This window comes from Gymnoscopelus braueri (assembly GCF_963280865.1).
Source record: "Gymnoscopelus braueri genome assembly, chromosome: 22".
Lineage (NCBI taxonomy): Eukaryota > Metazoa > Chordata > Actinopteri > Myctophiformes > Myctophidae > Gymnoscopelus > Gymnoscopelus braueri.
In genome coordinates, this window is record NC_137624.1 from 21,834,142 (window position 1) to 21,956,037 (window position 121,896).

Consider the following 121,896-nt stretch of genomic DNA (forward strand, 5'->3'; position numbering starts at 1 on the left):
AATTGGGGGGGGGGGGTCCAAATTACAATGTGAGTTACATTTGGTGGGAATTGTGTCAACAGCTCAGTGCAAAACTTGGAAGTTGTAAAGGTTAATGTAGAGGTATGAAGAGGCAGTACTTATGTTATTTATGCAATTTGTACAAGGGGGAAAAGGAAGGGGGGAAACACGAAAGGGGCAGTGTTGCCATGTCGGCTTATTATAAGCGACGTTGGGCTTCTTTTTCTGTAAAGTTGCTTGTAAAAATTGGTGGTTGCGTTTTTTTGGGCTTGTTTCTAACGTGTACTTGCTTATTGGCTTGCTTTAAAAAATATATATATTTAAACCAGTGGTTCTCAAATATTTTCATGAAAATGTTTTGTGCCACAGGGAGCATTTGTGTTGTTAGATTAAATTCCACATATTATTGCAAGAGATTTTGAAAATAGCCGATGCATTATAGGTTTATACTTGTGCTCATGTGCTCTAAGTTGCTTCTTTTCCCAGACCTGGTTGCTTGTTTCTCTCACAAAATATGGCAACACTGCGAAAGGGGGTCCGTGAGATCCGCGCTGCTGTAGCTTGGCTTCCAAACTTGATCACTGTGATTTAACGCGATTTATAATAACAGGAAAATACACTCTGACGCTTCGATCGTGTATTTATTATCGGGATCTTATCGTATAGCTGACCTGTTATTAGCGAAGGAGGGAACATTACATTCAGGATGTTGGGTTTGTTTAAGTCTTGTCTTCTTGTGCAATCTAACAAGTCGTCCGTAGGATCAGTGTTGCCATATTGTGAGAGAAATAAGCAACAAGGTCTAGGGAAACAAGCCCAAAAGAAGCAACTATATAGGCCACTTGAGCACTTTAAACCTGCATCGGATATTTGAAAATAGCTCGCGACGCGTTGTGAGCTTGTAGATCTGCCATTTCCCCCAAACTCTTGTAATAAATGTGGAATATTTCGATTTCTAACAACACAAATGCTCACTGGGCACAAAAGAGAACCACTGGTTTAAATAATAATGAGAACATTTGGAAGCAAGCCCAAATAAGTAAGTACACTGTAGAAGCAAGCCCAAGAAAACGCAACCCGCAACTACCAATGTTTAACAAGCAACTTCACAGAAAAAAGAAGCCCAAAGTAGCTTATAATAAGCCGACATGGCAACGCTGCGTAGGATATGCTTAGTGTGAGCTGGCACGATCTGGCTTGCATGGATCCAGTGGATCCAGTGGAAAGGAAGGCCTATCATATTAGCCTATAGAATAGATGCATATGGCGGAGGAAACGTATATAAGCTCGGAACAGCAAGATCAGGAAAAAAACTAACAACATTTTAACATGTTATTAATCTTGCGGACCAGGACTAAAGAAAGCACACATTGTTCTTTTTATGCCATGTTGTCCCCTGCTTGGTATGTATATACTACACATGAATTATGTAGAATTGCAGGAACCGCTTTTTCTTCTAGATTCTTTTGAAAATAGCTGATCTACCAGCTATGAGCTTGTAGATCGGCTATTTTCCAAATAGGTTTAAAGCGCTCGTGTAGGCGCTTGGTATTATATAGACTCTATACGTTTTGTTTAATACTGTCAGTGCCCATGTAACACTTTAAAATTTACTCTGAAGTTTTTTCCTCCTTTTTTTTTTCTCCAATGACCAATTATGTAGGCTACATACGATTGGTTCGATTGTATTTCCTGATAACGATCTATGTTGCTTGCTTGTAGTTAAACCTTTTAGAAGTAGCCGAGGTATGGTGGGTGGCTTGGCTGAAAACGTAGAGTAGTATGTCATGTCCCCCATCTCGAACCTCCCATTTTCCTCCCCAAAATTAGAATGCATGTCATTCACTGGAAAAGAATAGTAGCCTATAGACTCACATGCTGGGAAATTCCCCTTTTCCCCAGAACGAGAGCAACCCATGGGCCTATTGTTTAACTTATGGCGTTCGTTATGCTCCACGCAGAAGTCATAATTTATCGTTTATATACTAATTAGATCGTTATGCTTCAATAGATTTCTAAACTTTGTCTCTCACAGCAGAAGCCTAATAGGTGAGTGTATTACCCCTGTGTTACCCTTTTCGGGAACATTGCATTAATAGGCTAATGAGGGTGTGCAATAGTTATGAAGGACTAGCAAGCCTATGTATGTCAGTGGTCTGCAAACTTTTCAGTTGCCCTTGCTTTATTACTCAACTTACCCCCCCCGCAGCATTGTGTAATCTTCAAACACTCTGAGTAGGTAATGTCTTATTTCTGTGCCATAACTTTTCAGTTTTGATCAGATCCAGATGTCGAAATAAATAAAAAAAAGTTACAAAACAGGATTTAATAATGATCCACTCTAGGCTTATTTACTGACTGTAATTTGTAGTATTAGAAGTAGAATAATCTTTTTACTGGCTGACTTTGTCAATGAGGAGAATGTAGACAGAGGCGTCAAGTATGAGGTCGATGGTGTCCATGTTGTCGTCCACTGCCCTTTTTCTGTTGCACTACTGGACACTGAGATGAGCAGTGCAATATTAAAAGGGCATTGGCTGATGAAACGGAGACCCACACTTCCCTCACACTTCCCCTTAACCTCCTGCCCCTCATATGCAGTCAGGCCATGAATGAACGTTATGTAAATGTGATTTTTGAATAGAAAATACCCCATTTGCTCAATGGTATGCTAATGATACAAAAAAATGTGTATTCTCTATCAATTCTCAGTCAGCGAGGGGTATAAAATGTGTTTTCTATCTCTGGAGTGTTTACGATTAATTGATTATCGTGATTTATATATATATATCTAAAAAAATATGAGCCTCATATTAATTTTGGTCCAGTAAGCCATGGTCACATAAACACCAGAACAAACAATCTGAGCATTTCATGATTTCTCGTACAGTGTGTGTATATGTGGGGCACATACTATTGTGGCTTATGGAAATGTGATTTTAGTTTGGCAATGGAGAATGGCAGTCCGCATGTCCACGTGCTGACACATGCTGAGGTCAGCTGCTTTGACAATGTTGCACTACTGTACCATCCATTCTAGCAGTGCAATAGTATTGTCATAGCATTTGGCCTCAGCTCAGTCTGAGCTGCTGTTAAAGGCTTGCTTTAAAATGCTGCGGAAATTTGTGAGGATCTGATTGATGCCATGCACAAAACAATAGTTCACAGTTACATGAGATGAGTTTTAACCACTTAAACCTTCATTCTTTAGAGAAACAGACTTAACTTACAACTGTACTTGGATCTCCCTTTCTCATCTACACCAAATCTCTTCGCCAAACATAGCCAATCTACAAGCTCACTTCTTGTTGTGAGCTTGTAGATCTGCTATTTAGGGCTAATCCCCCCCACCCCCCGAATATGAATGCTGGGGTTCAAGTGGTTAAAACGTGTATTTTTTCCAGACTGCTGATCAATATGCTCATCAGAGGTGCAAATAAATAAGTACAGACAAATTGAAAACGAAAGTAGAACTTGTTATCAATAGTAAATTTTCCAAAAAGTTGTCGTAGCCAAATCTAATTGGTTCTGCTATCTCTCCATCAAATGAATATGGCCATTTTTGTCATGAGATTTTGGTAGGCTATATATTTATATAATAATTATAATGATTTTAGAGCATTCATTCAAATCTATGATGAATACACTTTCTGTTAAATCCAAGTGCTCTTCAAGAGAGGAGTATTCTGTTATACGCTGTCTTGTTATGTCGGCAGATCCAACAGTGTTGCAGTGTATACCTGTATGTAGGCTAAATGTCAAAAGTTGCAGCTAAAATACAGAAAAGGGAGAGAGTTGAACTGAATGTGTTTTTTGAGCATCCTCGGTGGTGGCAGGTCGATGGGGGAGGGGAAGTTAGGGAGGAATGTTGGGAACAGGCCCTGTTCTCTCTCTCTCTCTCTCTCTCTCTCTCTCTCTCTCTCTCTCTCTCTCTCTCTCTCTCTCTCTCTCTCTCTCTCTCTCTCTCTCTCTCTCTCTCTCTCTCTCTCTCTCTCTCTCTCTCTCTCTCTATGGCCTGCTATCCCTGCACTGCCATGGGGTCTCACTTCACCTTTGCCCCTGTGTGTGCATTTACTGCATTATGCTTGTATCTATAAGAACAAGAAAATTGTGTTGTTTTATGACTGCCAGCACCTTTTGGGTAGAAATGTTTAACCAACTCTGGTAGTAAACTACCACAACTGTACGTTATTAAAATTGAGGTGATGAAACATTTCTGGTAAAGATTCTACCTCCATGATACACATGTCATGCTTTCAGACTCTCCGCTTACATTCCTATGCAATGCTTCACATATGAAAGCATGTTTGTTCCAGCTGCTAAGGTCTAATAAAGCCCACAGCTACTTTCATTCATTTGGACCATACAAGTTGCAGAATATTGCATGAAATTACTCAGAGGTAAAGGTTTATTTATCTGAGTGCACGGTGAAGGAAACCTGCATCGAAACCTGTATTCAAACTTGGGCTAGGGCAAATCTCCACCACTTGACTGTGTGAAATTCTTCCTGAGTAAAGAACGTGACTTGTTTAGGCTTGCTTGCAATGCTTTCTGGGAAATCCTGGAATGTGTGGAATGGGGGACGGTGGTGCTTCTGCAGTTATCTGACTGGAGCAGCACAGTCAAAATCCTCAGTGTTCATTTAACTCAGAGGTGTGTACAAATGGGTTCCATTTGTGCACTCTTCTGAGTTAAATTAACAGTAAGGGGATTTTATTGTGAAAGAGAACCAAGTATTCTGCAATGAAATCTTAACATGTCAGTGGTGCTTTTTGAGGGGCACTTTTGTGTGGATCAGACAAGCACCGCTGCAAACTAAACTGCAGAGAATATAAGCTAATGAGTTAATGAGAACCAGATTTTGCCTAAATATGTGAAACACACCACATTCCAATTGTTCCACATAAAACAAATGTATTTTGCCTGTAGCTGAATCTATTCATTGCATGCGTTTATGGTCTTGTTGTTCATGAAAATCTGGATTTTGTTGATTAATCTTTTTTTGGAAATGTGTGATGTAAAAGTCCATGCTGGGGAGGGAAAGTATTGGAAAAACCAAAGATCAGCTATTATACAAAGGTGATGATTTTTTTAAATGGTCAAACTGGTCTGTTTTAATCTTTTGTACTTTGTCAACTTATCATTGAATAAAGATAATTAAAATAGTAATTTCAATTGATCTAATTCTGTTATTTTGTAGAGATATCTACATCTTTTTATAAGCTGAGGTTTTAAAAGTCTAGTACCCAAAAGTAAATTGTAGCACATACACGAGATCTTCTGGAAAAGTGTATATCTCAATTTCAACTAGGCCTATGTATTTGGTTATGTCAACAAAATGTATGTTTCATTGTTTCAGCCTAATGGCTTTTGTCACAGCATTTAACAAAATGTATTCCCAGTCAGTGACTAGGCTAATTTATTTTAATTTAGGCTGTCATACTGGGTCTGACTTGAGGTATAGTTTTAAGTGGAAAGTTGAACACAATTCTTTTTGACCTGAGCTCCAGAAATCACTGACAAAATAACTTGTTAAGCTTGTTCATTTTGTTTGCTGGACCATATATCACATTTCTCTCACAATCATGTGAACGATTTGTTTTCATTAAATGCACACAATTTATATTGGCTCTGATTAAGACATAACCTTTAACAATACACCATGAACTATATGCATGAGCATAGTGAAATATCATGAACTTTATATCCTGGGTCAAAGTTGAACCATAGAGAGCAATCATCTAAGTTGTATTGTAATAGAAGAAAACAACTTTTTGAAACAGTTCAACAAACATGAATTTGTATTGAACATTATTCTCCGTTCAAATAGCCTGTGTAGGCCCACATTGTTGCCATGTTTTGACAACGACATCAGAGGATACTTAATGGTTTAACATTGTCCACTGTTCATCTCCAACACTATCCTCTCTTTTAATCATCCTGCTGTTATTGTCATAATCAGAGATAATCAGTCATAATTGTAATTGGGGCTATTATTCCAAAGTCAAGTAGGCAATGCTTCCTCAAAGAGAAATGTTTTTTTTTTAAAGTGTTAAAAAAAATATATATATATAATATATTCTGATAGTAACCATTGCTAGTTATAGTAACAGGGGTCTTGCCAATCTCTCCAACTCTTTGAACAGAAATGTACAGGTTGGGATACCAATTTTATCCAATCAGGAGGGAGAAACTCATACAGGATAAACAAGTGAAATGAGTTATGAAACAAAAAGTGAGCAGACCAAATTGGAATTGGAACACTATAAAATTGAAGCCAATAAACAGGTTCCCTCTCCTGAATTTGTGACCACCTGAAAATGTAGCCTATTTTCTGTTTACAAAAGAGCCAGATGGGGAGACCTCTGTCACTGAACAAACACTCTATGAATGATTTATACCAGATTATAGAGCTTAACTTTTTAACAAAATACTTTTTGATTTAAACAAAAAAATATATAGCCTAACTTACAGCCCTTTAAAAGGACTTAAACAAGCTGTCAACGCCACACTGCGGGAAAACAATTTCAATAGTCATGGCTCAAGTGGTTAATGTATGTTTTGTAATAAGAATCCAAATCTACAAAGTAACTAGTAACTAAAGTTTTCAAATAATTGTAGTGGAGTAAAAAGTACAATATTTGCCTCTGAGATAGATGTAGTGGAGTAGAAGTAAAAAATACTGAAAATTGGATATACTCCAGTAAAGTAAAGAACACCTCAAAATTGTACTCAAGTACAGTACTTAAGTAATTACTTTACACCACTGATTAGCTGCCATGAGAGCAGAGGTGTCAGAGCCAAGAAGACAGAAATACATTGCTAATTTATGTTCCATCATATGACGGTGTTGCGCACAGAAAATAGCAACAAGCGTGCGGCAAGTGTAAATTAGGGAGAGAGAAGAGAGTGACACGGAAGGTGTAACTTCATTTGTTTTTGTGTCGAGGCATTACAACGTTATGAAATCTCCACAACAAGGAACGGTCTCAGATTTCAAGGTATTTTAGTGGCCTAGCTACAATGTGCGAGTGTTGAGGTGATTCTCCCTTTATTCAATGACTAAATAGCCTATATTCTATGTCAGGAACCAGGATATAGTAAAGTGAGAATATAATAACAAAATAAAACTTCAGAGTAGGCTGTAGTCTCTTTGAGGTGAAGATGAAATTTGCTCGGCCATGCAGTGGGCACCTCACAAACCACCAACGTTCTGTAGGCTACTGTGGTAGAGTGGGAATTTAATGCCATCCAGTGGTCAAAAGATGCAGCGCAGGCCGTTAGCATAAATTAGCAGTGGTGTAAAGTAACTAAGTACATTTACTCAAGTACTGTACCTAAGTACATTTTTTTAGGTATTTTTACTTACTGGAGTATTTTCAGTACTTTTACTTCTACTCCACTACGTATCAGAGGCAACTATTATGCTTTTACTCCACTACAATTATTTGAAAACTTGAGTTACTAGTTACTCTGTAGATTTTGATTATTATCACAAAACATACAAACCACTTCAGCCCTATATACATTTTGGCCATTTGAAAATAGACGATCTACAAGCTCATAATGCAGTCACTATGGGTCAAAAGATTATTAATGTGGTTTTACTCTAGACTTGCCTATTTCTTATCAACCATTATTGCATGCTTTGCTATATGTAATGATTATGTCTTTGTTTGACATCATCTGTATCTTCATCCTGCATCAATCAGTGTAGGCATTCCTTATGAATGAACTAACTGACAATAAGTGTGTGATCAGCAAAGGAAGCCACATGCTCACTTTCCAAAAAGCCAACATTATCATTGATTTGCTACCTGCTCTAATTAAAGTAATGGGGTTGCACTACAGTAACATAGTTTCTGCATCTCCTTAGGTTACAGAAGCTGTCACTTTGATCATCAACTTCATGTTCAAATGTGTTTATCTGTCTACAGGTAAACACATGATCTACAGGCTGTAGATCATATGTCACACTAAACAAAAAATAGTGCTAAATAGTGCTAAAAGTGGTTCTTTGAATCGTGATTATGTTCTACTAGACTCAGGTTCTGGCCTCTACGCTACCCTCACACACCTACGTGGCACCGCCGATCCAACCAATATGTCTGAGTCTTTGCTCAGGAATGTGTCAAAAACAAAAAAATCTCCATGAATTCAAGGCTTCATGGAGTGTGTAATTGATAGAAAATAAGTATTTTTTGGGTGAACTATTCTTTTAAGTGTCTTGTTCAGGGACACTTTGACACATTGCTGAGGCCTGGGATCGAACCTGGCATCTATGGCTTGACAGGCAGGCTCTCCAACCATTCAGCTATGGCCACATCATAAGCAGTGATTCTAAGGCAATTGTACTCTGTAACAGTAAAGGGGTTTCAGGGGAAACCAGCAAAATGAGGAATCATATAATAAAAGACTGTCTTGCTAATAAAGCGTCATGTCTCTCATTTTCTACAATGTATTTGATATTACTGATTGTATGACATTCTGTATATTAGTGTGTATATCTGTCTGTCTCTTATATGTCATCATGATTTGTGTGCATGGGGATCTCATCTTAAACAAGCTCAGTGCTTAATGAGTCTTCCAGTTTAGTAGACCTTGTATTGTGAATTTGTACTTCCATGTACTGTTATTCTCATGTCTTACTAAATAAAGTACATCAATCAATCAAACCTTTATATTATTTAATAAATTATGCATTTCATCCTCTATATATTGTCCAGCAACCTTTATGATAAAGGTGAAAAAAGATAGCCAAATTGCTCAGTTGCCAAGGATCCTGTACTGGGATTCGATCCATGGCCTTGTGGTCTGAAGTCAAGAGCTCTTCCAACAGAGCTAACCAAGCACACTGACCTTTGTACGTTGACATTACATGAACGTGATGGGTCATTCCACCAAATTAATTAAAGGCATTTGGCTCATGCACTTTACAAGTGGGCTTATTGTCAGCAACAGCCAAGAACACAGGAGTCTATCCCTATTACAGCACTAGACCCCAGGGAGACAGACACATGCTGATTTGCCATTTCCAGGATTTGATTTCCAGGATTTGAGTCTTGAGTCCCAAGACTCAAGACCCAAAAGAGTCTTGAGTCGAACCAATTACTCCCGCGGAGACATCAAATTTCTCTTTTGGGCCTTGAGTCACAAGACTCAAGGCCCAAAAGAGAAATTTGATGTCTCCGCGGGAGCCTCTTGTTCGACTCAAGACCCAAAAGAGAAATTTGATGTCTCCCCGGAATCATACGAGGAAGTAAAATGTATAATAAGCAAGAAAGGAAACATGGCCGCAATAAATGGATCCAGGGAGAAAGCGTGGCAAAGTATTGCCGACAAATTAAATGCACAAGTCGTCCAAAAATATATACAATTTATATGCACGTTCATAAATATATAATTCAGTTAGGCTTAAACATGAGGAATGTATAGTGAATATTGGAATTATCGCCTACTAATCTACAATGCGAGAGCCTATTATATGCGCCATGTATCGAACCAATATGTCTGTGTCTGTGCTCAGGAATGTGTCAAAAACAAAAAAAATCTCCATGAATACAAGGCTTCATGGAGTGTGTAATTGATAGAAAATAAGTACTTTTTGGGTGAACTATTCTTTTACAGTAAGTGTCTTGTTCAGGGGTACTTTGACACAGTGCTGAGGCCTGGGATCGAACCTGGGATTTATGGCTTGACAGGCAGGCTCTCTAACCATTCAGCTATGGCCACATCATGAGCAGTGATTCTAAGGCAGTTCTACTCTGTAACAGTAAAGGGGCTTCAGGGGAAACTAGCAAAATGAGGAATAATATAATAAAAGACTGTCTTGCTAATAAAGCGTCATGTCTCTAATTTTGTACAATGTATTTGATATTACCTTTATATTATTTAATAAATTATGCATTTCATCCTCTATATATTGTCCAGCAACCTTTATGATAAAGGCGAAAAAAGACAGTAGACCCGTGGAAGCCAGATTGCTCAGATGCCAAGGATCCTGTGCTGGGATTCGATCCCATGATCTTGTGGTCTGAAGTCAAGAGCTCTTCCGATTGAGCTAAGCTATGGATAGAGCAGCCTTAGTACAAGCAGAACTCACACTTTCAACTCCCACCCTCGCCAGGGTCAAAAACTTTATATTTGAAGTCCGAACGTTTATGTAGATGAATGAACGGGTCAAAAATTGAGAAAGTGCAAACACCAGGTTGAAGTTCATCCATGACGGTCATGACAGATCCAGACTGCACTAGCGATTTGTTTACATTCGACCGCATGGCTCATTTGCATAAGACGTTACCATATTGATTTTATCCCACTGTTGAGGGTTAGGGTTATGTTTTATGTATTTTGTTGCCTTGCCTTGGGCTGCCTTGCCCCACTGGAATACAGTGACTGATATGAATTAATAATATACTGGACCATACGTAAAATGAAGAATATACCTTGTGATGTCAGTGACATTTTATTACAAATGAAAATAAAAATAAGAAACAGTGCAGTAACAATACGTTTTCGTATAGCAGCAATTTTGCATGTACAATATAAATATACATTTATTGTCTGTCGGGCGGAAACCTCATTATGGCCAAAACTCGCGCAACATAATTTGGCAAGACACACCATCTCCGGTTTACTTCCCGTATCTGCATAGTCTCGCGTAGCTATCTGCGTGAAGTGGGCGGACGCCAACCTGCTTCCGGTCTCCTAAAAAGGCGTCCGCCCACTTCACGCAGATAGCTATGCGAGACGCGAGACTATGCAGATATGGGAAGTAAACCGGAGATGGTGTGTCTTGCCGATTTTTGTTGGGAGAGTCTTGTTTTTTTTTCAGGACTTTCAAAAAGCGTTAAGCATTGGTTCTCAAAGTGGGGTAAGTAAAGCCTGATAAAAGTGTCAAACTCCCAAAATCCACCAGAATACTGGAAATTACATCTACTCTGTTAAAGAATTCCTGGGGGGGGGGACCCGCCGCGTGGTCAAGAGCCCCCCCCCCCGGGAAAAAATCTCCTGTTATCGGACGGTCTGAGGTTGGCAGGTATGCCTTCAGTTCACTCAGAAGAGACCATCTGTTATCTATAGTAAAATATGATGTGTATTTAGAATAATCTGTGTGTTTTAAAATGTATTCCCATATTTTACAGAATAAAAAACTTTTTTTATTGTATTTCCACCAGGTATAACATATGCATGCGGAAGATCCATAAAATCGAAATCGATCTTTAAGTTTGTTAATCACATGTTCTGCCATGGCAGACTCATCTTGTAGTCCATGTAACGTATCATTAAAGCTGAGCGAATTTGGAGAAAAAACAAACTCACTGTCCACCTAGAGATCTTTAAGAAGTCAACAGTGGCCTATAACAAAGCACTGCGCTTGGCAAGGCAGGCATATTTCTCATGCATTATCAATGACAACAAGCAAAATGCCAGAGTCTTATTCTCTACCATTGAACATCTCTTAAACCCCCCCAGGCTTACAAGGAGTCGCTCCCTGCTTCTAAAGCTAAGTGTGATGAGTTCGCATCCTTTTTTGAAAACAATTTTTTTAGCATTCGAGCTGGTATTATGAATGCTGCTGCTAGCACTGCAAATGCGGCAAATGGTGCATGGTGCAAAAATGTAGATCCCTCCAGAGGAAGCCTAATATCATTCTGCGCAATTAATGAAGAGGAACTCCGTAAAACTATATCACAGATGACATCATCATCTTGCTCACTGGATGTAATACCCACCCCGTTTCTCAAAGAGGTTTTAGACAGTGTTATTGGAGATATCCTAAGAATTGTAAACAGCTCTCTACTTTCAGGCGTCTTTCCAGACTCACTGAAAACGGCTGTAGTCAGGCCGCTACTCAAGAAACACAACCTTGATCCATTGGTGCTGGGTAATTATAGACCAATCTCAAATCTGCCATTTTTGGGCAAGGTCTTAGAAAAAACTATCTTTCATCAACTGGATGTGTTCCTACAGAACAATAAGGTTCATAACAAATTCCAATCTGGCTTCAGGAAAGGTCATAGTACAGAAACAGCACTTGTGAAAGTAATTAATGATCTTAGGGTGTCCGCTGACGACAAAAATGTATCTGTTCTCCTACTCCTTGACTTAACCGCTGCTTTTGATACGATTGATCACACAATTCTACTACAACGTTTGGAGTACTGGATTGGTTTGTCAGGCACAGCCCTGTCTTGGTTTCACTCTTACCTAACAGGCAGAAGCTATTTTGTCAGTCTAGCTAACTTTGACTCAGACAAACACAACATCTGTTCTGGTATTCCACAGGGCTCAATTCTGGGTCCCTTATTGTTTTCCCTGTATATACTACCGCTGGGAGAACTCATCGCCGATCACGGAGTGAACTTCCATTTCTATGCTGATGATACCCAGCTGTATCTTTCAGTAGCTCCAGACGACCCCTGCGCTCTAGACCCATTGTTGACCTGTCTGTCCAGTATAAAATGCTGGATGAGTGAGAACTTTCTTAAGCTAAATGAGGATAAAACAGAAGTTCTCATAATTGGCTCCAGTGAGCAGAGAGAATCAATAACAAGTAGACTTGGTAACCTGGCTGTAGAAAGTAACACCACAGTAAAGAACCTGGGGGTGATTATCGATTCTGAATTGAATTTCAATACACAAATTAATCATGTCACCAAGATTGCTTTCTTTCATCTTAGAAATATTGCACGAATTAGAGATTATCTGTCGTTAGACGATGCAAAGACGCTGATCCACGCTTTTGTTTTCTCTCGGCTTGATTACTGCAACGCACTCTACTCTGGCCTGCCAAAGAAAACAACTGACAGATTACAACTTGTTCAAAATGCGGCAGCCAGAATTTTAACTAAAACCAGGATGAGAGAACATATCACTCCAGTTCTAGCTTCACTACACTGGCTCCCGGTTGTTTTTAGGGTTGTTTTTAGGATTGATTTTAAAATTATTTTAATAGTTTATAAAGCTCTAAATGGTCTGGCACCTTCCTACCTCTCCGACTGCCTAGAGAGATATGTTCCAAACCGGGCCCTCAGGTCTTCAAGTGCTGACCTGCTCGAGGTGCCTACCTGACATATAAAAAATACGGTGAAGCAGCATTCTGCTTTTACGGACCGACAGTGTGGAATAAACTCCCATTACACTTAAGACAGGCAGCCTCTGTCGATAGCTTTAAAGCACAGCTCAAGACCTATTACTTCACTCTTGCTTTTAGCTGATTCTTTGGTTGATTATTAATTCCTCACTGTATTCCCTATTTTAATGTTGTTTTATGCCTTTGCTTTTGTTTTGTGTGAGTGGAAGAGAGAGTCACGGTAGTTAAAAGACAAGAGTCTGATAACTCCATCCGGAGGATTTAGTGAATTATCCTCTGGGGCACGTCGACACGTGGTGGACCCTCCAGGGCAGATCCTTTTGTCTATGTTTATTCTATATATCTTGTATAACCCCGATATCATTCTCAGGGGTGTACGGTGTGTGGTTTGGATGTGATAAGTTAGCAGATCCCCTGGGCTAGTCCACACGTGGTAAACATGGTGAAAATATATTACTAAGGTGTAATATTACTAAGTGAAAATATATTACTAAGGTGTAATATTGACAATTGTGTGAAGATATATTACTAAGGTACACAAGGTACACATGTAATATTGGCAATTGTGTGAAGTGTGGATATTTCTTTAGCTGTGTTGTAGAGGACAGTGGCCACTACATTTAAGTTATATCCATTTGTGTTGTAGTTGTGTAGTGGCGAGGGCCACTGCATTTTACTGCATTTTACTGCTTTTATTTTATTTTATTTTAATTTTAGTCTGATAACTCCATCCGGAGGATTTAGTGAATTATCCTCTGGGGCACGTCGACACGTGGTGGACCCTCCAGGGCAGATCCTTTTGTCTATGTTTATTCTATATATCTTGTATAACCCCGATATCATTCTCAGGGGTGTACGGTGTGTGGTTTGGATGTGATAAGTTAGCAGATCCCCTGGGCTAGTCCACACGTGGCAAACATGGTGAAAATATATTACTAAGGTGTAATATTACTAAGTGAAAATATATTACTAAGGTGTAATATTGACAATTGTGTGAAGATATATTACTAAGGTACACAAGGTACACATGTAATATTGGCAATTGTGTGAAGTGTGGATATTTCTTTAGCTGTGTTGTAGAGGACAGTGGCCACTACATTTAAGTTACATCCATTTGTGTTGTAGTTGTGTAGTGGCGAGGGCCACTGCATTTTACTGCTTTTATTTTATTTTATTTTATTTTTGTTTGCTTTATTGTTAAATTGGTTCTAACTGTAATTGTATCCTTGCTCTGTAAAGCACTTTGAGCTGCATTTCATGTCATGAAAGGTGCTATACAAATAAAGTTTATTATTATTATTATTATTATTATTATTATTATTGTACAGATAATTGTTATGCTGTTGTCACTGCCCAACAGGCCAAAGCAAATTATACTTAAACTGGGCAATAACAGACCCGATTCTAATTCTGAATTTGACTTAAGTTATGTCTCTATGCCGATTCTAATTCTGAATTTGACTTAAGTTATGTCTCTATGAGCACTTGCTGTTTATACAAAATACATAATCATAATCAATAAAAACAATATGATTTGGTTTTATTTCAACGACTGGCAAATTTAATGTCTCATAGAATCAGTTCAAGGATGGGGACTAAATAGTAAACTTTCCAAACAAATTTCAATCAAAATCTAGAAGTCATAGTGTAGATGTCAAGAAGACCAGGTTCAATGTAGCCTACCACATTAAGAGATTCATATGAGCATGTCCTTTTTATGAAGATGCTGCAGAGAAGAACACCAGGCATGTAGAGCTACATTTTATATAGTCACTGTCGGGTGGAATTTAAAAAGAACCTATGTTCCAAAGGATCCAATGTAGTTATTATTTAGTCACAAGCACTTGCTAATACTTTTCATTGGTTCAATAATTATTAAACCCACAGACACACATAGCAAATATAGCTGATCTACAAGCTCACAATGTGTCGCGATGCGCTGCATTGTAAGCTTGTAGACCTGCTATGTTTGCTACTTTTGTGTGACACTGAGCTGTATACATTTTCCACAAAAAAAAAAGGAAAAAGTCTTTCCGTCTGTGATGATGATGGATTGTGCCTGAGGGGTCATCGTTCTTTCTTGCGGCGGCGACTGTGGCTGTACAGCCCCACTCTGGAGTGGCAGTCTCTTTTGCAGTTGGCGCAGACAAATGGAGAGAGGTCTGGCACAAGAGGGGTCATTGGGTGTTTCAGGCGTTCCAGAACTTCCAGGTCATCAGAACACCAGACACCCTCGCCCAGGCCCAGACCCAGACCCTGCCGACGTTGATCATGTGTGTGATGTGCAACACACAGCTTACAGAAGTGCACAACCTACTGCTGTACAATCCCCCCATGTTCATGTTCAACCTTAAAGTTTTTAGGAAGAACTTGCTGTGCTGAACGAAAATCAACAGATTGAGGATCCACTGTAGACTCGTGAGGCATCTGAAAGAGGTGATTGATGAAAATGACATGACTTGAACATTTAGTGCTGTACCAGTAAAACAAGGTGTTGTTGAATCTGCAAGTAAATGGGGGACTGACCAGGACAGGTGAGGCTGTGAACAGGTAATTGAATGGGTAGCGAAGCAGGTTGGTGCAGGAGGAAGAATAGAGATCTGCATAACGAATGAGCTGACTGGCAAACAGTGTCTGCCTGGCGCCACTGCGCAGAAGGCTGCCCATTTGGCCATAGGACATGTCCATTTTAAGGGTCACCACCTAGGTACCAACCATGAACACAAACAGCAACATCATAAAAACAGTGACCATGTGACCACTAAAAACTGTAAAATAAGTAAAGTAAACTATGTTTAAAACATAACAACTCAAGGGCAGCAGGACTATCTCATGTTTCTTTTGCATTATAGCATCTGATAAAAGTACAATACATAACTGAACTCAACAACTAAACTCTGATTAAGGTTTAAAGGTAGCAGCAATGTAATTTAAGGCTAATTTATACTTTTTTACAATGCATACATTACACATCACTTTCAATAAGTGTTGCTTGCTTGACTGAAAATAATGTAATTCCAACTGAGTAACTTTTATAGTTGAAAGTGCACAAAAATAGAGCATGTAAACGGAAGTAAGAGACCATGTAAACAGAGAAGAAGGAACATAAAGGGTGAAGTTACCATACAACAAAAGAGGAGACTGACACATTTCTATTCAAACGAGGCCAAAAAGTCACCCATTGTAGCTACAATATATTGTGTTTCATTTACGGCATTTATGTTTAGAAATTGCTCGGTCTCAAATGTGGTTTAAATGAAGACTGAAAATGAAATAACATCTATTTGTAACCCCACTAAATATGCTGTGCTGTCAACTCAATAACATCAGTCATATATACAGGTACAAGGTAGATTTTCAATACATTACAGATAATTACTTTTTCCAAAACTGGATAATATGTATTATTTCATGAAATAAGTCATTACCATAAATGTGTAGCACGCTGTGTACAAGTCTAACTACCCTGAGAAGCAACATTTCATAGGCCCACGGGTTCATTAAAATGCATATCTTTGTAAACTGCACATAATTCCTTTATCATTTACCCTGGAATGCTCATAGGACTTTGACACAGCACTTTGCAATGGAACATAACCAATTAAAACTGGGATACCTCCCCTTCTCTTGGTGGTTTTGTGTGCAGTATGTCATTAAAATACTATAGGACAGAAGTCCCAAGATAAGCGTGCCCCAGCCCACAGGCTGAGAATCACTGGTGTACAGTATGTCAACATGTCTAAGACACACAGGTTGGGTTATTGGGAACAAAGCTGACCATCATTCGTGTCTTGATGGAACTTATATTGGGACAATCTTCAGTGCCACTGTAAACGTTCCTTCAGGGGACAGAGACAGAAGATAGGGTGTTAACAGCTGTGCCACTTCAAGTCATAAATTACGTATTACAGATGTGCAAAAACTCACGTGTTAAGCTTAGCTAGGAAAGCATCAAGGTTCTTCAATTCTGCAAATAAATCTAGAAAAACAAAAGAGAAAATGTGCCAATCATCCAACAGACTATATTTGGTGGACCGTCGTCCCTCAGAGCTCTATACCAGTGACTTGTCCGTTTTCACTCTACATGAAATATCTTCGCTGGAAATAGCCATGAGCTTGTAGATCTGCTATTTTCTGCGAAAGTTTTCCCAACAATATGGATGCTGGGGTTTAAGTGGTAAATGGATAAACTTGATCTGTTCTTACGTTTCTTCTCCTCCCACACTTGCAGCTCCTTGGTAAGCTCTGGTACAACCAAAAAGGTCTTCCATCCTTGGCGCTTCTTGGATTTAAGGATGTCCCCAAAAATGTGGTCTCCCACATAGAGGATGTCTTTACCTTTCACATTCAACAGATCACACATAATATCGGAGGAGCCTGCAAAGAAATAGTGAGAAATATAGAAGCAAGGAACACCATACAGAAAGAATGAGGTGCCTGTCTTTATAATGGATGTAGAACTACAAGAACAACCCCACATACAGTATGCATGAATCCCCCTTCAAAAAGAATGTCTGCCTAATGCTCCGTCGTACGCCGTGTGTCAAATATAGCAGATCTACAAGCTCACTGCGTGTTATTTTTAGGCAAAGATCAGGTGTAAATCAGGTTTAAACCCTCCATTTTTTTTACCTCCAGAGTATACAGTTTCTGACTGGAGATCTCCAGTGTAAGTTCCGATGCGGAGCTTCCCGGTGTCCTGTATCCAATGTAGAAAGCACATCAGCAATCAGTTGTTTTACCTACCTGTGTATATGTATGCATACATGTACAGTATGTATGCACTATATATGCTGGTAAGTCTATGTAAATATGTTGTAAGTTTGCTAATACCGTGTCCACTTGTCTAAGCACAGACCCCTCTCCAAAGAACTGTGGCTTCCTAGAGTCCACCACAACAATGTCAAAGAAGGAACGCCATGATTTCTTCACAGGCTGGCCAGGCTGGATATAAAGATCAGTAAAGAGATGGGTCAGTAAAGCTTTTTTTTGTTTGTTGTTCAGACACAATTACAAAACTTTTATAATGAGGCTGTCTGTGAATATATTATGTTATATATCACAAATCACAACACAAGGCTATGGAACCTAATAGACCTGTAACTCAATATCTGATATGTGGTGCAATTTGGCAGTCAAAGGTCAAGGTCAAAAAGGCCAGTCATTGATTAAAACATTGTTGTACTATGACTTCAGTACTGTTTGAAGGATCATGAGACTGGTTGCATTTGAAAGCTTGTGTCAAGCCATTTCACTTATTTTATGTTTGGAATTTTGCAGATCAACTCTGCACTTGGTTGCCCTTGTTATCAACTGATATCACTTTTTCATTTAAATTTATCCCACCCCCCTCTCATCATTTCATAATTGCCAATTCCACCTGTGTACTGTGGTCCCAGTCAATGCCAATCCCCACTGTTGGCCTAAGGGGAGGGTGTGTAGACAAACCTGTGCCTCCTTCAACACACATACAGTGTCGTAAGGCACACAAAGTACATGTGTCATGTGTCGTTCATGATCGATTCGTTCAAAAGAACTAGTTCATTTAGTCCATGAGCCAGAGCCCCAAAATTGAGCAATGATTATCGAAAGAGTGGGCAAAACCAAACCTATATTAAATTGTTCATAGGGTCAATACGAGTAAATAAATATATGATAACCTTTCCACAGGAGCAGCTTTTTCATGGTTATCACACATTTTGTTATTTTCCCCATACGTACATGACAGGTGAAAAAATTACAAAATTAAAAAAGAGTTATCATAATGAAACTTCCTGAGTTGATTACTTACATGAAGACAATGATTTATCGTATTACAAGTTTTCTGAAATTGTATATTTAAATATGCAAATTAGGCATTAGGAAAATATGCCCAAATTTGCATAACTTTCCAGAATCAACATTGGAACTTTGGACAAAGCCAGAGTCAACATACTTATTTCATTTTGTTAAGATGTTGGAGTCAAAGGTTTTTAACGAGGGAATATTCAATATCTGGCTCACTTTTGGGGCTCTGGCTCATGGACTAAATGCCTAATTTGCATATTTAAATATACAATTTCAGAAAACTTGTAATACGATAAATCATTGTCTTCATGTAAGTAATCAACTCAGGAAGTTTCATTATGATAACTCTTTTTTAAATGTTGTAATTTTTTCACCTGTCATGTACGTATGGGGAAAATAACAAAATGTGTGATAACCATGAAAAAGCTGCTCCTGTGGAAAGGTTATCATATATTTATTTACTCGTATTGACCCTATGAACAATTTAATATAGGTTTGGTTTTGCCCACTCTTTCGATAATGAAATCTTGTCTGGCTCATGGACTAATTTGCCGCGAACGTGAACGAGCTCGTTCACTTTCTGAAACTGCTACGTTCACGCGCGACGTAAAAAGAAACGCTCCCGCGATGGTGTTTGACACACATTATAAAACATACATTAACCACTTTAGCCCTATTTTATACCTAGGCTATTTGAAAATAGCAGATCTACAAGCTCACAACGCGACGCGTTGTGAGCTTGTAGATCGGCTATTTTCAAATATGTTAGCACTTTTACTTTTGGTTCTTTAAGTATATTTTGATGCCATAACTTTTGTACTTTTACTCGAGTAAATTTTGAACACTAGAAAATAGCGCTACTGAGCGGGAACATGAAAGAATCATTTGAACGAATCATTGCCGTGAACGTGAACGAAATCGTTCGTTCACTGAAATGAACTTTTTTTCCCACCACTAACACACATGAAGGTTCACACTATCTCACCCAGATCCCCTCCCCACTGAAAAGACGCCCGACCAATCAGTCACTAGTGCAGTGACAGAGAACACCCTCCCCTATACCGGCTTCCCACCAGTGAACACTGCCAATTATGTTCATTGGAGGAACCAAACGAAGCCAGAGGCACTCCCTGTTTTGCCCTCCTAATTTGACCAATAAATACTGGACTCATTTACATTTGCATGTTTGGACGCAAAGACATTATTTCCTTACCTTAGCATCACTTTCAAACAGGTATTTCATTATGGCCTTGGTAAACAATGAAAAACAAGTAGTCAGAATGGACAGCAACTTTATATGCATTACTGCTTATAGTGATGTATGTTTCAGGTGATTTCAGTTAATTATATTCACAGTGATAATGAACCCTTATTAACCACTTCAGCCCTATTTTATACTTATTTTATACTATACATCGTGTCACCCAAAAATAGAAAAAACTACCAGTCATTTCGGCCATTCTCTGTGTTCCTATACAATTCCCATTGTGCAATTTGCAAGCAAGCACTGTCCTGGCATGCTTATACGTTCTATGACCGCCATTAATAATAATAATAATGCATTTTATTTGTTACGCACTTCATATTTGACACAAATATCAAAGTGCTACATTGCATAAAAGTAAAGAAAAAGGTAATAAGAAAGAAATAAGATTAGAAAAAATGCCATTACATCTAAAGTAACAGAAGAAAAAGCTTATTACAAGCACTCCCCTAATTGCAGTCAGATGTTTTTAATTCATTTTTTAAGAGGGACTACACTGTGGCAGTAAATTTACGTTGCACTGGCCTCTACAGGTTGAAACTATCATCTCGGATGTACTGCTAGTCACACTTGGCCACACCCCAATCGTGATGTGATAGCACCAATGTACAATTGGGTCTGCTCCAAAACCCTTTTGACATGTGCCAAATTGAGAGTTTGGGTCTTGGCACAGACAGCAAAGCTATGAAAAAAACCCAACAACAACTAATAAATGCCTAAATTGCATGGCCAAGCACTCACACCAAGCACTATAAATGTAAAGATATAGTTTACAAAATGGTTCTACATGTAACTCAAGTGGACGGCACAGCACAGACTCCACACCACAACTATAACAAAGACAATGGTGAACGATATGGTCATAGTTTTCGTTAGTTACAGTACTTGGTGTGAACAGTCTAATGTGGTTAAACGTCTGTCTCTGCACTTGATGCCACGTAAGAAGCAGCTTACAGCTGGGGAGAAACAGGCACTATTACATCACGATTAGGATGTCGCCAGGTGAGGCTAGCAGTGCAATAGTTGTTGAAGGTTTCAACCTGTAGAGATCAGTGCTAAAACTAGTTTTCTGCATGTAACGTGTGTGTGTGTGTGTGTGGGGGGGGGGGTATTCAAACTTCAAAGCCACTGAATGGAAACCTAAATCCACAAATCCAGACAATAGCCTTCTAACTATGTAATTTAGAGTCTTATGATCATAATAGTAAGCATCTAAAAAAGTATCATTTTATTTTCAATCCAAATTCAAAATAGTGTCATTTATGGACAATATCTATGGACAATATCTTTGGAGATACAAGGTTTCCACCCTACAGCGACGATACAGAGCAAATCATGATAGTTTCCCATTAATAAGTCATGACACACTAGAAGGTTAGAAGCTACCTCAGTGTAGATATAGTCACTGTTGGTGGTCAGGAAGACCTTGGCCACCTTTTTGATCCGGGTCAACAGTAGAGGGATGTATGGCTATAGGAAGGAAATAAAGAGCAGAATCCATGTATCAAAGTTTAGACACAAAAAAATGAAAATCTGAAATACATAAAAGTCAAACTAGAATGTTTTTACCACTCACATCTTTAACAAGATATTTATCCAAATTCTTGATAGTACTGTCTTTCAGAATGCCCTGTAAGGAACAGAACATTTTAAGATATTATTACTCTGACAAATTTGTGACATGTGTCGTACAATGAAGGGAAACAACTGCATCTACATTTTGCAGAATATCATGCTTATTTTACTAACTGTATCATGAATATAGTCCATTGCATCTCGAACATCCTGGAACATGCTTCTGAAGGACATGAACAAGTCACCATGCTGAAAACCTTTCTGGAGACTAGAGGAAATTTAACAGGATAGATTAGGAAATCTTAAGTCTATTGTGGGCCATTTTGCAACTGTCCAAGGGGGGAAACTAAGCAGAGGGGAGAGGTTTAAAAAATGAGGACAGAAAATGTCCACTTACTTGGTATATCTGGTGCATCTGGTGAAGAAGTCCACAAGGCAAGCATAGAGATACGTTTCTGTAGAGGTCGAGCATAGGCATGGGTTAGTGATCCAGCAAATATTTATGTTATATATGTTGCTGATAATTACATTATAGTAACAATTGAATTTATGGCCACTGTGTGAATATGGTCATTGAGAGGTGGAAGTTTATACTGTAGCCTACCTGAGAGGTTAAATAGAGTGTTAAGAATATAGAAGCGATCAGTGTCATCCCTCTGAATGAATCTGTTGGGGTAATACTCCACAATGCCCGCCCTACAAAGAAGAGCAGATTATTTTAGTTAATACGTAATGTTACAGATAGCCTACTGGTACCAGCGAACAAGCCCATGTTTACTTGACTTGAATACCCAGGACCACAATGTAAACATCCTTCACCGACATCAAGGTATTTTTGTGTTATCCTTTTAGCATTGCTTGTGTAATTGTACTTGCTGTAGCCTATTGTTTGCAAACTGTTAATAAAGTATAAAATCAATCAATCAATCAATCAATCAATCAATCAATCAATCAATCACTCAATCAATATTCTCTCCTGTACAGTATGAAAAAAAAAACCTGCAGTACCAGTAGCCGTTTACATCCGTATCTGTTCAGAGTCATATAGATAGTGAATGAGACTTTGAAGGAATTTAATTAACTAGTTTTTTTAGGTCACAATGACATTGACCTTTGACCTCTGACCACCTACTTCTAATCAGTTCATCCTTGAGTTTAAGTAGATGTTTGTGCCAAATGTCATGAAATTCCCTCAAGGCGTTCCTGAGGGAATAGGGAATAAGGTTGGGATGTACGTAGGAAGCCTGCGCAGTCCCCCCCCCCCCCCCCCCCCCGCCGGTGTTGCTCATCCTTCACCGACGGCTGTGACAACCACCCTCTGGTTCAACGGAGTGGAGGGCAATTTTTTTGTTTTTTTTCTGAAATGACACCCCTGGAGCTTGGCTCACAGAAAAAAATGCTAATCTTTTTCATTATATTGCCTGGGAGTTTTCCTTTACCTGTTGAGGAAGCGGAAGCCATGACTGCAGAGCAGAATATTTCCATTTGAGTCAACCTTCAGGAGATTCCCATACATGTTGTCAAACACTAGACCACTGAAAGAGGAAAAGAAATTGAAAAGTGTTTCAATGTTTTTTCTTTTTCTTGTTATTTATCAACATTCATTCTAAAGAAGGTTTGTTATGTTTGCATGTTGATGATTCACGTCACTCTAAGTATACTTAGAGTGACAATCAATATACTTAGAGTGAATATCAATATACTTAGAGTGAATATCAATATCACGTCACTATACTTCACAACGCGTCACATTGTGAGCTTGAAGCTCTGCTATTTTAGAAACCATTTATTTCCCCTATAAAATCGGTAAACATCGGCTGCATAATTGCCAATACAGATGTTGTCAAAAAAGTCAAATAATGGCCACTATCCAGACCAATAATGGCCTGGCTCTAACCCAAGTCCATTGGGAGAAATGTAACTGCGCGTCATTAGTTTGGACGGATAGAATGATAGAATATGTGATGCCTTTCCAAAATGGTCTCCCCTGGGCCACAGACACTGAAAATAGTACAGCAAGTGGCCTTAACTCTGGGAAAGAAACTGGTTGGATAACATGATGCAATCTCATCATGAGCTGTTAGTTGTCGTAGTTACACGTTATATGATATCATTGCTGTTGGGCAGAAACCTTCAACTTTTTATGGGTTTTCAAGCTCACAACGCGTCCAATCATGTTGGGAGCTTGTGGATCGGCTATATGTTGCTATTTTTTTAAATAAATTGTAAGTAAAAGTTTGTGTAAAAAGTGTGTCTCTGGGTTTTTATAAATATTTAGCCAATTAAATGTATTAACGAGAGCTTGTGACTAAATAACTACAATGGATTCATTGGAACACAGGTTAATCTTTTTTCCATTTCCTGAAACGGTTCTGAACAAGGTTTCCACCCGACACCGACGATATGCTGAATATACTGAAAGTATTTAACAGTGTTATACAGTATGATACCAGAAGAGTGTTAGGATTTAGAACTTAGAAGACATTTGTAGAATCCCAAGAAGCAATATGATTTGAGTTACAAATGTTCGCTTTAAAAAATATACATATTCAAAGATTTTTCAAATAGCCCAAAAAAATCAAAAAATTACACAGATGCTTTTCCCGGTCTTAATGGGTTAATTGGTTGAAAAGAGAACTCACCGTGTGGGGAAAGTGTAATCATATGTGTACCGCAGCAGCTCGTGTGGATAGCCGATGGACACCAGCCTGTCTCTTATCAGCTCAAAACCAAGGCTCTCATAGTCAGGAGACTTGTACACTACACACACACACACACAAACACACAAACAAACACACACACACAAACGCAAATACAGCGAACAAATACAAATATCATTAAAAAAGTGGCTATTGTCAATGACCCCTGGGGGAGTTCCCGGACCCCACTTTGAGAACCACTGTTGTACAAGACCGTTGTTCTCTTGCACTACAGTGTTGGTTTTACATACGTGCCAAAGTGTAGTCCATATCAAAGCCATAACATTTGATGTGTTCCAGACTCAAGCTCCTGTTGACAAACACCCTGTAATCAGACAGAACAGGGCAGTTGAGGTCTCCACACAGCTTCTGCTCCATCGGTATCGTGAGAGAAGTCACCAGAAGAAAATCTACCAGCTCGTAAGGCTAATAGATTTGATGTAGAGGGGCAAAAGGAGGAGACCAGACCCGTGCTGGACCCCGTTTGTGTTGTTCCCATGTTTTGGATTGCATTTGTAACTTGATTATTTGTTATTTGTATTGATTTCCCATAAGCACTGTATTGACAGATAGACTAATACTGTATGTGTATAGGGCCACCTGATTGTCCCCCCACCCCATCATTCACTCACCTCAATTCAGTTTTTTATGCAGGTGGTCTTCAAACGTTTTAATCCCCAGTTTTTAACGCATTTAGGTCATGGACCCCCATACTGTAACTCTTGAGTGTACAAATGTGTCCACTCTCTGAGTTACAGGCCTGCAAGGGTCCATTTGATTCTTAACAATTAATCATTTTGCTGGGGACCCCCTGAAACACCTTCAGGGACCCCTGAGGGTCCCCTGACCCCACTTTGGGAAACCACTGCTCTAATGCCCGAAAGCACTTGAACCCCGGGATGCCTATTCTGGGGGGAACATTCACCAAAAATATTTTTGGCACAGACATTTTGGTGTAGATGGAAATACAGTTGTAGCGCTATGAGCTTGTATATCTGCTATTTTGTATAGCCAAATTATAAAACAATGGTTACAGCTCAAATCTAAAATGACAGATGCCTTCCTGGCTTGAACGGGTTAAGAGGTTTGAAGGTAATTTATTCAAAGGGGTTTCCTGTCCGTTGCTCAGTGCTGCTGTGTGTATTATCAGTGATACCCTGCATGGGAGAGTTGCCCTATCTGCCTTTCAGTCTGCATGGCCCTAAGCTCAACCCGGGAGCACTTCATACATATTGGGTTGCTGTTAATAATTTACCGATGGGCTCTTGTTTTGTATAGGCTATAATTATACTTTTGCGCGCTGATGGGAATGCCTCACGTGAGCTTATTCTGGCAGAAGAGGGGAAGGAGAGCAGATGCAGAGGGTTTGAGGCAGTGCTCAAACTTCATGTCAAGGACCCCCAAATTAATATGTGTTTTGGCTGAGGACCCCCATCTGAAAATATTATATTCCAGGGACTCCCATAAGAGAAGATTTGTGTTAAAAAAAATCATCAAATATTTTCAAGACAAGTCGAAATGTTTCAAAAATATCGATCTAAGCTCACAACGTGTCGCATCGCGAGTTGCATTGTGGCTATTTTCTATGGTATAAAATAGGGTTAAAGTGGTTAAACTGATTGTGATGCTTTATTAACACATTTTGCAGGGGACCCCCTGGAACTCCTTCAAGGACCCCTGGGGGTCCCTGGGCCCCACTTTGAGAACCACTGGTTTAAGGTGCTTCATGAGCTGACCACCTTTAGATGTGATTTTCCTCAGCATTTGTAACTACACTGCAGGTGTGCACAGTATACTATTAGGTTTCTTGTCTAATTTCTTGTATCTCTGTCACAATCTATTCATGAAAACCACAGTTGGAATATATACGTAAGACCTTGTAGAGAAAAGATAATAGCTAATCATCATACATAAACTATACATTTAGATAAATGTGCTCTTGTCATAATAGTTTGTGTGGCTGTGGCAAGTTGCAAGGTCTCCATGTAAGTTCTGTCTTAAACAACCACACACAAACAAGCAACATGCTCTTGTTTATGGCGCACGCGCACACACACACACACACACACACACACACACACACACACACACACACACACACACACACACACACACACACACACACACACACACACACACACACACACACACACACAACAACCAATGCATAAATGCTGTGAACATTAAATAGCATTACATTACAGTCAGGACTATCAAAGTTATTTAGACTACTTTTATGACATGAATCATGATGCAGGTAGGCTATATTTATGTAGCATTGTCCCTTAGTTTTAAGTTATGGTCTTGTACTTTTGTGTTTTTGATTTATTGTATTTTGTGTCTGGCTGCTTCCCACATGAGGTTCAGTTTATGATCACTGAAAAGGTATACATTGAGCCAACTGGGTTTTGTGTATTTAGTAGTTATAACAACAGGTTCCCTGTATTGCCCAGGGTCCCTGTGATCAGTATATTGTACCCTGCTATATTTTATTATTAATCCATTCTATCTATTGCTCTTCCAACCTATTTTGTAATAAAGATCAGTACAATTGTAGCCTACTATGATTTTATACACTCTGTGTTAGTAATTCATTTGACAACCTGACTGGGGAAACCTTATCTTGTGTTTATTGAGTTCCCTTTAACTCAGCCAAACTAAAGGGTGGCGTCTAAAGCTGGTCTAATATTCACTGTGTGTTACATTTACTCACTTTTGGTGATGGTCTGTCTTCGTGAGGTTATAAGGGTCGAGGTTCTCATCCTCATCTGTGTCCATCTTGAGGCGATCTTGTATCCGAGTGTTTTCATCCATGACCGTTGCTGTGTGAGTCTGATCCCGACTTGCTGTCACTTCAGTAGCGACTCTCCACTTGTGCGTCAGTTATAGGTTGACATCTTGACACATTTACTCATGATGTAGCCTATACCTAAAGGTTTCCCCATTGGTTTCGTAACTAAGACTGAAAACCCTCCCCTATTCTTTGCTCAGTGATGTAAATGGGGCTTTTGTGAGACGCGCATCAGCTGTTTGCAGTGGTGGAAAAAGTACTCAGATGTTTTACTTTAGTATAAGTATCAATACTGCGATGTAGAAATACTCTGTTACAAGTAAAAGTCAAAAATAAAAAAATTGCCCGAGTAAAAGCACAAAAGTATTGCTATCAAATTATACTTTAATAAAGTACAAAAGTTAAAAGTAGCCTACTCATTATGCAGAATGTCCCATTTCACAAGCTTTCAAATGTACAAAATGTGTACAAATCTTTTGAAAATAGCAGATCTACAAGCTCACAATGTCCTGATGCATTTTGAGCTTGTAGATCGGCTATTTTCAAAGGGCTGACGTGGGTATAATCTACAACTGTACAAAGCAACTAAGTAACTAAAGTTTTCAAATAATTGTAGTGGAGTAAAAGTACAATATTTGCCTCCGAGATGTAGTGGAGTAGAAGTAAAATTACAGAAAATTGGAAATACTCCAGTAAAGTAAAATAAAAATAAAAAACAACCTCAAATTGTACTTAAATCCGAACTACTCCTACTTGAGTAAATGTACTTAGTTACTTTACACCATGTAAATGGGCTTTTGTGAGACGCGCATCAGCCCCGTCTTGGCTGTTTGTGTCACACAAACGTCCAACTCGAAATTGTCTTTGAACATCAGATTGTGTTATCAGAGGCGCACACACACACACATGCACTGGGGAGAGGCGCGCGTGCGTATGGGGTCTCTGCCTACGCACCAATGACAAAGTTATTTATAAAGTCAGTATGTGGGAAAATACCCCGTGCAGACAAACAAGGCACATACAAAATGGAACAAAGTGGTTCTCAAAGTAGGGTCCAGGGTAAAATTTGCTAATAAATAGGCCTACAGTAGCATCTAAATCAGTTTAACCACGTTAACCCTATACACAACGCAGCACAGTTGTGACTGTGAGCTTGTAGATCTATTTTCAAATACATAATAATTTGGGGGTCCTTGACATACTGTTTGAGAACCACATGTTTAACATCCGGTTATTAGTCCAAGTGAATCCACAGCTTTTGATTGACTGATTGATTGAATACTTTATTAACATTTTGCAAATAGTGCAGTGGTAGCCTACATTATACAATGATGCTAAAAGGATAATACAAAAAGCCCAATAAGGGCTTGTTTCCATTGTGGTCCTATGTATTCAATTCATCAAGACATTTAAAGACATACAGTACAATAACAACAGCACTAGCAATAAACTCATAAGTGACTTGTATTTGGTAAGTAGGCCCTAAAAGGCAAGGCAGTTTTATTTGTATAGCACAAGTAGGCCTTGCCTATTTCATAGAGTTTGTAGACTTTTAACTATTGCAAATGGAATGTCAACAGTTCCATTCCATCCCGTTCCCTTGTGACTGTTTTCTGTTGAGAAAGCCTGAGGTTCACCCCCAGTGTCTGTTTGCCAAAGGCCAGACCATCCTGATAACCTTGAGAACCTGCTCTATGAACAACCCTGCCATGGCAACACTCAGCACAACCTTGTCTGACTACTGTTGCTTAGCACCCTTGATAGGGTAATATACAGTATACAGTAATTATCATCTAACAAATCTATTGGACATAATAAACGTTTTAAATGTCGGAGAGATGTTTGTCAAAAAACATAAGTTCAAAATTATTGTCATCCCTTAAGTTTATCCTAGATAATATCAACACATATTTAGTTTATTGTGGTCAATATCGTGGTAGACTCTAGCACTACTTCTTGTTTTACTGGGGTTATAAAAATGAGTCACGCCTGTAAAATCCCCATGTCATGCATCACCATATGAGAGCCAGGGATTGTCTGATAAGAAGAGACAAATCTCAACTTTGATAATGCATATAAAATTATCCAAAATTTAACATATACAGTATAAAAAGCACAACCAGAAAACAATGGTTGAGAATTCATCAGAGAGCGGAAGTCTAAATTGACACCATGCACCTTGAGAATGACTTACTGCAAGCTACTAATAAACTCAAACCAGTTTGGCAGTTTGTCAAAATTCATTGAGCAGTATGGTCAGGGGAGGAAAGACTGAACAGCATTGACATGCAACTCATGCCCACAGTCAAAGGCTATGTTCACACTGGCAGCCCAAATCAGATTTTTGGTCTATCCAGATTGGAATCACATTGGTTTTATCAAGTCTGACCAACAAAAAAAACAAACACATGGAAACAGATTTAGCTAATTAGATTTGAACCACATTCCTAGGTGGGTTTGAAATTCATTTCTAAAGAAAGATTTGTCTCAGTCTGGTCACTCAGACAAGGAAGCCTGATTTATACTTTGACCTACAGTTACAGTATGAGCCTGTAGATCTGCTATTGTCTGCACACTGTTGTAAGTCAGAGTATAAGTTAAGCACTACTCACATCTATGTCACCAATGCAGATAGTTTGATTATATCTAAATACACAGAGATGGGCAGTATTTTAAATACATGTGTTTTCATTTATTGCATTTAAAAATGCAAACGCATTTCAAAATCGTTTTAGTAATTTGTATTTGAATTGGAGAAAATATTTTAAATACATAACATGTCATTTTATTCTCAAATCTACACATATTAAACATTTACACAGGTTTATACTGTGGGTCTTGAGACAGACTTCATATCACCTTGCCTCAACAAGTGAATGTCAATAATATAATATAATATATTATATATCCTAGAGTCAGTATACTGGTGTCAGTATACTGGTGTCAGTATCCTGGTCAGTATCCACATAGACATATATAGGTAGACGCCTCCTTCGGCTCTGAGGCATGTGTATCTTGGGCGCCATTTTAGCGTAGCTTCCGCGTGTGTCACAGAAGGGGGCGTTCGGTAGGCCAATCAGAGGCAGGTGGGGGCGGGACAACTAGATTCTGACAGGTCTTAGAAAAGACGCACTGTGATTGGCCTGTAGTCAACGCGCTGTGAGCGCTGTGATTGGCCAGTAGTCACTTTGAGTGTCCGTTTGCCTACGCGAAAATGGCGGCCGCGATACAAGTTGCTCCAACGAACTGCAGAGGCCAATGAGGTATCTAGGTTTCTATATCTATGAGTATCCAGGTCAATATTATGGTGTCAGTATCCTGGTGTCTGTGAAGTACAATCCAGTCAACTAGGCTACATCACATGGCCTGTTCCTTGGAAGAGTTGATGTAAAAAGGAGTCTCGCTTGTTTCCTTTAGTCAAGTTTCTACATTGAAATGCGAATAGCATATAAAAGTCATACTACACTATGTCATAATAAATGAAGTCATGCAACACTTCAGTCATAAGTCATTCAGCATACTGTCATACAATGTCAAAATACTTTGGACCTGTTGCCTAAATTGTTCACAGCACAGTTATCTGTTTTTGTAATTAATTAGCTGGTGTTTGTTGCCATAAATAACATGAAATGGAAGTGGTTGGGTGCAGTTTAATGAATCTGGGTCATTAGAATAGCTCAAAAGGAAACAGATTGCAGTTCACAAGTATGGGGCTCAGCCTATAATTGATAATTGATTTGGTATGTTGCATGTCATGAGTGTACAGTGGTATTTTTTTAATTAAACTTAATTCAGCAAATCAAGGTGAAGCTGTGGCCATAATGCCACACTGTTTGAAAAATTGCAAAGCAGATGTAGGCTACTTGATTAAATAAATCTGGCTATGGTTGACTAAAACTAAAAGATAAAAAATGATTTTTAATGTCACAGATAGGCTACACATCTCTGTTTGCTGTCAATGAAAGAGTAAATCAGATTTGTCCAAATGATGGTTTTAAACAATAACCTAAATCTCAGTTGTCATAATGAACCCTTGTCATCAGTGGATGTATCTGTAGATTCATCTTTTTTTTTTTTTTTTTTTATACACCAGCTTTCATTTGTTTTGGTTGTTCGTCGAGTTGTTTTTGAGTTTTGAATCTAGAACCTTCGGTTTATAAACCCCTGACCTTATTTCTTGAGCCACGCTGGCATGGAAGATGATAATGGAATATCTAACCTTGTAGAATTTTGATAGCTTGCAGATCTGCTATTTTCAAAAGATTTTCGTACATTTTGAAAACTTGTGAAATGGGACATTCTGCATAATGAGTACTTTTCCTGTTGGTACTTTAAGTATATTTTGATGCCAATACTTTTGTACTTTTCCTCAAGTCAATTTTGAATACCAGACTGTTACAAGCTACTCTGTAGTATTTCTACATTGTGGTATTTGACCTTTTTCCTTCACTCAGTGTTAGTATATGTTAGGACACGGTCACACCACACTTTTATTTTACCTATGGGGCAGAATCTGCCAATGCTTTGTCAATGTAAATGCGTGGATTCGCACGAAAGATGCGCGAGACCATGAATCCATGCATTTGCATTGACAAAGCATTGGCAGATTCCGCCCCATAGGTAAAATAAAAGTGCAGTGACCGTGCCCTTAGTCTTCAAAACAACAGGAGAAAGCGGGATTTGAACACAGGACTTTGGAAACATGCAGAGAGCGTCTTAACACAGTGAGCCACCATGCCCCTTACCTCATCACACTTTTCCTTGTATGTTAACTTTTATCATGGATGTTAGTCTTCAAAACATGCTTTGCAGTAAAGAGTAGGCCACCCTTGGTGGGATTTGAACACAAGACCTTGGGAATATGTAGAAAGCATCTTAACACTGTGAGCCACCATGCTCCTTACCTTATCACAGTTTTCTTAGTGCTTTAACTGTTATAATGGATGTTAGTCTTCATTTTTCATGTGGAACACAATTGAAAAATCATTGGTTAATGAAAACATGCAACTCCACCATAACTCAAACTGAATAATCATATTTCAACATAAGACATCAAATAATAAATATAGCATATATAGAAACATAACTTGCTAAATGTTTTTTGGTGGATACCATTGAATAACTAATAAAGTAGGCTGGATAAAAAATAATAGTAATTGCAGTATGTCCCATCATGTGCGCCCCCCTCCCTTACAGTCCCTTTTCTGCATAATTATCAAGGGAGTCAATAATAGTGAAGGTGACTATATATTCTGTGGCAAAAATAATCATTATGTAATTATTGTGAGCAATGATCAGCAATAATACAATCTGGGAACCCAGCGCCAAATGAAAAGGAAAAACAGCGCCCTCTGCTGTTTTTGACTATCTCAGTTGGCTCTGGGAGGAAGTTGACGTAGCACCCGTGCGCAAGGAAACCGGGGTTTTGGTCTGCCTTCAGCGCATCACTTCCGGTGGTGCGACTATGTTTTCATTCCCACTAACAATATTTCTACACGGAACACTAACACCACTTCCCCCAGAGAACATGGATCGTTTTGGTTATAAACCCACTTGTTTCTATGATGAAAGAGCAAGTTAAAATGTGAATATCTTTCCGTGGTTTTGTCTGCTCCGTGGACGCTATTATTAAATTAGTTTCGGTTTGTTTCGAGTGGGGAAGGATCGACGGACAAGTAAATCCCGCCCACTACATTTGATTGGGTAAAGCGCGGCCTGCTTCCTGATCTGACGAACCCCCCCCGACAGATTCAAACGCAGAGCAGAATCTGTTCTTGAGAGATTAGCAATAATATGACTCCACACAGGGTACATTATATCCGGTTTACATTATATTTTCTGTGCAGGTACAATACAGGTTGTACAATACAAGCAGGTTGTCGTACACAGTGGTTCTCAAAATGTGGGCCAGGGCCCACTGGTGGGCTGGGAGGAGGGGCCCCAAATAATTGGCTAAGATTTGAATGATAATATAACATTTTTAAAAAAAAGGCTTTCACTGTGATACTGCTATATAGGAACTTAACGTATGCTACGTCAGTTCCATTGATCCAAGCCGGAACACAATGAATTGATTGATCATTAAAATAAACATTCTCTGAAAATGCACGTGCCCCATCCATCTGGCAACTTAACACGGCAGCCATGTTAAGTGGGATCAGATGGGTGGGCCACGAGTGCTTTTGAGATTTTCAAGTGAGAACCTGATCCAGAAAAGGTTAAGAACCAATGTTGTAGTGCATACAGCACACATTATAAGCCTGTGTGATTCTATGGATTCAGCCCTATTGTGAGTAGAATCATAGTCGGGTCTGACATATCTGTGTTTCATTGGCTGTCGGCAGATTGAATCTTCTTCGTCGCAACGATTCAGTTTTTGGGTGCATCTTTTGGAATTCTACAGCGATCTCCAGGGCAGTCCGATTCTTGGTCTCTGGAACATTGAACCACACAAATAACCCAGAGAGGAAGCAGAAACACAGGAATATGAGGAAGCAAAAGTAGTCCAGGTGCTCCTGAAAAACAAGGCAGATATAGGGAATAAATATAACAAAGGGAGCATAAGTAGCACAGTGTGTGTAATGACACTTCTTTCAGTTTTACTTGATGAATTCAGTTGATTGTGACCTGATTATAGTTTAGTATTATAATCCAAGATTTCTTTAGCTTGTTTTTAAATATACATATATATATTTTGGAGCTTTTCTGCCTTTATTTGTATAGTACAGTGGAGAGTGACAGGAAACAGAGAGAGTCTGGGAGTGACACGCAGCAAAAGTCATTGGGCTTGGGAATTGAACGTGCAAGTCACTAGTCTATACGTGGTTTGCGTCTTAACCACAAGGCCATCAGCAGCCTTTTTTTTAAGTCAATGTAGATTCTCCATATCGTTGCTGTCAGGCAGAAACCTTGCATGTCCATATTTCAACTTTTCTTTCATAAATGAATGCCCTTCTTCATCATACAAGAGTGTCACAACCTGTCACGTTGTGCCATGTTATGAGTTTGTATAGCAGCTATTGTCACTATTTTCATGTTTTTAAAATAATAATACTCTAGAAAAGTGTGCTCCTCGGCCGGGGCCTATATGGAGAGTGAGGATCCAAGGAATCCAGGAAAAAAATATTTTTATTGGACGAGAGATGACTATAGAGATGACTGTAGTATAGATGACTATAGATGACTATAGAGATGACTATAGGGAAGGGGCTTAGTGACGTCAGAGTTAAGAATCGCGGTAACTCCGCCCACTTTCGACGCCAATTTCCAGTCTGACCAGTTTGACGCGCAGCAACGTCAGACTGTGTAGTTCTACGCTTATTGTCTAGCAAGCAGCAAGTACTCGTCATGACAGTGGTGTGTAGACTGTGTACATTATCTTCCATCTCTAACTTGTCTGTCGTTCAATAGCAAGTGTTCAGACGTTGGGAGTTAAAATGTACACATTTCCAACTTGGAAGCAAAACTGCTGAGATCAGTTGTCGGAGATATCAAATAAATGTTGTATGGCTTGGGTGTCAGCTGACGAAATAACATAACCTTCAACAACATTCCCAAACACATTTAAGCTCTCTACCTGTGCTCAAACGAGCATGACAGCACACCATCAAAATATAAACATCTGTTGTGTTGATCAGACAGAGTCTCGCAGAGCCGGCTAGTGGCTATACTGGCTAGGCTAGCAGTTTACATGGGAAGTTTGCGGCTGTAGTCGTTAAATCTGGCATTAAAAATGTTTTAATTTCTATAGAATATCGTCAATACAAGGAGGAGGAGCTAACAGTTACGTTTTGTTTCTATGTGTTACTGTCCAGTCTTAGAAAAGTTGTCTCACGGTGGCTGAGTATAACAGACGGACCCCAGGATAGCGATAACTCTCGCAGAAAGGTTGTTATGTTGAGAGAGAAATGTCCCGCAATATGAATATATTTTGATATCTTTTATTTTGATGGCAACTGTTGTATAATCGGCAATCGCAATATTACACTCGAGGGTGGTGTGCTTTATCATATTATTGATACAGTGCTTCCTTATTTATAACGGTTGTCACAGTGACTGCAAAATGGCGACCGTTTCACACCGATCTGTCCAACAGTGCCGGAGATTAGCTGCTCACAGACAGACGGACGGACGGACAGACACACAAGGACAGGTCGGACAGACAGAGCGAAAACATGCCTGACATGCCTGACAAGATTTGGCAAGATATGCCTGACAAGATCTGGCAAGAGATACAATATTCTCACCACTATCAGAGGGAAGAGCATCCCCAACAGAAACAGACCAGTCCAGTTCAGGGTGCAGGCAGTGGTGTATCCTGCTGATTTGAAGGACTGGGTGAAGATTTCCCCTGGAAGAGGGGCTGTCACCCCAGCTTAAGAGCCAAGAGAAAAAGGTCAATAGGTGAAGATCTACATTTTCTAAAATTTTCAAAATATTCCCCCCCCCCCCCCCCCCAAATGTCAAAACGTTTTTCTTTTAAATAAAAAACATCCCCCAAATAGACACAAAAAAAGCTGATCTACAAACTTACAATGTGTCATATGATCGCATTGTATGCTTGTAGATCAGCTATGTTCACTATTCGTCATACAACAAAGTATATACATACGTTGGGCTTGAGTGGTTGATAAACCAACATAAACTACAATAAGATAGCCTCTATTGGTTTATTATTTATTTTAGTTGAAAACAGGAAACGTTTCACATTATGTAGTGATCTATAGGTCATCACACACGTACCAGGTCCACTGGAGAAGAATATGATAAAGATGAAGATGAGAGCCAGGCTACAGTATGGCATCCAGGTGACCTGACCCTGAAGAAACATTGACATGCACCGTTTTCATAGCGCATGGTAAGAGAACATTTTTCTCTGTCACAATGACAATGTCAGTTACTTTAGCAGGCTGTAACTGTATCAATGCAGATCATGTGGTGTGGTGGTGGCTTACCTGCAGGTAGAGAGTGATGGTGAGGAGGCCCAGGGTGGTAGCCATGCCTATGTAACCCCTGAAAAGGAGCACCTTTTTCCCAGTGCTCTCAATAACTATGAACTGCAAGGCAAAGAGAAATGTAACCAGTACTAAAAGTTGATACAGTCACCGAAAATGTTAATGGGTAATGAAGCCAGTGAACCACATGGGGGTGCTGTTAGCATATATTAGTATGTGGGTTCATCATTCATTTACGTTGGAGAATATAATTCTAAACTCCAAATGTAGGTGTTTTACAGTTATTCCTTGATAAAGTGTGAGAATGAGAATGTCATAGAAATGGGACTTACACAGGCTATAGAGGTAGAGAGCTCACATAGCCCCATTCCTAAAGCAGCATAACGCAGCTGGTGAGTTTGAATTCCAGCAGCACGGAACACCTCAAATGAATAAAAGTACACCTGAAGAGGACATTCAGTAGACAAGTTATATGACATAGTTACATAGTTATGACATATTACATTATATGATATTACACAACATCACACAAAATGTCCTTTAATTACACTGATGCAACTGCAACCACCACACACCCTCTAAATACTGGTCCATTTCCCTTGAAGACTTAACAATTCTTTTGTTTTTGTTATCATACCATCTATAGCCTAAAATGGTAGTGAATAGTGAATAGTTTTGTGAGCAGCTCTTTTGGTCAAGGGGCTTTAATGTCTATCTATAATATTATTAATTCTTAATTTAATAAGTGTAGTGGGTTGATTAAGCATTGAACATACATCATAAATTACTCCATTATCCCCACACATTCCATTCCATTAATACTGAGGATTAAGGCATTAAGGCTCTCAATTAATTGAATCAAAAGTGCATGCAAATTAATAGCCGAGTTACTATTTCATAATGAATCCCATCCAGGCCTGGCCTGTGGTGTGCCACTTACAGCAGTGGTTCTCAAAGTGGGGTCCGGGGACCCCTAGGGGTCCTTGAACGGGTTCCAGGGGGTCCCCAGGAAAATGTGTTAATATAGCATTGAAATCAGTTTAACCATTTTAACCCTATGTAAGCGATTTGAAAATAGACGATCTGCAAGCTCACAACACGTCGCTGGTAATATTTTACAAATCTTGTATGGGGGTCCCTGGCACAAAATACATATCACTTTGGGGGTCCGTGACAAAAGTGTTTCAAAATGTTTTCCAAATACTCACAGCGTTGATGCCACAGAGCTGAAGTGTGGTGAAGGTAACCAGGATGGTAAGAAGCTGCCAGCGCATAGATGGGTTGCAGATCAGCTCCATCACTGTGTGGTTGCGAACCCCCTGCAACGCCACATGCTCCTCAAACATCTCCTCCACCTCCTCACTGTAGTCCTTGTTGCCCCATAGCCTCCTAATAGCTGGGGGAGGGGGGTACAAAAAATAACATGGTGCAGTTCCGCAGTGGTGGAAAAAGTACTCAATTATTTTTTTACTGAAGTAAAAGTATCAATACTGCAATGTAGAAGTGAAAGTCCGGAATTAAAAATTTACTTGAGTAGAAGTACAAAAGTATTGGTATCAAAATGTACTTTAAGTACCAAAAATGAAAGTACTCATTATACAGAATGTCCTATTTCACACATGTTCAAATGTATAAAATGTCTGTAAATCTTTTGAAAATAGGCTCGGGATGCGACGCATTGTGAGCTGAAGTGGTTAATGTATGTTTTGAAACAATAATCAAAATCTACAAAGTAACTCGTAACTAAAGTTTTCAAATAATTGTATAGTGGAGTAAAAAGTACAATATTTGCCTCTGAGATGTAATGGAGTAGAAGTAGAAGTATTGAAAATTGGAAATACTCCATTGAAGTAAAAGTACCTCAAAATTGTGCTTAAGTACAAGAACTTGAATTCATGTACTTATAGTTACTTTACACCACTGCATTTCTGGGCATAGTGGAGGAAGGACATGGAACTCAGCTCTCCAGTTGAATCAAACTGTGTTTATGTACAGTATGTCTGTCTACGTAAGTGGTTCTCAAAGTGGTGTCCGGCGATGTCAATTTCGGGCGCCTTGACATGAAAGTGTCATGAAAGCTCTCTTTACAAATAGGTCAAACCTTTCTCACAACCCTGGCGGTCTCCCCTGCCCAGCAGCAGGTATTTTGGAGACTCTGGCAGGAATGGCAGGGTGAGGAGCTGGAGCACAGCGGTGAAACCACTGAAACCAAGAAGCCATGGCCACCTGTCCTGGGTCCCCAGCAGCTCACTGCAAGAACACCATCATCATCACTTATTATCATCTCTATCATCATAGAGCAGGTGTGCTGTCTCAGTGCTACAACATGGCTACCTATAAACACACACACACACACACTTTATTGGGTGTCGTTCAGGAATTTTGCAGCTCTAAATCTAGTTTTAGAAATTAAGAAGATTATTTTGTTGACTTTACCATTTACTTTCAACGATGCTTTACCAAATAATGTAGGCTTTGTGGTATGATGATGAAAATGTTCCTATTTGTGGGAGACAACATCAGCTAACTGTTTTAAAGAAGAAGAAAAAACATTAAGTAAAATAAAAAGATCATATTTCAAATGGACACATATTCTTCTAGGGTCACATGTCAGCTGACACTTGAACCCAATGCCACCTGACTCATTAAAAGACACTCAACGGTATCTATGACGCCGGGTGCCTCACCTGATCCCTAACAGCTGTCCACAGAACTTCCCCGTGGAGACAAAGGTAGCAATGCTGACACCCACCATGGCTCGCAGCCTCTTGGGGGCGCATTCCACCAGGTACAAGCTGTGAACAGTCAGACTCACTCCTAGGGGAGACCACAGGGGGGTGTCATACATTATGGGATCCATCCATAATCAATAACCGTTTGACTAATGACCTACGGAGACTAAGCAATATAATAGCCACATGTTCAAATTGAAATTGATTGTCTGTAAAGGAGGCCGGGCCTAGGAGTGATGGAGCAGCCATCCATGAGGACATAAAAGGAAAACGTAAGGGGTAATGCGTTTTCTCTTGGGTCTACCTGCACTGATGCCACAGACGAAGCGACCAGCCATGATCATCTCAAAGGACGTGGCTGCTTTGCTCAGCAGCATCAAAACAGCTCCGCTAATGGCCAGAAGATTGTTCAGCAACAGGCATTGCTTTCTGGCAGGTGCAAAGGTGTGTAAAGGACAAACTGGTGAGGAGAGGCAAAACATCCTTTTCTAAATGTAGAGAAAGTAATAACCAAAAGATCATTTGCAAGTTTCCCTTAAAGTATAGTCATTTGAAGACCGTACCATAGTCCTTCAAAGAAATACACTGCATGTGCTAAATGTACTCACCTGCCATAGTTTGCTGACAGTGGACCAGCACACATGGACCCCACTAGTCCCCCAATGCAGAAGATTGAGACAAGGAAGGACCAAATGATAGAGATATGCCACTGCTCTAAGGCAAGCCCATATCGCTGCAGGCATGTTATGTTCACCAGCTCCTTTATAAACTACAAAAGAAGTCTTGCTATCAAGTACATAATCATTGGTGGATTATTATACTTTCATTTTAAAAAGGAGTGGTTCACCCAAAAAATTTACTTCATGAAGCAAGTAATTTTTTGGGTGAACTACTCATTTAAGTTATAGGGTCATATATGCAGCATAGCTTGTTACATAAATGTGTCACAAACTACTCTAGTTTTATAAACCAAGTAATCCAAATGTGTGTTTTAACTTGAACGTTTGACTGGTTATACTTACAGATGAAGGTGAAGTCATAACAGATATATGAAAACCATACTGGAATGTGCCTCCGATGCCAGAGATGAAAATGGCAGCAATTACAACAGGGGACTGTAACTGTGAAAAGTTACCATAAGTGCCAAAAATAAATATTAATCACATTTTATCTCACACAAATGGGTTCTTCCGTTTACTTATTAGCAGCTCAGATAATTGTTGACTTGGGCAAGTAGGACATTGTTGGGATTTTAAAGCAAGCAGAAATAATTTTATGAAATGTGAAACCGTGTAATTCTGACCTAAACTGTACACACAGTTTAAGCCATCGGCAATTATCATCATTATCGTTTTTAATAGCGATCACTGATCAGTGTTCAAAGTTAAATAGTCGTTTTTTAAGTCCCCGTTATTGCTTTAGCTAGTTACAGTTCTTACTTGGATTATTATTCCCCAGGCTGAAGGTACATCGCTTTAGCAACGCCCAAAATAAATATTGGACTATTTAAAACATGCCAATTAACATATTTCCATTACATTTCTAAATGCTACTGGGCATGTTTCTTACGTTTCATAGACCTAGAAAACACACGTTTCAAATTCTAGGAGATGATCATAGACACTCACTCATTAATCACTAATAAGAATAACAGTACCTCCATTAATTAATCATTTAAATGATGTCTTACCAGAAGTGCCAGGGAATGTGACATTGCTATAGTGTGGTGAGGTTTGTCCTGACTCGGGTCTGGCCAAAATACTTCAAATGTCTAACTAGTTTGGTTGAAATATAACTCTGTACTGAAATTATTTACTTTGTCTCAAGGCCCAAGCAGGGGTGTAGTAGAGTAAACACCATTTACCCACCTTTTAAATAATTTATGATCAACTCTAAGCTAGTAAGTCAGAGTGGATTCACGGACGAACCTGAAAGGGAAGCAATGGAACTAAAATCCATGACTCCTTAGCTGCTGGTCTCATGGAGCCATCGTCTTTCAGGCGCCTTCTTTGTCTCCATAGGACTGTTCCCTATGCCCCTGCATCGACTACTATGCCTAAACATAATCACGGTAAAGAACTAAAATCATCTTCCCTTGAACAGCTCTGCCTTAGTACCACTCCAGGGAGCCACCATCTTCACACATGCACACAAAAATCTTTCTTCAAAATAAATGTATGGGAGACAGCCTTTAACACACCGTTCTGCCACTTTGAATACTGTGCCATGCCATTAAGATCTAATAACCACCGTTTTCCAATCCGTAATGAAGGACATCCTCCATGACTTCATCAAATCATCTTTGTCTACCTTGATTCAGATTTCTTTATGGAACCTTCAATAACACATCCAGCATGCCAGGCAGGTTCTTCATAGAATCCTGGATAACAAGCTATTTGTTACAGCAGAGAAATGTGAGTTCTATGTCAGCTCTGTCAGCTTCCTGGGTTGCACTTGCATCATTGAGAGTGTGCAGTTGCAGACAGAAAAAGGCCTGGAAAAGATCCAGGAAGTGGCAGAGTGGCCCAAACCCCCATCCCTTAAGCCAGTGGTTACATGGTACTTCGTTACTGAGTACCACCATCTCAGGGTAACAGCACAACCATCCCCCACCATAGTGGACAGATTATCCAAGGCTGTGCAGTTGAACACACACACAACTCCTTGTCGAGCACAGCCACCGGTTTGTCCCCCTTGAGTGTTCCTTCGTGTATGGGCGATTTAGACTTAGTTTAAAATAGCCAAGCTACAAGCTACGAGCTTGTAGATCGGCTATTTTCGGTGCGCAAGACCCGTGCACAACTAAGTATAATGGGCCCTTTATGAGTCACCTCTGTTTCCAGCCCAGCAGGATGAAATTGCTGTCCCTTAAGTCCATATCCACAGCTGCTGCAGGGTTTAGAGGAGTACCCGATTCACCCTGCTCTGCTCTGCTGACCACAACATTGCATTGTCAACCGCAAACATACCCCAGCACCCAACTACCAAACAGGTCATAAACTTTGGCTTTCTAGCTATCTGTGGTACATGTTTCACCAGTTTAATAGATTGTATTTGTCATTATATTCATTATAGATTGAGTGTAACCATTAATCCACATTCTCACTGTGTAGTGGTGTGCTGACACATATCAGCCTCACATCATACCCACTCTTGATAGTGTGCATATACAGTATATCCATTCATGGACAATAGATGGATGCCCATATTACTGGTAGATTGTACATATTTATGCATATATTTTTATATGGTTCATACATTATTCTAACTATCTATCTGTCTGTCTGTCTTGTCTTCCAAAGATCTCCCTTTAAAGATATACTCTGATGAAAAAAAGAGAAAGAAAACACACAACCACACAGTAGCCTACATTGGTCCATGTGATACAGACGGCATCATTAACCCTTCTGTCGTCAAACTCAAGCTCATACCAGCTTTTGGAATGAATTGAGAATTCACCACACCATCCATGTTTCTCAGTTGAAAACTTTAACCACTAACCCAATGTCCCCTCTCTCCAACATCATTGATGATGACCATCTGGCCTACACCATCCAGCAGCTGCTGGATATGCACAGTCAAAACCATGGATATGGTCTGAAGGAGCACAGCTGGATATTCCGCTGTCTTATTCTGGCTCCAGTAATAGTATCTTTCCTTGTGTTTCTCTCTCCTTCTGTGTGACAGTGTGTGTGTGCGTGGGCGTGTTAGTCATTCATCTGGATCTTGGACACCTGTCTTCAATCAGCTCATCTTCACCTCCCTCAGCCAACACACCTGTCACCCATCAGCTCATCACCTCACCTGCTTATAAACCCTGGCTCTTCATTCACATTCTTCTTATGTCTTCAACGGGGTGCAAGGGGTCGTCAGTTACTACAGGGGGCCACCAAATCTTTGTGTGATAGGATTTCTTCCTCTTTACATTAACTACTTGTGAGGCGTTGTGAGCTGGTAGATCGGCTATTTTCGGCAAAGAGGTTTAGTGTAGAGGGGGAAAGGAGCAGACCAAGTGCAGTGTGAAAGACACTTGATTATTATTATATAAAATGTCTGAAAACGCACATTAACATGAATCCAACTTATATGAAATCTATGAAAAATCTTAATCTGCAACACAATTTGATACAATATGGAGCCTAGTAGGGGTCCCTGCTTCATCTCTCTCTCAGCTAAGGGGTCCTTGGCCTGAAAAACGTTGAAGACCCCTGCTCAATCAGATTGTTGTTTCAGCTTTAGTGGTAGTGACACATGTCAGACCTCCTTAGTTAGTGATAATTTCAACCCATTGCAATAATTTCTTCTTGTTTGACTACAAGTTTGTACTGTCTTTCCTCTGGATCATTCCTCATCTGCCTGCCTGCTCGTTCGCCTGCTAACCTGTTTGCATGCCATGTGGGGAATAATTTGTGTAACCCGGGTGTGCAGGTTGTAGAGATTGTACAATTGGGGGGGGGACATTTGGATGTAATTTCTTTCCATTGAATTAGGTGATTCATAGCACATCGGCTGCCCACATCAGGGTCATGTCATTTGTTCCCTCAGCCCTATATTTTGTGGGGTATTGAGGTTAGTGTTAGTTTTGAGGGAACATAGGGCTGAGGGAACATAGATAGTCAGGGGATATTAGCAGAAAGATTTCCAATCTTGGAATAAATTCCTTACCAAAAAAAATCTTCACCAATGTGTTTGTAAAGGTGTCTAGTAACACATCTCACAAAGACTGAAATTCAGTTTCCCTAGGATAATTTTTGACAGGTGCTGAAAGTTGGGGTACCCACCATTTCCCTGCATTAACATGCAGGGCAAAAAAAATCTAATTTTAATTCTGTTTTAAGTAGCATGTGAGGGGTCAAACTAGGGTGTTTTTATGATTCTGAATCCATTGCAAGCATTTGTTTTGCACCAAAACCACTCCTTGGGCTAAAAACAGCCCAATGGGCTTTTTACACAAAAAGTATACCTGGACAAGGATGGCGATGGCCGTGGGTACCCCAACTTTCAGCAGCTGTCAAAAATTCTCCTAGGGAAACTGAATTTCAGTCTTTGTGAGATGTGTTACTAGACACCTTTACAAACACATTGGTGAAGATTCTTTTTGGTAAGGAATTTATTCCAAGATTGGAAATCTTTCGGCTAATATCCCCTGACTAAGAGTTGAGGGAACATATTACGCATATTTCACTCATCAACTCCCAGCCATCCGTTACAAATAAAGCTTCTTAAACCTCACCTTGTCTTGTCTGTGTTCTGTGTTTGGATTAGCTCTGAACTAGGCCTGCCACAATTGTTACATAATCACTTAATTGCTGTTATTTGAGAATAATTTAGCATAATCGTCATATTTTGTTGAATATTTTTCATACATAAAAAATAAAGGAATGAAAAAATGGCCTGCTCGATTAGGGGCATCTATATGGGTATATGTAGACTGAGGACATTGGTTTTTGAGGAAAACAATTGACAACGGACAATGGACAAGAGACGCTAAATTCACCACAGTGCATAAAACCATAGAAGGCAGATCGTAAAATGACCTCTAAAAGGACATTAATGTAGCGGCTAAAAACTCCAGGCGCCTGATTAGCGAATGGAGAATGTTAATAAAGATAGGAAGACGGCTATCGGGGACAGATGGACAGGATCTCTTAGAATTAAATGCTAAAAATGTGATTAGATTGCACTTTATTGATCCTGCTGGGGGAAATTCAATCACAGCAGCCAAGATAAATATGGATACATACAAAAGGATGAATATTTGATCATGCTTTATACATGTAATGTATTAACTTTAGATGCCCCCGGAAACAGTACAACTCAGTGCAGTTAGGGATGAGATAAAGCCTAGTGCACCTAAAGTATAAGTGAGTGTATAGCACACTACTTATTAGAGGTCATTCTATTCTAAGTAAAGATAAGCTTGTATTGGTGTGTATGAAGAGATGCTTCACTGAATTACTAGGGCATTAAATTGATCTAATTGTTGTATTGAAGAGAACACACTGAAATAATACTATGGAACATTTAAGCCTGATAAATTGGAGCAACGATATTCGATGTTCAGGTTGTGGGAAGGTTCCTGTTAGGCCAAGTTTTAGTTTGGACCTAAAATCCAAAACGTGATTGTTGCATTAGAGTAGGTGGCAAAGTCTCTGGCCTTAGAAACCAACAAGCCATGTGGCCCATAGGTCAGGGGCCTGGGGGCTCTGTTTCTGTAGCGTGAGGCAGCTTGATGTCCAAGTACATCCCCCAGCCTTGATTTACAAGTATACCCCCTGGACAAGACAATAGTATATCACAGGGACTTTCCCCCACCCTTGATGCTGAGTGCCAAGCAGGGAGACATTGGGTACGATTTTTATAGTCTTTGGTTTGACCCAGCCGGGCCATTGAACCCCAACCTCCCAGCCTCAGGGCGGACATTATAACCACAAGGCTACTGAGCTGGTACAGTAGGTGGCAATTGACATGTTTAAGATCTGTGGTAATTATACCAACAAGAAGATTTAATACAACAATTAAATAAACAAAGGACAAATAGTGGTGGATGGCGCAAGAGACAAGGTCAGTCCATACTTATCTTGAAACAAAATCAGTACTGTGGCTAATCAGTAGTGTTCGTTATCACCCTAAGGTGGCTTAAAGCTGAGAAAAAAACTAAACAAAATGTTCCTCTCACTTCCCTGCCTCTTGGTCATGCCTTCATCAGAAAACCTGCAATGCACTGAAAATGTTGGCCATGTGGTGGCGGCAGTGCAGTGAATTCACGTTCTTCTTTAGCATGTGTCCCTCCTTTGTCAAACACAGCATACAAGCTTGCAGAACAGACTGGAGTCCTGGTTGACAGTGGTCAGAGCATTCCTGGCAGTGGAGCCTGGGAAGCTTGAGTCATGCCAAGTACATAAGGTCCTCTCGTCGACTGTGAGGCATGGCAACACTTGATTACCATGAATAATGGATGACTCACGGGTTCACTTTACAAGGACCTTTTCAGGCTGAGTCAAACGCAGAATATCTTCTTGTTATTGGAGTGTGAATTGGAGGCCGGGCAGACAGTGTAGCTTAAAAGGCTTAAAAGGCCGAGAGACTTTTACAAGTTCCCCTTTATTTCTGCTGGGATCTCTGGAGGCACTTAGCACTCACTGCTCATGTGCGCATAGCAATGAATGCAGGTGGGTGATATCTGAAACTATGTCTAGACTATTGCAGTGGTCCTCAAACATTTTCATGTCAAGGACTCTCAAATTGATATGTATTTGGCTACATTATTTGGCTGCGGAGCCCCATTTGAATTTCTTTTTTGTGCCAAGGACCCCCAGAAGAGAAGAATGTTTTTTGTTTTTTTTATGCGGTTTAAGGAGTTAACTGTGAGCCTTCCTTTAATAATAATAATAACTAGAAAATGTGCTCCTCGGAGCACAAGTCTCCGCCGGCAGAACCGTGCTATTTTAATCAAATGAAATCACTTACCCTATCTTTAACCATAGTTCTCTAGGAATGTTCTAATTCTTACTTAAAATAGAACATGTTACTATATCATAGCAATTATATTATCATAACAATAACTAATGAGATACAGTAGGGTAAAAGATATATCTTTTAGTTAAACAAAAAGTTCTTTGTTAAAAGGTGAATGTTAAAGTAATGTATGTACCCCTGAGATGAGGAACAATGTCAGAGACATTGATGTTGGTTGTCAACATGACTCTGATGACTCTGGCCCCAACTGCTACAGACACGACCTCCCGTAAGCCTCCTGTATGCGATGGGTTGCTTGATAGTGTAACATTAACTAGTCCTGTCTTACAATCTTTTTGTGAATCAATTGCGGTGATGTTGGATATTTCTGTTGGCAACTTTATTAGCTTTTCGCCATTGTGTGAATCTGTGGCTGCATTTGTTCTGAAGACATGCAATGCGTCACTTGGGTATGAGGGATCTGTTTTAGAGACGATTCTGGTGTGTAGCAGTGCAATGTCTTCTGCACAGCATGTGTTTGTACGAACTCTCATAAGCAGTTCTGCAAAGGGTTGGTCATCTTTCTGGCGCATCGTTTCTGTTAGTTCAAATAGTTGGAAGTTTTCTTTCCACAATGAACCATGTAGTCTGACATAGGCATCAGAAGGGGTATCGAATACTTGTTTTGCCATGACTGGTGGTAGTTGGTACAGGTCACCGACTGCGAGGATACTGACATTGCAAAAACGGGACTCTAAGCTGCGTATGCCTGTGATGTCTTGAAGGCGTTTGTGAATGTGATGTAGAAGATCTGCACCCACCATGGAAACTTCGTCAATGATTAGCAGTTTTAGCTTCCCCAGCCGTGAGCACAATGTATTTAATGCGTCCTGTTGTTAAAGTTGCATTGTGTGATCTCAGCCTCTCCTGTCTAAGCTATTTATATATTTATATTACATATTGTGATGTCACGTGAAACTGACCAATGTTAGGTGTTCTCAGAGGGACACACACACGCACGGACGGGTGATTTTTACTGGAAGGTACTGTTCCAATCAAGACTGATTGATCCTGTCTTACCTCACTTCAAAAAATGTAATGGCTTTTTGAAGTGACACACCTATTTATAGGATTTTATTTCGTCATGCGTCCCTCTAGCCAATCAAAAGCATTGGTGTCAACATATTGTCACGTGTCACGTGGAGCTTGACCAATGTTAGCTTGGCTAGGGGCCAAGCTAACACACGGCGGGACGAAGCGAAAACATACTCTCCGCCTCCGGCGGAGACAATAATGAACTTTATTTGTATAGCACCTTTCATGACATGAAATGCAGCTCAAAGTGCTTTACAGAGCAAGAATACAATTACAGAAAAGTACAACTAATACTTTGGAAAAGATTAGATAACACACAAAGATAAACAAGAGTTGTTTTGGGGACGATTTATTCAGTATGTCACAAGGACAATGATCTATCTCATCTAACGGATGAGTCTGGAGCTGGATAATTGTACTCTCTGCAGATGTTTTGAGGACTCGAGGGTGATACCAGATTAAGTGCCCTTATTTTATGTATGTATGTATTGTATTGTATATCTTTTGTTTGTTTGTTTTTTTGTCATATTTGAGTGATAGTATTGTCTGATTTTGTGTTGTTGTATATTGTCTTCTTGTATTGTGTTTGTATATAAACAAATTCTATAAATATATTGATATATTCAAACTTTTTCAAAGATCATTGCGTCGCGATGCGACCCATTGTGAGCTTGTAGATTGGCAAAGATTTCTTTAAAGTTTTTTTGGGGGGGCTTTTTTATGCCTTTATTTAAAGAGGGATAGTGAAAGTAGGCTGACAGGAAATGGGGAGAGAGATGGGGGGGGGTGACACGCAGCAAAGGTCGTCGGGAACGGGAGTCGAACCCACGACACGCTGTCAGGCTGGCATTGCAGCCTAGGGTGCCTGGACCGTCACGCTACGGCCCAGGCCCGGCTAACTGTTAATAGCCTAAGTTTAAAATAGGGTTAAAGTGATTAAAATGATTGCGACTCTATGAACTCGTTTGGCTGGGGACCCCCTGGAACCCCTTCAAGGACCCTTGGGCATGCCCAGACCCCACTTTGAGAACCACTGGGCTATTGGACTCAAGTGCTGTTTTATGGTCTTTCATAAATACTGTCTATCAAATGGGAAATAGTAAAACAAAAAAAAAGGGGAAAAAATGTATCAAAGACTTTGCTTCTCTATTCATTATTCCACTTTAGGCCAACTCTCAGACACTGTGATCTCCACTTACATTAAAATGTTAATGTGGAGTTCCAGCCATTATCTCCACTACCATTCCCAATGTTTTGTGTGTGTGTGTGTGTGTGTGTGTGTGTGTGTGTGTGTGTGTGTGTGTGTGTGTGTGTGTGTGTGTGTGTGTGTGTGTGTGTGTGTGTGTGTGTGTGTGTGTGTGTGTGTGTGTGTGTATGTGTATGTGTATGTGTGATTAAACATGATTTATACTTAGTTGTGTCAGTGTGCCAGTGTCATGCACCAAAAAATAGCTGATCTACCTAGTATAAGCTCACGATGCGTCGCAACGCAACCTTGCATGCACACTCCCAGTAGGCCAAGGAAGACACTCCACCCGAAATGTTTCAAATCAAGTTAAAACCATGAGCCAGCAGGGCTCTTCAAACTATAGGCATTGGAATGCTCATCCTCAGAGTCTTATAGACCAGGAAAGATATACATGCATAAAATACAAAGCCAGACAGACCAAACTAGAGAGTGAACTCCTCCCATACAAGCCTTTTCAGTATTACAGATGACAAGTAACAAATGAACCAGCAGAATAGCAGTACATCATTCTGGTCAGGGAAATAAACTGGTAACCTGGAGGTCAGAATCACAGGTGGGGAGCGCCTGTCTCCGTGCCCTTGAGCGAGGTTCTTAAGCCAGATTGCTTCAGTAAATCTCCATCTCAGCACAAATGGCTCACATGTCGAGAGTGAAGCAGCTAAACACCCTCTGGATTGGGGTATCAGAGATACAGTGTATTACAGGATTTAGGTTGAACATACATCTATCAAAAGATCACTTTGCTTCAAAAGTATTTTCATTTACTGTATGTCATACCACCAGCCAGGCACTGTTTGGACCAGTGCTGCTCAGTGATGAAAAAGAGGAGGCCGTGGACATAGGTTCTAGTTTCTGCTTTACCTCAAGTTAACACACATTTCCAACATTGTGATAGGCTTCACAACTTTTGTGATAAGACATACCCTCTCTCACATTTGGCCAAAATGTATTCCTAATGTTAGTATTTAGTATAGTAGTTAGTGTTAGTATTTCAGAGATATAATCTTAAATATTATTATTAGTATAACTTGAGCTCAAAGGTGATCTAAAGAGAAAGGGTGTCTCACCCTGGTATTTATTTCCCCACCTTACTATTTCCTCTTGATTTCCTGAAATTGTGAAATGGAAAATGGTGCATGTATGCACCTTTCTTCAAAGTGCTTTACAATGTGCATTACATTCACCAATTTGCACACCAACAGCTGAGGAGGAGCAACCTGCTCATGCAGGCAGGAGGATCCCAGGATCGAACCGTGAACGTTCCAATTCCAAGAGGGCAGCTCTACCTTGTGGCTTTTGGAGACATGATTGGTTTGGTGTGATAATCATCTTAGCATGGCTTGCTCTGTAATATAGGCCAAACACAGAGACACACAATAGTAACATTAACTATTTATTTACTTTATTCACCAGAATTATTGATCAACATCTTTCATGATTTATCATTGATGGAGAGTGATTAATTAAGGCCCTTTTCATTTTATATGTGCATGATTTATATGGCACATAAACTCAAGGAACATCAAGGAGCAGTGTTACAAGAGAGATGACTAATGCCTATCCAACAACACAGCAAAGTCACCTTGGCTGTCAAGTCACAGGACAGGATAAATCTTGTGTTTTAGCAAGCATTATGGAGGGCAAAATGCTTGCATCTGCTGTAAATGTAAATGTTGTTCACTGAACGCTAACTGTGCACCTCATTATTCATGAGTGATTACAAATTGGTAATTGTATACCGGGGAAGGGTTTCTGTTCATGTTCTGGTTACAATTCTACAAGGAAGCAAACCGGTGTGCATTTTCACATGACCTGCAGAAGATCCACAACGGATCGAAACGTTGTCAGCTAATAAAGAAGTACCTTTTACCTGCTTTGGTGTGCAGGCTCTACCTTTTGGAAGTGAACTGAAGCCTCTTTAGCCAAGCACCCACCAGTGGATGTGCATTCCCTAAGTTCCCTTTCTGGTTACAATTCTCCCCCGAAATAGTGTGCAGTTCTCCCCCAAAAAATAAACAAACAGGACCAGTACTTTCAAGTTCCCAGTCCCCTGGTTACCCAGGATTAGGCAACAGTTGAAATACACATGGAAGTCACTCAGGATGCTGTTACATCCACAGCATTTTCTGCTCTTGAATGTCAGCTTCCCCCCACATTCTGCCCACAACAGACTTTCACCTGTCCTCCACCCTCCTGACATTCATCAAACATTGGTGCCCAGCATTTGCCCCCAGCCCTCTTGTCAGTGGAGAAGTGAAGGTCTGTATGGAGATTATATTTCAGCTGCGAAACATCCGGAAAGCTGCACGGTCTGACAGGTCTAAGCTCACGTAGAAGCCTTGTGGCTAATTTATACTTCATCATACTGTACATCTGTGTCATTCACAAAAATCTGATTTTCACCTTATTTTCAGTGAGCGTCGCAATTCTACAGTATAAATTAATTTAACATTGTACCAGCCAGCTAGCCCTGGTGCTCACCAGTAACTTTAAACATTCCCTGTCCACAACTAAAGTAGACAACTTTTACTGCTACAAAACATCAACTATCACTCATCTTTCCAGGAAGGATAAGGTCACCTTCACATATTTCAATGAAGTCAAGCCACATCATTCACAATAAAACTCTTTGTGTGTACTGCACTATAGTAGAGTGCACTTAAAGGTCACCTACAGTTTGTCCACAGAGCAAATCACTATTAAGTGGATAATGCATTCATTCTGAATCTTATACTGTCCTGGAATTAGCCTACTCCTGACTGCTACAGTATGTGAGAACCCTGCTGGTAGACTTCAGTTCTGCATTCATTACCATCATGCCATAATTCCTCCAAAAAAAGTTAGTTTGACTTCAACCTCTCATGCTGCTAATTGTAGTCAGACTTCCTGACAGATACGTAGTAGACAGCAACATTTTAGCTCAGTAGGAAAAGTTGTCAGAAATGCCTTTAGAGGGTATAGCTCTGGCACAGAGAGATGTGTACTCCCTTATACATAAGTATGTGTGCTTGTGTATTTAAAAACACACATTTTCCCCTCAAGAATGACAACATACTGCTTTATTTAGTATCACATTTGCCTTCTACATTTGCCCAAAATTTTAACACCAGGTTCTAAAGTAGTTAGAATATATATGTTTTGTGTATATAACTTGCCTCTGTATTGGGAAATGAGTGTGCATAAAGTCCTGATAACAATTAGATAAAAAAGTGTGGTTGTCACAAAATCCCTATAGGCACATTTGTCTCACGGCACACCGTTTGGGAACCACTGGTCTACACAGTACAAACTAAAAGAGATGGCGCACACAGTTTGCTCTGTAAAATCCATTGTTCATTTAACTCAGTCGTAAATTGACCTGTAAGGTGTCAATACAGTAGGTCCTCATATGCAAAGGCACTGTGTAAGACATATAGATGGACAGTACGTAGACTTTACATGTATATATTACTTATTATCTTTTGTAGAAATATATATATATATAGCCTTGCACATGGGCAAATTGGGAGACAGTGCAGGAGAAGAATTTCCATTGCTACAGTGTACAATTATGCTGATGTTATACTGACTGAAATAAAATTGTGGACATAATACTAGGGCTGCAACTCCAACTATCAATGCTTTTCTTAGAAATGTTTCTATCCATTACTTTTTCGATTCATTTAGTAATCCGGAGATCTTCTATTTTCACTATTTTTTAAAATCAATTATTTGTTATAATCGATTAAATCGATAATAGTTTGATTAAGTGTTGCAGCCAGTACATCTTGAGACAGCCTATACTGTATATTGCTGTAGATAATATGTTACGTAATATGGTACTAATGTAGGATTTAGTCATTCATGTATAATCAATAGTGACTGTAGCATGGTTTATAGACCATGCTCTCTTTAAAGGAAGAGAGCGGTACTTGTGGGCAGGCTCTGAATCAGGAGGAATGATGAAGTAGTGTGTGAACTCTCAGGAAGAGGTTGCTGAGGTCAAGGATGGTCCTGACCTTAATGGGATGGTACTGTGTGCGGAGGAACAGCCACTGATGTGTTTACCATGGTTACTGATAGAGTCATTTTGGTCTCTTATCTGAATTATCATAATGTGTCTAGGGTCCCTTAACCTTAAAATGTCCTATTAATTATGGTCTCATATGGGCCTGTACTTTGTCATGGTAAAAGTACTCTGTACTCTTAGTCTCTGTGTCTGCAAGCCAAGGTCAAACGCAAGCAGGCTTTCTCTGCGGCAATCTTGTTTTGGGAACACGGTATCTGGGTGTTCTCTTCTCTTCTACAACTGTCTCCCTTAGTGTCACCAAATCTTCACTGACCAGTGACAGGTCAGAGATGTCAAACGTGTTTGACCCAGACATGGGGACGCTGTTGTCCAGAGATAAACTGTCACACAATCATCATCTACCATCATCAGACGACGACGTAACCATCGCTCTCATCCAATCCGAGAAGTCCACCTTCACCCGGAACCTCATCGATGTCACATCCTATGATGTCATATGTTTATGTTACTGGACAATGTTAAAAGCTCGTGCTTGCTCTGTTACACGGCGGAGAGACGGACGGCCGATGTTGCGGACCTGTGATACTGTAAACCTTCTATTGTCTCTCTGATCTGAATACAATCAATTGTTTCATTATACCCAATGGCTGCCTGTCTGAGTTTGGTTTTTTCCTTATGGTCTCCGTGCTACAAGTATCTGTACTTTGTGTGGGTCATGAGGTGAAATTAAATTCCAACAATTGGTCCTTATCGAGCTGGATATGTTTGAAATGTGGTGTACGGGGGGGGAACTGAGCTATTATCAGACTCTCTTTCCCCGGCAGACCACATTTGAATACGTATCAAACGAACCAGCCTTGGGTGTAACGACTTATCACTTCTATTCAGATGAAGGTTAACTTTGAACAGTATCACATTTTATTTTGTTTTGGACCTGGACGCGATCGCTGGACCTTTGGACTGGACCCTCGACATGTCTCAAATTCCACATGGTCCAGCCATCGGGGTCGGGATCCCTGAACCAACATCAGATTTGATGAGTATATATTTTTATTTTTATTGTACCATGGTCCAGTGATTGGGACCTCCCTGTGAACCATCTGATGAGTATACCTTTGTCTTTATTTTATTGTATTGTCTTTACCGAACTCTGTGTCTCATAATTATCAGCCTGTTTGTAAATTACTGTTTAACACAACTCCGCTAGGGAGTGAGTCAAGTAAAAATGTTTTATCACCTTATATTCCTGGGAGGACATTCCTGAATGTCTCATAAATTCTCTTATCTACCTGGGTCATTATATAGTTTGTCTTTGTCTCTGTATATGTTTATGAGACCACCGGAGACACCCCGTACACTGATGTTTGACTATCAGATGTAGGGGGTTTGTCTGTGTGCCTGCATGAATATATCCTTACAATTGTCATAATGTACTAATTTTCCTTCTATACTGATATTTGACCTAAGATTAACCCAGTCAGACATAAGCCACCCTTTCACACTGCCTATTTGCTATATGTGGGTTAATGTCACATCGGGTCTCATATCAACCCATAAGAGAGTGTTCCAGTGTTGCTCTCCCCCTGGCTACATTTACCTGCTTGCTACAGGTAATACCATGTATGCAGATCTGTGTTTTCAATGTCAGTACCACCCTTACCATCCCTCTTAGTACGAAATATTACCAGCCAGCTGCATACCGAACATTACTAACATGTTCGACCCAGACGACAATTGCTAGGTTGTCACCCTTGAAACTTTAGTACATTGTGTCAGTACATTTTTTTGTTTTGTCTTATATGTTTGTTTTATTTTGACCACTGTAGTTAAATCATCCATCCATTTAATATATTGAGCTTTAACAATAACTTTTAAATCCCTCTTCCCTACAGCCTCTCACTTCTCCCATGTCTTATCTGTTTACATTCTCTTGTTCCGAGCTGGTATCATAACAAGGCTATGCCCACAGAAGAATACATTCACACACTATACTATGAAGGCTTGTTTTAAAAGTTTAAAATATATATATTTTAACTCTGTTCTAAATTCCTTGAACCATCAGTATAATTATATTTGCCTTAAAAATAAGTTTTAGTTTATTTAAAATATATTTTTGAATATAATTTAAAATAATAAGTAAACCAATCAGGTTAAAATCTTTTTCATTCCAAAATTAGTTTGTTGCTGGAAGATATCTATGTTCGGTATGTTTGTATGTCTGTCTGTGTGTAGTAATGAACGGTTTCTCTCTCTATCTCTCTCTCTCTCTCTCTATGGGTCAGCAAGCTGTCGTACGCGGTGTGTGTGTCCGGGCGAGCGAGGGAGCTAAGGAATGAAAGTTTATCTGTTTATCTTTTTCTCCCTGCTATCTATGTATGAGTGATATGCATGCGTGAATGAATGCGTGTGTCTGTCTCCCTAGTTCTAACCATTTTAGTCAAACATTTTTTGTCATTCTCCAGTCAGTTAGAACAAAGTCACTCTGGTCTCTTAAAACTCCATTTCCCATAATTCCTTCTGGTCTCTTAAAACTCAATTTCCCATAAATCCTTCTGGTCTCTTAAAACTCAATTTCCCATAATTCCCTCTGGTCTGAGACTCCATTTCCCATAAATCCTTCAGCAGGAAGTGTTAGTGGTATGTTAGACACGTTTCTATGGCAACCTAATCCTGTAGCTCAGTCACTATTGAAGTCCATTTAAAACATAGATCAGTTAAATTAACCCACAATAAGATTCAATTTGTTCCATATCAATATTGGGAAACATTAACTATAATATTAAGTTTATTATCAAGTCATTTTGATTTATTTTAAAAGTTTTGAAAATATTTTATCATTTTAACTTAAGATTTTTTTGTAAGCTTGCAGATTTGCGATTTTTCTGTACTTATCTCATTTCAATATACTCTTCAGAACAAAGATGTTTATTCCTTATTTTTCATTGTTATATTTTAAAAGTTTTAATTATAACTTTTTAATTTTAATTTTAATTTTTTTATTATTATTTTTTTTCATCCCCTTTCTCATCAACAAATCATCTGACACACAATATATTGTAGATATATGGGTGTCAAATAGAGGGGAGTTTGATTAATATTTGATTTAAATATGATTTAAATGTTTAATTACTGTGTTTTGTGTTTCATTTTCATTTTGTGTTTCATTTTAGAAGCCACCCCATTAAATCCAATTCCTGGACAAACTATAAGGTCACATTACCTGCCAATTGTACATACAATTGTACATACAGGGCTAAACTTTAATTTTATATTTGGTTACAAATTGTTTTAAACTGTAGGTTACTACAGTCAAACTGTTTTAAACTCTGCCAAACAGTAAATTTGATTTCCATTCTGTCTTACAGATTTCAACTTATGTCTTGGATAGACAGATGTTTGATGCCACATGCCTACATGCAATCAGGAAGTATTTCTTGAGTTTTAAGATGATATCACGTAAGTTTTTTCCCAAAATAAAGTGTAAAGTGATGTACAAATTTACATAGTACAGAAGTGTCCCGTTCCATTTTAAATACTTGTATCTTGATAAGAGCACAAGGACTGCAGCTCCACAAGGAGGAAGGTAACTTTTCTATTTCTGAACGTGTACAGAAACAATCAATGACCCGAGACGTAGGTCTCTTGTCAGATTTCAATATGAAAACTTACAGACTGGTGAGTTGTCCCTCCCTACAATCTCTCTGCTGCCATGCCATTAAACTGTGCTAAAATTGTCTGTCTTAGTTAAACCAAACATGTTGAAAAGATTTGCTTGGGACGGTGACATTAGCTGAGATTTTTTTGAATTATAATAAAGTTATTTGCAAAGTTGCAAAGGGAAAACTTGTGGAAACGTGTGGAGTGTCTTGGGAATTCATGAACTATAGCCCTGTTTTGCTTCCTATTTGAATAAATAAATTATACAGTCCTCTTGAAGAAGTATAAATGTGTATGTTATCCAACTAACCATTTATTTTTTGCCTTTAAGTCCTTTAAATCTTTACCTGTCTGATTTGATTTTGAATAATGTCACAAGGTGAGACCTGATCAGCTTGACCTTTGACCCTATCCAAATCATGATAAGATGTAGGATTGATAGAGTCATTTTGGTCTCTTATCTGAATTATCATAATGTGTCTAGGGTCCCTTAACCTTAAAATGTCCTATTAATTATGGTCTCATATGGGCCTGTACTTTGTCATGGTAAAAGTACTCTGTACTCTTAGTCTCTGTGTCTGCAAGCCAAGGTCAAACGCAAGCAGGCTTTCTCTGCGGCAATCTTGTTTTGGGAACACGGTATCTGGGTGTTCTCTTCTCTTCTACAACTGTCTCCCTTAGTGTCACCAAATCTTCACTGACCAGTGACAGGTCAGAGATGTCAAACGTGTTTGACCCAGACATGGGGACGCTGTTGTCCAGAGATAAACTGTCACACAATCATCATCTACCATCATCAGACGACGACGTAACCATCGCTCTCATCCAATCCGAGAAGTCCACCTTCACCCGGAACCTCATCGATGTCACATCCTATGATGTCATATGTTTATGTTACTGGACAATGTTAAAAGCTCGTGCTTGCTCTGTTACACGGCGGAGAGACGGACGGCCGATGTTGCGGACCTGTGATACTGTAAACCTTCTATTGTCTCTCTGATCTGAATACAATCAATTGTTTCATTATACCCAATGGCTGCCTGTCTGAGTTTGGTTTTTTCCTTATGGTCTCCGTGCTACAAGTATCTGTACTTTGTGTGGGTCATGAGGTGAAATTAAATTCCAACAGTTACTCAACATTGTCATGTCAGGGATCCAACAAATCTGAAAATATTTTGTGTCATAAGAGAATATTTGTGTTGTAAATCTTTTCAAAAAAAATCAAAACCTTTTATTATGGAAAATATTAATATCCAGTCAGGGTGATGTGTTTTTGTGTTTTTATGTATGTGTGTTTCTTGAAGATTTTTCTAGCAGAGAAACAGCATTACAGATCATAGCATCAGACCTCCTGGCCTGGGCTGGCAGCCCGTCAGGGCAGAGGCAGACATCTCCTGAGGTGTTGTCTTCAACACCTCTTTATACCCAGAGATGCTATTCTAAATGGTCATATAAGAATATGTTAAAGATAATAGACTCCACAAGAAAGATTATGCTGACTGGTCAAGTTAAGAACGTCCATGTATGTAAACACTAAAACAGATGCTGACAGTGTGGGAGTCCAGTTCATGGGGGGGAGTCAGCTGTTGGATTGACAGCTGCAGTCAAAGAGCTATGGTTCAAATACAATTAAATAGAACAGAAATCATTTTGAACAGATTGGCATTCTAAATTTTCTATTATACTTTTCAAGCTCACATCACATTGCAACACAGTGAGCAAAAAGCCAAAGTATAAAATAGGGTTAAAGTGGTTGAACGTTTTTTTTTGCTGGGGACCCCCTGGGACCACCTTAAGGACCTATGGGGGTCCCCAGACCCCAGTTTGAGAACCACTGTGTTATATGAGTGGCGGTTCTGTCACATAAATGTGTTCCCCATATTGTGTTTGCTCCTGCCTGGGTAAAATGTAGGATGTGGGTAGTTTAGCAAGCATGCACAATGGATTGAGGAGAAGAAGGGGACTGGTGATGGCATCTGGGGCAGTAGGTAGAAATAGATTAAAGAATATATATATAGCAGAACCTCAAAATACGTCACGTTCATTTTTAACCTCTAGAGGGAGCAATAAGCTGCGATGTTCTGTGAATATTAGAATAGTGAGAATATATTCAATATATCCTAATAATTGACCATATAAATGTGTGTCATTGTCAAATGACAGACATTAGAAATCTGGTAATTATTTTAAAAATGTATTGTAGCCTATTATATTACTAAGCAGAGGAGTCCAGTGTTCAGAATGTGAAAACGTTGCATTCCTCTAATAAGATCTCCTGGGACACTTAGACATGCACACTCAAAGCACTCAGCAATATCAATGCTTCATGGCCACAAATTCCAGCCAGAAAGTATAAACTATATTTAGCCAACTAACTAAAAGTAGACTAATTAATATATTAACAACTTAAACCCTAGTTGACCGGGATCCACCAAGGCTTATAGCCTACTTGCTCCGTGTTGCACCTTTTTGTACCAGGTCTCTTCGACAAAAAGGAAAGAGACAAAAAATAAAGCCTATATATGGATATGGTTGGCAGGGAGGTTGCAGTATCTCTCCCCTACAACAACGCTGGAAAAAAGTGCTCAATTGGCCCCAGAATAGGGTTCACGTGGTTAACTTTGTAGTACTAAAAGATTACTTTTAAGTTTAAAAAGTAAAAAAGGGATGATTATGTCACTATGTTATTGATAGCTTTGAGGTTACATTTGTCTTACTATTGTATCAATCTTACTTATAGGATATCTTTTGTGGGAAATGTAATGCACTCACATATGGGTAAGTATAGGCTATGCTTTATAAGTGTACGTTATGCATTCTACTGGTTTGTCATGAGTCATTTTCATTTTGGAGCTTGTGTCACACTGGATGGGTTGCTCCTGAAACCTCATTTACGTGAGAGTGGATTGAATTCTACCACAGGACAACACATGGTCACAAAATATCGGAATCAATAAGGCTAAAAAAACAGATGCACTTGTGTTTGTTACAAACCACAAGTGAGACAGTTTGCCGCAGTTATCAACATATATGCAATTTGTCAATTGATATACTTATATTTTCATTTTTGAATATCTTTCCACTTCATCACAAAGCCCAATCTTGCAACCGCTTCTCAACCCCATTGCAATGTGACCAAAACATACAGTGTGCATAATTTTGTTATCGTATCCATCGATCACAAAATATCTTAAGTCTTGGGGTCTGAGAGGCTAAATCTCATCATATGGTGGTCTGTGGTTCAAATGCCGAACAAATAATGGACCTTGATAATGAAAAGGGTTGAAAAACCACTGTTCTAGAGGGCTTTATCCCTGCTATGGGAGCCTCTAGCCTACTAACTAGGCCAATAGCCTACGTTTCGCTATATATAAGGACACTTAAAAACATGATTTCCACTGCCTTTCTCGAGCATTTAACTGCTCGGGACTGGCGTTATTAGAACAGTAATAAATAATAATAATTAAACGCAGAAACTTCCGCTTACACATGTTGGAAGCACCACGTGGTGAGTGGCTTTCGCCTATCAGCGGCAAGTGCGCATTGCGATCCTGTGCAGGAGATGTTTTTTAAAGGGGAGGTAGAGATGAATGAAGTAACTTTCAGCACCAAGGATAGCTCCACTCGCATATAGTGTGACCCTCACCACGGCAAAGGCATGTGATTTCTATTTCATATACATTTACTTGATTGATTCATTAGGATGAATTGTGTGTTTCCTTACCACATTCGCAGATCGTTAAGATCAAAATGTAACAAAATGAGCTCTGGTAAGCCATGCTGAGAACTATATTTTAATGCCATAAAAAAAATAAAGAAAAATGCGACAAAGCCATCTTGTCAGTAGGCTATATGTTAACAGCTCTAAGATTAAATATGTTGTTGCTGCACCACCAAGACTAGTGGATGATTGGGTTCGGGCTGTTTTATGGCTCCCCAGATGCTCAATTTCGAGCAGTTGCCCATATTTCCTCCGGGTGATATAACTCCTCTACTCCATTTATAACACAGTCACCAGCATTCACATCAATCTGTGGCTGCAGACGCGAGCCCAGAGTATACAGACTATGCACTATAGGCATATAGTCACATGGTCAGCGGCCAATGAATGAATTTTGCCCTGAGTGCATATGAAGTGCTGAATGAAATAACCCATCTTGTAAATCAGTAATGACAGTCAGCTACGTGTGTTTCCTATATTCAATCAATAAGCGGTAAAACTGTAAAGAACTCATGAATTGCTCATATGCCCTATAGCTGGGTAAAAACAAACTAAATTGTAGTTAAGGAATGTCGCAGGTTTTATCAAATGAAAATGTAGAAGTAGTTTTAAAGAAGCTTTATTAAATTGTATAACTTGCTTCCACGTTCAATTTCTGTTTGTGTTATAATGGCAAATTGTTGATTATCATTTCTGTTGGGAATGTGGGGTGATATAAGTTTGCATTTGTGTCAGAATGTGCATGCTTGGCCTATAATTGTACACAGATGTAGGCCATAAGCAGTGATTTTGTACTTTCATGTATTTTTTAAAGGAGGGATTGGCGTCACATTCTGTGGTTGCAACCTGCTCGCCGTGACGTCAAGCCAGTTGTTTTGGACCCCGCTTTGCCCAATCCGGAGGTATCGCTTACCAATTCCTACCGGAGCCGAAATGGGTCTATTCATGCACCGTGTCTACCCTCCCGTAACCACCATAACGCCCTTCGGTGGGTGCTTCGTGGTGCCCTGCTTCTGCTGTGAACGGCAGCACTGACATGGAAACCCCATTGCCGTTGCAGAACGATTTCTTCCAACAGGAGCAGCAGTTCCAGCAGCACTGCAAGTACCAGCAACACTACTGCGGACCGACGGAGGAACGCTTCGCCAAGCAGCAGCAGCAACACGACCCGTGCTGCACCTGCAACAACTCCGCCTGCGATGCTCGAAAAAGCCTCGTCTTCCGCGGGACGTCGCCGACCACCGTCGGAACTTTGAGGACCCCGTCCGTCACGTCTTCCAGGCAAGGCTGCCAGTACAGCGTCTACGAGTTCACGCCTTCCAGCCATGGTAGTTCAACGACCAGACAACAACATCAGCATCCCAACAACAGCAATCGGCAGCCGCGGGGCAGCCAGGGCAGCAGCATCAAGGAGAGCAACTCCTACAATGAAATAGCCATGAGCAGCTGCAGATACAACGGCGGCGTGATGCGGCCGCTGAGCAACTTGAGCTCGTCCCGCAGAAACGTACACGAGTTCGATTCCGAGTCCCAGCCCTTACAGCCCGCCTCAGCCGCGGACGCGTCGGACACCTTGGTATCTAAGCCTGAGAACAATTCCACCACACTGATGCCGTACTCATCGGGAGACGGAGGGGGGGGCGGCCACGGCGGCCACGGTAGCAGTGGCAAGAAAGACAAGAAGAAGAGTCAGAACATTGGAGAAAAACTCGGACATAGAAGGGCCTTGTTTGAGAAGAGGAAGAGGCTTAGCGACTATGCTTTGATCTTTGGAATGTTTGGGATCGTTGTTATGGTTATAGAGACCGAACTCTCCTGGGGAGCCTACGGAAAGGTGCGTAACTCAATCTAAGAGCTGTCCCAGTTCCATCTAGGTCAGAATTAATTAGAATTAAACATGTGACAAGAGCAATTAGCCACAACTTCTTGTAAAAGTGTTTGTTGTTAATAGTGCAAATTTTCCATTTACATTAGGCCTACCCTGTAATAACTGTACGTATAGGCTTGATTAGAGATAAAGTCTGAGGCATGCAGCAACATATTCTCGGTGTGAGAATGCTTTGGAAGGAAGCATGCTGTCATGGAAGTCGGACTGACGGAGTTAAGTGTCCCATGTAGTGAAATCGTCCTAACACGTGAAGAAGGCCCGACAACAGGCCCAAATAGGAATAGGAACCCCTACATAAATGTGTCAAATTGCAGAATCCGTCGAAATAGAAATATAACAGATGTTCACATTGAGTCATCATATAAACACTTTTTGAATTGCCTGACGCATGTGGATTTGTTTTATTATCTGTGTGTCTTGTATATGGCTATAGTGTGCTTTTTCTTTTCCCAGGAGTCCCTGTATTCTTTAGCCCTCAAATGCCTGATAAGCCTCTCAACAATCATTCTGCTTGGGTTGATCATCATATATCACGCAAGAGAGATACAGGTAATGGGTCATTTTATTTATTTTTCTTAATGCTGATACTGATAAAGGTTTGAAGTCTGTCTGCCTTAAGTTATACATACTGTATAACAGAAAAAACTGATGTGCTCACATAATGGATAATCTATTTATGTTATGATACTGTAGGCTACATTTCACCAGACCTGCAGATTTATATACTCTCTGTATGTAATCATGATCATGAGTTTAAGTGGTAGATGAGCGGAAACGGCTGTTTTCAGGAGTACTTGTTGGTTAGACCTGCTGTGTTCTATTGTATTACTGACCTTACTATAATTGACTTAATGAAGTTAATTATTTTAAAATCATATTAATACTTTGTGTTCTGTATGTGATATGACAAGTTTTGCAGTTATAGGCTATTTCTTAAGCAGATTCATCACAAATTGACATAAAATGAAGAAATATAATGCACTTTATTTTGTACCCTCTGTGGTTTAATGACAACCACTTATCATTATATGAATATGCCTAACGTTCAAACGGCCACAGTATTGGCATCCCATAATCTATGCAATTTGTTTCTCCATTGTTTTATAGTGACACTTTATGAGGTTGTGTTGTTCGAGTTATCTCTTGAACCACACACATATTTCCCTTTTCATTTTTGAATAGTTTACTTTTCTTAAAACTTTATGCATTTGGTCAAGAATGTTTTCAGAATTTTCAACAGCGTTTAACAGGATTGATAGGCTGTCTGCTTCTTTGAACTATTCCAGCACAAAACTCAATGTTAATATGACCTTGCGTCAGAGCATTGTTGCATTACTTTAACTGATTTCTTCCTGCAGTTCAGTATTTATGTGTCTGTAAGAGAACCATTTAATTAATTGTGTCACTTTTCACAAGGACAACAGAACGATGTAAAATGCGTTTTATAGCAATATTCTGAATGATATTCAACGGAAATACAGTTCCCCCAAATAATCTAGTTTCTGCACCTTGAATAAAGTTATGGTTGATCTTTGTAATGAACTTTCTTACTTTGAATTGAAATAGTAATTCAAGTGTTGTAAAGTATATTACATTAACTGAGCCAGCTGTCAGACAGAGACTGTTATATTCCTTTTATTCAGTTGATTGTAAAGTATTGGGAAAGTTTGTAGTGTAGACTTGGCCTCTGTTGTAAAGCGTGGAAAATATAATGTTGAGATATATCAAGAGATCCTTATCTTTTGCACTGTGAGCAGTGATATTCATTAGCATTACTGTTACATTTGACTTACAGTTTTAGACTCAAAGGTGTATCCGTCATTGAAATAGCTGTTACCCATTCAAATGGCATACAACTTTAAAGCAAAACCTTAAATCTTAGTTAACGTAGTTGGACGATAGGGTTCATGTGGCTACGAGATGCTAGAAAGGCACAAGGGTCATTTTGATCGATAACAAAAGTATTTTCATTCCCTTAGCCAATGGTCCTGCATAGCTGCTTATATGATAGAATGTGTAGCATAGGCTGAGTGCATATCCATCTTGTCATCTGTCATCCTCTAGAGCCTATATTTGAATTCTATGCAAATTATAAACAGCACTGTGTTCACAGATAGTGCTACTATGCAATTACCTTGACAGTTCAACAGAGATATGATATAATACATTATTGATTATTATAATGTCTTAGGGGAGTGCATCCATTCATATTTCAACGGTCCATTCATTCTTCAAAACATATCATTTCCTGTACAGTGTTAGTTCTTGAATAAGAGATTGCCGCACATATTTGCTGTGCATTCAGTTCCTGTGCGCTAGTTGAAGTGTATCCATTAAATCAATCTTTTCAATATCAATCAATAGCTTAACTACTTAAAACCCTAGTTGACCGGATTCCCCAGGGCTCGATACTAGGCTGCCTCCTGTTTTCACTCTATACTAAATATCTTCGCCAAAATAGCCGATCTACAAGCTCACAATGTGTCCCAACGCTATACGTGTTGTGATCTTGTAGATCGTCTATTATCACTGAATGTTAGCCCCATAGGGAAGCTATATAGGTCATCTATGGACCAACATACTGTAGCATCAATTCAAAATAAAAAATGATTGTCTAGATTGTAATTGACTCTGATTGGTCAAGATTTAACATGAGCTAATAAAGCCTTCAAAAACTGGAGCCCTGGAACTAGAAAGGTTGGGAAGTTGATCTACAGTATGCAGACCTGTTGTAGCTGGTTGGAATTAGACAAACAACAATACAAATAGTTTCCATCTCTGTGCAGTTACAGTATGATACAAATAACATAGTGTCACCTGATTTAGTTCTCAGTATTTGCTGATTTGGAACTTTTCAGTAATATAAATGAAAAATACATATTTCAGATCTTCTATTCTTTATTCAGGTGGTGATAGTGTTACAACATTGAACTCTGAATTGGTCAGACAAAAGTTTAACACATTTTAATTCCACTTGGAGAATGCTTCTACAAGAGAAAGAGAGAGAAAGCCAGAGAAAACTTATCAGACTTTGAAACACTATACAAGAAGCCCAAACTCAACCCTGAAGATTTGAAGGTTTCCAAACCAATATTCATCCTTTTCTTTCTCTCACCTACTGTAATAGAAAACTGTCATAGTCACTGAGTTAGTTTCTGAGGTCAAACGATCTGCGATTATCTGTCAACCAAGACTATATCAATTCTTGTTTGCCTTCGTTTAGTGCAACCTCCATTGCAGCTGATGCCTTACTGAGCATTTATAACATCTATTTGATTTCAACAGTACCGATTGTCTTGCCAGTTCTTCTTTTAGGTAATTCACTGATCAATTTGATCTTTAGAATTTTTACCTACACAGGGATCAATTTATGGTCCACAATTATTTTCACTTTACCTTACCTTTCACTTTTTTCCTTAAAATATTATCCATGAATTCAGTTTTGCTCTTCACTCCTCTGCAGATGCTAACTTGGCATTTTAATATTGTGAAATAATACAATTTCCCCACGGATCTGGAAACAACAATAATGCTTTTGTTTGTTCAAGAAATAATGGTAAGCAATCTGGTAATGTTGGTAATAGTAAGCAATCTCTGCACCAAAACCAACTCCACACAAGTATGAAACTAAAAAACTCTTTGATTGATTGATTGATTGATTGATTGAATACTTTATTTCGAAAGACATGGTAAAAGTACATGGAAGTGCAATTCACAATACAAGGTCCTCTAAACTGGATCGCTCATTAAAAAAATACACTACTACTGTATGCAGAACGTCATACAATCAGTTTACAGGTTACTGGTATGAAAAACAAGAAATACGTACAATAGACAGTTTTAGGGGGAGGGGGGGGGGGGGGGGGTAGGTTAAGACTTTGACAGGGGCCAATTTGGAATTGCAGCCTCCTGAAGGTGATTCTTTAGGGCAGCACTCTGAATATATCTCAGCACTCTGTGAATGAGAAAATATGATCATAATACCCATGGCATAGTCGCTCTCTATTGCCCCCTTTTTAAATATACATATTGATTTCAAAATCCTACTTTTAACCCACAAAGCATTAAATGGCCCTTCCCCTCCCTTTGGAACAAGTGTCCTGCCAAACTTTATGAATCAGGAATTCAATCAAACCCCCCTTTCCTTTCCTTTCCTTTCCTTTCCTTTCCTTTCCTTTCCTTTCCTTTCCTTTCCTTTCCTTTCCTTTCCTTTCCTTTCCTTTCCTTTCCTTTCCTTTCCTTTCCTTTCCTTTCCTTTCCTTTCCTTTCATCCATCACATTCCTCTCCTTCACATTCCTCTCCTCTCCTCTCCTCTCTCTCCTCTCCACTGCATTCCTTTCATTTCATTCGCTACTTAAGGGTGCTTTCAGCTGCCCCTGCTAGATTGTAATTGACCGTGTTCTTGAAGACTGCCCTGTACTCTCATGAATAGTTACAAATGTGATGAGTCCACGTGGATGCACATATACCCCCCTCCCCTCTCTCACACACACACGCACGCACGCACCCACGCACGCACCCACGCACGCACGCACACACACACACACACACACACACACACACACACACACACACACACACACACACACACACACACACACACACACACACACACACAGAGGCCCAAAATAAATGTGAACGTAAATATCGTTGCTGTCGGGTAGAAACCTCTTATCTCCATATTTTAACTTTTTGTGTTTTTTTCATAAATTGTGATGCTGTGATGCTGTAGTATGACACAGTAGACTGTGTCATACTACAGCATCACACAAAAGTATCAAAAGTATAGCAGATATACATCTTTTATTACTTTTGTTACGTCTAATGTTTTCTGGTTGGTTGATTTGGTCAAGTTATTGACTTCAGAGTCTGAAGTTCAGACTCAGTCATATTGACTTATCTTTATTAACAACTTGAACCCTAGCGTCCCTATTCTGGTTGTTGAACGTTCACCAACGCGTCACATTGTGACGCGTTGTGAGCTTGTGGCACCTACATTTTGATGTAGGGTCAAAAAGAGCAGACCAAGTATAGAGCCAACTCAGGTTAGGTTTACTATAGATGGTTTAAGACTTTAAGTGGTTAAATTAGCATGGAACCTCCCCATAACTGATAATGGTTTCTTACTCTAGAAGTGACTTTGACCAAATTTGACGCATGCACATGAAAGCTACTTATTGCCTGGGTCCCTCCAGGCCATAGAACTGAGTGGACTGCTGACAATTCAGTCCGATATCACACTAAGCTTCTTGAGCATTCTAGCTCAGTTATTTAAGGTAAAAACCCATCCTGGACAAAGACCAAATGTATGGTTTTGCACAGTAATTGTGGAGCAGAAAAGCTGTTGTGCAGACTTTTTCCCTTTGATGATGTAACTCATTTAGCCCTGCACCAAAAATGGATGTGCATAATATTTTCTTGTGAACTAGTAAAGACCAATCCCTTACCTAATTAATATTAGCTATGGCTATGCAACTGATCACACTGTCTTATTCAGAAGGAGTGATGCTATAAAGCTGTTTTCACCTTGTGGACGAAAATCTGACACTCAAGTTCCCTATTTAGTGACTCTATAGGGACTTATTTCATGCATAATACCCCCGGTTTATGAGCCTATTAAAGTTATATTATCACATTGGTTGACAATATATTAGTTATGATACTGTCAGAGGATATCATCCTAAGTGCACTGTACAGTTTTGTGTGTAAGGGCAAGTTTGCATCTGCAGTGAAATAGATTATGCATGCACATCCATATGTACGCACAGATGCCTGTCAAATGTAGATGTGTACAGTAGCTCAATGATGAAATATGTCACCACAATTCTCCCTCACAACCCCTTAAAATTGATTTACTTGTCAAATTATTATACAGTGAAGATTGCCCCCTCTCATTTGTAGGGTATTTTGACAGTGTGGACTGCAACGTGCAATTTTCTCTCCCAAAGTTTCATCTTAAAGTCATATAAGCCTGTGTACAGTTCCTGGACACCAGCTGTGATATGATTACTATAGGGATATAAATTCATTCAAATGGCAGTGATACTGTAGGTGACCTAGCGTGTCAAGAGTATTGGATATACAATTTATCAAAAGATTGCGCTACATTCTCTCTCTAGATTCCCAGATTATTATCTGTTGGTAATGTTCTTCTGCACACCCTGCTGTAACTCAAAGAAGCTTCAAAGAATTCAAAGGATTCAAAGAATTTCTATTGTGCAAAGTACAATACTCCATACTCTATGATACTGATACCATAGTTATGTTTCAGACATCTGCTGTTCACAGTGGGAGATCCGTCAGAAGGAGGGTGCCTTTACGCAGTGTTGTCAGGCAGCATTACACCCACCAAAAATTGCGGTTCTTCAGCAGTTCTTTTGGCTGGTTGAGGTGCTATATATCACCGCTGCCATACAATTAACCAGTTAAGCCCCCAGTGATTCTCAAGCCTTTTAATTTCAAGGACCCCCATAAGAGTTACAGACCAGACCTCCATTTGGACCCCTAAAAGAACGCTGAGTGTCCCTGGACTACTTTAGAGGTCCTCTGATTCTTCACCATAGTTTAGTCACATCTAAAAAACAAAAGATGTCTGTTATTAAAAAGAAAAAAGCAGTGGCTCAGGAGGTAGAGCTGCCAATAGGGAATTGGAAGGTTCCTGGTTCGCTCCTCCGTGTTAGTGTCGAAGTGTCCTTGAGCATGGTTTCCTCCGTGTGTGTGTGTGTGTGTGTGTGTGTGTGTGTGTGTGTGTGTGTGTGTGTGTGTGTGTGTGTGTGTGTCTGTGTGTGTGTGTATGTGTGTGTGTGCGTGCGTGCGTGCGTGAGTGCGTGCATGCGTGCGTGCGTGCCCATGGGTGTGTGTGTGAATGGGTGAATGTAATGCACACTGTAAAGCGCTTTGGATGAAGGCACTTTAGAAATGCACCATTTACCATAAATGCACCATTCATCTAATGGATCTATAGCATCATTTGACAACTATATAGCATCTTTAAGATGGGTGCTATATAGCTCCAAAAGAGTTTAGCTTGTGATTATGAGCCAAAGAACTACTTCTAGTGCTACTTAGCACCATTTAGTGTGCAGATTGAGCAGAGATAAAGAATAGCAGAGTGTCTGATTTTGATTTGTTGAGTACTGTTATATAGTTCAGAGAAATGCTTTAAGCATGTTACTGCCCTCCCTAAGATGGCTTGTGTTCATCATATCCGCATGCAGGCAGTCAAGACATTTACAAAGCTTTCTTTTTCACATTTTTCACTTTTTATTTTTTATTTAGTTTTGACTAAATTGTTTATTTCAGTTTAGTTGAATAGTTTTCAAAGTGGGTTTTTTTATTTTAGTTTTTTTTAGTTTTAGTGTTAGTTTTTTGTTTTTTATTGTAATTTCTTTTGTCAGGGGTGAGATTCAAAAAGTTCAGAATTTATTTTGAAAATAGCTGATAGCTCTGAGCTTGTAGATCTGCTATTTTCACTCTTTCTAAAGATTTTTTTTTTATGTTTGAAATTATTAGGCTTATGTATGAAATATTGACATTAGTTTTGTAAACACACAATACTATTCTAATTTTAGTTAACTATAATAACCTTGCTTCTGATATCAGAATTACTTTGCCGGTGGGCATTTGCATAAAGGCCATCGCTATCTCTTCTTCTCGCCGTGCGATGACAGTTTTGCTGAGTTTTCAGAACTAGCAACATTCTTTGAGAAATGTTCTGTCTGTTTTGTGATAAATGCTTGTAGGCTATTGATGTCCTTCTCATTCAAAGAGCATCAGATTTTTACCACCCAACAAGACAATAATAGATACAGCAGTTGAATCGTTTGATAGAAACCCATGCATGAGCTAGCTGTGTAAATGCACCTGGTTATAGTCACCTTTGCCCCTGGGTGGTGTGCTGTGCACACACAGTAGAATCCTCAGTGTTCATTTATCCATTTGTAACTCTGAGAGTGTACACTTGCATGCAACCAAATGCGGGTCCATTTGGTTGCACTCTCTCAGTGTTAAATGAACACTGAGGATTTGACTGTGTCATTGTCAAAGATACGGTGTAACTGCAGGAGATGCTCTGCATTTCTCACAGTGAATCTGTCCTCCACCTGAGATGCTAGACAGGAGTCGGATAACCCACCACTGGCTGCTGACCTCAATGTTTTCACTCAACAAACATGCTTTCAAGGGCAGAGATACTCAGCCCCCGAACAGGCTGAGAATCCCAATGATCATTAATTGATAGGGTTTGCTACCTCGTGCACGTGACTCGAATATGTAGAGGGGTTTATGACATTTGAAGAACCATCGTGTGAACATGGAAGATGTGCCCGTCGTTTGAATTGGGACTGAAGAGTTTATATTATGTGTTAATCTGGTGCTGAAGAAAAAAATAAAAATTCCCCAAAATGTCAAACTTCATTTCAGATGCAAAGGCAAACAAAACCCTTTCCAACATTTACAGAGCAAAGTGGCCTCTTAGTGGTTCACTTTGATATAATAAATAAACCATTGCATTAATTTCTACTTGAGCTGAACCTCTCAACTTAATTCACTAATGAGATTGATCTCCACGTCCCCACATTACGCAGATTAAATATTGAGCTGGACTCCATTAGTTGTATTGAGCAGACTGAAAACAGTAACCAAACCAGCAAGCATCATAGGTGAGCTTCTTCAGTCTGTACAGTATAAAGGATGCTGTTAGATACTCTAGTCAATTGTTTCATCTGGGGAATAATGTCAGCACGGTGACACTGTAACCCCCGACATGTAAGGTATATACAACTTTGCAGCACAGAGTGCTCTCAGTGATTAAGTAGTACTTTGTCACTGTCGGGCAAAAACCTTGTAGCTCCATATTTCATCTTTTTATGTTTTATTTCAAAAATTAATGCACATCCTTTTACACTCTGTCGAATGACCGTGTCGCACAAATGTAGCAAAAATAGCCGTGATTTTGTATATCTGCTATTTTCACTATTTTAGAACATGTGTTTTAGAACAAAATGTTCTCCTATAAAATGCATTCCCAAAATAGGGATGCCAGGTTGAAAGTGGATAAGAGTTTCTTTGGATTTTATAAATATTTAACCAATGAAAAGTACTAGTAGTACTATCCATTGGAACACAGGCTCTTTATTTCATTTCCTGAAATGTAAAGCGCTGTGAGCTTGTAAGTCTTTTCTACGTGCGACACCGTCGTGCAACAGAGCATAAATTAGGCTTAACAATGAGATGACAAGCCAGCTCTCTGAGAGCTAACAGTTAGTACACATTAAAATCCTCAGTGTTAATTCAACTCTGAAGAGTGTATAAATGGAACCAAATGGACCTGTAAGGGTCCATTTGTGTACTATGTAGTAGTTGGCCGTGGTTAGAATTGGTCACCCAATGCTCTTTATGTCCAGACATCTATTGTGCCATGCTAGTGCTTGGCTTGTGGGACGTCAAGTGTATCAGCTAGTCTCTCATAGAGGAACTTGATGCGTGTGTGTGTGTGTGTGTGTGTGTGTGTGTGTGTGTGTGTGTGTGCGTGCATGCGTGCGTGCTTGCATCCGTCCCACTGTCTGTCTGTCTGTCTGTCTGTCTGTCTGTCTGTCTGTCTGTCTGTCTGTCTGTCTGTCTGTCTGTCTGTCTGTCTGTCTGTCTGTCTGTCTGTCTGTCTGTCTGTCTGTCTGTCTGTCTGTCTGTCTGCCTACAGTACTTAAGCTACCTGGTATAGAAATGTACTAGTTCATTAACTCCATGCTGTGATATTATATATCAGCCTCGGTGGACCCTTTCTTTTTGAGGCTTGAGTCTCTAGTCATCAGACATCACAATCCACCACACAACATACACATTTCTAATTATTATTCCCAGTGTATGCCGCCCCCCATTATAAGTATTGGTTCTGCCACTGGCATGGAATATTTGATGCTTAGCGGTAAAGAGCCCTTCAGTATTGTATTTCAGGTCAGCCATTAGCATAATTGCTTTTACCCACCAAGTAGGCTTTTCTTTCGCAACCCAGGTTTAAATGTTTAATTACATTGTTTTGAGGCAACAAACTTTTATAAATGCCTTTGTGACAGGATAGGGCTAGTCCAATACAAAATGAAAGCCTTTCTCTGTGTGTGCAAACAAATGTGTTTTTGCTGTTTTCACAGCGTCGTTCTGGGGAGTTAGAGAGCGTTTGTCACAGTGCAGGAGCAGCTTGTGTTTCCATGTCTAAATTACACTCCCTTGGAAAGCTTAACAAGAAGGGCTCTGGTTAGAGTTACACACATCTCTGACAGATGTCAGTGTCTTCGAGGAGCGTGAGGCCTGATTTATACTTTGTCGTGCGGCCGTGTCACGCGCCGAAAATAGCAAGCTCACCTGCAGGCTCACAGTGCTCGCGTCTATTTTTGGCACATATAATTAAGCACTAGTGAACGTGTGTGAAAAGAACAACTACTTATGAAACCTTTAAACGACTTCAGTTTAAAAAAAAAATCTTCATAGACACATTTATTGTGGCTTTATGGTGCTTTTCAGGAGCTGTGCTGTTTTTGCAGGAATATGGCTTATTTGTTTGAAAATGCTGCATTGCTTGCATGTCCACTTGTCTTGTTTTTGTCATGCACGATTTGTTTGCTTTGAGCTGCCAGTTTGCTCTGAGCAGCCAGCCACCAGTTTTTGGTGGTTCTTGTTTGGCTTGAAAATGGGCTATGAATTAGCATTTGCGTGAATAATCAAAGGTCTTTGTGTTAACCACAGCCTGATTCTTATTTCAGCTACTTGAAAATAGCCGATCTGTAAGCTCAATACACGTTATACTATATACAATATACTGTTTTGAAAGAATGTTGATGGTTGGTTGATATGGCGGTGCTATAGTATCAAGGTGCGTGTGAAATCATGAGGCTGTAGCATGTCGAACACTCATGTGTCTGTGATGTGCAGGTGGATCTAACATAATTTTCAGTGGGTGTACATACTGTATGTAATTTCCTCATGGCTTTGATCCACAGCATGTTGAATAAAAGCTTTCTATGGCCGCAGGAGATATACTGTAATTCCATTTCCGTCATTCAAGATTTTGTGTAATGCATCACCTCCAAATATACAATCTGGGTCACTCATCCCATTACACTTCAAGCAATTGGACGTTTTTTTCCCGCACTCTGATGAGAAATTCAGAGTTAAACTAAATAGGAGACTTGTTTGCAGGATGTCAAGTCAAAATGTATGACTTCTTGGTTTATTTATTGCCCTTTTTTTGCTCAGAGACATATCTGAAATATTAAAACTTGTGCTTTTGACTGAATATAGTAACACATTTGTCTACTGCATGCTGTATTTGAACCTTATTCACTCTTAGACATTGAAAATGCAAATCACATGCTTTGCAGAGCCAAGATGCACCAGACTTGATTGATTGAATACTTTATTAGAAGTTTGCACATGAAAGTACAGTTAAAAAAAAACTTGTGCTTTTGACTGAATATAGTAACACATTTGTCTACTGCATGCTGTATTTGAACCTAATTCACTCTTAGACATTGAAAATGCAAATCACATGCTTTGCAGAGCCAAGATGCACCAGACTTGATTGATTGAATACTTTATTAGAAGTTTGCACATGAAAGTACAGTTAAAAAAAAACAACAAGAAAGCTATTGGCTTGTTTCGATTGGGGTACACACTAATTTTGGAGATGTTGTTTCAGGAGATATCAATAGTGAGACAAAAACATATTTGCATACTGTAGCTGTCTTTTAATTGATCTGGCAGATATCGCTACAAGTTGCTTATTTAATTACAAAGCGTTACAAAATAGTTTCAGTCAAGATATGGTCTCTGAAGGCATACTTTTTCCACTTTTGATCGATAGTTTATGCTGGATCAGTTTGTACTAGATCAGTGATTCTCAAAGTGAGGTCCGGGGACCCCCAGGGGTCCTTGAGTGGGTTCTAGGGGTCAACAGCAAAATTGGCTAATCAAAATCAGTTTAACTACTTTAAACCTATACATCAGCTGTTTGAAAATAGCCGATCTATAACGTGTCACGATGCGACTTTGTGGGTTGTGTGCTTGTAGATCTGCTATTTTCAAAAGAATGTTGGAATATTTGGAATACTTTTTACACATGTTAACAACAAAAATCTTGTATGAGGGTCCCAGTCACAACATATTTTTTTGATGGGGGTCCTTGACATGAAAAAGTTAGAGAACCACTGCTGTAGCTTCAGCTACCAAGAAAAGTCTTCTTGAATTTGCTGAGAGCAACATTTCGTGAAATATCTGCTGCCACTTGTGACGGCCCGTATACAGGCAGAGGACCTTGGAGTGAGGAGACGCTTCAGCATTGCTTGTCATAAAAAGGAGTTATTTGGAAAAATGCAGTGGAAGCTAACATAGCCTGATAGTGATGAATGTGCAGTGGTGGTTTACTTAAGTATTGTACTTAAGTACAGTGTTGAGGTGCTTTTACTTTACTTGAGTATTTTCATTTTTCAATTCTTACACCTCATACTACATCTCAGAGGTAAATATACGTATGACTCCACTACAATTGTAGTTGACTATGGTGGTCTTTGGGGTGGATATACACGGCAAAGTCCTGAGTGTACATTCACTATAACTCTCAGGGTTAAATGGACACTCAAGATTTTGCAGTGCATTGAGCAATGAATCCTGGACCTGATAGAAAGTGCTAGATTGGATTGAAAATGATGGAGGGAGGGGAGGAAGGGGAGAAAAAAAGAGCAAGGGTATGCACCAGAAGAGGCAGAATAGAGTGATAAAAGCCTGATTTATTCTTCGTCATACGATGGAGTCACGCGCCGAAAATCGGAAGAGGATAGGGTGGAAGAGAGTGCTGAAGAGGAGTGAAACTCCCCAGTGAAATGGCCGACCTTCTGGTCTGTGAGGCCAAGAGACAAGAAGCTATGCTAATGTGGTGATGGCAGATGTTCTCATCAGTATAACGCTTTGAAGCTGAAAATGCTTACCACATGCTCCCTAACCCTTACAGTTTGGCTGAACGGTTTTACTGCTAATATAACACTCGATAACTTAACAAAACAAAATACAAAATGTTAATTGAGACTTTAGGCTCCTTGTGACTTATTGTAATTCAGGTTTAAATAAAATACTAATATTTTTTAAAAGAGAGACAGGAAAAGACCAACACTTCAAGAAAGAGAGTGTTCCTTTCTTGACCTGTCTTGCATGTGCGAGCATTTCTATGACCTGATTACGCACCCTATTTAACAAGAGCGCAAACTAATTTCTCTCAATTCTGTTTTTACCAATAATTAGCCGCTTAAACCCTATATACTTAGTTGACCGGAGTCACCGGGGCTCTATACTGTATTAGTCCCTTTAAAGTTTTCCCTCAACAGCGACAAGCTCACAATACGTTGCAACGTGTCACATTGTGAGCTTGTAGATCAGCTATTTGCAGAATGTTTGCCCCAGAATAGGGGATGCCAGGGTTCCAGTTTGCTACTTAAACACCATGTTAACAACACGTGTTCATTTTGCTTTGCAGTTATTCATGGTGGACAATGCAGCTGATGACTGGAGGATAGCCATGACCTATGAGCGAATTTTCTTCATCTGCTTGGAGATCCTGGTGTGCGCCATCCATCCCATCCCGGGGAACTACACGTTCACCTGGACGGCACGTTTGGCGTTCACCTACACGCCCTCCAAGACAGATGCGGACGTGGATATCATCCTGTCAATCCCCATGTTCCTGCGGCTGTACCTCATTGCTCGTGTCATGCTGCTGCACAGCAAGCTCTTCACGGACGCCTCGTCACGCAGCATCGGCGCGCTTAACAAGATCAACTTTAACACCCGCTTTGTGATGAAGACCCTCATGACCATCTGCCCTGGAACCGTGCTCCTGGTCTTCACCATCTCGTTGTGGATCATCGCAGCGTGGACTGTCAGAGCATGCGAGAGGTGCTTGGAGCCGCCCGTCTCACACTTTGCTTTGTGAAAATATGAATAGGACCCAGACACAGATTCGGACACAGCTCTATGGTCCCTCAGCCCTATGTTTCCTCAGCTTAAAGGGATAGTTCACCCCCAAAATGACTTTTTTTCCATCGATTAGTCACCCCATGGAGACTTGAATTCATGGATATTGTTTTGTTTTTGTCCCATTCCCAAGTCAATAATTTGATGACCGGCAGAGGTTCCGGTAGGAGACACAAAGAGTCTCCTTTGTGTCTCCTACCGGAACCGCTGCCTACCGGTCCGCTGGTCATCAAATTATTGTATCCACGAATTCAAGTCTCCCTGGGGTAACGATAGAAAAAAGTTATGTTTTGGGTGAACTATCCCTTTAAGGGTTGGGGTTGGAGTTGGGGTTGGGGTTAAGGGCCCTTTATACTTGTTTGCACACTGGTGGCGTGTACAGAAAATAACGGATCTACAAGTTCAGTGTGGCACACTGCAATGCATTGTGAGCTTGTAGATTGGCTATTTTTGGTTGAGGGAACATAATCCCGCTCCCCAAACACATGCATGGATCAACGAGAAGAGATCTTAGCTCATGTTGCATAATGAAGTTAGATAAGAGCTTTTCACAAACAGATAGGTATCCCTACAATTTTATTTCCTCGGATGTCATTTAGGATTATGTGCTGACGGCAGTCTTTTAACTTCTGAATTAATCATGAATGGATAGAGGAGTTGGAGGATGTGGTTGATTTCCCATGTGCCTATAGGTTTCGCAAGCTAATGTATTTTTGATTACAGATACCACGACAGCCAGGACATAACCAGCAACTTTCTAGGAGCCATGTGGTTGATCTCAATCACTTTTCTAACCATTGGATATGGGGACATGGTCCCCAACACATACTGTGGAAAAGGAGTCTGCCTCCTGACTGGCATTATGGTGAGAAGATATAGTTCTAGTGATGACACAGTTCAATTGCTATTGCCTCAATTTATAGAATTCAGAAATGTATTGTGTTCCTGAGAGTATACTTAGGGCGGCCAAAAATGAGTAGGTAGAGAGGCCGTCGACACATACACTGGGAATTGCATCGCCCAGTGTATGTGTCGAAGTGTCCCTGAGCAAGACACTTAACCCTAAACCGTGCCCTCATCAGTGCTATCTGAGCAGCCATCAGCATGGTGAAGCAAAAAAAACAATTCCCCCCCCCAGGGACCAGAAAGTACTACCGTTTCCTTACTTTGTCAGTCAATACTTGTAAATGTGCATTTTGTGGCCACTTGGGTGGCGCAGCGGTATGGTACCTGCCCACGATTGGAGTGTAGGGGTTCAAATCCAGTGAGGGAATCCAGGCAGGGAGGGCGATCTTTGTCACTGCATGTCCTCCTACGGGCTGGGGTCGGCACCTGTCAGCGGGGAATGTTGAACGGGAGGAGTAGGACGGAGGTCCTACATCCTCCCCGTTGGACTACTCTCACTCACTGGTAAGTGAGCCAGTAAGGTACACTATCAATCAGGGACAACACAGAAATGTGTGTGGCGGAGTTAATTGGCAAGATGACTAAATTGGGAGAAAGACAGAGGCATAATTGGCTATTTTGTGATTGATGATTCCATATGCAGATTCCATAATGCTCTTTGTTTCTGCTTATCGTAACTTTCCAGCTTAATTAACTTTTGACAAACAGATGAAACATGCAGTATGAATGCCATGCAGTATGAATGCCATGTTTATAGTTCTGTCATTTTACAGGGTGCTGGCTGCACGGCCTTAGTGGTAGCAGTGGTGGCGAAGAAACTGGAATTAACCAAAGCTGAAAAACATGTCCATAATTTTATGATGGACACCCAGCTAACAAAAAGAGTAAGTAAAATCCTCCGTCTCATTGACTTCATAACATCATATTTGAGTTAAGATACTTTTTAATTTTATTGTATTTTATTTTATTGCCTATTATGTATGGCATGCTCAAAATAAGGATGCCAGATTGAAAGTAATGAAAGTAATTGTTGTTGTTGTTGTTGTTTTTTTTCCCTTTCCCCTCGTGGTTTAGGTGAAAAATACAGCTGCGAATGTTCTCAGGGAGACTTGGCTCATCTACAAGAACACCAAACTGGTGAGGAAAATGGATCATGCCAGAGTCAGAAAGCACCAGAGGAAATTCCTCCAAGCCATTCACCAGTAGGTACCACCCTCTCAGCTTTGACCCTGCCTGTCATGTTGGTATAATTTAAACGTTTTGTCCAGCAGAAAGTTCCTTTGGCAAACTTGTGGAGTAAGTACAAACCTGAAATCTGAATTGTTTGACACCTGTAGCAAAACAGAATGTCTGTTGAAATTGAATGATTTTTGTATTCATACGCTTGTTTCACCTGACTGACACCTGATTTACTTTATATTAATGAATCTAATATAAAGACAATTAGCTGACATAGAGATTATTCTCCAAAGGTAAACAGTGTAAACATTTAGTATATTTACAAGCATTTTCTTGGGAAATGTAATTCTAATTAAAGGAGTAGTTCACCCAAAAAAATTACTTATCTTCTATCAATTGCACACCCCATGAAGCATTGAATCCATGGAGATTTTTTTGTTTTTGTTGCATTTCCTATGTCAATAATTTGATGACCAGCGGAAAAATGCTAATGTATCCAGTAGGAGACTCAAAGGAGACTTTAATATCAAATTATTGGCTTAGGAATGCGACAAAAAACTAAAAATCTCCACGAATTCAATGCTTCATGGAGTGTGTAATGGACAGAAAATAAGTTTTTTTTTGGGTGAACTACTCCTTTAAGGCTAAATTAACTGTTAATTTCGGTATGGGAAGTTCTAACAAAAACAGGAATAACTACATACCTAATATGACACTTGTGTAATTATTTCATGCTTCCTATCATCTTTCTTTCCTAAATCATGGAGAACATTTTATTGACTTTGAATCATTGGTCACCTCTGATCATCAATCATAAACCATGTCAGTTGTCCTGGATATGCATTATTCCTTTCATTCACAGGTTAGCAGAGATTCTCTTAAAACTCAATTACTCTTAAAGTGTTCAAAGATTTACAGAAGTCACAGCAGTACAATATTCTAGAACACCTAATTATCTATCTGTCTATCTGTCTATCTGTCTATCTGTCTATCTGTCTATCTATCTATCTATCTATCTATCTATCTATCTATCTATCTATCTATCTATCTATCTATATATCTATCTATCTATCTATCTATCTATCTATCTATCTATCTATCTATCTATCTATCTATCTATCTATCTATCTATCTATCTATCTATCTATCTATCTATCTATCTATCTATCTATCTATCTATCTATCTATCTATCCATTTTTTCTATCTATCTATCTATCTATCTCTTGCATCCTGCTGTCAGGTTGGTAATTGTCTGTCCTTGTGCACTTTAGCTGTGGGTCAGATATCAGGCTGACACATCTGCCATTCCCATTTTCTACTGGTTGGTCAGACATTTACCTGTCGGTGAGGCTCTTAGTGGGTCTCCTGGGACCTCCTGGTGTCTAATTTATGCCCCATGCACAACGGCATCGTGCGCTGAAAATAGCCGACCTGCAAGCTCACAACGCGTTGCGGATGCGACGCGTTGTGAGCTTATAGGTCGTCTATTTACGCCGTGCGACACCACCGTGCGACTAAGTATGAATCAGGCGTGAGAGCTACCCATCTCCAACACAGTATTGATTTGAGTTACATCTTCATTTTGGTGAGTTTTTTTTTCAAGTATAAGCTACCTTCAACCTTCTTTCAGTAAGTTGCAACCAAGATGCTCGATGCTAAAGGGAAATCTGCATAGACTTACACCACGATCATGACTGGTTATGACATATTATGCAGATTAGTCTTGAGTACAATTCTCCCTGTTTGTTTGGTTTCTTGTTTCTTTTTTTCTTTTTTAGTTTGTGATTTTATGTATGTAACTGGGTTTGCGTGGTTTCCCGTGTGCAACTTTGATTTGCTCATGTATCTTTTGAATGTACATTGTTTGTTTTCAAAAGGCATTAAGAGGTTCAATTATATGGTAGAGAATATTGTCTGCTGCTGCAACCCCCATCCGAGATATTGCCGTTTAATAGCCTTTTGTTATGGTTGCTTTGTCAAGTTATTATGTCCTTAGTGTTGTATTCGGGCTATTTGTCGTGCCGATGACAACATCTCATGTCCACCCCCTGTTCTCTAGGACAACCTAATAATGGAAATCCCTTGAAGCTAAAGCCAAATCTACAAAAGAACCAGATTCAGTGGTTAAAAAAATATATAGTTCCTGCTGCGTACGCAAGGACAAATACTCAGCATGTTGTCATGTCTTTCCGATATCTTTTGATACAGATTCAGATAGGTTAAAGACAGACTGGTTTGTGCACGAGGAGGGAGTGTTTGTATCTTTGATTATTAAGTAGGCTGCAAGCCTGCATGACTTGTAGAGGCAAGTCTTAAGGCTAATTCATACAGTATGTGTGAACAACAACTGTGTTGTATGTCAAAAATGCTGTATTCTCAACTGAATAACGTGTTGACACGTTTAGCATCTACGGTATGTCTTTTTTTTGGGTTGAAAATATGTTTTTATTGTTGTTCAAAGCCTTTTTAGGGCCCAAAGGCTTCGAAGTTTATCATAGCCTAAAGTTTAGGCAGAGGCTGTGATACAGTGTCGGTGTTTAGATACAGTCTCTATGTTTACATAGTAGTCTCTGTTTAGATGACTAGAAAATTCCCAACAACAAGCGAAGTGAAGGGTTTACGAAGGGACAGTCAGAGTTCATTCGGCCACTTGTTAATGTAAACTGTAAATGTCAAGTCAATTATCATTATGTCTTTCTTCTTGATCAAAGCTTGATCAACATTAATATTACCGAAGAGTGTATGTGAACTGAAGTCCACTACAGCCAGGCGTCTGGATGTGAGGGGACTAGATCAAAACCTTCATCAAAGTATGCTTTTAGTGTGGTTGATTCTCTGCAGCTCTCTTTGGTGTATGAAGGACAGCTGTCTGGTCTGTAGCTTTAAACACTTATTTTATACTTTACATTTTCTTTCAAGAGTAGCAACGCACAAGCTCATAAAACGTAGTGAGCTTGGAGATCTGCTACTGTATATAAAATATTTTAGAAAAATCGTAAATCTGTTTAAAAATGTCAGCCTATAATGACATGCCCAAATAGGCACGCCAGGTTGAAAGCATAGAAACCCTATTCTGGGGCTAACGTTTGGCGAAAATAGCAGATCTTACATGCTCACAATGCGTATCATTGCAACGCGTTGTGAGCTTGTAGATCGGCTAGATTTAAATGTTTAATGTGCTGCATCTCCCTCACTGACCTCGCTGTTATTCCTGATAGCCAGCACCTCACCACTATTGGGTGTGCGTTTCCACATGTCTCTAATACCCTATACTGTTTTTTTTAATGTATATACAACTGTAAGGTTAAAATCTTTTGAAAATCATTGTCACTGCTGTTTAGAAGTGAGAGGACAGCAGAGGGATGAGGGTTGCAGCAGCCAGACCTTAACAGATTCTGCCATCTGAATATGTCTATCTGATGTTGTAATAATTCATTTGTCTACTTTATGTTTCCTTTTTTTCCCGTTTGTGTCAACACAATGCAATAGAGCTCGAAAGTAAGTCTTCGCCTCACATGTAGCTGCAGAGCTGTTGTGTGCATGCTAACGAGAAGCTTGTCTTTGAACTCAATGAGATGTGACTAAATGTGACTAAAAATTACACTCCCTCAATCGATAAGTGAAATTCATAGCACACAAATATGCTTTGGGCTTGCAAAGGCTACATTTCATGCGACACAATCATCAATTTCTCAAGAATGTTTCATTTTATCTACTGCTATTTTATCATATCATGCCAATTTGACAAAAACGCTCAATAAAGCTTGCTTTTTTTAACACTTACGAAGAACACATTTTACAACACATTATAAACAACTTACACCCTGTTACTAAGAAGATGCAATACTGCACACTGTATACAAAACTACAACACTCCTATAGATGCTCCTAACGTGAATTTCAATTATCTGTGATGGAGGGTGTTTTTCTTTCCATTGTTGCATGAATGTGATGAAAAACTTCTTTAATCAGAAAAGCCACTGATTAAACTCCAAACAACTGTGCTTTCACGTACCGAATGATGACGGTTAGAGCTCGTTAGCGGACAAAGACCTGCTATAGCAAGTATATTCTATATCTCTCAGGTCATGTTACGCCAGTCATGCAGTCACACAGTTCTGGGCTCGGGTCATCTTTCGGCTTGTGGAACCATTGTTAACGCCTGTGACTACATTTGCAGCAACGCCCCCGCCATTTCTCTCTTGGATGACTTGTAGTAGAGCAACAACACTTGTCCAGTGCAAAACCACAGGGACATACAGTGTACAGTATATCTTTGCAGTGATTCTCAACCTTTTTAATTGCAAGGCCCCCATTTGATACGATTTTATTTCATATATATATCTTCTTCTTTTTTTTTTATCTCTCTGGGACCCAAATCTACACTGCAAAATCCTCAGTGTTATTTTAATCTGAGAGTGTACAATGGAACCAAAAGGCCCCTTATTGGTCCAGAATAGGACAAATTTAGGAACATTTAGTCCCATTTGTACACTCTTTGGAGTTACAGACCCATAAGAGTCCATTTGTTTACTAACTATCCACCCCCCCCCCCCCCCCCCCCCCCCCCCGGACCCCCAAGGACAAATGTTGAAAACCTGTGTATTATTGCATCAATAGGCAGAATTGACAGGTTGACATAGTCACTAGACTATTTGGAAGGTTGCACTTTACACATTACATGCATTATGTTGTATGTATGCAACCATTATGTCTTTCAATATGCTGTATAAAAATATGGCTGTTTTGGCAAGAATGAAACAACAGCCTTGGCACACTGTACTATTCCTTGGGGATCCCTTTACTAGGTTTAAAGAGGTATATGAAGGGAGAAATAACACACAGGCAAGCATGTTCTTGATAGCTCATGATCTTAGAAGGATGTGTCAAACGGGAGTATGACCTAAGAGAAGAAGGTCAGGATAAGCCTCAAGTAGCTGTCCTGGTTTTCCCCAAGAGGCAGCAAATATGAATGACAGTGTTAGGCTCTCTCCTGCTCAGCACTATTCAATATAGCTACTCAGGGACAGCATGTCTTGGACAGAAACCAGCCTTGGAATGTGCATCCCGTCCATTAGTCTAACGAAAAATTAGCATTAGTCTTCCCACAATGAGGTAAACGGGGGTCATGTCAAAGAAAGCAACTCAGGAAAAATATAGGATGCAGCACTATTCAGTTTCAAAGGGGTATTGAAAAGCTTAGCATAGCTGTTTTTCCTCTGATGAATAGCAAAGCAAAGATTTAGAGAGCTTCCATTGAAAAGGAGAACTGGCCAGGAATAGTGAATCACAGGGCAAGTATGCTTCCCCATTCTGACCCTAACTTCCACTTCTCAACGGCCCCACCTGACAGCTAATGGTCATCCAACCGTGAAATGCACAATTCTAACAGGTCTTACATCAACAGCAAAGGCATTTAACACAATGAAAATCACCATTTTAGACTGCTTCATTTTTCTTTTCTTTTCAACAGACTACTTGAATAATAAAATACTATTTTGCAAGAGTATTCTCTAGTTGTGTTAGCGTCTGCTCTGTGTGAAGCATTTTGCCCCCCCCCCCCCCCCTTCAGTTGTGAGGATATTTTCGCCTGTATTATCCTTGGTTGCTGTGACGCCCTCTGTTGGTCTAACTTGTCATTTTTGCTCCACTTCTGACTGTCTTCAAGACACTTACAAAAATGATCCTGCATTGCATGAGAACAAGTGAATCTACTCTAATTATCTGAGATCCCCTCTGGCCTTTCTTTCTTTCTTGATCTACGCTTTACTGTCATCAGTTTCACTCAATCTAATTTACTTTAAGAGAATTCAGGTTTTAGAGCAATAGCCTAAATCTAGACAGTTTGATCAAAGACAAACCCCTGATTTGTACTTGGTTCCACGGTGGTGTCGCGCACTAAAAAATAAAAGATCTATAAGCTCACGACGTGTCACACTGCAACACACTGTGAGCTTGTAGATCGACTATTTTCGGTGTGTGACACCTACGTGAAAGTAAGTATAACTCAGGCTTAAAGAGCTGGCTACTCATTGATGTTATAGTGCCTGCTACAGCTGGCTTGGCCTTTTTATTGTCCCCAGTGCATGCATGGGTGTGGGCAGTAGAAGAAAAAAAACACCCTGATATCTTAAAACATCAAATCCACTGCAAAATCCAAATTGAAAGTGTATAAATGGACCCAGTGGTCCATCTTTACACTCTCTGAGTTCATCAGCACTCAGGATTTTGCAGCGTGTGGTCCAGACTCCAGAATACTGCACAGTTGCAGTTTCCAACCCCCCAGAGACCTTGAGTGAAAACACTGTCTTTAGAAGCCTAATTAAACAAGGCACGTGAATTATTTAAGCCTGGTATATGGATTAGGTGAGACTCTGGAAATAGGATATTTGGGTGATTAGATGTGTTCCATACCAACAGTTTCTTTATCCCACAAATCAATATAATTGACGAGATCAAAATCTCACATAAGATTTTATCTTACCAGCAATGTGTTTGTTTTGTTTTTTCCTATCCAGAATAAAACATACAAGATTACTGTATAGGCTGCTAAACTGATGTCTGTTAAAATCTTCTACATTTTGACAGCAGAAAATGCATATTATAACCAATATATTTTATCCAAATGAATGCACTTCTTAGCATCATCTTAGTGTCAGGGATTAAAAGGATAGTGTTCTGCCTTTCTGCGCTTTATATATGGCTTTTTGGATTATGTACTAATCAAATTAAAAAGAGCAACCTTACTTTGACCTCCAGATGAAACCTTTAGTGTGTGTGTGTGTGTGTGTGTGTGTGTGTGTGTGTGTGTGTGTGTGTGCGTGTGCGCGTGCGCGTGTGTGTGTGTGTGTTTACATCACAAGAGATTGTGATGTAACAAACAGGTATGTCAAGAAATCAGGAATGTATTAATACAGTGCATATAAAATAGGTTATTATATGATGAGAATACACAGGCCCTTATACGGGTCCATTTGGTTACATTTGCACACTGTCAGAGTTCAATTAACACTCAGGATTTTACCGTGTAGATCTTCCCCGTTCCTTCATTAGATATCCCTACAGAGACGTAGAGATGTTCACATTCTCCTCTAACCACTTGAACCCCAGCATCAATATTCTGGGGTGAACATTTGCAAAAAAACTGCCGATCTACAAGCGACGCATTGTGAGCTTGTAGATCGGCTGTTTTTGGTGTAGAGGGCGGGGAAAGGCGTACAGAACCAACTCAGGTCTAAGTGTCTACGGCAGATTTCTCTTTTTGTGACCTTCTTTCCACTTGCATGCAGCTGAACCAAACAGACTGACCCCCATATCAACCCCTGCATTCTCTACACACATTCTATGCATGTCCTTAGGAGTGTTCTCCGTGTGTATGCCTTGTGTGTGCACAAATCGATTCATTAACTCTGATAGCATTATTTATTGGGTTCTGAATGGTCTTGTGTTCAGATTGAGAAGTGTTAAAATGGAGCAACGCAAGCTGAATGACCAAGCAAACTCACTAGTGGACCTTGCTAAGGTAAGCTAGACTAACAGTTTACTGTTAGTTATGGACATTTTGCATTGTACATTAAGGATGGGCATCTAGCTTGAAACGTTGCATTGGTTTGTGTGATGGTATCAAATGCATGCTAATTCATTAGATTAATTTGTTTTGTGTAATGCAATGAAAGTCTACAGGTGTCAAATAAACAGACAGGCTTTTAGTATGGTCATTAACACAAGGTCAAGCTGTGTGATTTAAGTTGTTTTTCGCATTGCCTGACACGTGGATCTATGAGGTTTGCCCTGACTTTCTTCGTTTTGTTTTACAGTGTCAATGACATTATTCATGACAGGTCTCCCTAACAAAATTAACGGGAAGCACAAAACGAGAAAAGAAAAAACCGTCTGGTTCACTAAAACTACGTTTTGTTTCACTTAATGTTGTGTTTGATGTTTGTCTCCAGATGCAATAAACAGAAGTTGACAAACCGTAGGGAAAGATCAGGCAGTGTGCCAGCCTGACACAGCAGAAACTGAGTAACCTGGGCAGGGAGACACACTGTGATCTGATGATTCAGCCAGAAGTAGACAAGAGAAAGGCTGAGTGCAGTGGTGGACAAAGTATATAATCAAGTAAATACTCAAGTATTCAAAAATACAAATTGCGAAGTACATTTCCTTTTTAATATCAATGCATTGCTGTTTGAAAAGGAAATAAATTATATATAAAAACAAATGAAAATAGCAGATCTACAAGCTCACAACGCCTTGCACTGCAACCATTGTGAGCTTGTAGATCGGCTATTTTCACTACATTTGAAATAATACTTAAGTGGTTAATTCAATATATATTTTTTTGTAAGTTTGGTTCCCAAGAGGCCCATCCTAGAAATGTAGTGGAGTCAAAAGTACAATATTTCTATTTGAAATGAACAGTACTCAAGTAAATGTACTTAGTTACTGTCCACCGCTAGCTAAGTGCTTTGACATTCATACGTCCACCGTGATCAAATTGGTTTGAGGCCAACAAGCCATGAAACGTATTAGTTAATATCGCCTAATCCTCCGGCGTTGTAAAACAGCGGCTCTAGTAGGGCTGTGACATTGGATAAAATGACTCATAGCCAGAAGCATCATCATCAGGCCCTTTAATCATTGTCATAATGGCTTCTCACCGTCAGAGGGCAGTATAACATTAAATCATCTCTGAATGCTCCCAGTGGATGAATGAAACCATATAATGGGGCTTAAAATATCTTTGGTAGCCGCATAGCCACTGCAGAGCCCTGTGAAATCGTTCAGATTGCATTGTGTCTCACTAGTTCTCACATTCTGAAGTGTAACATGAGGCGTTTGGTTCTTCATTTAGCTTACCAAAACAATATTGTATTTTCTCAGCATTTTATTTCACACTTGTTAATGCAAATGAGGCTACACACACGCACGCACACACACGCACGCGCACACACACACACACACACACACACACACACACACACACACACACACACACACACACAGTCACGCAGTCACGCACGCACGCACGCACGCGCGCACGCACGCACGCACGCACGCACGCACGCACGCACGCACGCACGCACGCACGCACGCACGCACGCACGCACACACGCACACACACACACACACACACACACATGCAGTACATAGACAAAACAACAACAACTCTGTTGCCTCCTTTACCCATTTTCTTTCATCTCTGTCATCCAGAAACAGTTTGATCGTTCCAGGCAGTGGCTTTGTTGTATGGCTGTGGATCAATATGGTCCTGATATATGCTTGCAGCAGCATTTTCATCCTGTGCTCATTATATATGTTCTTTGTCCATGCTTTACTACCAACAGTACTGACCTGTTCCCTGGGTTGCCTCTATGTTATGGGATTTGTATGTAATGTATTCCAACTTCATTCAATAACTGTTTACAGACGAGGCCCAGACATGAGTTAATCAGCTGCATGTCAGTGTCCAATTAATTTTGCAATGTAATTCTCTATGTCAAAATAGAGAATTATATTGCAGCTGGAAGGCATATTTCTGACTTTGACTTTGACCATATAGTGTTACATGTAGGTTACATGTTTCCGAACATATCTATTACAATTACAATTATAATCTTTGGTGAATCATTCAATTGGTTATCTACTGTACAGTAGGTAAGGTCATGGCTAAGCCTGATTTATACTTCGTCATACGATGATGTTGGGTGCCGAAGAAAGCATGCTTCGTGTTGTGGAGTATGATGGAGTATAAATTAACCATAAGTTGTTTGAATGGCTGTCAACAGCTCGTTTGTCCTCAATGGATCACTGTGATTCAGAAAAGCAACCCATCCCATTACTGCTGCCTCAAATGAGAAGAGGACAAGGTAAGTGATGGATGCCATTGCCCCCAAGGCTATCAGTGATTACTCTCCTAGTGAATAATACCTCACTACCCACCCAGCAGCCTCCCATACTCCCATCTGCCATCTCCTCCTCCTCTTGAGTCAGCAGTCTACAATGTGTGGTCTGGAAATCTTAAAGCATGGATGTACAGTACATAATCAAATACAACAACAGCCTTATCTTGTATTGTTCATTAAAATAATTGAAACGTATCGAGACCGAATATGAACACAACCCTATGTCAACAGGAGTTTATTGTCTCCGCCAGGCCAAAGCCGTGGCAGAGACTATGTTTTGCACCCTGTTCGTCCGTCCGTCCGTCCGTCCGTCCGTCCGTCCGTCCGTCCGTCCGTCCGTCCGTCCGTCCATCCGTTCGTCCGTCCGTCCGTCCGTCCGTCCGTACGTCCGTACGTACGTCCATCTGTCTGCTAGCAGCTAATCTCCGGCAACAAAGGCAACGAAACTGTGCACACACACTCCCTGATGCCAGAGCCAAACCTCTGCCCCACATTTTTCATGTCGGCCTGTTATAGCGCCATCAGGAGGCCAATTTTTGGCCTACAGGTTTTGCCCGAACATCACGCAAATTGGTACACAGTATCTCTATAGTCATGTGATCAACACGGATCTGTCCGATTCTTCATATTCCATCCTGATTGGCTAAGATTGGCTTCCAACGGTTGCAGGATTGGTTCGTTTTGAACAAAATGCCTCAAATCATGAATGCAGCGTGCAATTTTCCGAGAAATTTTGCGCACACATTCCCACTAGGCAGAGGAAAAAAATGAAACTTGACATTTTTCAAATCAGCCCTATTGTGTTTTACCTATAACTGCACCAATCTGCATAAAACTTTGCACGCAAAACTTCTGCCCTGCATTTTTCACATCTGTCTTTTATAGTGCCACTAGGAGGCCGACTTTTGTAAAACATTTTTTTTATATTACTCCTTCAGATTCTGTCCAAAAATCACGCAAATCGGTGCGCAGTATCTCTATAATCATGTGATCAAGACGGAGCTGTCCGATTTTTCATATTCCATCCTGATTGGCTAACATTGGCTTCCAAAGTTTGCAGGATTGGTCCGTTTTGAACACAATGCCTCAAATCATGAACGCAGCGTGCGATTTTTGTGAAATTTTGCACGCACATTCCCACTAGGCAGAGGAAGAAATGCCACCCTTTTCACATTGGCCTGTTATAGCGCCACCAGCAGGTACATTTTTGAACAAAATGCCTCAAATCATGAACGCAGTGTCCGATTGCCGTGAAAGGCCTAGGAAGAAATTGCACCATTTTCACATTGGTGACATTGGTCTATTATAGCGCCACCAGGAGGTGTCAATAACCTACCTGACCTGGCGGAGACCTGTGCTCCGAAGAGCACTTTTTCTAGTTTGTTTTGTTTTCTGTTTTACAAGGTTGGAGGCCCCAGCCTGCATAAAAACCTGTATTTGTTGACAAGCTTTCTTATCAGGCTTTTCTCTCCTGTCTTGTCTCCAACTATGAACTGCCTTTGTTTTCAAGGTTATAACTGTTTTGCTTAAGAATAACTGATATGTCCAAACCATAACTTTACATTCTCCTTTACCCTGCTTTGCTTAGACGGTAAATGATTGCACTTCATAGAATCCCCACTCTGCTTTGAGTAGGGAAGAGGTGAGCAGTTGATGTCAAATTGCAGGTACCAGCATGGAATCCTCCAACCTCCGAGCAGGGTCATTTCTGAACTTCATTCTCAACTATGTATAATGGGTTCTTGAGAGCTGTGCTTATATATTTGACTTTCTTTCCTCCTGTTTTCTGCAGGTGTGCATTCTGAATACATAATTTTTGTTGATAAAGTGTTTTATCTTTGCCAACACTATAGCCAAGAGTGTTCGGATGACTCAGAGCAATTTCATCCCTTTGGGATTAGTCTAGTGAAGTAGTGAAGTACCAGCAAGTACCTTATTCCTACATTTGTCTTTTTGTCTTGAGTAATTGACATAATGCCGTAGAGACCTCCGTCACAGTTCGAAGGCGACAATGCTGAGTGTGTTTCATTTTCCCCCTGTCCCAGACTCAGAACGTCATGTACGACATGATATCAGACCTGAATGACAGAGGAGAGGACATGGAGAAGAGGATCGCCCTCTTGGAGACCAAACTGGAGACCTTGCTGGGGAACTTGCAGGCCTTGCCGGGCTTGATCAGCCAGGTGATCAGCCAGCAGCACAGGGACTTCCTGGAGGTGCAACTCCAGCCGTATAACAAACACAGCCCTGAGCACTCACAGTCAGTGTCCAGACGGAGATCATCCTCCACAGCTCCCCCCACCTCCTCAGAGAGCAGCTAGAGTCCAAGGGGAAGGCCTCCACTGAAGACTTTTGCCATCATATGGCCAAGTTGCATTTATCGTAAAGCCTTATGGTTTCAATATGTATTATCCAAATTCTGATGACAGAATCCAAGGTACCGGGGGACAATGCATTTTAAAAGGATAACTTCATGCTGTTATGTGTTTTTTATTACCTCAAAAGATGTTGTTATCCTTGCTCTGGTGACATGACCATGAATAATGGCGCTTCCCTCAGTAAAAACTAAAAGGCCGATTGATGGTGGCTATGTCAAAGAACTGTACTCCATCTCTATGCAGAGGTAACCTGTTTTAGGTGGCAAGGTTACCAAGTGTGAGAATATTGCACTAAAATAGTGCTTCTAACAGACTTTGTGCTTCTGCTGGCTTGATTCAGATACCGTGTTCCTCAAAGCAAACTGGAAAACCATGCAACCTGTCAGTCAGGGAGCATAACAGCTATTCTTTTGTTGAGGAAAAGTGCTGTGTTTGATGGACTAAACTGAACTGACAACAGAGGGCAGAAGAAGGTTGCTCCTACACACTGTCACTCAGAGATAACTTATAAAGCTTGAAATGAGGAGGAAAAAAAGCATATATCTTTTAGGTTAGAAACAGCATCAAATATAGTGGTTTTCCTTTGCAGAGTACCCCTGTAGAATGACTATTTTTGGGGCAACATTGCAAACAAATTAATCCTCTAGTCAAAATGAATGCATCAAAATCTGTACTTGCACTTACTTTTTAATCAATGCACTTCAATACTGACTGACGTATGATATAACAATACGTTTCTCATTAAAAGAAGAACATTTTAGATGTTTGGGCATGGGTTTATTAGCCTAATTCATCCTTTGCTGTATGACCGTGTAGCTTGTCAAAATAAGTGATTTTCAACATATAAATTTTGAGGCATTATGTCAGTTGAAAAGGTCTGGCCGATATATCCGCCATTATTTTTTACTTTTTTGACGACATCGGTATCTGCAATTAATAATCACTTTCATTCTTTCGTCCCTATATTTGGAAAAGTTTCTAAATTCTCCAACAACAAGTCGCGAGGTGACTCGTTGTGAGCTTGTAGATTGAAAACATTTTAAGGTTTTTAACAGGGCTTGCCTTAAAGGGCAAGACCACTTTGGTAGAGGTCTGGGTTGTGTAGTTACCTTGCCATGGTGTAACTCCAAGGGTGGACAAGAAATAAAAAATAATTGCTCCATTGATTAGAAATTGATAATTCTAAATATGCTCCTCATTGACTTACATTGTACGGTGAAATAGCTCTCAAAGTCACTCTTTTAGCACGTAAACGGACGCAAACAGAGCTGATTCAGAGAATATAGAACATCACCAAACCCAGTACTGTTTGTTTTTTTAATAAAAATGTCAACTTCCTGTTGATTTGACTATTTGAAGATCCGGATCCGGATCCGCGGATCCAGTCCAGGTTTTCTTCTACATAAAAATAGCAAAATCAACAGGAAGTTACAATTTTTATTTAAAAAAAAACCAGTACTGGGTTTGGTGATGTTCTATATTGTCTGAATCAACTTTGTTTGCGTCCGTTTGTGTGCTAAAAGAGTGACTTTGAGAGCTGTTTCAGCATACAATGTAAGTCAATGAGGAGCTGATTTAGAATTTTCAATTTCTAATCTTCAATGGAGCAATTATTTTTGATTTCTTGTCCACCTTTGGAGTTACATAATGGCAAGGTAACTACACAACCCAAACCTCTAACAAAGTGGTCTTACCCTTTAAGTGATAAAATTAAGTACCATTTATGTGTGTATTTTATATTTACTTCATCAAGAATCTGTCAAAACATCAGCCATTGGTTATCTAGGACTCTCCAAAATCAGGATAGGCATCGAACCGAAAAATCTGGCTTCGGTCAGACAGTGACAAGTGACACGGTTGTACGACAAAGTATGAATTAGCCATTATTGTCAATTCTCAAGTTGTGTGGATGAATCCAGTCAAAGCATCACCTTATACCGCTGTCCACTGAAAGCTATTGAATGATCATAGACATTGAGTCCCCTATTTTCTCTCTGTGTCCTACCTCCTGTCCTTCTTGCCTGTGCCATTTATGCTCGCTGTCACCCCAGCCGGGCAACATTAGATGAATTCTGATCAATTACTCACTGAAACCATATCTACCTTTTAAAAAGAAAACGCCTATTTTTATATTCCAATGGGGACAAGCACACCTCCTACACCTACGCAGATAACAATGGGGACAGATTCAGCATTTCTAGCACATGGCTCATTTGTTGGATAGGAGTTAAGACACACAACATGCCTATTAAGTTCTCACGTGAACCTAACTAACCCTATCTAACAATCACATTATACTTACGCTCAGATTATTATTTTTCAAGCAATTGCATCGAATAACACTGTTGATTGAGTTGGAATGTAAAGAAGCGTGGGGTTGAAACCTAAAAGTTGTGTGTGGCCTTTATTAGGTTGTGCATTTTAAGTCAAAAACCAAATAGCAAAAAATTATCGTACTTGTATTTATTCAAATACTCTCCTGGTCTCACACACACAAACACACACACACACACACACACACACACACACACACACACAAATACACATACACGCACGCACGCACGCACGCAGGCACGCACGCAAGCACACACACACACACACACACACACACACACACACACACACATACACACACACACACACACACACACACACACACACACACACACACACACACACACACTGTGTCCTCTTCTCACTGGGATAAATTGTACAGAGTGAAAAGCCCTTATGTGGTCAACATATGGGTTAGTTGTTAACATGTAAACATTTAACATATGCTTATATTTGTTATCACACCCATTGCAAGTTTCTTACGCCTGAATTATACATAGTTGCCACACAGTGGGTGTCACACAGAAATAACCACTCTATAAGCTCACATTGTGTTGCAGTGAGTTTGTAGATCTGCTATTTTCGGTTCGCGTCACCGGTGCGCAACCAAGTATAAATCAGGCAATGGTGCATTGAGTAGGTGAGTGGGCCAGTTGTGTGATGCCTACTTATCTAACCAGCTGTACTAATCTTATTCAACTAATACAACCCACTAACCAACCAACAAGAATCTCAATATCAAGAAGAATGATGGATGTTCAGTGCAGGAATTTCTGCAACATAGAAACCAATGAGAGATTATACTGTATGCGAACAAAATATTAAACAATAAAATTACAATATTTAACAACCTGGGTGCCTCTTTATTGTTGTATGATGTATTCACCTGTCAGTTGCTGCATGAGTGAAACGTGTGTGTGTGTGTGGGGGGGGGGGGGGGGGGGGGGTACACACTTGCACGCTCATACACACCATTGACAGTTTAATATACACCATTGACAGTTTATAGTCAATGGTGTATATGTATCTGTCTATGGTGTATATGTATGTCTAACTTTCTCTTGTTGGTCAGTACAAATTAAATGAAGCAGAGGTATTTTGCTGAACTTTAAACACTACCATCTTTTTATTTTTTTTACATATAACTGGAATGTAATGCTGTAAAAATTATAATAAAGCACATGTGCTATTACACAGAGAAACAGTAGATGGAGGCAAAACAGAGACATGGCTAATGACTAAGTGGCAGGTTATGGACTACCTTTCAATGTAGACACAAATTATCATGTTTTTACATATGGATAAAGTTAATTAATTACCGTGCATTTATTTCCAGGCCAAATAATTTGATCCAATGCACATATAAATCAGATTAATACCACACTTAACTAAAAAGGGTTGTCACAGTAGGCTACTCACATTGCCACCTGTCGTCATGTCATCCTGTGTCTCTAGGATTTCGAATCCACCACGGTGCATCTGGCTAGGCTCTGGCTGCACGGGTGGTGGTGTGTGTGTGTGTGTGTGTGTGTGTGTGTGTGTGTGTGTGTGTGTGTGTGTGTGTGTGTGTGTGTGCGTGCGTGCGTGCGTTAATTACATTTTATTTTATTTTGACACTTCACTTTATTTATTTCATACTAGGTTTAATTATCCTTAACCATTAAGTTAAATTCATTATTTCCGTGGACTTAAAATCTGTTTTAACTTCAACTTCTTTATTGTCACATCACAGGAAAAAAAAGGAAAGAATAGAGATAAAAATGTAAAAGGTATGTAATAATATTATTTATGACACATTACATGGGAGAGGGTTTCAGGACCAGAAACCTGACTGAAATCCCCTTTTTAAGCACATGGCTGTGGCATTCTGTACCCCTGGACAGGGAACATTTTGCAGCAATCCGTTTGACTTGCAGTGAGTTACAGTCATTTGTAACAGGCCTGTTATGGCCTGTTGTGAGTTATTGCTCAAAAAGAAATCAATGTTTCTTTATTGGTTAAGTATTGAAAAAGTCAAAAAAAAAAAAAAAAAACATCCACACACACACACACACACACACACACACACACACACACACACACACACACACACACACACATTGGTGAATGTAGATAAATGGTGAACACATTGAGGACATCTGGTGTACAGGCAGGGGAACACAGGGGGTACAGGCACAGCCATGCCAGTTCTGTATAGTAATTCATAAAGGGAGAAATATTCGCAGATTTTCTTATTTTCACCAATGTCGGTCATAATTCCCTATCCCAGTTTTGTTTTGTAGACCAAGTTAAATATCTATTGCCTTAATGAGCAAAATTTCCACATACAATGCATTCACACCTACAGTATAATAGAAGAGTCCTCATGACTCTGAGGAAGATGCAGTAGCATCGAAACGTCAGTCACTATTTGTACTAGAACCTTAATAAAAGAAAGGCTTTAATTGTACGAGCTGCTCCAGTGTGTTCTCTTCTACAACTACAGTATAATAGCTCAGGAAATCCACACACAGTGGTAACAAACTACCACTGCTCGTGAGGTTGTAGATCAGCTGTTTTCTCTACTGAACAACAACAAAAAAGGATGAATTAAAGGAAGCATTTTTTATGCCCACAATGGGGACTCCAGGGATAATGTGGTTGAAGTACTGTCAGTAGCCAATGTATGGGGCAACATTTTAGAACTTCCATCTGCCATTCTGCTTGTCTTTCCCTGAGGTTAAGATGTGATCATATTCATGCAAGTGGTGTCGCTGGTCAGAACCCAGTTTGTCCTGTATCATAGCATTACAACACTGATCAGTGTTTCAACTAGCCTACACAACCTAAGTAATGTAGCAAAGTCATCCATTTCTAACGAGTCAAACCAACGTCCTAAAGAGAGCAGATATCCAAATTGTTTCCTTATTGATGACCTGCTTGCTCATTTGAGTGAAAGATTCATGTTATGAAAATAAGTAAAATATTACCCAGAGGAAGACCATTTGTCTGCAATGAAACAAAGAGGATGTATTTTGCACACACACACACACACACACACACACACACACACACACACACACACACACACACACACACACACACACACACACACACACACACACACACACACACACACACACACACAGGAGTATTGTCCTCTCCGCAGAGAGGACAATACTCAAAAGATACATAGGCAGGAAGGAAGAGAATGGAACCTAGTGGGTAGGCCTATCTCAGGATATGGGGTACAGTTCAAACAGAAAGCAGTGAAATGGGGCACAGTTCACACAGAAAGCAGTGAGATGGGGTACAGTTCACACAGAAAGCAGTGAGATGGGGTACAGTTCACACAGAAAGCAGTGAGATGGGGCACAGTTCACACAGAAAGCAGTGAGATGGGGCACAGTTCACACAGAAAGCAGTGAGATGGGGCACAGTTCACACAGAAAGCAGTGAGATGGGGCACAGTTCACACAGAAAGCAGCGAGATGGGGCACAGTTCACACAGAAAGCAGTAGTGGAATAGTTGAAGTAGATCATATTACAGAATTTTGTAATTGGCTTTCTTTTTTCCTAACTATGATTTAATATAAATGATTACTCTTATTATTATTATTATTATCATCCTTATGTATTTGTTTGCTAAATTGTGTGAAGTAATCCAGGGACTCATACTCCAGTACAGCAGGTGGCGGTATGCACCTAAAAGTAACAAAAGGATTGCTGCTGTGGCCATTGTTGCCATGTCTGCTCATTATAAGCGACTTTGGGCTTGTTTTTCTGTAAAGTCGCTTGTATGTAAATATTGGTAGTAGTTGCGGGTTATTTTGGGCTTGTTTCCAAAATGTTGTTTAAACCAGTGGTTCTCAAACATTTTCATGAGGGGCGGCCATAGCTGAGTGTTTAGTGAGCCCGCCTAGGGAGCCAGAGGCCCTGGTTGCCCCAGGTACGATTCCAGGCCACGCCAGCATGTGTCGATGAAATGAAATTTGTCCTTGAGCAAGACTCTTAACCCCTAATTGCTCACAGGCCCTCATTGGAAACAAGCCCGCAAGGACTTTCATGAACGTCCTGTTAAAAGGAATTATCCTTCATGTCAAGGGCCCCCCAAAATTAATATGTATTTTTCCTCAATCTGAAAATATTTTGTGCCAGAGACCCCATACCAGATGGTGTTAAAATGTTTCCATTTTTTTTAATACAAGATCTACAAGCTCACAAAGCGTCGAGCTTGTAGATCTGCTATTTTCAAATAGCCAATGCATATCATAAAGTGTTCATGTGGCCGCTTCTTTTGGGCTTGTTTTTCCTAGATCTGGTTGCTTATTTCCCTAACACAATCTGGCAACACCGCTGGCTGTGGCGGTGGCTGATGTGTGCATGCTGGACAACTTTGTCAACTCCCATGTGTACATTGTCACTATATTTCCATAGGTGAAGTCGATCTGACTTTAGAATCTCCGTCAACATGAGTCTACTCGCCAAAATAGCAGATATCGAAAATGAGGTAAGGTAACACAGTACCAAACTAGTGGAAATTCAGACACGTTTTTAGCCATGAATGCTAGCTAGGATTAGCCTAACCATTATTAGCTATGGATCGCCACGACGGGCGCGTCATGGATGAACTTCAACCTGTTTTTTGCACTTTCTCCATTTTGTTAAACGTTCAGACTTCAGACTACAAATATAAAGTGCTTACCCCATGGCCACAGATGTTACAATTATGTATGGGCCCGCATAAGTACTCGTATCTACAATATTGTTCAATAAAAAGTATTTTAATCCGATCGGTGGCCATTTTCTCCGAAAGTTCTCCGCATGCTTTCAACTACGCGACCCTATCGATTTGGAGGTGTATTGCACTCTGGTACATAATAACTATGAGGAAAATGGCCGCCGATAGGATTAAAATGCTTTTTATTGAACAATACGGAAGACACGGGTACTTATGTACCCGCCCGAAGTGAATTGTAATATCCGTGGCCATGGGGTAAGCACTTTATATTTGAAATTTGAACGTTTATGTAGATGTAAGGGCTGTGTGAATGGAGAGTGCAAAAAACTGTTGAAGTTTTGTCTCGACTGCCATGATACATTAGCCTGGTAAACCCTCCCTCCGGAAATCTCATTTCTATTTGATTCTCCTGAAATCAAATGGAAATAAGATTTCCGGAGGGAGGGTTTACCAGGCTAATGATACATATGACTGCCATGTTTCAGGGCTAGCCTAACCATTGCCTGCTCACGGGGCCTGAGTACTGTTATCAGTAACAGTACTGCTCTAACCACATTTCTTTGAATGTTTGTTACATTAAATAAGGTAATATACACACATTCCCTTATTAATTTGTCGTTGGCAGTTACATTATATTTAAGCCACTGACTGTGTTGACGTCTGAGTTGACCTCGCACCACCAGGCTTTCTGCATTCCCTGTGGAAACTGCACACACATACCGTTTCCGTGTCCGTTCTAGACCGGATCTGCATTTTGCTAAAGTGAATTGATCCCAGTCTACATCAGAGTGTCAACCAACCAAGCTGTTAGTTTCTGTCTCTGGTTAGATGACCAACCCAAACCAGCTGTCAATTCTAACTATATTTTCGTTGATGAGGAGAAAGATTATCTGTCATAGGCTAACGTTTGTATGGCTAAAGTCGCTTGTAGCCATACCAATTCCCTCTCATTCAAACTGTCTTGATTATCATACCAACATATGTACTGTAATGTTACAAGTTAAATTTTTGATTAACCACTTAAATCCTAAATAGGCCTACTTTGTCCCACAACAAACCGCAAAAAAACAGCCGATCTCATCTACAAGCTTGCATCGTGACGAGTTGAGGTTGTACAGTAGATCTGCTATATTGGCGGAATTGTGGATTTACCTTTTTTTCTTTTTTTTTGCCCCAAAATAGGGAGTCCAGGGTAAATGTTAATGTAGTTAAAGTCCTGTAAAAAATATATGAGGCAAAACGTCAGTACCACTACCCCTCTCCCATTCTGCTTTCTTTCCCTGGCTGAGACTGAGACAGAGATTAATTTGGTAGATAATATGTCGGCTCTTATAATTTACGAATGATTCAAAGACACACAGACAATTGTTTTCTCTGTGGAAGGATGATCAGAGAGCTAATCTCTTTCAATTTTATTGGTAGATGGCCAGGACTCAAAAGAACAAGGCCACAGCCCATCACATGGGTCTCCTCAAAGCACGTCTTGCTAAACTGAGAAGAGAACTCATCACACCAAAAGGAGGCACTGGTGGTGGAACTGGAGAGGGTGAGACCATTTGTTTTCATTTCTACCTTGTGTATTGGGGCTTGTCCGTAATATACTATAGTGTTGAGCACTCGGTAGCACTTGTTTTGTCTAATTATTGTGAGTTATCTTTCCTTCTATCTAGGTTTCGATGTGGCAAAAACGGGGGATGCCCGTATTGGGTTTGTTGGGTTCCCTTCAGTGGGGAAGTCCACCCTGTTGAGCAATCTGGCAGGTGTATACTCTGAGGTAGCAGCTTACGAATTCACCACCCTTACAACTGTGCCTGGAGTGATTCGCTACAAAGGTGCCAAAATTCAGGTACAATCTTCTGTTCGCACATTCAAAACAATAAGCTATAAATTGGCCATGTTTTTGCGTGGATGCTTACTTATTCATTTGTTTTCTTAGCTCCTGGATCTCCCAGGAATCATTGAAGGGGCCAAGGATGGCAAGGGCAGAGGGCGACAGGTCATTGCCGGTGAGTAATATCAAGTGATTCTTCTGCAAGGACTGTAAAGTCAACTCTGCAATGTTGTCAGCACATGGACTACAAAGGGAAATAGTTTTTAACAAGTGGTGTTACTGTGTCCCCTTCTTATGTCTCCCTCAGTGGCTCGAACCTGCAATTTAATCCTTATTGTGCTCGATGTCCTAAAGCCTCTTGGTCATAAGAAGCTAATAGAACATGAGTTGGAAGGCTTTGGCATCCGACTCAACAAACAACCACCCAACATTGGCTACAAGAAGAAGGACAAAGGAGGCATCAACTTCACGGCCACAGTACGCCTGACTACAGATCTACAGCACTACAGATCATAATTGAACTCCTTCACATTTAAATGTTTTCTCTTATGACACTCCCTTTTCTGAAGCCTGATTTTTTTTTGTTGTGCACGTTGTGTCACATGTGGAAAATGGCAGATCTATGAGCTCACAACACGTTACATCGCATTGTGCTTATAGGTATGCTATTTTTGGCACGTGACAACCTTTGTGCAGCTAAGTATAAATCAGGCTTTAATATAAGTTAACCACTTTAACCCCAGCATGACTATTCTGGGGGGAATATTCGCCAAAAATAGCGGATCTACAAGCTCAAAATGCGTCGCGTTGTAAGCTTGTAGATCAGCAGTTTTTGGCGGAGAGATTTGGTGTAGACGGAAAAAAAGAGGTCCAAGTACAGTTGTAACGCAGGTCGAATAGAGGGTTTAAGTGGTTAAGCATAACCCTGTCTTGTATTGACTGGGATTCTACCCGTTTCTCGTCTTCAATTTCTAGTGTGCACAGACTGAGCTTGATGCTGAAACAGTGAAGTCTATCCTGGCAGAGTACAAGATCCACAATGCTGACATCACTCTTCGCAGCGATTCTACGGCTGATGACCTCATTGATTGTGTGGAAGGGAACAGGTATGCAGCCAAGCAACCAAAGATGGTTACAAGATACATTTGGTGTCTTCCTGGACCCAAACTTCTAAGAATACATTATGAATTAACTAACCACTTAAGCCCTATGTAAGAAATAGTCGCCGTTGTGAGCTTGTAAATGTGCTATTTCCAGTGTTTCTTAAGGTTTTAATATTGTATGGAATTTGAGTTTTAGCAGATCGACAAGCTCACGCACACACACGTGGTGTGTGCGTTACATAGGTGCATGCATTTGTGGGGGGTGATTAGCTTACTCATGCAAGCAACAGGCCTCTTGCATTCTACAAGTGACCTTTTTCTTAACTGGTGTGCCTCTCACCTGGACTGAAGTCCTTAAGAGAATATCAGGGGCGACATGGTGGCTGAATGGTTAGGCTGCATACCACATGGGCTCTAATGCCTGACGGCAAGTCCCCAGTTTTATTACCCACTGGCCGGCTGCATGTCACTCCCCTACTCTCTCGTTGTTTCCTGTCTCTACACTATCAAATATCAAATAAAGGCTCAGAAAAATAACTTAAGAAAGTGCTCATCACTAAGGAAGCATTTAAACAGAAAGTAAAGATCCAGCATTGTATGTCTGTTTGACTAATTACAAATGTACACTTACTGTAAGTCAATTTATGAAAAGGTGGTTGTTGCTAGTAAATAACATAAGGGAGTGTGATATTTGATATGTATTAATTCATTATTGTTTGGTAGTGTACCGGTACCCATTTGTTTCCTTAATCTGACTGAATATGTTTAACAGACATTAGGATTTGAAATGCACTCCGGAGTGAAATCACTTGGCTCACACCACTTTGCCTTTTTGTCCAACAGGGTCTACGTCCCATGCATTTATGTGCTCAACAAAATTGACCAGATTTCTATTGAGGAACTTGACATCATCTACAAGGTTCCCCACTGCGTGCCCATCTCGGCCCACTCTCGCTGGAACTTTGACGACCTGCTGGAAAAGATGTGGGACTACCTAAAGCTAGTGCGCATGTAAGTATGGTGTAACCAACAATCACTAGGGTTATCAATGAGAGACAAGAAAAGAGGCCGACCTTTGTCACTGCTCAGTGGAGGGTGTTGAACGGGAGGTGTGGGACAGAGGTGCTACGTTCTCCCCACTGGCAGATGAGCCAGTAGAGTACAGTAGCAGTGGCAACACAGAAATGTGTGGTGGAGGGTGAATTGGGGGTACAACAACATAATTGGTTACTCTAAACAAAAAAGAGAAAGTTATGAAGCCATTGAAAATCGTTAGAGCTGCAATCTGTAACTTTGTCCTCACCGGGGGTTTCGAAACGCTGGTCTTCCATGTGAGAGACCAAACATCTGCCGCTCAGTCAAGAGGCAATCCCCGCTTGACTAGGGGAGAGATTTTGCACTCATGAGCTTCAGGCAATGCTACTTATGAAACAGTAGGTTTCATATCTGACACCAGGGTCTACATTTCTCAATGGAATTGTAGAGGCCACCTCCAATCACTGCAGATGTGCTAGTTATATTGTATTAACATATGCTACCATACAGATTGGTTAAATGAATGTGGTATTCATTGAAGTTAGTTCTGGATTGCAGCTTTGATTAAAGTGCCCTGTTAATACTACAGAACCAGGAATTATATTCCACTTTGGTTTGTTTTGTTTAGAATTGGGTAATCGGCACAGTAAAACAGTACAGTGAACATGTCAGTGATTATGTATGCGTGTTCTTTTCCAGTTACACCAAACCCAAAGGTCAGCTTCCTGACTACACCTCTCCAGTTGTACTCCCTGATGAACATACAGCGGTGGAAGACTTTTGCAACAAGATTCACAAAAATCTCCTCAAAGAATTCAAATAGTGAGTGTCATTGCTTTTCATAGAATTTGTGTACTATTTAAAAGCAATTCCCTCTCTTTAGATATTGTATTCATACAAAATACCAGCCCTAGATTTACATTTTTTGCTAAGTATAAAATATGGTTTAAGTGTGACATATAACTAAACCATACTACTACTAGCCTGAGTAGAACACACTTGAAGACTTACCGTTGCAGATGCCAATTCATATTCTTTCCTTTCCTTACAGTGCACTAGTGTGGGGCGCATCTGTGAAACACAACCCACAAAAAGTGGGAAAAGACCATATCATGGACGATGAGGATGTTATCCAGCTGGTGAAGAAGTAGATGAAGAGTTGATCTTTTGCATGGCCTCTTTATTAAAAGGTGTCATCAGCAATTACCAAATCCACAACCATGTCCATGAGAATAATGGTGCCATGTGGTTCCCAGTGTGTTTGTATTTGAGGGAAGAAGAAGAGAAAAAAAGAATGCGATTGCCATTTAATTAAGATCTTAAGTACTTAAAGCTGCAATCCGTAAGTTTCATGTCCTACCCAGGATTTCAATCTGGGTCTTCATGTGGCCGACCAAACCTCCTCCAAGAAGAAATCCCTTCTTGGCCAGGGGAGATGTTGCTTATGCGCTTCAGGCAGTACTATTTGTCAACCAGTAGGTGTTCTACCCACCAGGGTCTAAAGAGTAGGGAGACCACCTACAACCATTGCAGATGTACTAGTCATATTGTATTCATATAATCTACCATACAGATTGATTTAAATGTATCAATAAGTTCCAGATTGCAGCTTTATCTGTGAAAGGTTCACAACCAGTTTTAAACAGTTAGCCCTGACATTAATAAAAGTACAATAAAACAAGCTTGCAGTTTCATTGTCTTTCAAATTATTTTATTTAACGTATATTCATGTCCAATTTTGTTAAAGGGCTAGACCATTTTGGTAGAGGTTTGGGTCGTGTAGTTACCTTGCCATGATGTAACTCCAAAGGTGGGCATGAAAAAAAATGGATAATTAAAAGATATGTTCTTCATGGACTCATATTACAGTATAGTACAGTACAATGAAGATGCTCAGGAGCTCTTTTAGTCCATAAATGAAATTAAGTTGATTCTGACAATATAGAACATCAATCCAGTACTAATTTTCATTAATTAATTAACTTAATGTTGATGTAGCTATTTTTATTAGGAAGAAAACCCGGACTGGATCTTCAAATAGTCAAATGAACAGGAATTTGACATTTTTATTTAAAAAAGAAATTGCACCGGGTGTGATTGTCAAAATCAACTGTTTAAGTTCGTTTATGGGCTAAAAGAGCTCCTGAGCCTCTTCACTGTACAATGGAAGTCCGTATTGGATTATTAATTTCTAATCTTTGATGGAGCAATCATTTTAGATTTCTTGTCATGGCAAGGTAACTACACAATCCAAACCTTTACCAAAGTGGTCTAGCTCTTAACATACAACTAAGCCCAAGCAATGTAAGATTTTATAATTTTCCTTTCAAGATGATTTAACCACTTAAAGTTAAATCCCAAGGGTTCGTTTCCCAAGCATCCCTATTTTGGGCATATAATCGCACATTCAGCGGAAATAGATCTACAAGCTCAACGCGTTACAATGTGCTGTGAATTTGTAGATCTTTTTTAGGTGGGGGATAAGGAGAGATCCCTGGGGATCCTCGTCAATGAAATATAGGGTTTAAGTGGTTAATGAAAAATGCGGTTCGACATAATAGTATGAGGAAAAGATGAAATGTGGTTTGACATAGTATGAGGAAAAGATACATTATAAAGTCACCTTTTTCATCAGTTGAGTAGATACTAGTCTTGTCTCTGGCCCAGAAATGCCCCAATACTGGGCAAGAGTCTGGTCATCTCACTGGCTCAGAAAAGGCTTCATTTGAAATGCTAGTCTACTACTATACCCCCATGGTCTGCCATAGTGATTTATATGACATTGATGATGAAGGCAGTCACTCAGCCTGGTAGAGTGGTAGCCCAGCGCAGCCCATCCCCTCTCTCTAGTGGGGGACGGTCACTCAGGTTAATCAGTTCATTCACTCAGACACAGTCTGGGGACATCCGAGTCCAGCTGTTCACAAGTAACTACCCAGGACCCGTGGTGCAAAATGAATAGCATTTCATCAGAAGCCATTGTGGGCTTTAAGGGTAATTCAGACCACTGCGATTTTTCTCTGCAACGTTGTAATGCTTCCGTTTATCTCCCGTTGTACGACATAGTTCAGCACCAGAAATATAAGATCTACAAGCTTGGATACAAGGCTTTGTGAGCGTGTAGATAAGCTATTTGTGTCCCCCCCACGACACCGCCATGCGTCCAAGTTTAAATCGGTCTTATAACGGTTTCATCTCGTCATGAATCTTTGGTCCGAACTAGGATGGCTGTGTTATCTGTGTCTGTGTTGTAACCTGCTGTAGTAAACGTATTTTGTACGTCATTTTGTGTCCGATTACTCAATATTGGTCAGTCATTCCAGAGGGCACCGCCATACATGAAGGAGATATATGTTGTAAGGCTGGGAATTTCAATGCAAAGTGTTTTATCAAGCCAAAACAGAAAAAGTATGCAATATACAATTTTATATGTATACAGAATACATAGCATAGATACAATATTGCAAGCCATATAATGCTATCTGAAGGTCGTAAGGATTTATTTAAACAGCATTGCAATTAATAGGGTGCTCATGTGGCACGTTTTTATGCTGACACTCCATCAGATATGACAACCTATAGTGTAATATTGAAAAGAAGTCATATTAACCCTAACCCATCTAATATAGTCAAATAGATATGGACATGAGTAGAGTGACCCATGGGCAAAAGAAAATGTGTTTCATAGAATATCAGCCACAATGGTAAAATTGATCAGTGATGACCTGTACTTTACAGTAAATGAAAATAAATAGACCATAGGCTATAAGCTGTTATGCGTACAATTATGCGGGGATACCATATCTGCATTTCCAGCAGAGATATAACTAAAAAATACATGTTGTTCAGTGTGTTGAGTCAGAACATTTTTAAATAACTTTTTTTATTGCTGCAAACATCGGATGAACATTTATGCTCATTGGCTCCTTAATTGTATGTAGTTAATAGTTGTTAATATTTCTACCCTGCATTTCTATTTATATACAAATGTATCTAATTTGATTTCCATTTGCAATCATTTTAGTTAATCATAAGAGTGGAAGAAAGACGACACACTGTCAGCACTTACCTCAACACTATAATGGTAAGAGGATGCTATCTACTATGTATTTGATGCAATAGTCTGCAGTTCTCTTTGAGACAGAATGCCTGATTTCAGGAAAAGCTGCAGTGGTTGAGAGTAGTGTACTGTATGTATGTCCAGTGGCAACAGGACCGACACTGCTCAGGCCCCGCCTCTCCCCCACCTCCTTTCCCCCTGTAAATTATAGCAGCACTTTAGCTAATGAAAGAGTTGAAGACCGCACACTAATAAAAGCCATTAAGTGAATAAAGCACTTCCCCCTCTAACGAAATTAAAGAATCTGCCGCTTTGGAGAGGGAGGACTCTGTATTAATATTTATGAAATGCGGAACCAGAACCCCCCCGCCCCAAACCTGAGGCCAATCCCACCCAGTCAAAGTACTTCTTGCCTGTCCACCTATCCCAAGAATGACCAACCCCCTCCTAACTTGAAAGAGGGGCGGAGGGTAGAGACTTTGAGGGTTCCGGAGAAGACGCAGTCAGGACAGTCTGTCTCAAATAGAGGACGCCGGTGGATCCCCGAGAAGAAGCTCAGAGCATCCACTCTTTTTCACCACTTTTGAATCTGCTCCACCATGGTGCACACATCGCACCAAGTCTAGTTTCTGTCTGGAGAGACTAGGTGTGTGGAAGTGACTTTCCAAAGACACCAGTTGGAGTGTGTCATAGACTGAATTAAGGTATGGTTCAAATGTGTCTTTAAATTAATGCTTTCTTGGGATGGTATGTGTTTCTTAGTCACAGGAACATGTAAAAACTCCTCCAATATCTGTCAACCAAATTTTGGTTGAACGTATTGGAGTTTTTTTTTCAGTCAGGCACCTTTTAGACCAGCGGACGAAGTATCCCAGCGATCTGAAGGATTCTGATGTGATCCTTCATCTGACTGATCTGGAGGGTGTAATAAATGGTAAGATGTACACGTTTGAGCGTGAGCTAAAAATACAAGCTTCAAGTTTTGGAGGTCCATCAAAAAACGAACGAAACCGAGGTAAGAGAGCATAACCATGTGTCCATGTGCAAAACCCATAATACCATTCTATCAGTTCATGCATCATCCTGAAACATCCCCATTACCCCCAAAAACAAAACTGTCCATTTTCACCATTCCATTTTTGTACCACTAATAATCCATTAATCCCTTTGTGCCACAACAAATCTAGACTTCCTTTGTGTGGTATATGCATATTTATCTAATTCATCCCACAAAGTGGCTCAGTTGCCAAAGACTTAAGTTGATTATCACACCATGCCTTCTAATTTTAGCAAGATGTCCCTGGGGGATCTAGAAATGAGTGGCAGTAACAAGATTGCCAAACCTTTTCAAGGGACTTCCCTTATGGCTCTTTCAACTGAGAGCATCCTGACTCTTGACATTGAGTCCAGTGACCGTTAACAGGGTTAGGAGAAGGATGTCAGGAATGGTTTTGTCTCTGTTCAAATTAGATCTCAAATCTTAAAAGATGGACTACAGTAATATAGATTTAACTGTTATTCTTTAGTCCGTTTGAGTGATTAGACACAAAGACTCTTTTTGCGAGGCTATTAGAAGAAAAATAGTGGGCAACTGTATTCTCTAAGAATCTCTGGGTTTTCAATAAGACAACCATTATATCACCGAAATTCTATTTCCATTGATTGGTTGGGGAAAAATGCCCAATGCACTGATGGTGTACTAATTTGATCAAGAAGTCCATCCTTATGGCTCGAGTGAAACCATTCCATCAGAATTTTGAATATTCTATTATTTGCATGATAAAACTGACCAACTCTTTATTTCTTAATACGAACGCGTCTAGCAAAATAGGGTGCGAAAGACGAGAGGGCGGGGTTTGACGCAGTTTGTGCGCAGGAAGGGTGGTGCCTATTTTTCCGCAGTGAGAGTGACCTATGACTAATCCTTTTTTTATTTTGCAAATGGTCCTAGCCGCACTGTATGGCGAACACTTCTCCAGTGTAAAGCGACCACACTGCGATAACTCCTCCTTCACACCTATGGACTTACACCAACTCTCACATTGGGCTACTAATGAAAGTTGTGAGGATTTTTTTACTACTGGGCAAACTCTGGATAACAAAGTCATCTTATAATATACCAGCTACTGTGTATTTCTTTTGAAGTATTGTCATGTGTGATTTTCTTTATGCTTTTTTGACCATACTCGTTAAATTTGTGTCAAACAAAACCACGAAAGACGACATTTTTGTTTTACAGCTTTAAAACAAGTTTCTTCATCCCTCTGTTTATGCAAAAAAAAAAAACTGGATGAGCTGCCTGACTAAGCAGGATCCAATATGATCTCAGAGCTCTGTGCTTTGCCCAGGACGCCATTGTGCTTGATCTAACCATGCAGTGCATCTTCTGTTCATGGTTATGCCAAGCACCTTGGAGGCTTGTGAGCATTCTTCTTCTAACTTACCTACCCTGCTTATCGATGTTATCTGCCTTTTGATCTTATCAACCCAATGCCAATGCTGTACTTTATATAGAAAACTCAGATGACCTTTATCCAGGCCAATTGTTTACTCATCTAATCAGAGCACAAAACCAATATGTACCAAATAAATAAAGCAGAATATTACAGTCTTTAGAGAAAGGTCAGGATGGTAGAGATTGTGGATGCAGTTGTAGTACTGAAGGTCACAACTGACCATTAGAAATGTACGTTGAAAATCTCCTTTTGAGGAGTGGGTTACTGTATATTGGGAACCACCAACTGGTCTAAATGAAGGTTTTCTTCCCCTTTCTATACATATGAAATGTGAATTCTGCCATAGTCTGAAGTAGTCTGTCTTTATGTAGTCTGAAGCTCCAAAACAGATATGAAATAGTGGACAATGATGTATGGATGGATTAATTACTTTGTTTGGAAATATTGTAAATGTTTATGGAACGATGTTATTTTTGATTGGTCTTGTTATATAATTATATTATTAAATTATTGTTTATATAAAACTTGCAACACACCTGTTTGTATGGCCTGACAAACATCCCTTGTATGATTGAAATGTTTATTTAATTAAACCTGGGAGCATGACTAATTAAGTTGTCATCTAAGTTTCCTTTTGGCTATACACTTAGTTTTTTTTGTCTCAGCAGTCAGCACCAACTTCAATGTGCAACTTCAAAGTCATAGCAAACCATTAAAAAAAGATAATCTTGATTCTCTTAAGATGTCTGTAACTTAACACAGAATATGTTCTCGTTCAATATTTGTGACTGATATGTTTAATTTCATTTTTGTCTCATGATATAACATATGACCATTTCATTGATTCTGGGCCCTAATAAATATTATCTGAATATCCTGTGTGGCTGTCTAGCACCAATGAATATATTCTCTTTAATTAAGGGCAAGAATGAAACAAAACAAGTCAGGGAGATTGATGAGGCTTGAGGGGTTTATGAGTTTCATACAAATGAAGCCGTGTTATCTTCTGCAAGCTGGCTAGTTTCAAAATGGCAGATTTGTGGATATGATCAATTATACTAAGTGGTCAGTGGCTTTTAACTATGGCTTTTCATTTCAGCCTGTAGAGGTCACATGCTACAACTATTTGACTCAATTAAGAATGTGGGACACACTGTGTTATCTAAATCATAATGACACTGGACCATGCCCAATATGTATAAACTGATGGGGTTTAAGATTCTGTTCTAGATGTTATCAAATTATATAATTCTCTTGGTTCTATGTTGTGCATACCCATGTACATATAATCATTACTGAGAGATTTTTTTCTCTTCAGAATTATTTAAAAAATAAATACATACACAACTGTTGACATTGGTTTAGTAACCAGTTCTCTTAAAACGATTATGAACAGTCCATCAGAGTTTAACGGATGGGCTGACGAATAAGGGTAGTGATGAAGAACTGTCTTTTCACAAACCGTCTTAACACTGGAGTACTGACAACTCTGACAGCATTCCACCTTTGTCTTAACAATATAACCTTGCCAGCAGTGAATTTGTGTCAGTGTTTAAAAAATCACACCCTGTGTGAAGTGGGCGGTGTCTTGCTAGCTAATCACAATACTGAATGGAGTCAACCAATCATGTACAAAAGATAAATACATTTATTGAAACACTCTTTATGATGGACGAAACCATAACTTGAAAAAAACAAATATTTGTTTTTTTTCAAGTTATGGTTTCTTATATAGGGCTATGCACATGTGTCATGTGACACTGGCCAATCACAGTCCTGAATAGACTGTGATTGGCCAATCACAGCGCAGGATAATTGTACAAATTTCCTGGGCCCAGATCACAGCGCAGGAAAATGTACATTTTTCCAAATCTCACTTATAGGGGCGGTTTCACCGCCCAAAAATAGACTAGTAGTAGGGTTTTATCAGAATGAGTTAAGTCATAATACACTATGGAAACCATGGTAATTATCTCAGCTTTGTCTTAAATGCAGGTGTAACCTACTATACATGAAAATGATAATGGTTGTATTGAAAACCTCCCATTTGAGTTTCCAATCAGATATCTTTAGCCCTAGACTTGGGTGTTGCCCATTTTTCCTAGATCGGAGCCAGACAGAACATCCTTAATGCAAATGATATGGTGCTGGCCTGGATACATACATACAAATCAGGCAGTTATTAGTACAGGAAACCCAAGAAGACGACCATACAAATAGGTCCATCATATTCATTGAAGGTTGGCAAAGACTCACATTGATCTCAAAGTTACCAGTAACCTGGAAATAACCAAAGTGATCAAACCATGGCACAAAGTACTAGAAGGTTAAGTGATATTTGTTGGGTTATACCTAAATGTTTTTTGTTAAAAGGTTAAAGCACTATATTCTGATAGTAATCATTGCCAGTTATTTAATAAACAGAAAATACATTTTCAGGTGGGTGGCCAAATTTCAGCCAATCAGGAGAGAGTACCCATTTATCAGCTTACACTTCATAGTGTTCCAATTTTGTCTGCTCATTTCTTTGTGTCATCAAATTTCACTTGTTCATTCTGTATCGTCTGAGTTCTCTCTCCTGATTGGATAGAATTGGTATCCCAACCTGAAAATGCATTTTCTGTTAACTAAAGAGCTGGAGAGACAGGGAAACTCATTACTGGACAAACACTCTATATAATATATAAATGATTACTATCAGAATGTATTATTTAACACTTATTTTAAATGTAATTAAGACAATTTAACAGTAACAAATGTATTGGTAGCCAGTTAGGCAAAGACCTGGTAGGGTTCCAAGCAGATGCCACTTTTGATCACTTCCCCATGCATCTCAACACAGAGGAGGTTGTACAGATTAGCCATTTAGACTAGAATATAGCCACTGTCTTGCACTGGTACTTGCACCACTTCCACTTATCACTGTGTATGGGTACAACTGTAAGTAGTCACTGAAAGCCAGTAGTCACTGAAAGCCTTAAGTATAAACACAAAAATACCAAGATAAAATTGAAATTGGTTTATTGAACTTATTAGTTGTTCCATTTCAACATTTCTGTAAATCACATAGAAGTGCTCCAACTCATAGTTAATCAGTTTCTATACAATAATTATGCTATTTGTAATGCGATCAACATTAGTTTTGGTAATCACATTATACTGCTAACTCAAAATGTATTTGGACAAAAACTTCACTACTGCAGGTGGCAAACTACGTCTGTAAGTGACAAAGGGCACACCAGAATGCACTGCCTGAAGCTGAAAATTCTCAAACATAGCATACCCTTCCACCATAACCACACCTTACTGTTACCAAGATGTTTTTCTTTTCTGCCGAATTTAGTCATTGCCAATTCCCCCATACTTATATATTCCCCTTCACTGCCAACCTCTCATGTTGGTCTGGGGAAGGTGTGGCCAACCATGTTTCCTCCAATGCACATGTAGTCACCAGTCACAAGTGAGGAGTTTCACCTGTACATTGCATACAGAGGAACACACTATCCCTCCAAGTTTTGCTCCCTGGTCAACAGGCGCCCTGACCAACCTGTTGGAGTTGCTAGTTCAGTGAGAGAATATAGACACAGTTTCTCATTCACGAACATGGTGTTCACTGAATGTCCTGCCAAGCCGGAAACACTGCAGAGAAATCGAATCCGTCTCCAAGGTAAGAATGGCTTTTTCTTTACAAAAGTAGGAACACTTTATTCACTGAAGATATTAAGTCAACATATTTTAGACATGACAGGGATATATTATTAACTAATATGTAATACTTGTGTAGGATCCTTCTATTGACTTTATTAGCAATTATATATTTTTTAAGGACATTTTATCGAAGTCCATGCAATTAAGATGTACAAATTCACCCTCTAATTTTAGTTCGTTTTCTACAAACACAAACAAAAAAGGATGTCACGACACTTTGTCAGATTGTCAGGCTGTAAACAGTGTAGTCCAGTGGTGTCCAAAGTCCGGCCCGCGGGCCATTTGCGACCCGAGGACACATTTTATATACGGCCCTTGGCTTCATTCCTTAATTGTATTATGAACGGCCCGCCTGCACCTTCAAAAAAATAAAAATATTTATAAAAGTGAAAGTTGCATTTTCCTCCTTCGCCTTAGGATGGCAGCACCTTCTCTAGCTGTTGCTTAACCCTAAAACCGAAATAAAGTAACAATAAAACGCCCAAAAACGCCCACGTTTTCGCCCCCAAAATCCGCCTATAACCGAAAATTTTCGCGCACAAGCTGGCCCTTGGGTGTTTTCATATTTTCTAATTTGGCCCCCTTTGAAAAAAGTTTGGACACCACTGGTGTAGTCCATTAGGCTGTTACAACCCATGTGTAATATCACAACATTCATTAATACCCAGCCAACTCTTATTTAGAACAGCAACAAGTATGTTTAGTTACATACTACTAGGACCTACACTCAAAAACAAACAAAAAAAAATTGGAAAATGTTGCAGATGGGAAATGTTACGAACAACAAGCATTACTGTAGGATAAACATACAGGTACCATAATACAGGAAACGAAAATGCCTAGTATTCCAGCAGTGTAAACTATAGTGCAGTCTGTTGCAACAGTTTAATCATTACAGAATAATAATACATTAAAATTTAATGTATTATTTTTAACGGCATGGCACTTAAGGGGCCAGCTGTCTAGAGCAGGGTTCGTCTTGTCTGTATATCCTCACAAACGTAGATCACTTGAATGTCCACCTGTAAAAAAGTAGACCAATCACAGATCCCACGTGCATACAGCGAACCACACCGCTCCGCTGACGCTAACTACGCCAAATACACCTTGCAACATCAGCACACAAAGCTCACATTGGCATGTTAGCACATCATTGGTGATCTGTAGGCATTCAAGACAATGCATATCACGGTAGCCCAATGTGAAAGGATGAAACAAAGCAATTCCATCACTACAGTGAAGCAATGACATTCTAAGATGTAGGCTATTATATGTAGGGGGATTCAAGCCATCAATTTAGCCGTCTTAAAGCCTTTTCAATTGCACAGGGAAGCCATGTCTATATTAGACTGTGGCTGGTTTGTGAACATCAGGGTAGTCATCAACCAATCACAGCTGAGCTCTGAAAGGGGGGGGGGGGGACTGAGCTGAGGTAGGACAACTTTAGCAAATGCAATTCCACAAGGTTTTATGAGATTGCTCAAGTGCTATAAGTTTCTATGAAAGGGCGTTCATTTATCAGCAAGTGAGGTCAGATTCCATTGCTGGAAAAATCAAAAAGCCAAGCGCATTAGTACCATTTTATTGTTATTTGAGGTTTATTTGGTTGCCATAAGACACTATGCCCCTAAAATGGTGAGGGACTGGTTATCTATCTGGTTATCGGAAGGCTTTACATTAGGGGTGTGCCGATATATCGTCCCGCGATATATCGCGATACGTTTTCGTGACGATAAGTATCGTTTTGGAGAGAAAAAAAAAAAAAATATATATATATATATATATATATATATATATATATATATATATATATTTTTTTTTTTACAATAATAATAAGGAGGCATGAAAACAGCCCCGAGGTGAAAAGGGTGACAACATGTTGTTGTCACGGGACAACATGTTGTTGTTACGGGTCAGGTGTCACACTATTGCCCTATTTGGATTCAAAACGGCTAGTGGAAGCTGAAAAGCTACAAGTTTTTATGTCAGAATAATGCAAAAACTGAAATATTTGTTTGCATTTGCTTTTTTTCCTCCCCATATATTTTCATAATAAGAAAGTGCGTATCGTATCGAAGTTGTGTGCCCAATATCGTATCGTGTCGTTTCGTGAAATTAGTGTATCGGCACACCCCTACTTTACATCGATGAACCCTGGCAATTACAAACACACAAATATGTTGGGAGAACTTGGGACGGACAGCATGAAATCTGGGTATTGCCAAAAAGCAAAACATTTCCATCCCCATACTGTAAGAGAAGGAACCCATGAGAGAGGATCTTAAGTCAACTGCTTTCTGAAAGTCAGTATACCAGCCGGTATTAAGGTTCAATCTTGCGGACAAACTTTCCATTTCAAAACTGAATGTTTTCAGTTCAATTTAATATTTCTGTTAATAATTCCATTGAGTTGTATACAACTATCCATCCATACACCATTATGTCCCATCACTCTGTTGCAATGTTGGCATCTGTTGACCAGTCATTTAAGTAATACTTAGACTGCAGTGTAGTTTTACAAGTGAGTCTGTGTTAAAACTTACAGGGAAACAATTTTCAACTTCAATCCCATTGCTCTGATGTGAACAGATCACTGTGGCAAAAAAAGCTTATAACCAGCTTATAACCTACAGTATCTACTTTTGACTGGACAGGACACATTATAGTAATGGCTGCTTATAATTCAAATAAATATAATTTATAAATACCCAAGTGTTACCCCATTATTCCCATTATTTTGTCGTTCTACGTTGATGTACTACATTACTGTACCCTGTCATAATCTTATGTACCACCATAATGATGCCATAATTGGAGGGCTATAATCTTAAGTGTTGCCAACTCACTGATAAATTATATCAAGTCGAGTGTACAAGACATTGACAAGTTCATAGTAAGTCCACTTCCTCACAGGGAATCCATAACGGATTTAAAGAAATAGCCGGCAGAGGATGGTTCATACAGTATTGTCCTCCTTTATGGAAACGTTCTGTATGGTATCCCATGTTAGATGAATGTTACATTGACAGTACGTAATGCTCGTGTGAGAGGTGTCTAAAGCACACAAGATTAGGCATTTGGGAACGATAAATTATGTATTTGCGATGTCCAGAAATCATATATGCCGCTGTCACAGCCACTTGCATTACTTTGCGCATTCAGCTAGCTCCAATCACACAGTAGACACTACCTTTACATTCAGCTAGCTCAAATCAGAATGTAGACCACATGTACCACAGCAGAGGTTGCTAGTGGTACATGCAGAGTTGGCCTTTGAAAAGTAAGAGACATTGCCACCAGACATTACAGTGTTAATTCAATAGGAGTAACAAGAAGGTACTGTGATAAACATCTACATAATGTGAGAAACAGTGCTTTGGCAAAAGCAACTCTACAATAAAAAGGTTCAGTCTTGCTGGTTGGTGCCGTCATTACAGTATTAGGTAAAAGGAGGCTGGAGGGAGGTCTCACCCTTCAGGATATCGGTTGGCAAAGCAAAAATAGTGGCAAGACGGGCAGTGTGAAATAACTTCCTTGTAGTAGTCTCTTCTCTTTTTTCCCACAAAGGGTGCACATACTGTCACAAATGGGTTCCACTGTTCTTATGACCACTTATCCAGGACCAATATAGCTATATCAGCGGATGCAGGTCTTTGTATCTTCAAAGTAGGTTATGACTTGATTTGATATTCCCCATAACCACAACTAATCCATGAGCTTGGAGACAGTTTAATTAGAGAGAACCCCTTCCAAACTGATCCCTTAGTCTCAAGCATAGATCTGGCCAGAATCTCCTGTGCGAGTGTCCCCAGTGAGGCGTTCCTGGCTTCCCTGGCGGGTAGCATCGATGGGCTTTGTAACACCTGTGTAGTCATGGATCCCAACTTCCAAGTTCTTGGCTCTCAAAGCCGCAGCATGTAGTTTGTCCAAAAAGTCAGGCATACCTACCAGATAGAGGTATAAATGTTTGAATACCAGTGCTAAATATAGTCAAAGGAAAAAAAACGTTGATTGTGGGCTGAAACGTAGGCCTATTAGAACTGTGAATTATTGTGCAACTGCTATTGTCCGGAGGAATGGAAAAAAGCATTTCTGCCATACGGAAGCAGAGCAGCATGGCCCATTTCCTGCACTGATAATGTTACACCTGCTGCTACTTAGCTAGTAGTTAGTTAACATTAAACAATGTAAAACTAAGCACACTACTAACAGCACCACCTAGTACCACTACCTACAAGGCCAGCTAATGTTAAAAGCAAGAACCATATATGAAACATATTTTTCTGTTAGCCAGCCAACAGAAAGAATTGTGCAGGTTGAAAGTGTAACACGCATCAGTCCAAATGAGACGAAAGGGGACTAATGTGTAACTCTTATGATTAGCATTTAGTGCACATTTGATCTGTCAACCTTGAATCTGTTCTTATTAATACTAGAGATCACGAAACATGGTGGTACTTCTAGGTTTAATGTGTATTCATAAGAGAGAGAGGACATAAAGCCCCCATCGCTTGAACTACATCAAGTGCAAGCGAAACACAAATACTTTTTTCTTCTTCTATTTTTATGGTGAATATTTTGACGAGAGGTTGTGCATGTTCGTGTGTACTATTTAAAATGTGTTAAAGGAAACCACGAAAATAAAAGCCCAAATGCTCTGGTCGTGTGATTCCTTAAAAAAAAACAGTAGTCCTTTTTAACATAGGACGCATGAATCCTGTATGACAACTAGACCAGTGTAAATAACTTACCACTAGACACCATCCAGCTCACACAGTAACGAGGAAAGGAAGTTTGAGGGTCATCGCTGTAGGTGAGCAGATAATCAAAACCATTCTGTGTAGAAAAGAAAAACACAAGGTCACCAATAGCTGAAGAACACAAACCTGTATGTAAAGCAAACTTCAAGTGCTAAAACATTCATCACCCACCTCATCAAAGGACTTGTGAGGACGGATTACCATCTTTGACTCGTATGAATTGACTCTGACAAAGTCCTGAGATTCTGGGACCCGAGGATGCTGCACAGCTCTTTAACAAAAACAAAATGTATACTGTGACAGAATATATATACTGCATGTCAAAGATACAAATATACAATGCCGTTTTTTTAAAATGGATCAAATTCAAACCATACTTGTCTCTTTTAAAAATGATAAGTAAAAAGGTACCCACCTTGATACCAAGGTCATCAGGTTGTTCTCTAGGTCAACATCATAGCGGCGCACATACACATAGTCCCTCGAGTACATGGGATACTGTCAGGGGTAGCCATAAAATACAAAACTCTTTAACAGACATCACTTGTAAAATTGTGTGTGGACAAATTGCATTTAGCAGATGTAAGGCAAGGGTGCTCCAATATATAATAGTATAGATTGCATTTAGGTAATGAGCGCCATACTTCTGTGTTTGTCGACAACCACCTACTTTGCTAGGGTACCTGATGACACTTATTTCTATGGACAGATTGGACACCATAATCAACACATCTTATATGGACAAAATGCATATTGGATGCCCCCATGGATTGGTTATTTCCTCTGTGTTTGACATGGAAGCACAGTGACGCTATAAATGAAACTATCCTTTCTATACCGTTATATTCCTATGGGTGCCACTATGAACACATAACTTTAATGAAGTCGGCCTCTTATCTCTGAGTGAAATGTAATAATAAGCAACAGAAACTTACAGGGAAGTGTGTGGCCCAGTGTATAACTTCGGTGCCTGTGTTGACCTCTCTGTCTACCACCTCAAGCTTGATAACCAGAGCATCCCACTTCTTCCTGTACTCGGTATCCAACTGGGGGGAGGAGGAGGGAAACGTGAGAACAGCAGTTTATAGTACTCATTATGTGCACAGACCTAGAGGGTTATATTCTACAGTTACTTTATACACAGAGCTTAAGTCTTTCAAGCCAAATCAAATCTCAAGTCAATCAAGACAGGTCCAAGTCTTTCAGGGCAAGTGGCATCATGTCAAGTCTTAAAGGGATAGTTCACCCAAATAATTACTTTTTTTCCCTATCGATTAGTCACCCCATGGAGACTTAAGTTGAATTCATGGATATTTTTTTGTTTTTATCACATTCCTAAGCCAATAATTTGATGACCAGCAGACCGGTAGGCAGCGGTTCCGGTAGGAGACACAAAGGAGACTCTTTGTGTCTCCTAGCGGAACCGCTGCCGGTCATCAAATTATTGGCTTAGGAATGCGACAAAATAAAAAAAAAGTCCTTTTGGGGATGAGCTATCCCTTTAAAGGCCCATTCCATTGACAAATGTGACTTTTTTTTAAATGTGGTTATGTAATATTTGGCCAGTGTATTGGCATGTGATCGCCAAACAAAAGAATTAGACAATTATTTCACAAATAGCTTCTGCTGCATTGCTGTATTCAAGGGATAGTTTTCCATCAATTACACACCCCATGAAGCCTTGAATTCATGGAATCCGGCAGAGAGATGCTAATGTCTCCGGTAAGAGACTCAAAGTTGACACTTTGAGTCTGCTACCGGAGCCGCTGCCGGTCATCAAATTATTGGCTTAGGAATGCGACAAAAACTATTCAAGTCTCCATGGGGTGTGTAATCGAAAGAAAAAAAGTCATTTTGGGGATGAACTATCCCTTTAAAGGCTTGGAATGTCAATCAAATGTAATTCTTTACATCACGAATAACGGGAATAACTATGTAGTAAGTGCTGCACCCATGTGCTTTTGTTAAGTGTTTAATTGCCGTGCTGGTCTCACCCGTTTTCAGCCCTATATAATGAGTCTGTTGTTTTGTATTCATTTAGCCCTGATGAAGATCTCTTGTGGTAGAAACATGTTGGTTTAAAAAAGGCTGCTCCCTCTTTTAACTCTGAGTGCTCGGATCTCCAATCTGACATCTTATCCCGTCTGATCCAGGAGCACCTTTTAATATTTCAACTTTGTTGACTTTTGCATCTCCGGTGAGCACCTGGTTGTCTCGTTCTCTCTATCATTCAAAGTTGTTGTGACTGTAAACACGCCTGCAACCAGGCAGGTCACTTAAAAACAAATTCTTATCGACTTGGGAGCGAAGAATAAGTTGCTGACGATTCATTTGTTTTTGTAGTTATTACTTATTGTGTATTCTCTACAATAAGAGCATACACTATTAGGCTATATAAAAACAAGGCAAGAAACAACACTCACAAAACATGACTAACAAAATCAAAGACAGTTGTTTTTAAGTCTTTCAGTGCAAGTCAAAGTCACGTCTCAAGTCATATTTACTACCTTTAGTTAACCAAGCAGGCCACAACAAATTACTATTTGCAAAGGGCGGCCTGGCAAGAGGCAAGGCTCTTGAACGCTCGAGGTAGGGAGAAGGCCAACACACACATACAAACATCAAGGACAGATGGCCATTGGCCAACATTATATAAGGGAGGGTCTGGGTTGAGTAGGGTGGTGGGGCAATGTGCAGAAATAAATAGCATGTCAAGTCTGTCAGGAAAGTCAGGAAAAGTCTGTCAGGAAAAGTTGAAAGTCCAATTTTAGTCCAAGTCTCTTGTCTACAGCACAAACATATTTGTGGAGTAAGAAATCTGAAATATTGTAAGTATTAAAAGGTACTCCAATGCAACTCCTTGCAACAGGCCAGTCCACACCAATTAAGGCCAGTCGACAGTCGACACCAATGCAACTCCTTACAACTGCCATTGGGGATAACGGTTGCAAGTAGTTGCATGTTGCAAGGAATTGCATTGGTGTGGACTGGCCTTCAGATTCCTACAATCAATTGTATTTGGGTGAGGAGTCATCACTAGATACACTGGCTGGCACACTAATTTATTACATTTTTACGTTCTTTCCGTAATTCATAGCTTCTGATAATCATATAAGGAAGATTTAGAAGCACTGTACCTGAACATTGAAGAACTGTCTTGGTGTGACATCAGTGTAGGAGCCCAATACTGTAGCAAAATGCAAAGAAAAGCATAATACTTATGAAACTTGACATTCAGTTGACATTCATGTCAATACATGAACATGAAGAGATGACTGGGAAAACAGAGCAGCACATGTATAACTCAGATAGCAGTAAGCTGCATGGCATGCACATGTCAAGATTCAGGTTTCACATGCCACAGAGACTGTTGAGTTGTTGTCTGACCTCTGTATTCATACAAGTGGCTATTAGGAATTGGCCGCTTCCACACTTTGAAGTCTTTTTTCTCCATCACAATTTCCCAGCCAGGTTCCACTTGTACTGCCACTGATGACGACTTGCTTAATTTTTTCACAGCCTCCAGCGCTTGAAGCTCTAGTCCACATCTTAAAAATAATTCAAAAGTGGAAGCAAATTAATACATATTTTTTTCGTCACAGAACACTATTTGAGACATTTTATCCCCCAACAATCAGAACACAAAGATCTACTTTTGAACATACCTCCAGTGGTGGAAAGTAACTACACATTTACTGTACTTAAGTACAATTTTGAGGTACTTTTACTTTACTGGAGTATTTCCAATTTTCAGTACTTCTACTTTTACTCCACTACATCTCAGAGGCAAATACAGTATTTTTACTCCACTACAGTTATTTGACAACATAAGTTACTACCAGTAGTTACTTTGTAGAATTTGATATTACAAAACATACATTAACCACTTCAGCCCTATATACATTACGGCCATTTGAAAATAGCCGACCTACAAGCTCACAATGCTCGAGATGCCATGCATTATGAGCTTGTAGATCTGCTATTTTCAAAAGATTTGTATACATTTGAAAACTTGTGAAAGGGGACATTCTGCATAATGGGTACTTTAAGGATACTTTGATGCCAATTATTTTGTACTTTTACACAAGTACATTTTGAATTCTGGACTTTTACTTGTAACAGAGTATTCCTACATAGCATTATTGATATATTTTTTTTACTAAAAACGTGAGTACTTTTTCCACCACTGGACCCCCAACAATCATCAGAACACAAAAATCAAACTTTTTTCCCCAACATACCTCCGAATCTCTTCATCCTGGATCCTTTCACTCTCCCACATAAAGACACCAGCCAGGGCTGCGACCAGTTTCCCCGAGCGGGCGTGCTCTCTGTGCAGCCTGCGCCATAGGCTGCCCACCAGGGTCCACCTGGTCCGCTCAGAGTACAGGTTGGAGTAAAGCTCCCCGATCTGATAGGCCCGTCGGAGCCTCTGGCCGGTGACAAAGCTGCAGTGGTTGGCGAGTATGGACAGCAAGCCCTGCTTCTTCTTACCAGACGCCCTCGCAGCTGCCTCGCCCCCCGCGCCCACACCTGCTCTCTGGAGCCATGACAACAGCAGGCCCATACTTCTGCCTAGCCATGCGGCCCTTTTTTGGGGTTCCCCATTGCTGGCGTTCCTCCTTAACGCACCGTTGGTGTTGTTGTGGTATCTCACTGCCTTGGAACCGATATCACAAATCGGACGCCTGGGCATTGACTGGAACATGTTGCTGATAGTCGTTTACGTAATTTCAAAAGATAAATGGGCACGGAATGAGAGCTATAAGTGCTGCAGCTGTAACTAACCGATGTTCTGCAGAGATACTACATAATCCACAAGACGTACGGTTTACGAACTGTCAACTGTCACAAATGTAACAACAAAATATGTCACGACTTCCGTAATTTTAAGATGCCTTTGTATAAGCACACGTTCTACTACAGCATAGTGGCTAGCTAGTGTTAGCTGACAACCATACTAACGCGTGCACGAATACAACTCAATTACCTTTCTAACTATTTTTTAGCCAATTAGTTGCACCTTCTAGAATTATCGACCTGGATATTCGGATATGACGTTTATTCGTTGTAGCTGTCCCACTAGATAGCCCCGCGTTGGCCACACACACTCGCACTGGTGTTTGACCTCGTCAATCCCCCTGTCCCATGAACAGTATTGCCAGGTTGTGTGAGAGAAACAAGCAGCCAGGTCTATCAAAAGAAGCGACTAGGCTACACACATTGGTCCCTCCCACTCCCTGGCATAAAATATTTTCAGATAGGGGTCCTCAGACAAATACATATTAATTTGGGGGTCCTTGACTTGAAAATGTTTGAGAAACACTGGTTAAAACAAAAATACTAGAAACAAGCCAAAAAAAAAACGCAAACCGCAACTACCAATATTTACGAGCAATGTTACAGAAAAATAAGCCCAAAGTCGCTTATAATAAGCGGACATGGCAATACTGTCCATGAACACACGTGACGCCAGCCAGCCAATGCACCCGCCTTCATTTAGCAAACCGTTCGTTCATTGGCTAAAT

General features: G+C 39.9%; 5 protein-coding genes across 9 annotated transcripts; 2 read left to right on the plus strand and 3 right to left on the minus strand.

The window, feature by feature from the left end:
* Positions 1-14,651: 14,651 nt before the first annotated feature.
* Positions 14,652-27,627, minus strand: nt5c2l1 (5'-nucleotidase, cytosolic II, like 1). Of its 2 annotated transcripts, none has more exons than XM_080420479.1 (17): positions 27,135-27,627; positions 24,673-24,746; positions 24,365-24,482; positions 23,162-23,257; positions 22,327-22,418; positions 22,120-22,177; positions 21,897-21,945; positions 21,724-21,777; positions 21,534-21,617; positions 20,097-20,132; positions 17,930-18,040; positions 17,729-17,795; positions 17,303-17,473; positions 17,024-17,075; positions 16,875-16,935; positions 15,623-15,799; positions 14,652-15,523 (listed from the first exon to the last, which is right to left on the minus strand). In XM_080420479.1, the coding sequence occupies exons 1-17, from the start codon at positions 27,233-27,235 to the stop codon at positions 15,410-15,412; spliced, it is 1,515 nt and encodes a 504-aa protein (XP_080276605.1). In that variant the 5' UTR covers positions 27,236-27,627; the 3' UTR covers positions 14,652-15,409. The 2 variants fall into 2 exon arrangements, with proteins under 2 accessions (XP_080276605.1, XP_080276604.1); XM_080420478.1 differs by having other exon boundaries at positions 21,897-21,990; positions 27,135-27,626.
* Positions 27,628-33,511: 5,884 nt separating this feature from the next.
* On the minus strand, positions 33,512-40,022 carry slc2a11l (solute carrier family 2 member 11, like; the record flags this gene model as incomplete). The annotated part of the gene is made up of 11 exons (XM_080419337.1): positions 39,921-40,022; positions 39,507-39,667; positions 39,203-39,327; positions 38,854-38,983; positions 38,268-38,416; positions 37,375-37,562; positions 36,499-36,609; positions 36,167-36,268; positions 35,955-36,030; positions 35,459-35,586; positions 33,512-33,727 (listed from the first exon to the last, which is right to left on the minus strand). Exons 1-11 carry the CDS (start codon positions 39,936-39,938, stop codon positions 33,512-33,514), a joined length of 1,404 nt encoding a protein of 467 aa, XP_080275463.1. The 5' UTR covers positions 39,939-40,022.
* A 21,101-nt stretch (positions 40,023-61,123) lies between these two features.
* On the plus strand, positions 61,124-91,153 carry kcnn2 (potassium calcium-activated channel subfamily N member 2; the record flags this gene model as incomplete). 3 transcript variants are annotated; one of them, XM_080420475.1, is made up of 8 exons in its annotated part: positions 61,124-61,925; positions 62,409-62,524; positions 75,493-75,911; positions 76,713-76,854; positions 77,669-77,779; positions 77,970-78,097; positions 85,528-85,597; positions 90,029-91,153. In XM_080420475.1, the coding sequence occupies 8 exons, from the start codon at positions 61,124-61,126 to the stop codon at positions 90,302-90,304; spliced, it is 2,064 nt and encodes a 687-aa protein (XP_080276601.1). In that variant the 3' UTR covers positions 90,305-91,153. The 3 variants fall into 3 exon arrangements, with proteins under 3 accessions (XP_080276601.1, XP_080276602.1, XP_080276603.1); XM_080420476.1 differs by having other exon boundaries at positions 61,124-61,921; positions 62,429-62,524; XM_080420477.1 differs by having other exon boundaries at positions 61,526-61,921; positions 62,432-62,524.
* Positions 91,154-97,029: 5,876 nt separating this feature from the next.
* drg1 (developmentally regulated GTP binding protein 1) lies at positions 97,030-103,065 on the plus strand. The gene is made up of 9 exons (XM_080420495.1): positions 97,030-97,184; positions 98,838-98,961; positions 99,086-99,261; positions 99,352-99,421; positions 99,554-99,723; positions 100,222-100,352; positions 101,193-101,360; positions 102,084-102,206; positions 102,436-103,065. Exons 1-9 carry the CDS (start codon positions 97,146-97,148, stop codon positions 102,533-102,535), a joined length of 1,101 nt encoding a protein of 366 aa, XP_080276621.1. The 5' UTR covers positions 97,030-97,145; the 3' UTR covers positions 102,536-103,065.
* A 10,408-nt stretch (positions 103,066-113,473) lies between these two features.
* Positions 113,474-121,516, minus strand: stard7 (StAR related lipid transfer domain containing 7). 2 transcript variants are annotated; one of them, XR_013932577.1, is made up of 9 exons: positions 120,610-121,516; positions 119,756-119,916; positions 119,506-119,555; positions 117,304-117,414; positions 116,784-116,866; positions 116,540-116,639; positions 116,360-116,444; positions 114,218-115,552; positions 113,474-114,135 (listed from the first exon to the last, which is right to left on the minus strand). XR_013932577.1 is itself a non-coding variant. In XM_080420486.1 (8 exons), the coding sequence occupies exons 1-8, from the start codon at positions 121,074-121,076 to the stop codon at positions 115,377-115,379; spliced, it is 1,233 nt and encodes a 410-aa protein (XP_080276612.1). In that variant the 5' UTR covers positions 121,077-121,516; the 3' UTR covers positions 113,474-115,376. The 2 variants fall into 2 exon arrangements, 1 of the variants encoding a protein (XP_080276612.1); XM_080420486.1 differs by having other exon boundaries at positions 113,474-115,552.
* Between the last annotated feature and the right edge of the window lie 380 nt (positions 121,517-121,896).

Excerpts from the sequence above, each read along its gene's own strand:
- stard7 (XM_080420486.1), bottom strand. The coding sequence starts at position 121,076 with ATGTTCCAGTCAATGCCCAGGCGTCCGATTTGTGATATCGGTTCCAAG. Across the intron at positions 119,556-119,755 it reads CCACTTGTATGAATACAGAG|TATTGGGCTCCTACACTGAT; the intron begins GTCAGACAACAA and ends ATTTTGCTACAG. Across the intron at positions 116,867-117,303 it reads ACTGGGCCACACACTTCCCT|TATCCCATGTACTCGAGGGA; the intron begins GTAAGTTTCTGT and ends TACCCCTGACAG.
- nt5c2l1 (XM_080420478.1), bottom strand. The coding sequence starts at position 27,235 with ATGGATGAAAACACTCGGATACAAGATCGCCTCAAGATGGACACAGAT. Across the intron at positions 21,618-21,723 it reads ATAAATATCTTGTTAAAGAT|CCATACATCCCTCTACTGTT; the intron begins GTGAGTGGTAAA and ends TCCTTCCTATAG. Across the intron at positions 20,133-21,533 it reads GTGACTATATCTACACTGAG|GCCATAATGAAATACCTGTT; the intron begins GTAGCTTCTAAC and ends TTGTTTACCAAG.
- drg1 (XM_080420495.1), top strand. The coding sequence starts at position 97,146 with ATGAGTCTACTCGCCAAAATAGCAGATATCGAAAATGAG. Across the intron at positions 99,262-99,351 it reads ACAAAGGTGCCAAAATTCAG|CTCCTGGATCTCCCAGGAAT; the intron begins GTACAATCTTCT and ends TTGTTTTCTTAG. Across the intron at positions 99,422-99,553 it reads AGGGCGACAGGTCATTGCCG|TGGCTCGAACCTGCAATTTA; the intron begins GTGAGTAATATC and ends TGTCTCCCTCAG.